The sequence below is a fragment of the Hippocampus guttulatus genome, chromosome 12, assembly GCF_054856545.1.
Source record: "Hippocampus guttulatus isolate MCC_2025c chromosome 12, RoL_Hgut_1.0, whole genome shotgun sequence".
Classification (NCBI taxonomy): domain Eukaryota; kingdom Metazoa; phylum Chordata; class Actinopteri; order Syngnathiformes; family Syngnathidae; genus Hippocampus; species Hippocampus guttulatus.
In genome coordinates this window covers 1,934,729-2,046,466 of record NC_141272.1, presented here as the reverse complement: position 1 = coordinate 2,046,466, position 111,738 = coordinate 1,934,729, and the positions used below count along the sequence as shown (strand labels likewise).

The 111,738-nt window shown below is 45.9% G+C and overlaps 6 protein-coding genes across 13 annotated transcripts; 2 read left to right on the top strand and 4 right to left on the bottom strand.

Annotated features, from left to right (window-relative positions):
• Positions 1-230: 230 nt before the first annotated feature.
• On the bottom strand, positions 231-28,538 carry foxo1a (forkhead box O1 a). Its single transcript, XM_086125004.1, has 3 exons — positions 27,169-28,538; positions 6,308-6,499; positions 231-5,201 (listed from the first exon to the last, which is right to left on the bottom strand). Exons 1-3 carry the CDS (start codon positions 27,757-27,759, stop codon positions 4,032-4,034), a joined length of 1,953 nt encoding a protein of 650 aa, XP_085981130.1. The 5' UTR covers positions 27,760-28,538; the 3' UTR covers positions 231-4,031.
• Positions 28,539-29,977: 1,439 nt separating this feature from the next.
• On the top strand, positions 29,978-34,284 carry slc25a15a (solute carrier family 25 member 15a). 2 transcript variants are annotated; one of them, XM_086125405.1, is made up of 8 exons: positions 29,978-30,264; positions 30,440-30,519; positions 31,755-31,801; positions 31,867-32,004; positions 32,942-33,082; positions 33,172-33,344; positions 33,429-33,587; positions 33,658-34,284. In XM_086125405.1, the coding sequence occupies exons 1-8, from the start codon at positions 30,180-30,182 to the stop codon at positions 33,777-33,779; spliced, it is 945 nt and encodes a 314-aa protein (XP_085981531.1). In that variant the 5' UTR covers positions 29,978-30,179; the 3' UTR covers positions 33,780-34,284. The 2 variants fall into 2 exon arrangements, with proteins under 2 accessions (XP_085981531.1, XP_085981532.1); XM_086125406.1 differs by having other exon boundaries at positions 29,981-30,264; positions 31,755-32,004.
• A 147-nt stretch (positions 34,285-34,431) lies between these two features.
• stoml3a (stomatin (EPB72)-like 3a) lies at positions 34,432-38,110 on the top strand. 4 transcript variants are annotated; one of them, XM_086125410.1, is made up of 8 exons: positions 34,432-35,055; positions 35,122-35,180; positions 35,350-35,453; positions 35,571-35,643; positions 35,732-35,814; positions 36,272-36,475; positions 36,739-36,873; positions 37,533-38,110. In XM_086125410.1, exons 2-8 carry the CDS (start codon positions 35,132-35,134, stop codon positions 37,722-37,724), a joined length of 840 nt encoding a protein of 279 aa, XP_085981536.1. In that variant the 5' UTR covers positions 34,432-35,055; positions 35,122-35,131; the 3' UTR covers positions 37,725-38,110. The 4 variants fall into 4 exon arrangements, with proteins under 4 accessions (XP_085981536.1, XP_085981534.1, XP_085981537.1 ...); XM_086125408.1 differs by having other exon boundaries at positions 34,432-35,180; XM_086125411.1 differs by having other exon boundaries at positions 34,432-35,453; positions 36,272-36,355.
• Positions 38,111-39,650: 1,540 nt separating this feature from the next.
• Positions 39,651-53,203, bottom strand: mtus2b (microtubule associated tumor suppressor candidate 2b). Of its 4 annotated transcripts, none has more exons than XM_086125815.1 (14): positions 52,935-53,203; positions 50,840-52,173; positions 50,193-50,370; positions 49,951-50,118; positions 46,848-46,931; positions 45,700-45,869; positions 43,187-43,253; positions 42,415-42,629; positions 41,920-42,025; positions 41,783-41,856; positions 41,368-41,466; positions 40,287-40,406; positions 40,050-40,150; positions 39,651-39,878 (listed from the first exon to the last, which is right to left on the bottom strand). In XM_086125815.1, the coding sequence occupies exons 2-14, from the start codon at positions 52,073-52,075 to the stop codon at positions 39,671-39,673; spliced, it is 2,826 nt and encodes a 941-aa protein (XP_085981941.1). In that variant the 5' UTR covers positions 52,076-52,173; positions 52,935-53,203; the 3' UTR covers positions 39,651-39,670. The 4 variants fall into 4 exon arrangements, with proteins under 4 accessions (XP_085981941.1, XP_085981942.1, XP_085981943.1 ...); XM_086125816.1 differs by having other exon boundaries at positions 52,976-53,203; XM_086125817.1 differs by having other exon boundaries at positions 53,045-53,203.
• Positions 53,204-53,370: 167 nt separating this feature from the next.
• LOC147196918 (high affinity cationic amino acid transporter 1-like) lies at positions 53,371-59,527 on the bottom strand. The gene is made up of 11 exons (XM_086125819.1): positions 59,085-59,527; positions 58,737-58,895; positions 58,098-58,269; positions 57,886-58,019; positions 57,446-57,668; positions 57,162-57,301; positions 56,728-56,830; positions 56,068-56,255; positions 55,383-55,534; positions 55,188-55,296; positions 53,371-54,061 (listed from the first exon to the last, which is right to left on the bottom strand). Exons 1-11 carry the CDS (start codon positions 59,452-59,454, stop codon positions 53,967-53,969), a joined length of 1,845 nt encoding a protein of 614 aa, XP_085981945.1. The 5' UTR covers positions 59,455-59,527; the 3' UTR covers positions 53,371-53,966.
• A 2,708-nt stretch (positions 59,528-62,235) lies between these two features.
• gbe1b (glucan (1,4-alpha-), branching enzyme 1b) lies at positions 62,236-110,989 on the bottom strand. Its single transcript, XM_086125264.1, has 16 exons — positions 110,796-110,989; positions 105,865-106,034; positions 104,393-104,508; positions 100,840-100,965; positions 99,715-99,850; positions 97,742-97,832; positions 96,504-96,713; positions 89,431-89,546; positions 89,124-89,251; positions 88,118-88,216; positions 79,099-79,209; positions 78,412-78,583; positions 72,250-72,434; positions 70,710-70,840; positions 65,461-65,578; positions 62,236-63,251 (listed from the first exon to the last, which is right to left on the bottom strand). Exons 1-16 carry the CDS (start codon positions 110,900-110,902, stop codon positions 63,189-63,191), a joined length of 2,079 nt encoding a protein of 692 aa, XP_085981390.1. The 5' UTR covers positions 110,903-110,989; the 3' UTR covers positions 62,236-63,188.
• Positions 110,990-111,738: the final 749 nt, after the last annotated feature.

Sequence of the window (111,738 nt, the reverse complement as noted above, 5' to 3'; positions counted from 1 at the left end):
CGACAACACTGGGCCCTTGAATCTCTTGAGTACCTCCTGTCCTCACTGGCTGAAAGGTTGTGTTTTACTCAGGAGTCAAAGTCAAAGCCAGCGGGGGCCAGGCGAGCTTTGCAGTTTGCGATTCGGGGTGAGCGGGTTCATGGTTTGGGGGTGGAGGGGGGGGGGAGGGGTGCACGCTGCGGAATGTGGCTGTTGGGAAGAGCCAGCAGGGAGAAATGAGACGCCGCGAGTGGGAATTCTAACTTTTATTTCGTCAGAAAAGTTCCACGCGGGTCCTGTGACGCCATCACTCGAAGCCGGGCCCTTTTGACCTGGAAATGCTGGTACAGCTTTCTACCTTTTGAAAAATGTGGAACTTTTGAAATGCAGCAATTGTCATGGGAAAAAAAAAATCCATTCCAAATATTCAATAATTATTTTCCCATCTGAGTTTTTTTTTTGGAGGGGGGCGGTCAGTTGGTCTTTTTAACATCCTTTGTAAGTTCTTTTATTTATCTTTTTATTTTATTTCATGTGAATCTTTTTTTTCCATCATCATTTCCAACTTAGTCATTCCTTCATCGTGTATTTTTAAAGGATGCAAACCAAACGCAGAGCTTCAACAAGACTAATAAAGATTTTCTTATCTTATCTTAACACATAAGTACATTTATTCATGATTGAATACATTTATATTGAACAAAGTAACATACTGTAGTCGTATTGATTGCAAAGGACACAGCCCGTGTACGTCTGTGGTATATAAGTTAAATGTAACAGATGTTGTATTGGAAAATATCCGGGGACTCTTTTCTTGCCGTTTTGCACTTTATACGAAACCAAAAGATAAAAAATAAAAAGATTTCAAAGTGCAGCTGTTTCTTTGCAATGCATAAAATAACAACAACAAAAAAAAAAGATCCCGACTCGTCCGTTCATCTGCATTGTGAAGTCTGAATATAGAAACGTAAATACGCTATTGTGGGTTGTGAAAACGCGCGCTAAATACAAGAAAGAACGACATTGTCAGTTTACAAAAGCTTAGCATAGAAATCACTGCATCATCTACTCTCTAAATAAACTTCACCCGCCCCCCCCCCCCATAGAACTATGTCAACAGGAACAACACAAACAACAACACAGCGCTCTATGTATATTACAATAAAATGTCTCTGTCATAAGAAGTCCCCCCCCAAAAAAAGAGAGAGAAAGAAATATAACCACAGCGACATAAAATTAAAGAATACAATGCATAGATTGAATCATCGTCAATGTCAAAATATCATTTACATTGTGTTTTTTTTTGTTGTTTTTTTTACTTTTAGTCTGAACCCTGTTGATTCATTAGCAATTCATTTGAGTGACCGGCACAAATATATACAGAATATATATATATATAATTTTTTTTAAATTATCATCATTTTTTTTAACATAAACATGTCAATTAAAGGCAAGTTTGGCCATGTTTGAAAGGCGACAAATGTGGCACCAAAGCCAAAGAGCAGCTTCGTCGTTAAGGGCGTCTTGATATCAAAAAAGACAAGATAATGAGAAAAAAAAAAAACAACGACAACAACAACAACAACAAAAAATAAACACCCAAAACAAAACACATTTTGAAATGTTCGTATTTCATCTGCCACAAAACCAAACAGCCAAAACAAAGGCGCCAGAAGCTCGCCTCAAGGCCGTCTCCATTTTGAGACTGGGCAGAAAAGCCTCCACGACGAGGCAAAAATGGACACGCGTTTGTAAGATAAACTTGGATGTACTCAACACGTAGTGGTGCAAACACCCCCCCCCCCCTCCCCCCACCCTCCTCCATGTGCAGTATTTATATGCAGCAAAATCAAGCCAGTTTTTCCCACCAAACGGTTTGGTTTTGGTTCAGTCGCGCAAAACGTTTCCAGTCGAGTTGGGAAGCAAACAAAATAGCGTGGGCAGTCCACGAATTTACTTTTGTTTTGTTTTTTCTGTGTCCCACATGACTCTGTCCAAAGAGGAATTGGTATCAAGGAAGTATGTTAGAACGATACAATAAGGCGTGTTACCATCCATTAGGCTTCCAAAAAATGATTTTCCGGTACGATGCAGAGGCGAGTTTCCACACTGGATTACGATCTCGGACTCCGATTTTATGTTGTTCCAATGCGTTTCGCAAAAGTGCCAAGAAGTGGAATGTGGACGCGGAGAACGGATTCTCAACTTCTACGGTGGAAAGGCGACCTTGAAATGTTGATGAATTGAACCGCACCGAACCGCTCGCGGTAGCGGGATTCTCGGCAAACGACGTTCTCCCGGGGCGGACGACCGTCCGTCTCCGACTCCCGCGTTACGCCGCACGTCGAAAACCGATTTCAAATGATCGCGGGGGGTTGCGGAATCTGAAAAGAGCGCTGAGAAGAGAGCGCCTTGACCTCTGGCTTGTTTCACGGCGGCGCAAAAGCACTCCGAGAAGCGCTCGCAATTGACAGTCACTCGGATTTCTTGAAGGAACGAATAAGGCGAGCCTCCGTAAAAGTTCACGGCGACGCGCTTCCTTGAAGAGAAGATCTAACTGTCTTGTGCGATATCCATCTCTCTCTCTATTTATTTATCGATATTTTGATATATCTGAACAAAAGCCTTCCAGCCCGCAGGACAGAACGACTCCAATAACCCCCCCCAGCGGTATGAAGGTTGCCAGTGCAGGTCTTGCACGAGAATAAATCTTATATTAAACACAATAATTTATGTCTGAGATATATATATATCGATATATATACGACAATCTAGTAAAACAAGTATGTCATGTCAATACAATCTTAAGCTATTTATTTACAGGCAGAAGGTCTGATCGAGAGATGCTCAAAAGGGCACGCAGCGGCTCAACAGGTACGTACAAACATTTTTGTTTTGTTTTTTTCAAAAAAGCATCCAGTTTTCTCTTGGAACCAAATTGGAATTTTTGCTTCTTTTGTGTAAACACGACATAGTCTCTTTAGACAGTACAAACACACACACACACACACACGTAAGACCTGATTGTACAATGCATCTTCTCGAGACGCAAAGAGAGGGATTTCCAGCAACCTTTGCCGGTTGACCGCAAAATTGCGGAAAGGCAGCTTCTTTATGCTGATGATCGTTGGGTGTGTTGGCTGTCAGGCATTCACGGTAAAAAAATTCATGGTCCGAGGAAGGTCGGATGGAAGGCAACTGGGGACAAAACCGGTTGAAGACTCGGAGGACAGAGACGACCCGACACCTTGTTTGGCGTGTCAAGAATAAGGGGGCTTTCTTTGGAGGTTTTTAGAAGTCTGGCTAGAGAGGTCGGTCACTTTGAGAGAGACGTCAAGCCCTTTCGGACCACCACAAGGCTAGAGTAGTGGACCGCGGACGAACGAACTCGTAAACACAACCTTGAAAATGTTGGGAGTCAGGTGGACAAACAGAGACTTGGAACTCAAGTCAGAGGAAATGAAAATGAAACTATTCAAGTCCACCCTTGCAAAACCATTTCGGTTCGCAGCCAGGTGGAACGCCGCGAGGCACGTTTTGGAACCGAGGACCTACAACGTCCAGGCACCACCAGAGAATCGAATCTGTCGGGCAGACACGTAGAACTGAAGTCTTAGGCGGACCAAATTAGTCGGAACCACTTTGGAAACGAATTTGGTTGGCAGTCGGTTGTGCCTCTGCTAGACCAGTTCCGGAACGAAGGACGGCTCTGGTTCACTACGGGGACGTCGGAGACGTCTACCAGACACGTAGAACTGCAGAAGCCTTTTCGAAAACCATCGAATCCAGTTGCCTTTGATTCAACCTTCCTGGATGATTCATCAGACCACACCCCCCACACCCCAACCGAGGGTGTGGCGTAAACGCTCCTTCGTTAAGGCAAATTTGGCACTTAGTTTGGAAAGATGAACAATTCCAGTCGATCAAAACCTGGCTGGCACTTTTATCTTTCAAGTGATCGAGTAAAGTATTTTTCAAACAGAAATGTTGAAGAAGAAACTTTTGACCAAACAGCAAAAATCGTTTTGTTTACATTTGCGCTAGCCCAGCGCCTAGCCAGACACCCAGCTGTGCGTGGTGGTCTTCACCCCATGGGGGAAGCCTTGCTGGGTCGCCATCGGCTCAAAGTTGAAGTCCAGCGAGTCGCCGTCCATCAGAGTCTCGTGGAGGACGGTCTCCATGTCGATCTCAAACTTCTCGATGGACATGTCGTCCAGGTCGCTCGGCAGCTTCTCCAGGTGGGGGGGCGGCGCCAGGCCCAGCCGTCCGTATCCGTTGGTGTTGAGCGGGCAGAATCCGCCGGGCACGCCGCCGCCGCCGCCGCTGCCCAGGTGGCCCGAGAGCCCGTACGCCATCTGCATCTGGTTCTTGGCCGAGCTCCCGCCATGGTTGAGGGACATGAGCAGACGGCCGTTCATGGCCGGCGAGGCGTGCGGATGAGCGTGGGACAGGCCGTGAGGGTGACCGTTCCCCGCCGCCATGAGTTTGGCCACGTGCCGGCCGCCGGCGTACGGCGGCAGCATGCGACCCCCGCCCTGCTGCGAGACCACCGCGTCCACCGAGGGCAAGAGGTCTCCGTGCTGGTCGGCGTCCGACGTCAGCAGCTCCTTGAGGAGCCCCGGCAGTTGTACCGAGCCGTGGCCGTACGGACCCATGCCGGGCCCGAAGGCGGGCTTGCTCTCCGGCAGGGTTTGCATGGGCATGGGCGACAAACCGCTCATCGCCGCCTGACCGTACGCGCACTTGCGGTACTCCTGCTGAGGCTGCGACGCCATGCTGGGGGAGCTGTAAGGAGGGTACCCGGGGCTGGACTGCATCATCGGGGACGGGGAGGACTGGGAGGACCCGGGGGTGGCCGCCCCTCCGCCAACCTGAGAGTTGTTCGGCGAGAGCAAGTTCAGATTGTCCAGGAGGTTCTCCATGACGTTCTCGGAGGCGTGTCCCAAAGAGCCCGTCATTTCGCTGAGGCTGGGCAGCGTGGCGGTCATCTTGGTCCCCGGCGCGCCGGGGTAGCCCAGGTGCGCCTCCGCCTCGCCCAGGTCGTCCTCGGGCACGAAGGGCGAGAGGCGGCCGCTGACCGTGCTGGCGTTGGAGCTGGTGCGAGGTCTGAAGCTGCTCCAGGCGTCGAAGTCGTCGTTGCTGTGCGAGTTGGGGCTGCCGGGCCACTTGTTGTAGGAGCCCGGGCTGTCGGCGCCGCCGTCTGGGCCGCTCTGAAGGGACAGCTGTGGGCAGGCGGGGGACAACTCTTAGTCTTCACGGCGCGGTACGATTGCAAGTTTCAAATCGCAAAGGCAGCAAAATTATTTTTTAAATACATCTGAATTGATTGCTTTTGTTTGATGAACCGTACATCGTAAAAAAAATAATAAAATCATTGCATATTAAATCACAATCGCGATCTTGTGGAAAATAAATTTGCAATGAATTGATTTTTCAAAAGTATGATTTTTTTGCCAGCGTTGTACAGTGACAAGGCAAAAAAAAAATGCAATACTACTCCACTAGGTGGCAGAAGATACATAATGAACCTTTCGATCTACGTTTTTTGTGCTTTGGCTTCATGAAAGTGGAAACAATTGCAGACCAATCGGGGCATGGAGAAAAAATTGCAAGACCATTCTTTTGTTTTTCAGTTCCTGTTCACTTTAAATCCTCGGTGCAGTTAAAGCTTCATTTTTTTCCCCCCGACAAATATCATGACGACAACAAAAGATAGCTCAAAAGAGATTTTCAGGGTTTTCCTGATCGTAACCAAAGTCACTTTTTTTTGTAGCCATTGTCGTGGCACTGCTCAAACTGCTTTTTGCCATCACGTTTCCTCTTCTGTCTATTGTCTTTTTTTTTTTCCCATGACTGAATGTGCAATTGAAAGCTGGTGTTCTAAACATTCTCATTAAAAAAAAAAAATAGTGCGGCAATCCATTTTTTCAAGCTATCTCCAGATAACATCAATTTAAAAAATCAAAAGATGTTTTATCTACAGTGAAACCTGCACAGGCAAGCACCATTGTTTTTTCTTCCCGAGATTGTGATATGCCTCAGTTTCTCCCGGAGGATTTTTTTTTCCCCCAAAAGGAAAAAAAAAGGAAAAACAGATATGCAAGTGTACCATAAAAAAAAAAAAAAAAAACATCTCATATAAAAAAATAAAAGGTGTCTATTTGCGTTAAGCTCGGTGAGAAAACATTTTTGTCACTCCAATAACGGCATGCTGTAAATGAGCAAGCGCTTTTGGCATGTGACGCCGACGCGCAAACTTCTCTGGAAACCAGCAATGTGGTTACCGCCAACCTCCTGTACGTGTTCCCCCCCCCCGCCCACCATTTACCTTCTTCTTGGCGGCCCGTCCTCGGCTCTTGGTGAATTTGCTGTTGTTGTCCATGGAGGCAGCCCGTCGCCGAGGCGACTTGCCGCTCTTCCCGCCTTCGGGATTCAGCATCCACCACGAGCTTTTGCCCGTGCCCTCGTTCTGGACGCGGATGAAGCGGCTGTGCAGCGACAGGTTGTGCCTGATGGAGTTCTGGAGATGGAGGATGAGGGTGGGGGAGACACATCAGAGTGAGAGCTTTGCCCTTTCAAACAAACGCGCAACACTTGGCTTGGCGTTCGAGTGCAAATCCATCGTAGAGCTGCTGCTTCTCTCGAAACGAGCGCGACCGATGGACAGATGACTCGGGCGGGGGGAGAAGAAAGTGCCATTTGAATGTCACTTGGCGTCTACGGCTGGAGCGGGCAAATAACTGAAATGACTGAAATGATGGTGTTTGGTCCCAGTGGCCCTTGTACATCCCATCCTGCGGACTTGGGGGGTCCCCTGGCGCCTTATCTTAAGCCAGCAGTCTCCAACTTGGGCCTTAAACTGGACACTGATTTGAAATTGGACCGGCAAATTGGTGCCGTTGTTACAATCGTGCTTCTTTCATCTTAGGCAGCTGGCTAAAGTCAAGCCTCTCCTTCATCAACAGCAATTTGAAACATGAATTCATGCCTTTTTCATCCCGGCAGGATGACTGCAAATCACGTGACTTTGGAGTCAGCCAATCCTGTCTCCAGTTGGGCCAAAATGCTGCTGCTTACCTCCTAACCGGAATTTAAACGCCCGTTGGGCCGGATGGAAGAGCGGAGTGGGCCGAATGTGGCCCGCGGGCCATACTTTGCCCACCAAGTCGATACGTTGACCGTCTTATCTCTTAACATGCACAAAACACTGATAACACACATTCCATTTATGTCTCTTCTACACCGGAGGAAACACAATCCTGTTTTTTCTTCTTCTTCTGTTCCTAACTTAATTCGCCACACTGTCGTTGCCGGGTGACAAGTATTTTGGTGCCAGGAATAAGTGGGGCGTCACTAAAGCACCGCAAACAAATGAACGGGAATATTGGCCAAAGGTCTGCTGAGAAAACCACAGAGCGAGAGAGAGAGAGAGAGAGAGAGAGAGAGAGCCTGCTGGGATTTGGTGGATTCAGATGAGCCAAAACGGTTGTTTAAGGACCCAACGAGGCAAGGAAGGGAACGGTTACGTTTCATGAGCCTCGACCAAACTCACGCACGCGCTCACACACATCCTCCAATGTGTTCCTGCTCCTGCGCGTCACATCTGGTTCCCAGTGTGCCTTCTACTCTGCCTTCTCGTTTGCTTCATCTCAGCGCCACATCCATCGTCCGTCAGAAATTTAATCACAGCTCACTTATTGTCAAAGTAAGGGTGGGGGGGGGGGGTGATTTTCACCTACAGCAAGTTCGCGGGGACGAGGCGATGCCGACTGCAACGCGCATCAAACCCATCTGAAAAGTCTCCGCGCCTGAATCGGGTAAAGATGAGTTTGAAGTAATACGCAAACGTCGGGCTTCATTTACCGTTTGGGGATTTCAAGTCGTGTGTGTATGTTTTAGTTTTGGCGACATCAAGTGTGACACAGGCGAGGGTCTTGTGACTCCCCCCCCCCCCCCCACCTGTTTCCGACTCACCTTGCAGCGCACGAGGAATCTCAACATTCCAGCTAATCAGCGTGTGCAAAGTTCATTCGTAATCACAGCCAACGTGTTACTATCTCTTAGGAAACCGTGGAGACAGGATTCCCAGCCAGCCAGTCATCACAATCAACATTCCTCAGCGTGGTTACAAAAGCCAAGGTTCCGCAGCGCGGTGCAAAGCAGAAAGACGATTGTGCAAAGAGCGGCGGCAAAAAGAACATTTCAGCGACGCTGTCATCTGACAGTCACTCGGGACTGACCGGCTGATAAAAACAAACAAACAAAAAAAACAAACATTCTCTGTACTTTGAGAGAGCAAAAAAATGTGCGGCGGGGCTTGTGCGAGTCGGCCGCCAGGAGCGCCGCCGCGCTCTGAATAAACACGGCGGAGCGACAGAGCTGGCAAAACACGAGGAAGTGACCACATGAAAGAGCAGCGGGACAGGAAGCGGGGTCAACTTCCTGCCTCACAGGAAGCACCGTGGTCGTGAAGCGGGCGGGGGGGGGGGGGGGGGGGGGGTGGAGAAAGGGCAAAGGAATGCGAGGCTGCCTGAGTCGCGCCAGCGCCGCCAATTTAGCTTTAGCCCTCATCCATCATCCCCCCCCCCCTCCCAGCGCCGCGAGCCCTTCCCCCGGCCACCCCCACGGCGGCCTCGGCGGCGACGACTTTGTCGTGGGACTGGACGAACCCAACTCGAGCGAGAGGCGGCGAATCTTGGCGTGATCGTGCGCCATTTTTTTGAGGCGGGAGAAAGAGGGGCAGTGTGCGGCAACGTGGGGCAAGAATCACTCAAGTGCGCACTGTGCCAGTTGCACTGAAAGGCCGCAGTGTTCGCCCTTTCCCTCGCCAATCGACGTTGCCTTGTCTCGGTTTGTAATCACATTTTGGCCATTTGCAAATGGCCTCTTCATCGTCTTGTACAGGGGGGGGGTGTCAAACCCATTTCCGTTGCAGGGCCATTATGACTGGAATCATATAAAGAGGTCAAGAACAACGGTTTGTTGACGTTACTGTCATGAGGTGTTTGACAACAAGAAAATGTCTTTCTTATTAATGACATATAAGAATTTGAAATTTTAGTACGTATTTTCCCAAGCCTCATGGAAGTTGTCATGTTTGATTTGCTTTCGCGAGCCGCATAAAATGGTGCGGTGAGCCAGATCTGGCCCCCGGGCCTTAATTTTGACACCTGTGGTCTTGTAGGACAATCTAATAAGATGTAAGAAAGTCGCCGTTTGACGTCCTTGGCGGGCAAGGGTCCAAATCCAAAACCCGCCTGTCTTTGTGCGTACCTGGCCTCAAGGTACAACAACACACTTTTTCCAAGCGCGTGCGATCTAAAGCGGCTTCACTTCCTGTCCCAGCGCCTACAAGACCCCGCAGTGACATTTTCTGGTCGTTCCTCCGTCATAATAACAAAAAGTAGGAGAGTCGAACTTTCGAGTGACAATCTGATGCACGATGGCAAAAATGAAGCACGACTTTCTCAAAATGGCGAAGCATGATAATTCCAAAAGGTGAAATGTGCAGTCATTTCAGGGCCCGGTGCAGCAGGAGTTCGCAGCCTGACTTGGAAATGGGGGGGGGCGGGGGGCGGCTTCCTCTGCCGCAGCGACTGAATCGCTTGCACTTTCGACAGCACCTCAAATGTCAGCTCGCTCGGCGAAAGGAAATCCCCGCCGGGGCGTGACGCCTCCTCCAACACGCAGGACTGAATCAGAAGAAAGCCACAAGCGAGAGCTCGAGAGGACGTGCGGCGGGCGCTTCGCAGCGACGCGCTCAAAGTGTGCGACAGGTGCCAACATGCCGGCGGCGGCCCCTCTGAGCGGCGCTTCTCATGACACTGAGAAAGTGGAAAGAAAAGTGTTTTTTTTCTGAGCTTTGATTTTCAATTATATTTACTTATTTACGTGTTTATGTGCCCCAACTCCTAATTTGAAAACATTTCCACCGTGTCATTAACTCATTCACTCCCAAAGACGTTTATAAACGTCTTTTCGGACTTGGTCCAGAATTGGCTGGCACTGAATGAGTTAAACGTAGTTGTCCAGGTTACAATATCATCTGGCACGACGACAGTACTTTTGGTGTTGAGCCCAGCAAATTTTGGTGTATCGCAAAATAAAAAAAAAAGAAATCCAAAATAAACAAAGCAACACATTTTCACACGAGCGCATTCAATGCAGACGGAGCGCAGCGACTCCATGTGTTTGCAGTTTGATACGTTATCAGCGCCAATAAGAACCGACTGCACGGCCACAATCACTGGCCTATTAACTAAAGTCAATAGGCCATAAAAGGCAGTGGAAATTTGAAAAGGGGAGCATGAAGGAAATAACAAGGCCTTTGGTCATCCTAATTTGCTTCGTTAAATCTGCGCAGGGGGTGGAAGGATAAAAATAAAAAACTGCTGCCTTGAATGTAGCACAACAAATAGCCTCAGGTTAGGCTGCACACAAGCGTGTCACTGTCAAGCGCGTTATAAAAAGACCTCGCAAAAGTCGGACTTTTTAAAAATAGGATCGGCTAGACAAAAAAAAAAAAAAAAAACACCCGAGGATAAAGTGACGATCCGGAACCGGGTTGTCTGTGCGCCACCGTCCCACCACTCCGCCCACGCACACCCCACCCTCGTTCCGCCATCTCGCCGCACCACAGGGACGTCTCACACACACACACACACAGAGCTGATCATGCACTCCCGTGGATTTAAAAAAAAAAAAAGGGCTCTCTTTTCGTGCCATAATGCAATTTGGAGGTCTGGACACTGAGCGCTCAGTGTGGAGATCCTTAAATCCACTTTAGGCCAAGTGGCTGACTGTGACGTTCGGGGTGGAACCTCTTGGAAACAGCCGCTTTCATTAAAAAAAAATTGCAGGAGCAGCAAAAGTGTCTGCAAACGTATTTACCGAGGACCTCTTGACCCGGATCTCCATCTCCTCGATCCTCTGCGAGGAACCGGAGTCGTTAGGTGGTAGACAAGAGGCCGGGTAGGAACAGACACCTCTCGACATCTTTCATCGCCCCGACGACGTTGCAAAACGAGCGACGGCCCGGAGCGCAAAAAGGCTATTAGCGAGCTTCCTGCCGCATAGCATCCGCACAGGAAGAGCTGGCCGCTCCTGATAGCGATCCCGCTGAAGAGCGGGCTTGTACGCAAAGCGGGTCCGAGTGTAGCGGCAGATTGAAAACAGGGTTCAGGCAGCCACTTCCGAAGCCAAACTTTGCGGTTGACGGGCCAAACAAGAGGAAATAGGAAAGCGTTGAAAGAGGAAAGCGAGGCTACGGGGTTCGTCTCGGCCCGTCTGGTGGGTTCGCGGCGTGCGGCGGAAGCCGTACGGTACGTCGAGATTACTCACGCCGAGTTGGGGAAAAATTAAAAAATCGGCTTTCGGGTAAAATGCGGAGATGCATCCGAAATGCAAGCGGTGTCGTGAAAATTGAGTCGAATCGGAAAATCGGTTTGGATATAAAAGATGCGAGTGAACCGAATCCAACCAAACGGAATTGCTCCACGTTAAAACATGGCGCCCTTGAATCGTAGCCGATGTAGTAAATCGGCTTTTATTCGCATATTCAAATATATGCGTATGTGCATATGTGAGGGCTGCGTGTCTCTCCGATGTAAACGCGGTCGATAGAAACTTTGCGCTGCTGGAATCTCAGTGGCCACGTGCCTCTGAGAACATTCTGTTCTGCCCATCAATCGCTCGGTGTCGACTTCGTCTCGCCGTGATGTCACAAAGTGAACAGCAAGGTGAAGAGGGACGGCCAAAAAACAGTTCTCACCGAATCAGATCGTGTTCACGGCTCGAACACCTGTCTTGCCGTTAGAAAAAATCGAGTTATGCGAAAAGTGCCGAAACGTTGAACTGCTGAACATTCAAAAGTTGCGCAAAGGTCAACCTCGGTCTACCTGCGATGCATTTGAAGTTCATCCTACAATGTCATTCCAAGCTAGAATAGGCCAAATTTTTTGTCAAGAGTTTCCCACAAATGAAGCGCGAGAATGACTCATCTCCCGCCATTTCCTCCCATTTGTCCGTCTCGGACACACGGCCAAATGGAGAGCGCAGCTGTGCAATTTGAGCGAGCGTTCTGTCTGTCCAAGGGCCCCAAAGAGCTTTTTGCTCGCCGCTTAATTCATTCCGCGAGGCGTTCAGCGGGGACTGCCGCCAAACTTGCGTGACGTTTCACATTTAAGGAAGACAAATTGCGTTGACCCGTTAACTGTGGAGGACAGGCTAATTTACAAGACCAAAAGACAATTGCGAACTAAGAAAAGATATGAGCCGGATTCTCTGCCAGTGGCGAAGAGTGGCACGCAGAACGACCGTTTTGTTTTTTTGTGACGATAAAGTCGCAAAAATGACAAAAGTCGCACCAGCCAAGAAATGCATCATGAGCGAGAAAAGAAAAACGAAACATAAGTCGCTCCGGAGTACAAGTGCTATTTTGGGGGGAAATTGACTGAATGTAGTCGAGCCAAAATAATCGTTTTGTAATCGTGGCGAACAGCGGCAAAAGAGTTCCGGTTGGATTTGAAACTTCCGCCTGTAATCTACGCGAAGGTTTTCCCTTTTAGTTGAAAATGGCTTACCTTAACCAGAATCCAGCGTCGCGTTGTCGCTAAAGGATTTCAATCCTTGTTTGGTTTAGTGCGCCTTTTGTTGCCGTAAATAGCAGGCCTTCATGATGATCCTGATTTCGGGGGCCGGTCCGCCCCTCAATGTAATGTCTACAGTTCAGACTAAAAACCGGAAGCCAGGAGAAAGTGTTTGGGTTTCACTGGAGTCGCAATACTGTAAGGTGGTCATCTCCGACATTTTGGATCCGAACAAAAACGATGTGGCAACGCCAGCAAAAAAAAGGCGACTGCTCCGAAGATCACGGACTGAACAGTTTTTGCTGCTCGTCATACACTAAGGGCATACGACTGCCGGAATTCTCGTTTATCAAACAAGACGGTTGCGCTCTCGCGGGTTTGAGGTGTCGTGCACGACGTGTTCTCGACTCCATTCTTTCCCGGCAAAATACGGCGCCATTCCCGAGTTGCCGTTTTCATGTTTTTCGCCCTTGGCGGCAGCGCCTAAGTGCTTTCCTGACTCAGTCGCGCACGGCGTGCGGCTCATGTGCGCACAGACAGGGACCGCGTTGTGCTAGCTAAAATATGTGCATGTGCCGCTATATGCGACACAATTGCGAGTCTGTCAATGCACAGAGCGGCATCTGTGGAGCAGGAGGTTATTTTTCGCCTCCGACGGCTCGCCCGACTGGGCCGGGCCGCTGCTCTCGCCTGGCCCCAGATAAAGATGCAGTGTGCGGGCCACCGAGGGATGCCCGTGTCCATCGGCCAGACCCACACTGTGGAGAGATGGGGCGGGGGGGGGGGGCATCCCCCAACTGGTTCAATCGCACGATTCCTCCATCAATAAATCAAAAGAGAAAAAGGGACTGCCGAGGGGGTTCTCAATTCAAATACGGCCAAAGCTCCTCATCTATTTGCTGTATTTGTTGTTGTTTTGTAACACCCTAAAATGCCACAAGATGGCGCCAAAGCTGCAGATTGTACATGAAAGATAAATCGTATCAGAATAAATTGTGAAAAACAAACGAGAAATGGATTATTAACGTCAATCCTGAAGTGGAGTGAACAAATGTGCTACGCTGAATTAAAATAAACCTACTGAGCCACTGTAAAATTTTGCACAGTTCGACATCCCGGTCAACGATTTTATGCAGGTGGTGGCTTTGGCTCCCTCAAGTCGGATGTGAATAAGAATCGCTTCACTGTTGTTTATGTAGGCAATGCTAACAACAACAACAACAAATAAAACATTTTCGGTTTTCTGTGACAGCCTCTCCAGAATTCAGGCCAATCGCCCCTTTAATGAGCTACAGCAGTGCGGTTTGTCTCGGTGACAGCCAGCAAGGCCACCAAAAACTTGGTGCTCGGGGAGGGGGCGGGGTTGAGTGAATGATGAGAAAGACAGAAAATCAAACGCTAAAATGGCCGCCCACGTCGCCTGAGCTGTTTTCTATTAAATGCGGCTCCGAAAAGGCTGCAGCCATTTAAAAAGCGTCTTGCAGCTCGGAAATATACGCCGATTTCACAGCAGATATTCAATGAAAGCTTCAGGGGAAAGTGCAACACGTGCACTCTTCAATGTAAAGCACTTAGCCGTTTGCCGCCTCTAAAATTAGCGAGCGTGAACAAGATGGAGTGAAGCCATTACTCACCCCCCCCCAGCCCCCACTTTTTTTTTTTTTTAACAGCAGCCCAGATTTTCCTCTCATAGACTCATTATGAGATGGAAATGATGGTGACACATCAGAAAACAAACAGAGCCAACGTGGGAGGACTTCATTCAATCGAATATAAGAAGAACGACAGGGAAGCTTTCAAATCACGCATCTCTTCAGTAAGGCAACCAACTAACCCCCCCCAAAAATAAAAACAGTTTTTGAATGTCAGGATTGTGAGGTCGTGTCCCAAAGGCTGCGCTTATGGACCCTTGACACTTTTATAGCTTGGGAACAGACCTGTTGCTTTTTGTCTTCAGAAAAAGTACAGACGTTTCCCTTGGGGTTCAGTAATGAACCCCGTGGGATACATTAGCGCTGACTGTAACTAAGGTCGAGAGTAAAATCATATTCAGTGGCCCTCGGGCTTGACAATTCATCAAAAGTTAATTGGGATTTCAACACCGCGGCTGGAATTTACGGCCAAACTATAGAGACAACAAAAATCACTATACGCACTGAATATTCCAATACCACATCGACTTTGTTTTAGAAACATCGCTAGCTGATTGCTAGCAGTCAACGGGTAGTTTCCGTTGACAGGCTAGCAAAAAAATTTGCTATTACCTCCTGATTTTTAAAGTGATATCCCTTCGCCAAACATTGATGACATCTAATCTGTACATTTTTGTTTGCCCTTTCTGAAAATGTGTACACCTCAATTTTTAAAAATGTGACCAAAGTGCATCTGTTTTGTGCTGCAGTAGCTGTCAATGGCGGTGAATGACCTCCACGGGTCCACACAACGAGTGAAACACTTGCAGCAAATACACCCTCAGTCAAAAGAAACGCAACACTTTGGTCCTAATGACTTCATGGGACAATAATAGCAAAGAGGAAGAACGCAATTTTTTAAAAAAATGAAGCGAAGAGGAAGAAGAATCTGTTGTCACATGTTGCTTCCGGAGTTGTGGTGACATCACGGCCCGTGAAGAGGCAACACCACGCGCACGCACTTCCTGTCAGCTACGGCATGCGAGCTGCAGTGTCGCAGGGAGGAAAAAAATTGGGACGCGAATTCCTCAGACACTGTGAGAGTGACTTGGTCGAAAAGTTGACATGGAAGGGGATACATTGGGCGAGAGTGACTTTTTAATTGTTTGCGTACGACATCTGTGGGGCGCCTGCCCATCCATCAAGAGTGTAATGACATCACAAAGCCTATTTCTGAATATGTGCCCGGCATCCACTGAACCTCTGTGATTATGGCGCGCAAGCTAGGCTGGGTTGAAGATCCGCCATTTTCAAACATTTAAACCAACGAGAATGGAATTTGGGACAAAGAAGAGCCACATGTCAAGGAAGGACATCAACTACGAGATTTGTTTACCATGTGGCTTTCTTTTTTTTTCATCTTGATTAAATTCCCCAGCAGGTTACTGTGTCACGCCGCTACCATGTCAAGCTATTTACAAAGCGGCATCCCGACACAAGCCAGATCATGATTTACCGCTACAAACTGGGTTGTTGAGAGCTGAATTGTTCCTTGGCAGAGGCTCCACTGTTTGGCTCGTGACGACGCAACACACGCCTCCAATCAATCGCCGGTAAGCACGAAGGATTGCGTGTGCGCTAAACGCTGGCCCAGTCTGACAGGCTCCAAGTGTAATCGCTTCAGGGCGGGAGTGGAACAACAATGCGAGTCTGGCTAATGCCTGTGGTTTTGAGGCCCTTGGCAGTTGGCGGTCCCGTTAAAGTGGAACTCTGCTCCCTGTGTGTTTGCCGCCACACATTCGTACGCGCACGAGCGGGCGCTGACGGGAGGCAGTGATTCCCATGCGCGAACAAACGTGATCTGAGAACCACGCAAGGGCTCTTCCTCTATGACGAGTCAAAATTCCAGCATCGTATTACGCCACGGCTCTGGCCACAGCCGGCACCAAAACATGCGCTCATGTGCTTCGCGACCAAAGCTTCGCTCGGGGAAAACAATGTGACTCATTTCCAAATGGATGTTTACCTGAGTACGGGCGCTATTTTGTAACGGAGCGCCGACTGGATGCTGCGACGGCGGAATGATTTTACACGTTTGGCAGGTCGTGAGCCGCACCGCTCGCGAGCGCCGGATGGAAAACGCAGGTTGGCCGATTTAAAGAGTCACTTTGCAGGGAAGTTTCCTGGACCCTTTCCACGAGAATGAAAGCATCAAGCACGCAGAGCTAGCCGCTAGCATTTGTAAACAGTTTTAACAAGCGCTGGACTCCACTCTGGACCGTAAAACTCATTTTTAAAAGGGGAACAAAAATCCCATCAGTGGCCATCGCATGTTTCAGATTGAGGAACTTTTAGGGTTGGTTTTAAGATGAAGAAAATCGGAAATACGGTGGTACCTTGACCTATGAAGAAAAATTGTGTCTCATAATAATTCAATGGGCAACAAAGGCTGCTGTACTCCACGCAGATTTCCCCACACATGGATTTGACGATGAAATACAGACAGACAAAGACCTTCTCATAAGATGCAATAATAGTGCTGTAGTTGTTTTCCTACGATGATAAAGAATATATGCCCGTGAGTATCGGTGTGTGCTCTGTTTGCGTGTGCTGCCGCCGCACGTACTCAAATGTAAGTTGTTCAAAGGGTTGTGATAACGGCCCATCGTTGCTAACACGTTGATGGCATTTTACAGTGTGTTTTAGCATTAAGCTAACACACTTTCGCCAAACAAAGTCAATGTCGTTTGGTTGAACACACAACGCGTATCGTGATTAGTTTTACATAAGCTTCAACTGGGAGTGGCAATAAACTCAAATAGCTCGCAGCAAGCACTTGGCGTCGCTACGGAAGAATTGTTTTTGGTCAACAAAGGTTGGGCCACTATGTTCTTAGTCTGTCCTGCATTTGGCTGGCAACCAGTTCAGGCCAAAGTCCCCTGGTATAAGCTCAGGCTAACGCATTTATTCACATTTGTTTGTATTTTAGCCAAACGACGTAAAGACAGAAATCCTTGGCTCCCCCCGAGCTGATTTCCTGTCTCCTCCATTCTCTATCTGAACTTTGCTTCCTGACGGTGAGAGTGTTTGGGAGAGGGAACTCCAGCGGGAAGGTTGTGAAATCGCCAGCAGGATTCATTCTCATTTTTGCTTGTTGTTCAATCCCGAAAGACGGGGGTGGTGACATCACGGCGACCACCATGATGGTGTTTGTCAGTCAGCTGTGTCGCATTTCATACGCATTATGAGAATGAATGAACTCCTCAGCTGTCATCATACTGCAATGGCAGACATAGACTTTCCTGTCGGACCGGCACTTGATGTTAATTTCTTGGTGAGAAATTGAAAGATAGCAGAATTTTGTACTGAGAAAAAAAGACATTTAGCATCCAACTAGCATTCTTACAGTACAAATGTACCGGATCTGACTAAGACTAAAAATCTCAAAATGACGTTCTATCTGTCTGTCTGACTGTCTGGCTAGCTAGCCAGACAGATGCTGGTCTGTCTAGCATCTGTCTAGCTAGCTAGCTAGCATTTGGGGCATTCTCCTAGCTAGAGAAACTGAGAAGCCCATGTCATAAATTAAATGGTAATCTTTCAGTTAAAAGACTACTACATTTATTAAAATGGACTCCCAAGTATGCACTGGTACTTGTTTAATGCCTTCAAACTCTGCGTCAGTGTTAGCGAGTGTTTCAAGTGTCGTGACGCTCAGAATATAGGTACACTCTATATGGGTTGACAGTCAATGAGAGGGCGCATATGAACAAACTGCCACACATGCTAACATGCGTGTTTTTAGAATGTGGGAGGAAGTCGGATTACTTGGAGAAATGAATCCCACTTAAGCACAGGAAGAACAGGAAGGTTGGAGCCAAGATTTGAAAGCCAAACCTCAAAACGTTGAGGTTGACATGCTGACCACTTGGTCATAGTGCTGCCCGCCACCAGCCAAAAAAATGTATCCTAAATATTGTTTATGAGCAATTAAAATTTGTTTCATTCATGGCTTTCAGAAGGAGATTAGTAAAAATTGTCAACTCAAATTAGACTACGGTCATCAGAATGAGAGCCAGAATCAAGTTGATGCTTGTGATCAGAATGATTTCAAAGGTGAGGAAGCAGAAGCAAAGCAAAGGCAAGAATATGAAGCCACAAAGAAGCGGAAAAAAAAGGGGGGGGGGGGTTGGACGAGGAAAGAAAGATGTGTTGGAATGTTCCCCGTGTCGGCCGGGTGTCTGTCTGCCATCGTGTCTGTGCATCTGCCAGCAGCGGGGCTTTAATTATGAGGCCCAGGTTATGCACTCGCTCGCACGCACGCGCGCACGCAAACACACCCGTGCACACACTCCACCTCTCACACAGTGCCTCATAGTTCCGCTGACTAACCAGTGGCACCAGACTTTGGCCTGCGGCGCCTTGATTCCAGTAAACGTCTTCTTATGCAACTCCGAACAAGTGGCAAACAGTCTCAACTGCTGCCCCTTCATTTTCTCCTTCCACTCTACATACGGTGGGACAAAGGTGGCGGTGGCGGGCCTGGGGGAGGGGGGGGGGGGGGACGGGCGGGTCGTGGCACAAAGTGTGGTCCGCCATTGGTATGGAATGGACAAGGCATGGCAAAGTCAGGCGGCCGAGGCGGGAAATGGGCTGTGCTGCTCCAGCTCCTCGCCTGAGAAACACAGCTGCCCCTTCTGTCCTGGGGCCGTGCCAAGCTTGGACTCCTCCACCGCTTTCAGGGGTGACGTGAGTCTATGTGAGTGTGTGTGAGTGCATGTGTGTGCTGAAGCGGGAGAAACAGGAGCACTGCTGTTCCATCCAATCCCTGCTACCCCCCCCCCCCCCCCCCCCCCCCGCCCCCGCCCGAGCGTCCCACTAATACACATTCAGACTATGAGCTTGTTTCGGATTGCCGATGACCAAATCAGCTTTGCGCTGGAGACTAGAATGCCTTCATTCTTGGGTTAAAGCTGGCATTGGTGGGAAGCAGAGAAATGTTGGCTTCACTGGTTGGGCAGGACGGCGGTGTAGTTATGAGCACGTCAGCTTCGCAATCGGTAGCTTCAAGATTGAAGACTCAAAACGTTTGCAATGCTCCTCAATCAATGAATTGATTTTAATGAGTCCAGTCACTGTTTTATTTTTCTACATTTAGAAAACTTTGACTCTCAAAATGGCACCCGTCCGTTTCCTTTGTCCCCATAAGAGTGGCAAGGAAGTGTAACCGATTCCACCTGACTTCAAGCACATACTGGGCTGAGTGGTGTTCTTATTGTTATTCTCTTTCCGTAGAGTTCCTTCGGGTTCGGTATGCGCCAGGCCTCTTTAGCCACGTGCTAAAAAGACAGAGCAGCTAGCTCAGCGTCTAGCTTGAGAACGTCGTGGTTTCATTTTCAGTGTGATTAAATCCGTTCCTATTGACACAACAATTAAGTCGATGTTTGATTTTTGCATTTGATTCCATTGCTGTACCAAATGTGAACAGAACCTTGATTCATATAAGCTAAACTAAATCAAATTTAGCACTTGTGACAAACATCCCTGACCTCTTTTTTTTTTTTTTTTTGTGTGTGTGCGATTCCGACACTCGCCGAACCAACGCATGACCGAGTGAAGTCAGTGGGTGCGCGCTAACGACCGGCGGGCCGTGAACCAGCTCGGACCGCCATGTTTGTCTCCAGTTTGTTTTGAGGCGTGGGAGGGAGTGTTTACTGCAAGTGGAGTGAGGAATGCCGGGTCGGGAGTGCGTCGTGTACAGAGGGAACGCCGCGGCCGTATCGATCTACGCACGGACATCAAAGCGCGGTAAATATTTGCGCAGTGACACAGGCGATGCAGCAAACACTGAGAAAGAACAGCCAAGTTGCGTGCATGTGTGCGTATGCGTAACACCTCCAAGCTAATTGTTCAAAATTATTGTTTTTGGTCAGTTGTCACTGGATAATTAAGTATTTTTGTTCGCCAGCTGACAGGGTTGACAAAGCCATGGGAGCAAGTTTTGATAGCCTCAAAGTGGAGCTAATACGAGATAACCCTGCGTTTAAAAAAACGATAAGGCATGACATGGTTTTCTTTCTATACAGTATGAGCTCTTATTTTAAAAAAAAAAGAAGGAAACCACTTTTGTGTGCAGTATTCTTGTTGTGTCAAGTTATCCAAATGAGTTTTGTCAATTATATAATTGAATATAAAAATGTATTTTTTACTGAAATCTCCTTTTACCGGTCTCTATTTTTACTCAAGTATCTGAACTTCTTCTGAAATACAGAGTGTGATTACATTTGTCACCTCGGAAACCAACACGTGACACGAGAAAGAAAACAGGCCTGCGCAGGGTTGTGCCATTTTTTTTTTTTTTTTTTGCGACATGCGTTCATTCCACTTCCTGCCCGGGCCGACGTCCAGCCAGAAGAGCTCCTGTGAGCGGGTCGCACCTGGCACAACTGTCCGTCGTCGTGACTCAGTTGGCGGGCGATCTCGTCTCGCTCGAGCTCGGCCGCCAAAAGCGGCGCCGGCGGAGAAGCTCTTGGCTGGCTGGCGTAGTGGGGAACGAGTGGAAGTGGTGATTCAGATTTGTTGACAACTTGGATTGAAAAATACAAAGTAAGAGCTCATCTACACATGATGACATTAATGAAGCACCTTCACTGACGACAGAGCATCAGGAGCGGTCACGACATAACACACGTAAACACATGCTACCTTTTGATAACGAGCAACAAGCATAAAGATGCTAAGCCAGCCGCCAGCTAACGCTAGCAGCAAACATAACCAACGTCTTCACTCTGTGTTCGTTCCTGTCGAACACCACAAACAGAGCAACTCAAGAACAGCCACAGAAGATCCACATTAAACTCCTTTGTTCACAAAAAGTTGACACTCTTCCTTGTGATGACAAATGCTGAGCATAAGGCAGCCTAGCTCCGCATCCGGTGCTTCTCTTGTTTAACTACTCAAACAAAAGGGACTCCAAAAGGCTCAACAACCACCACGGATGATCCAAATTCAAGTCTTTTCTTCACAAAAATTTTGGGCGATACTGGCTGAGAGTCCATTCAATCATCTTTATTGGGCAAAACACAAAAGGAATTTGTCTCTGCTAGTTGAAACAATTGAAGACTTCAGCGAATGGAAAGTCAGAAACCTACGAAATCAAACAAGTCACAGTCACTTCCACACTATTCAACTCCTTAGATATTTGCACTATTTCCAAGTCTTACAACAGTACCTTTCAAATATCTCAACTAAACTCAAATGACAAGCAGATTAGCTAGCTAACAGTGACAAGCTAACAGCCGTCTAAATCTTCATTTGATGTCAAATGGCACAAACAGATCAAAAAATGCTAAAAACGTGTCTGAGATTAATTGAGGAAAGGTCCCGTAGGTCACAAAAAGCAAAATTTACTCAGCAAAATCAGGAGACAAAAACTAGCTAAAAACATCCATACATCTATCCATTTTCAGATCCGCTTATCCACACAAGGGTCGCGGCGGGTGCTGGATCCTATCCCAGCTGTCTTCGGGCAGTAGGCAGGGGACACCCTGAACTGGTTGCCAGCCAATCGCAAGGCACACATAGACCAACAACCATCCGCGCTCACACTCCGAACTACATAGAACTCAGCCTTCAATGAAGAAATGTCAGTCAGACGTGCCAATCATTGTTTCACTGTGCTACCACGTCTACTTCACAGAACAAAAAAGCAACAATCCTAATCAAAAGCGCGGTGTCACTTTACGCCAGACGCAATCGCGCCGTCCCCTCCGCGAGTAAACCGAGTAAACAATGTGTGATAGCCCCCCTGTGTGGAGGCGCGGGAGGCCCCGCCATCACCCCCGCCGCCGCTGTGAATGGCACGCTGCTTTTCCCACACTTTCGCACCGTCTACGGCGAGCCCCTTGGCGGAGGCCGAGCGCCCCCCTCGTCGAGCCGCCACAATGACGCTTCCCTGAATGGAGAAGCGTCCATGAAAATAAAGAGGCGCAAAGGAGGTGTCTATCACCGTGATGCTCAGGCGGACTGTGAATCAGCGTTTCCAGACCACCGGACCGGCGCCAGTCCGTGGGCCATTTCGTAACAGACTGGTGTAACATCGAGAAAACTAGTCTAAAAATGTTTTGTTGGGCATTAGTCTGAGTTTTATTTTGAAACATCAGGTGCATCCGCCATTGCTGTTCTACTTGGGTCGCAACGGGGGGTGGGAAATTTCCAATAATTTTCCAAGGGAGGTTATGATGGGAGAATTTGAAAAATACTACAAATTTACAAATCTTTCATGCAAATGATGGGAATTAAATGAAAATTGTGGATATTGTTTTGTCATGAGCAGACATCTGTGTAAAACACACAATTCTCCTTTGTCCACGTGCCGGGGGCATTACAGTATAGCTAAAGGGACACATTTTTTTTCACTGCACTACATCCGCAACATACCCAAAGACTGCTTGTACCTCAAACTTTGGCTGCGCAAAATACAGAAAAAAAAAATCAACCAAATAACCCCTAGTAACTCAAAAAGTGTGTATGTTGGGGCGTTTGTAAGTAAAGGTACCACCATAACTTACCTGAATTTTTTTTTTTTTTTTTTTTGGTCAGGAGTATGCTAAAATATCTTTTTCACCTATAACTACTGTATATTAAAAACCAACCACACATTTTCTAAATTCCCGTAATTTCGCAGCCACACTCTCCTCACATGTCAAAGTGCTAATCTTAGTCACATGGTGTGCTCATAAAATGTTAGCCCACACCACAAGATAGCAAACACAGACAAAAGACAAGCGTGTCTGGAGAGCTTCTTCAAAAAGGGTGACGGCCAATTGATGAGACAGAAGAACTTCCAAGAAATACAAAGCTGCATTGAAAAGACAACGTCAGCAATCCTCCCCCCCCCCCCAAAAAAAAGCCCGCTTTGCGTAATATGTATCGACGTGCTTGCAAATTAGGCAATGGAGCCCTCAAAACTTGCTTCCTTTTCCAAAATCCTTTCTTTGTGAAGTAGGACTTTCAGCAATAATAGTGACCAAAACAAAATTCCGGAGTAGACAGAACATAAGCAACACACTTTGTGTGTCATCATCTCTGATTAGTCCAAGATGGTACCCGTTTGTTGAATAGAAAACAGGTGCAGGGCTCAGACTCATTACAACTACATTCAGCATGATGGCGCGTTGAATTTAATTCATTGGTTTTTATTTGTTGCTGTCAGTCAATTAGAATATGGAATGGCGTGAAAAAGGTCGGTGGTGCAAGAAGCGCTTGGGGAGCACTGCTGTAAATGATCCACTGTGTCTAATTGTAATGGAGTCTCTGTCTCACCGTGCACCGTAGTAACCTCTTAAGACGGCAGAGACGTGTCGAGCACAACCGGACCATTTTATGAATGATGTCAACGGCGCCGTAAAGTGACACCGATCTGACCTCAGCGAGATTCTTCATGACATCAAGTGATTTATAGAATCTATAACACAAAATGGCCAAGGTAGCTAACATCAAATTAGCACCATGTTCCTTTGCAACCAACTACCCATCACAATTTCATATTCAACAATCCTCTCTTCATTTAACGGAGTCCACGACGCACTCTGAGAACTTGAACACATTTATTTGAATCAGTGGTTATCCAGCGTAACAATGATAATTAGCACTCTGCCCCTTTTTTACTAGCATGCCGGTATCGAGATAGCTACGCCTGCACCTTGAAAATGCATCTTTCCTGGACGCCACAAGTCCCACAACAACTCGGTGTCGTTGTTTAAATCCTCAAGTGAGGAAGTGATGCCGCAGACGAATCCGCGGCCCGTCTTTTGGCTGAGTGTAGCGCCGGAAGACCGTTAGCTTGCAAGCTAGCTAGTGGCTGGGGCCTCCAATTGCGAAAAAGCCCCGTGATGACAGTGGTATATCTTCCAGCCACCGGAGGCTTTATGTGGATATATTTTTGTGGCTCAAATGTAAGGATTTGTAGACGTTAGCTAAACGAAGTCACATCCCTTTTTCAGTGGCTCGTGGTTTCACACATTCAGCTGACACACTCGCACAAAAGCTCATTCACACCGAAGTGGCCATGGGAGAGGTAGGCCAGTCCTGCCGCCACGAAGCAAAGATCCCGGTTGGTCTAAAAGAGCATCGTCGACACCATTCTGAACGCTTCGCTTTCTTCGTTTTAGTCACTGTTATGATGTGATTAGATTACAAAACCCCATTGATTGCTCTCCCATGACGAATTCAATTCAAGACGTTGGAGCTGCCGCTGGGGGGTCAAAGTTCATGTCGATGCGTGCGGCTCGATGACTCACTCTGCACACTCGGCAGGTGTGAGGCAACGCGGTGGGAACGGCAGAGTAAATGAAGACTGGACTTACAACGACAACAACCCCGTCACGGGGTAACATAACAAAAACAAAATATGGCAGCAATATCTGCTGCACGCCCATTGAATGGTCGCAGAGGTGGCTTCGCAGATTGAATTCCCACACATTACTCACAAGTCCGATAGAACTAAACCAACATTTTTTTTTCATTCACTACTTTTTTTTTTTTTTTTTTTTTTTGATTTTCAAGGATTTTTTTTCCCCCCCATCATTTGGTTTTGGTGTTTGTACAGACAGAAATCGCGTGACTTGGGCCCCCATTCCCCAGAATCGATGCGCATTCGTCAGCTATGTATAAAGGGTTCAACGCACAGCAAGGTGCATTGCACAGTGCAAGTGTGAAACAACTCGAAAGCAACAACCCTCCTGATCCGCTCGGCAACATCTGTGTAAGGCATTCCGTCAAATGTCAGACCTTCAAAATAAAACCACAGATTCACCACATTTTCTTGGGACACACGGGGCTCTTTTTTCGTAGACGTCGCACGATGCGCCATGCGGGGTGTTTTGGCGGATGGCGGGTGTTTTCTATTACACGCCCCCAGCGCGCTTCACAGTTTCGTGACGGAAAGTAGAATTGATGTGAGACCAGGTGAAAGCAGGTCTAAGTTGCGGTGCAGGTGGCATCAGGAGATTTTGGTGGATTTGATCGAGGTGCAGCCAGACTGATTCTGAGCTCTTGAATCATGGTAGAAATGAATTCCTTCAACATTTTTTATTATTATGATTATCTCTAATATATTTTGAAAAGCAGCTCCCTGGTCGCGACACTGTATGTTATTTGTACAATCACCAATTAAAAAAAACTTTTTTTCCTTTTGAGTGCACCTGGAAATCTCCTTTTTAGGTTTTGGTCACAGCAAGCAAGGTTGTTGTTTTTTTTTTTTTTTTTTCCTATTGGCCTAATCTGATTGACGGGACGCAACCCGACAGCCCTTCATTAGTCGGGAGCTTTTGTAAACAGCCAGGTCAAACGGATGAATGGCGAACAGCATGTGTGTGTGCACGCTGCTGAATTCCGCCTCATTAATGACGCGCAGGGGTCACCTCGGCGCGTTTCAAAATCCGCCAAGGTCGGGGGGAGGGGGGGGGGGGCACGGCTGTGATGAATCGCAGATGAATCTCTCGCCATCAATTTATCGCCAGACACCATTCAAGCCGCTCCAAAGGCGGATGCTAGTCACGCCACATCGAAGAGAGTCCCGGCCAAGACCTCGCCGCCTCCCCCCTAGGCCGTCCTCAGCATCCCATGAAGTCTGAACTCACGGGTTCCTTTTCATCCGCCTTCATTAACTTTGCGTGAATTAGTCGAGACGAGAATCACGTGTTGCCATCGTGCGACGCCACGACGCGGGGCCCCAGTCGAGTCAGCGGACTTTGTAAATCAAAGGGAGCCGAGACAAGTCAGATGACTGTCCTGAATGAAGGAGGGCAATGACAAAACAACTTGAAAAGTCAAACGCAACCGAAGGACGTGGATTTTGCTTTTCTTTGCCCTTTTTTGCCTTTTTTTTTTTTTTTTTTGTCCACTCCTAAAACTGCTGGGTTAAAAGTAACCCCAATTGGGTGGAATAGCTAACCCAGTGCTGGGTCCAAACCGGACCAAGCCAATAATGGCTTATTGATACCCAGCACAGTGACTTCGGGATTTGGACCTAGCACGATGAATCAAATTTTTGATACAAGGAGTAAAAACGACCCAAACTGAGGAATTAAGGCTACCGAGAAATGGATTACCAGGCGTTCAATATAATTGCAGGTACAAGGGCTGCGACTAACGCTTATTTGTTGAATCAATTGATATGTCGATTAATCGATGAATAAGCTCATAAAAACATCCTCGACATTGCAACCCTTTATAGAAAAACAGGACATTGTTTTAAATCGGCAGTGCAGAAAATGCACAAATGTGCATTCATTAAGATTCGGGTTTGGTGTGTAACGTCGGTCAGAAAATTGGCAAAAAAAGTCGATTGTAGTTTTCCAAAGTGAAAGCGAGGTTGGAAATGGTTGCAAATGTCTTATTTCGAAAAAGCACAAAAAGAATCTGTGTGCTTTTATGGACGACAACAGAAATCGGAGAGGGGATGACTTTGCGAGAATTCGGACAATTTTAATCTTAACAAACTCGTGTTACGGGAAAGAATCACTTCATGAAATGTGCAAATTTGGGCATCATGTTATAGTGGCGTAAACCTTTTTTCTTCTTTTAATTGAGGACATTTGTTGATTACAGGACAGTTTAGTTGTATTTAACTTTGGAGGGGAGTCCATTCGCAATAATTTTTCCAAACTGTTTTCAAATGTTTATTTATCTACAAGACTGACTAACTCTAATGGACAACAGCGAGTCCTTATTTAAGAACAATGTTTTGGTTTCCTACATAAAAGTGCATTGTTCAAAGTATACATTCTAATGAGAAAAATAGATATAATTTTTACTGCTGCATGTTTACGTTGTTGGTTATGATGGCACTTTGTAGAGCGAAGATGTTGTTTTTAATGCACTTGCTGGAAAAAAACAACCTTGGGGGACTACAGTGAAAACCATTTGTCCATCACACTCAAACAACAAAGACGACGACGACAACTTACCTTCCACCCGGCAGAACTGTTGCTATCTCCCTTATCTTTGAAATAAGGCACACTCTTCACCATCCAGTCGTAGATCTGAGACAGGGTGAGTCTGTTCTCCGGGGAGCTCTCGATGGCTTTGGTGATGAGGTCCGCGTACGACATATTCCCCCAGGCGTTGCGCCGGGACGAGCTGCTCTTCCTCTGGGCAGCGACGGCGGCGGCCGACGACGACGGCGAGGTGGCCACCGGGGAAGAGAGCAGGGGCACCTGCTGCTGCTGCGGATGGGGATGCTGCTGGAGCGCGGGGTTGGGGTTGGGGTGATGCTGATGCTGCGGCCGGGGGGTGGGATGTTGGTGGACGCACGTCTCCTGACACTGGAAGTCGGCGCACAGGTCCTCGTTCTCCTCCAGTAGGCTGAGGTTGCTGATGTACTCGTTGCCGGCGGGCTCCTGCTTGATGGACGGCACCGGCGACGAGGTGTTGGAGTCGCCCGGGGTGACGAACTCCGGCCGGGGCAAGGGCCAAGTACACGAGCGGGGTCTGGCCAGCGGCTCGAAATCCGGGTCTATGTCCACCAGGTGTGGCTGTTGCTGGGCCGCTTCCGCCATGGTGGTCGAAAGGGTGATGGGATGGGGTGTTACCCCCTCGATGATGGTGATGGTGGCAAAATAAAAATTCAACAAAAATAAAAACGCGAGATAAACGTCCGGGAAACTCGTGAGCTCCACAGAAAGTCACTTAACTTTAGAAGTTACATCCCATGGCAGTTGGACGAAATCAAAGGCGGAAAAAAGTGTCCAAAGAGCGTGGAGGCATAAAAAAATAGACGAGCGTGAAAGTGCGCAGCGTCCTGGCTCGTCAATGTTCGTCGCAGCAAGTTGACTCTGCGAGCTGTGCAGCATGTGAGCACTTTTACTGGAAGTGGTGTTTGGCACATGGCCACGCCCATTCTTGATTGACAGCTGTTTCGCGCCAATCAGTGACATCCAAGGGCTTTTCACGGGGAGGGCCCAAAAACAAAAAAGGAAAAGAGGACCTGTTTTCATTCTTTGGCCTCGTAAACATGAAAGGGCATCCAAAGGTTGTTCCCAACAATGAATTCCTGTCGTGTTTACATATTTCAATGGCAACCTTTGTGGTCGAAAACTTTTCAAAACCCTTTCGTCACATCTGTAGTCCTTCCAGCCTAAATTGAGCTCAGGTACATGTTAGGCATTTGATTTTAAAAAACAAAGAAACAAGCAAAAAAAAAAAAACCAACCCAACAACAAAGCACAGCACCGAACAAAATGTCACAAAAAATAGATGTTACTTGTTTGGACCTATTCCCATCGAATGCCAGATCATTGGTCAGCTTGTCACTCGAGTTATTGCTAGCTAAAGAAAACCAGATTAGTGACATTTGATCATTTCCCACAGAGCATAACTTGTTAACCTGTGCAACAGAAAAGTCTAGTTAATTAGCCTGTCCCTCAATGAACATGTTCATTTTCCATGTCTATTGTTTAATTTATTTGCCTGTTGCATAGTAGATTTCTGAACAATTTACCTCAGGTAACATCTTTTTTTTGTTTTTGTCTGATACTTAACACTTCAAACTAAGAAAGAAGAAAGTTAAAATCATAATTTTAACCATTTAGCCTGCTTCTTCAGTTCCTTGTCTTATTTTTGGTAGTGGTACTGCACCCGCCAAAACGACCAAATCCAAGTTTGGTTTTTACGTGGTCCACTAGTGTCACAGGAAATGAAATACACAGACAAAAATAGTAATTAACCACATTTGACAATTTAGTTGACTCGGCGACATTTTTACGTTCCCCGCCATCACCGCTAGCTCTGATGCTAGCTTAAAAGATGTTACGTTTGTCATGTATTCTGAATGGATGGCGAAAGTAGTCACATTCTTGATCAATAATTTTGAGTGGCAGCGGAAAAGCTTTTTGCACCTGATGACATAGAACAGGGGTGTCAAAGTCAGGTCCTGGAGGGCCGCTGTCCTGCATGTTTTCCAAGTCTCCCTGTCGCAACACACCTGATTGAAATGATCAGATCATCAGCAAACTCTGTGGAAACCTGACATTCAACCCGTTCATTTGAATGACGTAGAAGGTCTCTCCAGGTTTTACACACAAATTTGAAATTTCTCGAACATATGTTCTACGACTCGGACATTTTTCCAAATTTGTAATTGACAAAAACCTCCAGGCCAGTCAGGATTCCCCCCCCCCCCCCCCCACCCCCAATACATATGTGTGTATATATATTTATTAAATATAGTTTTGTCCTTTTACCAAATTCGATGTAAAGTGGCAGGTTTTCTCCTGATGTTACGCTAATTCTGCATGATGCTTCATGCATGATGCAACCACAAACGCCTCTGATTGCGCAACATTTATTCATGACTATTTATTTTAACAATTTTACAGAATGTACTGTATGTTCATTGTCGACTTTTAATTTTTCTTCGACATATTTGACTGCCAAATCCAACCACGCATCATTTGGCCGCTCGCCGTCTGGATACTCTGTTCGGCTCTTGACCCATTATTTTTGCAACCTGGACCCTTGGTTTCCCGTAACTATTTTCAGTTTATCCGTTCATCATTATTCACGAGTCATGTCATCGGGATGAATTAAATGTTGGTACTGGTAAAAAGCAACAAGTCTGGTGGCTCGTCACTTTACTTGTGGACTCTTTAAAACGTTCACTGCGAAGGACTCTACTGCCGTTTAGTGGCGTTTAGGCGCTATGACACCCAAATGCACCATCTCTGGCGTCTCTTCCGCATTGCAAATTCAATGTCAAAGAAATCTCGACATTTGCCTGTGTGTGTGAAGGATGTCAGTTCCTTATAAATTCATTACATTTCACAGCATTAAGTCGTTTTTTTTTTTTTTTTAAATACCAGGAGGGACGTTACTTCCGCTTCAGCGTCTGGCGTTTTTTTATTTTCTGGAATTTTCAGCTTCGCCCTCGGCTTTGCACGCATCCAAACTGAACAGACGACTTTGCTTAACTTGCGCCTCCATGCAACAACTTCCTGCAGGGGAGTCGTTAATTTTAGTTGGCTGGGAGTGGCCGTGTCTACCAGACACTTTGGATCCTCATACGGGTGAGCAGGAAGTGAAAGCTTTATAACTGAATTTATTACAAGGTTACTGCGCGCTTTCTTTGTTTGCTTTTTGCATGGATAGATAGATAGATAGATAGATGGATGGATGGATAAATAGAGAGAGAGAGAGAGAGAGCTTGATAAAAGGACCAAAATTACATTTGACCTTTTGCAGGGTTTCCAGCACATGCTGATGCAACATGGCTCCACATCCCATTCTCCAGGCCATCATTGACTTCACAGCAGGAGCAGCAGGCAAGTTCACGTCAAAACAGAAATCCCCCAAATATTTGCAACACACTTGGATTGTCTCCTGTTCCCAATGCATGTTAGTGGCGCTTCGACACGCCGCTTTCCCGCTCGCTGCTGCCCCGTTCTTGGCAAGCCTGAATGGAAACGAATAGAATTGCTCATTATGCTGAAGTGCAGTTCAGATGACGGCGAGCTAACGCTATCACGTGACTCAGTGAATTGTGCAAGCAGGACTAAAGAGCAGCACACCTGTCATATTTCAGAGAATATCATGAGGTCATGAGTTGTGGCTCATGTGAGCCAAATCTCTTCACAAATACTGCAGTCCTTTGACTTGTTCGTTTAATTCATTCCGTGACCAAGCTTGTAATAAAATGTACTCATGTTTAAAAAAAACATCATTTTCACCATTCAACTCAATTAATATGCCATGAATCCATTAATCCGACTCTTGCCAAGAGCACTTAAAAAAAAAAAACTTTAAAATGAGATACCATTACACTGCAGAACAATAGCAATACAATAATACAATTTGAATTACTGTTTGTGCCGCAATATTTGTCTCCTGGATGTGTGGCCTTTGGGGGGTGGGGGGGGGGGCTGGTGAGTGACGGCAGCAGCAGTCAGTTAAAGTGCGTGTAGGCACCTCAGTGTGAGATGTGGCCTAAAGCAGCTCCTTGTGAGTGTTCTCATTTTGTATTTGCGAGTTTGTCGGTTTGTCAACTGCGGCTCTCCTTGCCCACATGTGAGTTCATGACCTTACCTGAATATCTCCTTTTATAAATCGCTTCACTCGAGCGGTGGCACATCTGAATGGGAAAAATAGTCCAAGTGATAGCTCGAAACCTAAAAGAAAGAAAAAAAATCATAATTTAGGGCACTCAAGGTCACACTTCAAAGCCTAATGCATGTGTGTAGAAAAAAGGTTTCAGCGCTATCATCTGAACAAATACAAACCCCAATTCAAGTGAAGGTGGGACATTGTATGAAAGGAAAATCAAAACAGAATACAATGATTTTACAATGATAATCTGTTACTTCTTCGAAATGGAGTACTAGACTGGCCTGCCAGCTGTCTCGACCTTCCTCCCAATGAAAATGCACAGCGCACGATGAAGTGCAAAATATAACAACGCAGACGCCCCAACTTCATTGGAATTGGGGTTTGTATAAAAATGCGTTGCCCCCAAACACTAACGACGCCTTTGAATGCTCACGTTGTATTTGCGGCGTCACAGGCGGCACGGCTTGCGTTCTCAGCGGGCAGCCACTGGACACCACCAAGGTGAAGATGCAGACATTTCCCACCATGTACCGAGGATTCACTCACTGCTTGGTGTCCACCTTCAGACAAGTGGGGGTGCGCGGCCTCTACAAGGGCACCACCCCGGCTCTGGTAGCCAACATCTGCGAGAACTCGGTGCTCTTTGTGAGCTACGGGTTCTGCCAGGACCTGGTCCGCTCCTTGGCCAGCGTAGATGAACTCAGGTGCGGCTTTTACTCTACATTTGCCAAGTGTATTCGGATGTTTGTACATTCGGTTGTTTGGTCGTTACGTAAATTTTGCGGCAACGAGATCATCTGCGAACCAGTTGGCGGGTGATGGAGGTTGGTTGTGCGGTAGCAAGGTAGGTACTATGCAGGCACAAAGTGTTTTATGTTTTAAGTAGGTTGCTTCGGTCGGTAGGTTAGTTGGATATTGGATCGGTAGAGCAGATGTTTCGTTCGATCTGTAGTTCTACACGTTCATAGGCAGTGAAGTCATCCGCAAACTCGTTCGTGTGTGGAGTAGGTTGGCTGTTAGGTAGCAAGGTATGTAGGTAGGTTGCTTAGTAGCTTTGTTGGTAGGTTGTTCAACCTGTTGTTAGGTAGGTAGCGCATTTGGATCTTATGAGGCAGTCGATGTTGGTGGGTCGGTTGTTTTGGTACGTCGCGACGTTGGTGAATTGGATCCTCGATGGGGAGATTCTACAGTTAGCCAGGAAAGCTACCGGTTGGTCGTAAATTGACAAACTGATAAGCTGGTCGGTAGGCAGGTCAATAGCTTGGGCAACCGCTAGCTAAGTAGGTAGGCGGGGGGGGGGGGGGGATCCGATGCTTCGGTTGATCCGTAGATACGTAGTTTCAACGGCAGAGATGGCGTTCCTTTGTTTGTTAGTGGTCAGTTGGTGGGTACTTGGGTATTTTGGTTAGCTCGAGGTTGGTTGATCAGTGACGTGATTGATAGGTTGGTTGTTTGGTCGGTAGCAAGTCACTATTCTTAGTTGTTTTGGTAGCTCGGTAGGCAGGGCGATATCCGAATTCCATTCGAGCTCGATAAAGTATCCGTACCTGCTACAGTAGGTGGGTCAGTTACGAGACGAGGTATGTGGCTACTTTTGCCGTCCCAAAAGTGTCATTGAATTGGCTCCTTTGCACCGAGCAGCGATGTTCAGAAGGCCTTCTCCGGGTCCCTGGCCTCCATCTTCTCGTCGCTGGTGCTTTGCCCTACCGAGCTGGTCAAATGTCGCCTGCAGGCCATGTACGAGATGGAAGCCTCCGGCAAGATCGCCACAGGACAGAAAAGGTTTGCGTCGCGGGTGGCGGGCATCTGAAAGTTCTTCGGTTCCAGTCCCGACTGGAAGCGTTGCCTTTTTTGTGACGACCTGTTCTCAGAGTTTGGACGGTGGTGAAGTCGGTGATGGAGACAAACGGTCCACTGGGCTTCTACCAAGGTCTGACGTCCACCATGGTGAGGGAGTTTCCAGGCTACTTCTGCTTCTTTGGCGGCTACGAACTCAGCCGCTCCACCTTTGCGCGCTACATGGGTACCGACAAGGAGGGCATCGGTGGGTTACACTGCAACACACGTCTCTGAATTGACTTGTTTTGGGTCAGCTGCTTCGGAAGCTCAGCCGTGAGACCTTTTGCAGGCATTCTTCCGCTCATGTTCAGCGGCGGATTCGGCGGCGCTTGCCTTTGGCTCTTGATCTATCCCATCGACTGTGTGAAGTCCAGGATCCAGGTGTACTCCTTAGCCGGGAGGCAAGAAGGCTTCCTGAAGACCTTCACGGGGATCCTGCGCAACGAGGGTAAGGTTTGAAACGAGCCTTTTGGGGGCACGGCGTGGCATCAGCTTTCTGCAAATGAGGTGTCTTGCAGGATTCAGGGCTCTTTACTCGGGCCTCGCACCCACCATGATACGCACCTTCCCGGCCAACGGCGCCCTCTTCTTGGCCTACGAGTTCACTCGAAAGTTCATGATGGAGGCAGTGGGCGCCTGATGTCCGCCGCGGTTTTATTGTCGACCTTTTCCGCCGGCAGAACAAGTTTTGTAATGGTGTGCCTCCAAACTTCACGAAAAGGGTCGATTTGTTTTGGGTTTTATGTGATACTTTTAAAAGTGCCAATACTGTGAAGAGAAAATGCGCACAGCATCTTTGAGTACGAATTAGCAGGATTTGTTTGGTCATGATTTTGAATGAAATCCTGGCGAAAACGCCGCAACTGGTCAAATTTTGATCATGCTCCCGCAAGATCCAGTAGCTTGACCAAAAATCTGCCTTGACAAACGGAATGTCGCTCGTATCTGAATGCAGCAATAATTGTTGTTGTGGCTGGAGTATGTCGTGATGTACAAATGTCATTCTGGGAGGTGAGTTAGTGAGAGCTACCTCATTTAGTTTTGGTATTGTGGGGCTCAGCAATTTATACTGTTCCGCGCTATTTTTCAATGCCGGGTGTTGAAGTCAAATATTAATCAAAATGGCATTAAATAATGGAATCAAACTTTTCTCCTGCTTTTCATTGTGCGCTACACCTTCAATCCTAAGAGTGCCGAAATAAAGTTCAGCTGTTCTAGTGGGCAGATCAGAGGGTGTGCAGACTTTTGCAACAACCCCCTGTTTTTGTCTTTATTATAAGCACGATACACTGTAGTCTCTGTTTTAATTACAGACCGTATTTGTGGTCGTCCCTCAACCGGACGTCATGCTCCAAATGGTTGTCATAGGCTTACGACAAAATGAAAAATGTGTGTTTTGCCATCGGAGGACCAAAAGAAGAAAGTCACCGTGATTATCTGTTCACATGCGGATATTAAAGCCTTGAACTGTTGAGCCCATTGTCAAACTCTGGTTAACCAATTAAAAAAAAATGTTAGAGTAGGCTAAGATTGTTCTCTTCACTTCAACATCCTTGGCACCAAAATACCTCAAGATGGCGCCAAAGCACTGCATTAAAATTAGAAATGGCTTTGGCTTTTGTAAAAACGGTAATTAACCAAGAACAGGTTAAAAAAAAAAAAGAAAAGAAAACGATTATTTGAGTGAACAGTTGAGTATTCTTCTGCGGTAGTTTATTCATTGGATCGTGTCCGAAAGGCTCACGTTACCAGAGAGAGGCGAGCGCCCGTGCGCCTGCCCCGAGTGTCGAGTTGCACGTCACGCATTGATTATTCAGGACTCAGCAGGTGTCGCAGTCAAAGACGTGCCCCGTCGTCGTGGAGCCGTTGGCACCCGCGAGGACGGGCCCCTCATCGCCACAGGCCCTGCCCCTCAGGTACCACGCGCACGCACACCCAAACAAAAGGTATCCCCGCTCTCTAATGATCTCCACGACGTCCAGCACGGCCGACATGGTGACGCAGGGTAAACTTGAGATCAACTCCACGGACATTGTTGAAGGTGATGATTTGATTTTTTTTTGGGGTTGTTTCTTTGTGAAATGACACCGTTCGGACAATGCTGGCGCCATTAGCGACGGTAGCTAAGCATGAGCGGTTGCGTCAACATGGCAAAGGATCTTTGTGTGTCAATAGAAGCCAGCCGGGTGTTTTCTTGTGTTCCTCCGCAGATAAAACCTCAACCCGGCTGGGATGCTTCGGCTGGATTTTGGTGATCATATCGCTCCTCTTCATCGGGGTCACCTTCCCGCTTACAATCTTTATGTGTGTCAAGGTATGCACCATTGTTGCTCAATGTAAGGCATTGGGATCTCCAGGATTATGGTGGGTGAGGGGGGGGGGGGTCCTTGGAAATATCACCTAAACTGATCCAACTCCTCTCGACATGCAGATAGTGAAAGAGTACGAACGAGCCGTCATCTTCAGGCTGGGTCGAATCATGGACAGGAAAGCCAAAGGCCCCGGTATGACTCACGAGCCACCCATCAAGTCCCGGAGTTCCGGAACGTTTCGCATGACAATCATGTGAGATGTCTTTGTTTTTCATCGCAGGGCTTTTCTTTGTTATCCCCTGCACGGATAACTTTGTGAAAGTCGACCTGAGGACCGTGTCCTTTGACATCCCGCCTCAAGAGGTATCACAATTTGGAATGATGGGAGACTCGGATGTTACGAGCTCGATACGGTGTGGCTACGATTCCGTGATACTCGCATTTGGCGGCACTGTGATATAGTGATACGATCATATCGGAATCGGCGATACGGTGACGCTGAAATACTACGATACTTGATTCTCCGACATTGTGATGATGCAAAACTGTTGTACGATAATCACCGATACAGCGACGCTATGATGCTAAACTTCAGGCGCTACGGTTCAAGAGGAGTAAGAGAATGCCATTATTTCCTTGTCACAGCTAGAACCTCATTGATGCATGAAGGGTTTGTTTCTTTTCAAGTGCCGCACCTGTTTGTTTTTGCCTGGGATTGGACAGATGGTTTAAGTACCGTATCGCTGCAGGTTATTTTAGCCAATAAACGTTCAAGGCATGATTGCATTTGTTCAAGCATTTGTCGTTGTTACCCGGTTAGATCCTGACGAAGGACTCTGTGACGGTGTGCGTGGACGGCGTGGTCTACTTCCGCATCCAGTGTCCCATCTCGTCGGTGGCCAACGTGAGCAACGCGCATTCGTCCACACGCTTGCTGGCGCAGACCACCCTCAGGAACGCGCTGGGCACCAAGAACCTGGCCGAGCTGCTGTCCGACAGGGAGGGCATCTCGCTCAGCATGCAGGTTCTGTCGCAGAAACCGGCAAAAGTCAGACTTAGCTAACAGTCAAACCAGCGGTTTTAACACCCACCACTAAACTGAAGTCGAAAGAGTCGACGTGACAATTAATTACGCTCATCGATGAATAAATATCCATAGATCAGCTCGTCTGGTTGACGTGATTGCTTTTTCTTTTTGAGGAAAAGGCAGTCGTCGTATTTAGTCGTTATTTCTCAAAGTTGATCTTAGCGATTGCGACGGTGCACTGACATGAACTCGGTTGTCAGGAATCCTTGGACGAAGCCACGGATGCGTGGGGCATCAAGGTGGAACGGGTGGAGATCAAAGACGTCAAGTTACCGCAGCAGCTGCAGAGAGCCATGGCGGCCGAGGCGGAGGCCAGTCGGGAGGCCCGGGCCAAGGTGGGCGAGAAGCCCCGTGTCGCTCATTCTTTCCATTTGCAACTGGCCAACGAAAGGGACGCATTATTCGTTTTGATTTTAGGGGTTTTTTTTCGTAACAGAAAATAAATGACTTGATTCTAGGCTCTAAAATCCAGTAGGCTACATTAGCTTGCTAGCCGTCAAAATCACTCAAAACCCTGATTATGATCCATCAAACAATCCATCTGGCACATTCTGACAAGAGCAAAGGCCTTCTAAGAATTGTCTTCATTCACACTTTAGACGAAAATGATCTGCCAACTGTTTTTATTTTTTGACTCATGAGTTCTGTTAGCGTTTAGTGCCCATATTAGCATTTAGCGGTCGAAAGGGCTGCTTCAGCCTTGCCGCAACTAACACAGAAAAGGTTTGAAATTGGCAATAGATGCCACGAAATTGCAGCACAGAACTTTCTTTTCAATTTGCCAAAGCTATGGATGAAACTTATTTCCTCAGTTCAAGCATAGATGCATGGCCTCCAGATGGCACCAAAGCTCTACTTACTTAAATTTGCCTAAGCACAAAAAGCAACAGTTTCCCAGCGAATAAAAGAATAGATCTCGTAGGGTTGCGATCCCGCTTCTTCCGCCTAAAACAAAATGACGCAGTGAGCAAACGAGGTCTCTCCCCCGTGTCAGATCATCGCCGCCGAGGGCGAGATGAAGGCGTCGCGCGCCCTGAAGGAGGCCTCGCTGGTTATCGCCGAGGCTCCGTCCGCCCTGCAGCTGCGCTACCTGCAGACGCTCAACAGCATCGCCGCCGAGAAGAACTCCACCATCGTCTTCCCGCTTCCCATCGACCTGCTGCAGAGCTTCATGACGAGGAAGTGAGGCACTTGGCCGTTTCAGGCAAGGTTAAACGGGGGCCCTTGATTGAGCACCAGGCGGGGTTTCTTCTTCTTTTGAAAAACAAATTGGCTCTTTCGGGGTCTTCCTTAACACGCCCGAAGTTTACGAGCCTGCGTATCCTGATGAAAATGTAAGCATTTAAGGGTCTCCTAAATGACAACATAAGTGCGTAAAATAGCACCTTGATGGCTTTTCAAATTCGAAAACTTTGAACAGACAATCAAAGCACTTTTGAAGCATGCGCTTATATTACCCGCGAGGAGGCATATTTATACGCTAGCCGGGCTTTGAATTGATGTGATGCAGTGTTTTATGTATTTGATAGTTTAGAAAATATAAATGAATGTGTATTAAAAGGTTTATCCAGACTTGGTCGTTTCCCGTTGTGATTTAATACTGGAGTACAAAGAGCAAAACGTGTAACAGTGGCGACAACACGCAACGTCGCAAACTGCCAAGCTCACACTTCACAGTTTGGCTGGACGACCAAAGAAAACGACAAAGACACATGGCGTGTTTGAACGAAGAAATATAAATCACAAAAAAATTAAATAAAATGCACGGAGACATGCTTTCCACGCGACAAATCCTTCAATACAATCCTAGGAAATGTAAACAAAGACGGAAACAAATCGAGGCTGTCAGTGATGACGGACGAGGAGCTTTCGCAAGATTATTCGGACCACGCCGAGAAAGGGACAATCATCAATTCTATATTACGACTTGTTTCAAAAAAGCAAATTTTTTTCTAATACTTTTGCAGTGTTACTCTTGCAAAATTCCAACTTTAAAAAAAAAGAAATTTTCTGGTCCAATTTCAACCATTTTCATCGTATTTATGTTTTTTCTCCTCTCTCTCTTTTCAGCGTGGTCCTCATATATCTTTGGCGCACAAAGCTGCTCAAAACCAAACATTTTTTTCTTTTTTGATACAGTATATCATTTCTTCCCCCCCCCCCCCCAAAGTCTACAACCCTATTGTAATGGATAAAAGTCTCTAATCTATTTTCATATAGTCATTCTTTAAAATATTCATTCAAATTATTTGATACAAAATGACTGTGGAAAAAAATTGAAGGGGAAAGAAAAGCTTTTAAATTTCTTGCTTGCGTACTTTTTGAAATTTTGAAGCCAATATTATTTTAAAATATTTTTTTTCTCTGAACAAAAGGACAAAACAGCCAATTTGGCTGCCTACATTCCAGGTTTATGCCCGTTCAATATTAGTCTCCAGGACGGAGAAAGATACTATGTTCCATTTGCCGTTCTGCGGTTAGCAGCACACATTTCTTGGCTTTGTCACTTTGGGCGACGGTTTCTCAGGTCAAAATGCAACAAAACATTACAAATACCCGTGTTCCTGTGGACATGAGAATGTGGACCGCGACTGAAGGATCCCTGGTTTGATTCCCGTGGGTGACACGGGCGATACGGCCCTTGAGCAAGGCAACCCATCGCGCCATTCATTTTCTATCCCGTTGGCCCTTATTCGGGTCCAAGTGAGTCGGACTCAATGCGCGCCGAATCCGTGGGTAAACTGAAGGGGTTTTACGGTACTGAAATTGATGCCGCATGATGGCGGCAAGAGAAATGAAGCTCTTCAACTCACTTCAATGGTTCCTTGGCACCAAGGTGCCGCCAGATGGAAGCTGCCCGGTTCGCCCTCCATTGTTCCTAATGCTTCGTTAAAAAGCAAAATTTGGTCCTTGGAGGAGGCTGCTGGTGGAAGAAAACGGACGGCAAAGCTTGCATCATTCAGTACGCCCGTCGTCTGTCGCGTTGGGGTGACAAATGAAGGCAAAATGGACAATGTCAGCGTGTCCTTTGTTCAAGTTCCTGCCTGTCTTAAAATAAAAAAAAAAAAGAATCGAGAGCACTCCTGAGTGCTCTCGATTCTTTTTTTGCAGGAGGGGTGGAGGTTGCGTCGGTCACTGGTGGCAGGAGCTCGGGCGGGCGGGCGAGCCGGGCAGAGAGGGCGAGCGGTGGACGGGCGAGCCGCTCGGCGACATGCGAGGGCTGAGCTCGCCCGTCTGCAGACGCCACAGCAGCTCCTCGTTGGTGCGGCTCAGGCGCTTCTTCTCCGTGCTCTCCTTCTCCACGTGCACCTGCAGGTTGGCGTTCTCCTCCGACAGTTGCCTGCTCACGCGCGCGAGACGTTAGCGTGAGCCCGCGCGGCAAACGAGGAATTCGCAAAGCCAAAGTTTTGTCATGGCTTCCTTTTAGTTTCGTTTGATTCGGGGGGTTTTTCTTCCATTTATGAGTTATTTGTCAAGAGCACGATTAAAATTTTAAAAAAAAGGTTTGTACCTGGACACGGCGAGGTTCTTGTCGATGCGTTCCTTCAGGTCCTCGTTCTGCTGCTGCAACACTTGCACTCGCTCCTCCAGGTGAACGTTCTTTTCAGCCTGCTCAAAGACACATGGCCAGAGCGTGCGCAACTTTAAATTCTTCAAAGGAAAACATGTACCTATCAGGGAATAAATCACCACCACGAAAAAACGGTTCATGTCGTGGTGAAAGCAATTCGGAAAATTCAAATCTTACTATTTTCTCCAGCTCAGTAATCTTCAAGTCCTGCTGATGGATTTGTTGGTTCTTCATCTCCAGAACCTCCTTCAGGCTCTTCAGGTCCTCTTCGATGTGTTTGTAAGGCGCCAAAGCGTCCTGCAAACATCACATCGACCTTCAGCCAACGCAGACCTCCGCCAAGGTCATTTCACTGGAAACCATTTGTCTCGTTTCATTGAAAAAAAAGAAAATCGGTCTTGTCATACGCATTCGACACGGTCACGAGTGTTAACTCACCTGCCTGCAAACACATTTTTCGGATTAGCCATAGTTTGTTTTCACTACGATATTTTGTTCTGTACGAAGTGTAAAGGACTCACATAAATATTCGCTTGTTAATTACTTTGACAGGTTTTTGTTTTCAACTGTTAACATCCTGTTCATGCCATGCTTTACTTTTATATTGTATTCTTTTTCTGCCATGGACTTTTATTTTGGTGCTTTTCCGGTAGTTCAGGAAGTGCCGATCAACATGCGATCTAATCACGTCGAGACGCTTTAAAAAAAAAAAAAAAGGAGAAAGGTGTTTCGTGTATTATTTATATTGCGGTTACGCTAACGATAGCCGCTCGTAGGTTTTGTGCAGCGTTGCTAGCTTTCTGTTCGAGCTAACATTTTCATATGTCCATTTAAAGTTGTGTTAAATGACTATTTGCCTGACTTTAAGAATCTTCATTTATAATTGTTATTGTTCTTTTCTTCGGGTGTGTCCACAATGGAAACAATACATCTTTAAGGAATAAAAACCTTTGTGGAATATCAGTACGCTTCGCCATGGTTTGTCTGGGTTCGCTAAATAAAGATCTTGTCGTATCTGGTCGCCGTTTCGATCGTGAAGTTCGCGTCAGACCGCTCAGTAGGGCACTGGAAGTGGTGTGGATTCGTTTGAAATAAGCGCAAACAGGAAGTGCCGTGTTGGCGGCCTAAACTCTGCCGACTTGACAGCGTCGAACAAATCTGCACCTGACAAGGTGTTGAGTGTCGCATCCCGTCTGATGGACACTTGCCTTTCGGCGCCTAAACAACATGTCACAAACGCAGTTGATTTTTCTCTCACCACTATCTGGTCATCGGTGCTCTTGCGGAGGGCTTCCTCGAAGCGCTTGGCTCGGTCCCTCAGGCTCCTGTTCTGGAAGGTCAGCATGTCCACCTGATCCTAGATCGGCAAACGCAACCACGGACCTCATATTTCAGTAGACAGGTTGAGAGAGCACCTTGGGTTTTGAAAGGTACATCAACCCGCCCGCAATACTGAGACCTTCTCATCATGTTTGGAAACGTTAGGCGCCAGGGTGATTCCAGGTATTAGAGGAGCAAGTGACTGCTACAGGTAAGTGTTATTGCGTAAGAAGTTGCGAAAGGCATAAAAATGAAAAAAATGTAAATCACTTCATGTAGTTCAGTCCTTTACTCGCGCTCGAGCTGCCACATCCAACATGGCAACGTGTCTATCTGATGTTTGTGGCTTTCACCTGTAAGGAGAGTCTGATCTTCTCAAACTCCTCCTCCAGAGACTTCCTCTGCTGCTCGTGGGCCATCTTCAGATCTGACACAGCACACGTAAGATGAGGTTGCTTTTCGTTTTGTGTCGGTTGTGTTTGGGTCCTACTTTTCACGGTCCGGTCGTGCTCCTCCCGCAGGGTGGCCAGCGTGTCGTTGTGCGTTGCCTCCATCTCCACCAGGGAGGCCTCGTAGTTCTCATTCATCTCCGCCATCTGTTGCGAGGATGGCAGAGAATGAAATCCTCTCCATGCAAATATATTAGGACCCAGGGGCGTGCGGAAGGCGGGCACCCAGCAGGGGGGGGGGGGGGGGGGCGGGGTTATTTTTGAGCGACTGGCAAAAGATGGGATCAAACAGTTCTTTTCATTCATTGTTTTACCACGTCACCCACAGGAAGAAGGAACTATTTTGCGACCCCCACCAACTCTCCTCCCCAACTATAAATGCTCTCAAAAATTGTTGGTGATGCACCTCTGACAATGAGATTGCCACTGCCACCTACTGTAGTGGATGTGTAATTACACGTTATTCTTGCACGGGGCAAAAAAAAAAAAAAAAAAAAAAAAAAAAGTTCCCTGAAGACAGCCTCGAGTGTTGTCACCTGTTCCCGTTGCTGCAGTTTGAGGTCGTCCAATTGGGCGCGCTGGAGGGCCCGCAGGCCGCGCGTGTCGGCCGAGTGGCGCGCCCTCAGCCGCTCCTCCAACGCTCCCAGCTGGACCCGCTGCTCGGCCCGCAGGCCCCTGAGCTCCTCCTCGAAACGCCGCTCCAGCTCCTGCTTCTCGCGCTGCAGCTGCTCCCAGTGGGACACGCTGAAAGCTAGAGTCGCACGTCACTCAGCATCTCACTTGACGCGCCAAAGTCAGACTTTTGAATCACGCTTCGGCAAGATGAAAAATGAAGGTAGCCCGCTCTCGAAGTGTACGGCGCCAAACAAATCGGCACAATGAGTTGGATTTTGTTGAACATTGGTGCTCATATTCAAAATAGCTCAGATCAGAATTGAGCAAATGCAATCAAAACGAATTAAATGTGAATGTTTGTCTATTGTGTTTGTGTGTGGCGGCGCTGCTGTTTTAATGCAAAGGCCAATTTCGTATCTTGAATCCAGCTATTTAAAAAATAATAATAATAAAATCTGGAAAAAACGCTACAAAGCAGGTGATCAGGTTACAAAAATGCTAACAAGCGAGGGGAAAGGTAAGTAAGACTTTTGTCAAAGCGGTGGCGCTAATCTCAATAGCTAAAATGGAGCATCATAAATAACAATATTCAAGTATATACGATGGACGGAAAACGGTGAAGGTAGTTTCAAACGAAATCAATGATGACGGCAAGGTAGCAGATAGCTAGCATATGGCATGTTTGTCACTTACCCACTTCATCCCTGATCCTGGCGAGCTCCTGGGACAGTTCCCGTTCCCTCACCGCTGCGCTCTCGCTCTGCAACACGGCACCGGCGTTATGTTTTGGTTGAGTTATTCAGGATTCAAAGTGAAATCATGCCCCGGACATTTTCAAATCCATTTTATGACCTCATAGGGGCTATTTTGGTTTCTTACTCATCATCACCGAAGCACAGATCCCCGCCCACCCCCACCCCGGCGGCCCCGCCCTGCCCCCCGCTGACTCCGCTCTCTGGAGAGTCACGTGACCCGCGTCATGATCCTCCCCGCCCATCCTCGCTATGGCAACATCATCCTTTGACAAGGCCACAATTGATTTCTTTATGAGTGACCGAATGACACCTTGGAAGGACTCCGTCCGCGCTCGACAATGCGGATCACGCACGCACTGAAATAATCAGCTGGTGAACCGTGGCGAGTGGCGTGGCGCCGCTGTGATGCGCTTTGGCAATGAACCCCCGCTGGCAGATGCTTTGCTAACCGTATTGCTGCGGGTCAAACAGACCCACTTGAATGCCACCTCGATTTTTAGACGTAAACATTTTGGGAGTGGAAGGATAAAACTTCTTTTCAATCGTTTTTTCAAAGTATATATATTTTTTGAAGTAATTGTTTTTTAATTTGCAAACACTCTAACCATCCTGTTATGTTCCCCGGTGAAAATGAAGTGTTTTGAAGTTACTGGGGTTTTTTTTGGTTTGTTTGTTTGTTTTTTTAAGAAAAAAATTCTAGCGCCTTTATTTTTTTTTCTTATTATTACTAGACATTGTTTTTAAATACTGCAATTTTCATGTATTCCCCTTTCTCTCTGTATATATACTATATACATATATATATATACTGTATATATACATGTACATACTGTATATTCCCTAGGGCTTAAAAAAATGGTAAATTTGACTGACACCATAACAGGAGAGAAAGGGGAATACATGAAAATTGCAGTATTTAAAAACAATGTCTAGTAATATATAATAGTATATATATATATATATATATATATAATGAGAAAAAAGTCTAATTGGCCTTTAGTGATTTTCTTGTTTATGTTTTGCATTTTCAAAATATGTTTGAATTTGCAAACACACATCTTCTCACCCTGTTTTTTTTTAAACATTGTATTCCACATGTTCACGTTATTTTTGAAAGTCAAGGGACTTCTAATCCACGCCATAGTCAATTATATTGCCTTGCCAGCGACAACGGTGGGCAGAAATACACAAATCAGACAATTTCTTCCTTTGCAAATACTATACACAGTGTACACCCCCCCCCCCACCCCATCCCAACTATGCCATCCATCCTCCGCGCACACGCATTGTTTTCCCTCAATTTGACCTCACACAAACACAAAGATTTGCAAAGTGTTTCCAATCCGATTGGCCAAACAGGAGGGTTCAGACTCATGAGCCGAACTACATCAAGAGCGAGCAGAGCAGCAAGCCGGCAAACCAGACTTCCGAGAAAAAAACCCAAAACGAACCGGGCTTTGACTCAGCACAATCATAAAACAAAACAAAAGCAAGCACACACATACGCAATCGCACTTTCCTCAGAAGGGATTCTCCACCTGCCGGCTTTACCGTGCCCTCCAGACAAGGCGGCCGCGAACAGCGATGGCCCATACACGCGAGCAGACTGCAGCATCCCTTAGCCGGGAAGGAAGATGCGGAAGGAGGAGGAGGAGGAGAGTTTGCCTTACCTCAACTGCTTGCGTCTGGAACAAAGACTGGGCAAGCCCGACTCAACAGAGCACGCCCCGTTTTTCTCTCCTTAACCCTTTAAACCCCCACTAATAGGCTACAAATGACAAAAGCACACACACACACGCGCGCGGTGCGTCTCAATTGCATCTACAGGGGATGACTGAAATAAAACAGTGCTTTGAACTGCTTATGTCAAGTACGACTGAAAAAAAATACTTAGCTCGTTCAGTATGAATGCAAATGTTACAATACAGTAGCATAGCAGGCCTAGGTGTCCATCAAAAACAAGGCCAAGACTTAACAATGAACGCCGATATTCGTGGGGGATGAAGACCAAGTCCCACCCCGAATAATGAAAATCTACGATTAATCGACACTCCCTTATAACTCCAGTCAACTTATAAATTTCATTCGCTGATTCTTCACAAACCACGAGAGAGAGCCTGCGTGCTGCCCCTAACTTGCAGCTAGGCTAGGTGAAGATCTGCCACTTTCGAGCCACGGTCGGACGACGCTGTCCGAAACACTTTTATTACTAAAGCCAAGGCAAGTAGTGCCGTGGCGCGAGCGACAATTTGCGCAAGCTAACTAGCTATAACAGCGTTTGCTTCCGAAAAGCGGCGCATACTGAAATATTCAGCAAAGCTGTCAACTGGTGACCATTCCACAGCCGGAATAGACTGCCGCACAGCCACAATCCAAATGAGGACAAGCGCTCTGGAAAACGGATGCGCGCGGAGTTGGGCGCGGCCGCGCATCTCGCGCGCGAGCACGCACCTTGTGACAGAAGTGCTGCGTGGTGATGGAAAAGACGCTCATGCACAGCGAGGCCTTCTTCAGCTGCGCCTGCAGGCTGTGCAGCTGGCGGGCCTGCTGCTCGCAGCGTTCCCTCAGCAGCTTGATGAGCGCCCGGTCCACTTCCTGCGACGACCCGCACCGCCCGCGCACTGCAGCAATGCGGGGGCGGACAATTGGTTTCACTTGCCAGGCCACTGATTCATAACCGCTGCTGCCGAGTGACATCATCCGGTGTGCAACGGGAAATTATACCGTATCTTACACGTAACGTATTTGAGTCCAGTCTTTAGATGTCGGTGTAGTGACAGATAGAACTATGAAACATTCTTCCTGGAAAAGAGTAGTCAAGTCAAAAAATGTTTCTTTACATGAATATCTTCTATTCGCAAGTTGAGCCCTTCGGCACTGTGATGTCGTTTTCAGTCAACAGCAAGTGGTAGTACGAGACAAAATGACCGCCTGCTGAGATGAATTTAAAACATGTCGATTTTGCTGCGTGGGGGCAAGAAGATGGTTTGACTTGAGTTGACTTTTAATAACTAATCCGATTTTTTTTTCTTCTGATGAGCGTTTACAACATCGTTACGAAAATATGAGCCCCTACCAAATAGCTGTGATGGCAAAATAAAGATGGTTACGTTTTCTGAAAGAAATTCACAGCTCAAAGTGTTTGGAACCACGATCCTATTTTTTTGGGGGGGGGGGGGGGGGTTCCTAATGTAAATTGTAATCCTGACCTACTGTTCACTATGTGAAGGAATCTCCTCCAACCTCAAAATGTGACCTATTTTCACTCATTGATTTTTTTTGTCCTCTCTTGGGCTTCGACACGTCTTACTGTTAAGGCCCTCTCAAGGCTGACGTGTGTTGCGCCCAAGTCATGAAGCGGGATGACTGTCGGTTGCTAGGGCAACAGCGAGCGGGCAGGCCGCCTGGCTCTGGTAATAAAGTGCATGCCCAAGATGGATGATGATGGAAAAACTGGCTACGAGTCGCTTGTACGGACCAATGAATATGCAACCCCGCCCCCCCTGCCCCCAACACACACACAATACGTGATACAGACAGTCAATGCTGCACACACACACTATATACAGTCGAGTGCAACGCGATCAGCAAGGACTCACCAGGGGATTGAGGCTTGGGCGAAACCACTGCACATTTTTGGGGGGATGCCGCCTCTGATTCCTTCAGTGTCTCTTTTCTCCAAGCTGTGATGTGAACAAAACAAAGTTTCCGTTATACCATCTCTGACCACTGAGGAGCGCAAACGAACAAACACTTCGTTCGTGTCATGCAAGGTTTGTACAAAACTGTTTTTCTCATATTCTCTTATTGCTATGGATCATATCAGTACTCTCAAGTGAGAGACAGTCAAGTGTGCTGACGGAAATTATTCAATTTCACTTCATTTTTCCTGGGAGTAATAAATAGTCAGCGTGAAATAAAGTATGGGTACAATCAAACCATGATGAACATATACCAATTTTTACAATTTACAAGAGTAATGTGACAAGAAGAAAGAAGTGCAAATAATATGAGGAAAACAACATCAGCTTTTCTTATGAATGTTGTTTTATTATAGGGGGTGGGGGGGGGGGACACAAAATGTTTCTAGGATGAATGTTTATTTCGGAACGGTTAAAGATGGAATGTTACATGAAAAAATTATTTTCTTCATGGGTGTTAAAAACATCCTTTTTTTATTTTAGGAAAGAACTTTACAATAATTAATTAGCCTTTTTAAAAGTTTAATGAAAAAAAATGTAGTCAGATTTTTTTTTTAGGACAAAAGTGTGATGTTACATGAACCCATTTGTATGTTTAGGAAAGTAGTGACGACTGTATATTCAATTATGTTCATTTTACGTTGGCACACATTTAATTTATGCGATAATAATTTCACAACTCAATTCACAAGTGCTACTTTTGCATTGTAATCATAATGACAAACATGTATACATGTCATCGCTGCTGACGAGATGTTTTTCACCCAAATTCACCGGTAGGAGAACAAAAGCATCGTAATTATTCATCACATCTGTCAAGTTTCATTAGCGAGAACATGTTAAATTATTAACAAGGTCATAAAACGCGGGAGGCCCAACATGTGCTCCCTGCAACAATCCAGCAGGGAGCGCCCCCTGTGCAGACAGGATTTTTTTTTCTTCTGCTCAGTATAATTGGAAGTGGGCTGAGATTCTCGAAATGGAGTCGATGAGAGAAGCAGCACATGCTGCTCAGTCCTTTTTTTTTTGGGTCACAAATTATTTTCCATGCCCATTGCCTAAAAATAATCCCTCTTTGTCTCAATTATGATCCAAATTTTGCTAACTGCGCTGATTTCAAGCAGCCCGAAGGCCTACTAACAATAGTTTGAAGATTAGCGAGACAAATTGGGCCAGTTTAAAATGTTTTCTTTTGACCCACTTTTATATTTAATTTGATTTATGACCATTTGGGGTAAGCACAGCATTTTAGCATAAGCTAAAATGGTAAACGTCAAATGACTTACCTGTATACTATCACATGCGCCAACTAGAGTTGGATATTTGAGAAATGTAAATTTGAAAGTTATTTGCCAATATTAGTTTCACAAGCAATTTGGCTATAACATTAATTGCCAGCTCTGATAAGCAGTTTTGTATGTATTTATTTTATTTTATTGATTTTTTTCGAAACGCACTAAGGAGGGGCACCCAAATTTCGGTGTATGCTATACAATGACAATAAAGGCGATTCTGATTCTGGTACAATAACAATAACGCTAATGTGAGCCAAATTGAACAACGGCAACATTATTGATAGGGTCAGATGAGCGCTCGCTAACATTTGCTTTAGCTATAAATGACATCACTTGGAAGCTACAATCGGCGGAAGCGATATAGTTCAACACAAAGTGAAGTTTGCTAAAGTCAAGTCAAGTCAAGTCAACAGTATTTATAGAGCACTTTCAAACAGCCATCGCTGCATACAAAGTGCTGTACATGGAGCAATTTAACATGCACAATAAACAGTAAGACAAATCGGTAATAAAGGCGGTAGAAAGCACCAAACAGTAAAACCAAGAACAAATCTAAGTCATGCTGAGTCGAATGCCAAAGAATACAAGTGAGTTTTGAGGAGGGTTTTGAAGATGGGCAGCGAGGAGGCTTGCCGAATGTTTAGTGGGAGGTCATTCCAGAGAGAGGGACCAGCAACAGAAAAGGCTCGATCCCCTCTGAGCCTCAGTTTAGTTCTTGGTACTTCTAATAAAGTCTGGTCCACAGACCTGAGGCGCCGGGCAGGTGTGTAGGGGCGGATGAGCTCAGAGAGGTAAGGTGGCGCGAGATTATTCAGAGATTTGAAAACAAATAAGAGGATCTTGAAAATAACTCTAAAATGAATGGGGAGCCAGTGAAGGGATGCCAGAGTAGGAGTTATGTGCTCCCTCTTACGAGTACCAGTCAAGAGGCGAGCGGCGGCATTCTGGACCAGCTGAAGGCGCTTAATGGAGGACTGGCTGACTCCAAAGTAAAGGGCATTGCAGTAATCGAGCCGGGATGTGACAAAGGCATGAATTACCATCTCAAAGCTATGACATCATTTGTTAGCCGCTACGATTTTGGCACATTATAGCTGTAACTTATCAACAGGTTGACATTTGTTATAATTAGCGAATCAGAGGTGCATCTCAAAGGTAAGGGTCATTTTAAAACCCACAAAGACAGGAATACATTTGCTTTGCACTTTAGCTAACTGATCCCATGGTCAAACATTATCTCAACTTCATGACGTGAGATGGTTTGGGACCATTTAAAAACGAATCGTGGGTGGTTTAAGACAAGTAGCGATGGGGATGGAAAAGTGTCTGATGTCCAAAGGTTTGTCGGAATTATTCCACAGTCGGTTGGGACTTGAGACTTGTGAGTGGGACATATACAGTATGTGACTTCCTTTAACCTCTGGCTAATAGCGGGTTGAAGGGGAAGTCAACCCCAAATTATTCAGTGTGATTGTGGCGTATGAGTTAAGCAGTAAAATCCACATGTTTTTGTCCATCTCAGGGGGCGGACATTTTGCCACTTGCATCACAGTTGCTCGGGGCTCAGGTAACAAACAATCATAGCTCAGCAAATTTAGGACTTCCCCTTCAGGCTAGAGCTTTAGCCATAGCTAAAGTTGACAAAAGTGAAAACACATCATGACTCCGTCTTAAATGTGGCAGTTTTTGAACAGATAGGAACTTACTCGGTGTTGTTCGGCAAGTATTGCTGTCATTGGACATGGACGATACGCTCCTCATGATGCCCCCAGTCGTCACTCTGGCAGAGAATCCCGGAGGACGGAGGCCAGACTGGCCTGATTTCAGCAAAAGGTTCCTGGGGGAGGTTTCCGGACCTGACCTCCTTTGCTCCCCTACAAGGACAGAGAGCAAAAATGCTGAAAGTAGCAGCAGGTGAGCCACCAACGACACCTTGAAAGCGTCTCACCCGAAGCTTCCAGGGAGCCGTGAGCTCCAGGTTGGCTGAGCATCGCCAATGACGACTTTGGACCGGTTTGCTGAACTCGTGTTTTGGCTGTGGGTTGTCTAGTGACAGCGCCCAGGCCCAGCTGAGGCCTTGCGCATCTTGGGGAGCGGTAGACGCTGGCTCCATCTAGAGAGGTGTGCTGCGAAGCGATTGCAGAACTTTGATTTAACCACGATCGAGCTTGAGTTATAACCCGAACCTCGAGTGAAATGAGAATCCATCTGACTTGAGGGGCAAAGTGTCTAGCCCACGGGTGTCAAACTCAAGGTCCGTGGGCCAGATCTAGCCCGCCACCTCGTTTTATGTGGCCCGCAAAAGCAAATCAAACGTGTCAACTTCCACGATGCGAGCTAAAATCTGGACCAAAATTCAAAATTCTTATCTGTCATAAATAAGAAGGACATTGCAAGGATTTTCTTGCAACCAAACCCGTCATGACAGTAACTTAAACAAAAGTGGAGTAAACCGTTAAAATTGACTTCTTTATATGGTTTCAGTCAGAACGGCTCTCCAAGGGAAACGGTAACCAAAATATGGCCCGCGACAAAAAATGAGTTTGACATCCCTGCTCTAGCCCAACCCTGGACTGACTGTAAACAAGGTCTTACCTCATGGGGACATTTCCCAGGGATGTCCTCGTGAGTAGCGCCGCCGGCTCCAGGTTTCAACCCAGCGGAACAATGCCCAGACGTGTCCTCCCCGTACTTGTCAAGGATGGAAGAGCCGAGCACCGGTGAGCCTTTCGAGAAAGCACCCACCTTCAGATCCGCATGAGCCGGCGTACTAGAGTTGGAGGACTGTTTTGAGTGGTGCGTGGTGCCTTCAGGCGGCGTGTCGGTCCCTCGCAATTTTCCCGCAGGACTCTTGCGTATGCAGGTGATGATATTTGGACGGACATTTTGGGGCTTGGGCGGGGAAGCGGATCCCCTGGTGTCAGAGTCTTTCTGAAAAGGACCGACAGGTTTGGGGATCGCGCTAGCCAGACTGGTCTTGGGCACCCGAACGCTTTGCCCCTTGGCTGGAGAAGCTGGGGGTTGCTTCCTGGGGGACGCCGGTGTCACTGGGCGACTGGAGCTTCCCCACGGCTTCCTTCCCTCCAGGCTGGAGGAACGGGAGACATTCTCAAAGGAGTTCTTTGCAGAATTTCTGGTGTAATTTTCAAAGGACAGCTGCTTCTTAAAGCTCCTCTCGAAGGAGTTCTGTTTTTTCAAGGAGTTCTCAAAGGAGCCTTGGTTCTTGACAGCTTTGGGCTGTGCGACTTTCATTTTACGAGGGCTCCCGCTCTCGTCTGCTTGTGCGTTTTGATCAGTTGTAATGTTTCGGACGGGTGGTGTCTTGTGATCAGCGGCTCTCTTTGTGGCTCTATTCTTCTGGTTATTGTTCCTGTTGCGCTCATGGGCTTCTGGCGCGCGATCCTTGGTGGAGTTCAAGTTGAGATCCACCCAGGACTTGAGAAATTTCTCTCCGTTTTCAGTCCGGGAAGGCAAGGGCCTGCCCTGGTTGTCCACATGGGTCTCAGTTCCTGGCTCTGTTGCGGTCCTGCTACTTGAAGGCGGCTGATCCTTGCTGCGCTCCCTCAGCCCAACAAAATCCTCTCCGTCCTCCACCAGGAGGGCCTCCAGCTCCTGACACTCCAGCATCTCGAACTCTGCCAACTCGGGGTCGTCGCACTGGGAGTCCGTTCCCCAGATAACCACCTTGTCGCACTCGGACACGGCGTCGCTTCCGGCTGACCTGCCGACACTGCCGGCCTCATCATCTGCCCCGATGTCATTGGCGTTCCCGTCGGCTGGCGCTTCCTTCGCCACGTTGTCGTTCCTCAGCGGCACCGCTCTCTCGCACATTTTGGACTCGGCTGTAAGTCCGCCTCAGGAAGGGCGGGTTTACCTCTGTGTGCTTCGACACAGTTGAGGGACCATCATTCCAAGCTCAGGACCTGATCCTGGAAAAATAAATCAAGTTACCTACTTTTGCGCAATTTTGTGATTTTGCCCTTGCATCGTGAATCTTTAGTTTATCTGGGTTAGCACATTTTCCTTCCTGACATTATTAGACCGTGGTACATCTAGATGTACATTTCGAAACAAACACACTGGCTTGTCTTTATTCCGGATGATGCTCGGCGCAGGAAGATAACAGCCCAGATGAGACGCCTTCGCAGCTCCGTGGGAGACGCGGGAAATTTATGTTCTCCTCCACACGCTTCCCCTGAACACATTTCCACCTCCGCCTCCCCTCCCCCTCCCGGCTCCTTATTGTTGGGCAGGTCATTCTGCCACCTGCCTGCTAAAATAAATCTCCTCCTTCTTGCTCTGCTTATGCAACCTGAGAGCTTCTACTTGCAATTAACGTGCAATAAAGCTGCTCTGTGCAAAAACATTTGGCTTTATGATTTTGTGGCTTCACGTGAGCCTGGAAGCCTCATAAAATATTAACGCTGGAAATGGAGGACACTTTGGTTTTTGATGCTCCGCTGGCCCCACCTTCTTGCCAGCTAGATGTGAGGCTAAACATTACGATTAATACAAAAACCCCAAAGTACTGTACAGTATTTTCAGGTCCCCCCGCCACAAAAAAACAAACCTAAAATACCATGTGAGCACAAGCCACTTTGCAAAAGTGTCCCCCACCCCCCATTTTTTTAACATAAAGATTTTTAGTTATGCAATGTAGAAACAAAAAAACAAAGGTGAGACGAGCTACCTTCGCAGAAGCACCATGCACACCACCATCTTCATCCTCACCTGCAAGCTCACCTCAAATCCTCATTTTAGCACCAATAAATCAACGAGGTAGACAAGGAAAGTTCTCACCGCGCATCTCGAGGAAAAGCATCAGTTGATCATAATCGTGACAAGAAATACGCACAGGCTGCAGCATCCCGCCAGAAAAAAAATAACACGCAGGGAGGAAGAGGAGGAAGACGAGGGGGGATGCAACGCCCACCTTCTCACGGTCGCCCTCTGGTGCTCGTTTGTGGAAACAATTCCCTGCATGTAATGTGGATCAAAGTCGATAAATTGGTCAAAATTGGTCAGTTGGTGTGCTTGTTTATTTTTGGTGACCTCCAATTAGCGTCTAACTATTCAGTGGTATCTGTGCTGTTTTTATGGCTCGGCTTCAGATAACAGGTGAGCCCTGATGGACAGAATTTGATGAATCAATTCTAAAGTACATATTTTGTTCACATGGAATATGTAATTATAATATATAAATATATATGTAAATACAAAAATTCAAGGTAAAAAAATAGTAAGTAAAAGGAACTAAAATATGATACAAACTATAAAATATTTTTTTAAAAAGTAAATATTTGAAAAATGGGTGATTACAATACATTTCTAAATATTGAGTGGCACTTGTTCACTTCACAATATTCACAAAATTTGAATGCTATAACTCAGGCAGACCTTCGCTAAGGCCCAAAATATCAAATGTATATGCCTTCATGTATGCACTCACAAATGGCTGAACGTATTCATTAAACCCGATGTATTCATTCCTGACAAATTGTAAAAAAAAAAATCTTGGTCATGGTCACCCCCTCCACCCAAGTAGAAGAGAAATCTGCAAAGTTAAAAAAATGAACACAGGTTATGTAAGAGAAAATATGTACAACAGATGGTCTGTTAAAAAGCGTGTCTAAAGATAGAAAAAAAGTGCTTTGTTTCAGCTGCGGTCTTCCAAAAAGTTTGTCAGCTGCCTTCTACTCTTTGTTTGACCGGTCTCATCAAATCACAGCTCATCCCCGCGACCGTCCAGTTTGCATTCCTTGTTCCACTCCGCCAGCGCGCTGTTACGGATGCCATAGCCGAAGTAGATGAGAATACCTGAAAAAGAACATTTACAAGAATTCTTTAGTGTGTCCATCCTGTCAACCCTCTTCTGCTATTTTGGGCAGCAAAAATCTCCACCCTTAAGCTAACTTGGAAACGGACATGGTGGGACTGTTGGTAGTTTTGGAGTTGCAAGGTCAGTATGGCAACAAGCTAACAATGCTGGCAAAGAAACTCATATATATTTTTGCCATTAGCAGAGCACCGCTTGAATAATTTGCTCCGATTGTAATCTGTAAAAGGCAATTGGAAGATTGACAGTGTTCCTGGCACCTCTCACTGTCCTTTTTCTGATTACAAAAAAATGGGTTTTTTGGAGTTGTGAATTGTGAAGTGGCCTGAATTGTCCATGAGGGCAGCTTGCTGGTCGTTTGCTAAAATATTATAAATCAACAAATATACAAATGGCAATCAAATGTTTCACCCTGCACCATAACAATTAGCACCTACAGCCACGTGTCATAACAACAAAAATCGATAGTCCACATGTTATATAGCCACATCTCTCAGCAGTAAGCACCTATAGCTAGGCGGCATAACAATAAGCACCTATAGCACACGTAGTGACACATATAGCCGCGTGTTGCCACCTACTGGCACTTCATAACCTTGTGTCATAATACGCACCTATAGCCACATGCTATAACAGAAACTTCAAGCCACATGCCATAACAATAAGCACCTGCCGTCACATGTCAACAAAGCAAACCTACAATCCTGTGTCATAACAGTAAGCACCGATAGCCAGGTGCCCTACCAATAAGCACCTAGACATGTCATAACAATATGCATCTATAACCACGTGTCATAATAATAAGCACCTGTAGCCACATGCTATAACACTGTTATGTCATGTGTCTTCACAACAGACGACGATAGCCATGTCATAGCAGCGAGCAACTTTAGCCGTGTGTCATAACAAACACCTATAGGCACATTTCATAACAATATGCACCGATAGTGGTGTGCCATAACCGTAAACACCTATAGCCACAGCTCATAATTACAGCCTATAGTTACGTGTCATATGAGGACCGACAGTCATGTGGCATAACAAGAAGCCCCTGTAGCCATTTGTTACAACGGTAAGCATTTAAAGCCATGTCATAACAATAAGCACCTATAGCCATGCAGGTGGTGTAGTGCACCCATGGTCCTGACAGGAGCTGCGTCATCAGGTACGTATTGATCAGCATGCTCACCAGTGGGATCAAGGGCACCAGAGGGACCTACAAGTAGACACCAAGCACGTTAACCGAGATTCCAACTCAAATGTTCTCCGAAGAGTTGAAAAGGGAAGTGAAGAAATGATCACTTTGAAGGTGAGCTTGGTCTTGTTCTGTGGTTGTCTCCACACCACAGCGGTGACGCCCACGCATGCCGTAAAGATGGCGCCCAGGAGGATGGGACACCACGCAGCTTTCCGGCCCGTGACCGCCACCGCGCTGAACAGGAACGCCAAAACCACTGCCAGACCAAAACCCAACTCAAGAAGCCATTTTAGGAGTACTATACAACACTCGGTTACAATTTTAAATCGGGTTTTCTTTGGTTAAAAAAAAGTTCAACACCAGAAAGCATAAGATTTTTTTCAAATGTATTACTGTGTTGCAAGAGTGATTGTATTAAGTTCATACATTTTAATTGTTTTATTATTATATGACAAATACACAAATACTCGATTTATCATACACAATTTTCCCTTCATAAATAGCGTTTTTAACAGTATCTCTTATAATTTATGACTTCCAGCAAGTAAATGCACACAATATTACAATTTAAAATCATTATCGATTGTTTACCTGTTACTGTAAACGTTTTCAATTTCACAATGCTCATTTTACTCCACGATGGTTAACACACAGCGATCCAAATTTAACATGAATATTGTATTCATTGCATTGTTGAAATGCAATTTTATAAATGTGAATGTGATTTTAACGGAATCACCGTCAAAACGGAACTTTGGGAGCTAATTTAATTTACGTGCTGGTTCTTACCAAGCATGCTGGTGCAAATGGTGACCGCGAAGCCGGAGCGAAGAGTGGGTTCTTTATCCGGCTGGAAAAGGAGCCACCTGATGGTGGCGCAGAAGTCATCTTCTCTCCGGATGGTCCTGTCGCCCTTGGTTTCCACCTCCTCCTGTTGAGCGGCCGTCTCATCGGTGGCGCTCTTGTCGGGCTTGTACCTTCACACCACAGATCAGTTTAGACCTGACGTTGGACTTCATTGGACCGGTAGTTCTCAACCTGGGGGTCCGCAAAATAGTTTACAGTTTTCCCCTGTTATGATCAGCAATTTTTAGCAGGTTCTTGATGGGATTTCCCATTTTTTATACTGCCTCTCAGTAGCGTCATGTAATTGATATTTTTACTTTTACAAAATATGTCGTTGTCCTTGTTAAGATGAGATAAGTTTTATTCATGCAAAAACTTTTTGGTCATAGCATTTTTTCTCCACAAAAAAAGAAAAAAAACAAAATTTTGCCTTCGTAGCACTCTGACTCATTTTCATTCCGATGGCATAAGTTGAATTGCCGTCAAGTCAAGTACACCTTTATTGTCAAATGTGCAGTATGTGCAAGATGATGCCCTCAGAAAAAAAAAAAAAATCCCAAGTGCCTCAAAAAGTTGGCGCACCCCTGCATTTGACGGACGTACCTGAGCATCAGCACGCATGCGGCGACAAGCGTGTAAGCCAGCAGAGCGCCGATGGACATGAGGTCCACCAGCTCCTTCAAGTTGAACAGCATGGCCATCAGGGCTGCGGCAGCACAACAACAACAACAACGCGTCAACTGCGCGAGTCAAGTTTGAACATTCAAATTTCAAGTCACTGCGGTAAAAACAAGAGCAAGTCCATTTGAGTCCCTACAAAATTTCAAATCAATTCAAGTCATTGTCAGGAATTCCTAGATGAGACCCAGAGGTCCTGCAGCCTCGTCAGGAAAAAAATGATCCACATGGAAATTTTCTCCCCGGTTCTTGAATTAAAGGGGATGTTGTATCCAAATGAAAAATTCCAATACACTGAGCAAAAAAAAAAAAACTACGGTCGAGTAGAGCCTTGCGTCTATTTGCGTTTTTCGACTCACCCGCGACAACACCCGACACGACGGTTGCGATGACGGGCGTTTGGGTGCGACGGTTGATTCTGCTCAAACATTTGAAGAACAGGCCATCTTCCGCCATGGCCCACATCACTCTGGGCATGGGGAACATGGCGCCTAGTAAACTACACGCGGACACAGCAAAAACCAGCATGTCAATACAAACACGATCTCTTTTTTCAAATATGGATTTTTTTGGGGCGGAGGGGGGGGGGGGGGGTGGGGGGCAAGACATGAAGCATATTCCTTGTATGAATACGGCATCTGACCTGGTGGACAGTGCGCAGAGAGAGCCGGCCGCCACGGCGTTGGTGGCGATCGGCCAGCCCACGTGCGTGAAGGCCACCGGCAGCGGGTTCTGTCTGTCCAGCAGGTAGTACGGCACCAAGACGGTGAGGGCTGTCGACACGCCCATGTACATCACCAGGCAGATGAGCAGCGAGCTAACAATCCCGATGGGGATGGCCTTCTGTGGGTTCTTCACTTCCTCACCTGGACGGCAGAGGTAACAGTTTCCATTCATTTCAGCCATACTTTAAAACGCCACAAGGTGGCAGCGTGGCCCTGCAAGCACCTTCCCGGTGACTCGCCAGTACATGTGTGTCATGTGTCTCTTGCAACATCATTTTTCTTGTTCCCCCCCCAAAAAATCTGTAACGTAGCAACTTTTTTTCCTTTGGTTTTCCGACGGGAAAAGGTTTCCACCCACCTGTCGTGGCGATACATTCAAAGCCAATGAAGGCGTAGAAGCAGGTGGCGGCCCCGGAGAAGACCCCCATCCAGCCGAAGGGCATGAAGCCCCCCGCGCCCAGACTTTGCTTCAAAGACGAATGATCGGTTGTACTGAAAACGCAGAAAAAGACTCATCAGCCGAGAGGATTCAGTTACGTTTGGGGACGAAAAAGTCATCTCGCCGCTCACTTGGGCGAGGGCGCGTCGGCGGCGCTGAGGATGTTGTCTGGGTGCACCTTCCAGTTTTTGGCGTCCCCTTTGATCATCCCGCCAACCATGACGGACATGAGAACCAGGATGTTGATACTGGTGAAGATTTTGCCCACCAGCGCAGACTCCTTCACGCCAAAACCGAGCACGCCTGGAAGCATTCAATATGTGGCAGTTTTTAACCATTTAGTAAAACTTGAAAAGTCAAACAAAAACAATCTTTTGATCATTAGAGAAAAAAAGGCTGGGTTTGGACAAAAAGCCATAATTTGACCAATAAGTAGAGATTTTTTAAAAATATATAAAATCCGGGCTAAGCAACTTTTTTTCTCTCAAAACTTGGCATACGTACAGCGTTAGCATCACAGCATAATTGCCCAACTCACGTGTAACTTCATGTCACATCATCAATTAAAAAATGTTCCCAAATAATGTGTTGTGGGAAAAAAAAGTTTTTCTTTGAATTAATTGTGAATGTGTAACTTGAAAGTGCTATTCAAGTCATTGCAAAGGTTGAATCAAGGCAACTGGACTTTTTTTTTTTTTTTTCCATGACTCAGGCAATTATTCTACTCGGGAAACGTGATACTCGTTTCTTTACAATCGGGACATTCTGACCTGTCACAATTAGGACGAGAGCGACTGAAAAGACATCAGGGTGATCTGAAAGGACACCAGGCAAGTTCATGGGTATGTTGTTTTTGCTCCACTTCTCGATTTTGCCTCCGATGAGCGTGTCAAAGGTGACGCTCCACGTTTTGGCCACGCTCGAAGTACCTGTGGACAAACGAGACAAAATCAATTCAGGGCAGGAACTTTAGCATCTGACCTCATTGCAGGCAAGTCAGTCAAGTATTTATTTTTTAACCCAAGTTGAATTTGCCTGCCAAATGTGGTGAAACTTGATTGTGGGAAATCACACTAAATGCTCATGATCCAACCTCATGAATTTCTAAAATGTCTCACCAATGGCATACGAAAGGAGGAGATTCCATCCGGTGATGAAGGCCAGCAACTCTCCGGCCGTCACGTAAGTGTAAAGGTATGCTGAGCCTGTTTTGGGCACGCGGGCACCAAACTCAGCGTAGCACAGGCCGGCAAGGATGGACGCCACCGCCGCAATCAGGAAGGACAAAATGATGGCGGGTCCCGAATTCTCTTTGGCCACGTTGCCGGCCACCACGTAGACCCCGGCGCCCAGCGTGCTCCCGACACCCAGCGCCACCAGGTCGAACGTGTTGAGGCAGCGCGACAGACGGGTCTCGTCGCTGGTAGAGTCCACCACCTTGATGCGCACCAGCTGCCTCCCGAAGCTCTTCAAGGCTTCTGGAATCATCGCGCCTGAGGCGGGATGTGGACTGTTGGCAAAACAACACACGTTTGTACCAAAGTATTAGGACCACACACACACACACAAAAAAAATACACATTACATATCGTCAGTTGTTGATGAGCTAGCTAGCATTAGCTTGAAAACACAGTGCTTTCATCACTTTGCATGCCAGTATGCTGTGAACCAACAACAACAAAAATGCTAAATAAGCTAATCACAACAGGAAAACTGCCCTATCAAGAGATCGTAAACCTCTTGCACTATGCGACTGAGCACTGTGCATCTACCGGTGCGCTGTAACAGAATCACTGTGACCCTGCATTGGATTTTAAGGACTCCACATACAGTAAACAGAACTATTATTTTTTTGGTGGAACCACAAAAACATGGTGCAATTATCAAGGAAGAGGTGTAAGGCCACAAAGAAGAAATGTGAGAAAATAAAAGAATATTTTGAGAAATCTTTGGCAATGATCGATCGCCATGTTCAAGGGCAATCGGATTCTTCCTTGACAATCACATGTCGTTAGTGGTCTGTGTCACCGTTTACAGTGACACTTTTCCTAGCTTATAAGACCCCAAGATCTTGATCAATCAATATCTCAAATAAGTTGACCTCCGTCTGTCTTTAACATATCATCCGTGCAGATTTTTTTAAAAAAAAAGTAACCATTCACAAAGTAAGGTGTACACAGTACTGATGTTTGAAAAAATAGAGCAAAAGTAAAAAGTCATCAGAAAAATAAATAGTAAGTATAGGTACCTGAAATATCTACTTAAGGACAGGAACAAAGTATTTGCGCTTTGCCACTTCCCACCACTGGCTTTTACTGCTGTGAGGCGTGAGGGTTCATATCGTGATTCATGACCATAAAGATGAGGATTCTTAAAATGGGTTTTAAATTTTCATTTTCAAGATCCTCCTACACCCTTAGTGAATCAGGCATTCGTCAAGTTACTGCCATCGCTCTCTCTCTCTCAATAACTGGATCCCGCGAGCACTAATAATTCTTTCCATATAACCATCAGGGAGTTGCCTTTTTCCTTCTCTCTCTTTTTTTAAAGGTTTTACCTTACTTTTTACATAAGACCAACTCAATAAGTCTGATATTGGCGCAGAGAAAAAGCGTTGTTTTTGGCGCCACCCGGAGGAGGAGAGCCCACCTGCAGGGGCTACTTTACCAGAGCCTACTTCCAGTACAGCTTCAACAAGAGCGGAAACATTAACTTATTACTATTTAGTTCACGTTTTGGCATTGCTCCATTTGTATGTCCTCTCTTTATTTATAACTTTACAGCATCGAGAGGCCCTTGGACGTCTCGGTGACGTAATCGCTTCAACGTGACAAGGGCTCGCGATAGCCTTCATGCTGACGTTCAGATAAACTCGTGCATCTTTTTGAATCTGCACTTTCGTCTTCTACACAAACCATTCATGGGCTGTGTAACAAACACAACGTGGGTCCACATGTGCATGTGCGTCATTATAATACATGCATACATATCTGTATCTATTTAATATAGGAAGATGTTTTAGCGAGTGTGAATAGTAAAATGATCTACTGCGAAAATGTGAAGGTGAACACCACCCTGCCGGCCATATTGGCAAGGGCAACCTTGACTTTAAGGCATTGCACGGACATTGAAAGTCAGCAGATTTTGAAGAGGTTTACCTTTTTTTGTCAATGGCCAGGTTTGTGCTGTTAATACACAACATCAGACAAAAATAAATAAATACAATTAAAAATTAAAACAAATATATCTGCGCACGTCGGAGGCAGTGTGTGTCGTTCCGACCGACGTTCATGTGTATGACAGCGGGACCATCTATGGCCGTTACGTTGGGGTTGGTCCGAAATAAGACGTTTAAAACGACGACATTCCCTCATCTTTCGTCTACGTTAAGAACCTGACAAATTGTACATAAAAAAATATGGCTTGTTAGACTGTACTCACTGCCTTCAACCAAAAGATGGCGCTAACGACAATGAAGTAGCTTTTTAGTAATTAGATTCCCAAACCTCGGACAGCAAATAGTAATACAATAATAATAATAAAGGTAATAATAACCCCCCCCCCCCCGCTTTAGCTTTACAAGTACCAAATATTTTTCCGCTAAAAAGGGTGGAAATTTGATAATATTAAAAAAAACACACTCACATTATGCAAAACGCCAAACTCAACAGCGCCTGAATACAGAAAAATACTTTTACTTGATGAAGAAAACATCATACAACTATTCTTATGCGACCACTACGTGGAGTGATTGAGCCCAAACTGAGCTCAATCACTGAAAATTTTCTCTCAATTCAAAGAATGTTTAGTATTTGGTGCCTGTTGAGCTAACACAGACGTGAGAAGTATTTATCCTCATGTTTAAACAAAAGCATGCCACAAACAAGTGGCATTGCAGAGACAGTGGGACGTGTATCCATCCAAATGCGATTTTTGTAAGTACATGAAAAGCTGACATATCCGTAGACTGTATATGACACAAGTATAGGGTTACATTACTCACACACACGCGTACACTTGGAGTGAGGATTGAACACCCTTTTTATCTTCAAGTGGAGTTCTTGATAATATATCACACGTGGGTAAGAGTGTCGCTTTGATCGAATAAGTAGAGCATACTTCCATGCGCACACGCACATTGCCACAGCCACACAAATCTTTTTTTCCCCATTTATATATATATAAATAAAATAATAATAATAATATAAAAGACAATATAAAAGACAAGTGACTTTGGGGTTATAAAGTGTAAAAAAATTGTACAGAGGAACCAGGAAAGCAATGCCAGTAGCGAGATGGCACATTTTTAATGTTCCACACTGCAAAAATATCACTTGCAATGACAAAAAGGTCCAAAGTGTTGCTCATGCAAATATCCTTTCATTTTTCATGATTCCTTTTGTTTTGTGCAAATTACGTGTTTAGCATGACAATGCCCCCACAAATGATTGAAGTGCTCGTAATACTGATACAATGCCACGTTACCATGAGGGTACCCTTAAAGATGCTTAAAAAAAAATGGATTGTGACGTGATGTGCGTACGTTTTTTTGCACGGATCCTCAAGAATACAAAATTGACTAATGAGCTGGACACGGTTGATGATCATTCATTCCCCAAAACTTAAGAGGAAGTAAGCCATTTTGGTTTGAAGCAGCCATTTTGGGTGAATTTCAGTGCTCCAACTGAAAGAAAATTCGCCCCAACCGGAAGCAACTTTCCTATTTCATTGTTCCCTGAACCCCAAATAACTTTTCTTTGTGTTTTGGGTCAAAATCTGCATCCACATTTTGGAGACGTGCCTTCTATTTTATTGTGGCAATTTATTCCCAGAGAAGCACAACGCCGATTGTGCCGAGGCTGTTCATTCAGGCTTTGCAAAGTGCTAAACTGACAGCAGGCAATCTTATTAACCATTCAACTAACTGTATTAAGGGTACCCTTATTGTCAAGTAGCGCCACGCAAAAAAAGAAACCATACATCAGCATCCAAAAGTGCAAAATAAAATGCGATCATCCAGGATTTGACCATGATTATTATTACGAATCATTCTTTATCTTGTTGTGTTGTTGCTTCCCCGCACCCGCACTTGGGTTTTACAAGACAACACTGAACACGACTAAAATCCTTTGGCCTGCTGGTGGCGGATAAACTCGAGCAGCGTTTGACGTCCAAATGGACTAATTAGACACTCTGTGTGTGTGTGTGTGTGTGTGTGTCCTTTAATAACAGTAATCGATCTCTTCATTGGCTAGCACAATGGCGGTCCTGCAGGGGATGTACACCTGGGGGTAAAGAAAAAAAATGACACAAGTGAGATGAGGGTTAAATGGTGGACCAGGCAAAAAGTATTGCCCGCCCCCCACAAAAAAAAAGAAAAAGAAAAAAAGCTACTGTCTTAAAATGTTGCCCATCTCATTTTTTGAACATTCTTGCATGTTAACGAAGACGATAAAAAAACCCAAAAATGCAAAACCCAGAACCCAAAACTGAGCTCTCATTGTGCAACATCGAAGCGAAAAATGTCATGTGGAGGGCTAAAAATGTAAGATCGTGGGCGCGTGTGAATATCAGGTACCCGGTACAATACGTATGGCGGGCACGCAACCGCAACGTACGCACGTATTTATTTTTAGAACAAAGCGTCAGTTGCTAATCAGCTCTTTGATCAATCTGTTTGATATTCCGCGCGCGCTCGGCGGGCCAAGAGCCACCGAGCGCCATTAGTCATCTCATGGAAGAAGGAAAGAAAAAAAGTCAGGCAGACATAAAACAGCCCTTAGATTTCCCCAAAGAGTCGCCGGAGCGAGAGCCGTCAACAATTCAATCAGGTAGTGAACTTTCCAAGCGCTGCTGGGTCTCTTTGGCGCCCACCGGTGGCCTAAACGGTCACGCGGGAGCAACGTTAGGACGCTAATTGTTTGGTTTGCATTTGGGCAAAATGAAAAGCAAACACAAAATAATTAGGGTTTTTTTTCCACACAGGATTCAACCTGACTTAAAATGAATTATAAAAAAAACAAGTTCAACAAAACAATGTGGATAACAGTTAAATGTTTCATGCATAAATATTTTCTTTTTGGGAAAGTGCAACATCAATATTTTGGTTTTATTTTAAGGGAATTGCTACTTTGTTTTTGTATTATTTTTTTTTAGGAAAGTTAAACATTGATAATTCGGTTTAAGAAAGCACAACATCTTTTTGGCACCGTGCAACAATGACGGTTTCACTTATTTCGAAGTAAAAGCGTGACATCCATCGTTTGTCTTCTTTTTAGGCGACAGTTTTCTTTTTAAGAAAGTGCAACATCATTGCCCACGGCGAGCAACATTTGCCGAGTGAATGTTTTCAGAGATGAAGTAGGAACGCTACAGTTGTTTGTTTCTCGTCTTCTCAAATCATTTTTTCTTCAGACTGTATACACGGCATTGGCAGGTTTATCCTGTATTACGTTCATACTGTATGATACATCATAGTTGGAGGATATTTTATTGGAGACGCTTATTATGAACCCCCGTTATAATGTACAGATTGGCTGTGTTCCTCCGGGTACGTTTTAAAAAGGGTTGACTGTAATTCCGAGTCGGGTGGGTGGAGCCTTTTATGGTTTGCGGAGTCTGGCAAATGAAACGGGGTGGGCATGTTCAAGCCCCCCCCCCCCCCCTCCCGGTAGATGGCGGCGTCCGATTACGTTTCCAAGTCAGAAAACAAGAAAGTCGATGCCGAGGAGGTGGAAGCATTTTGTACTCCGCCTCCCTTTCTTCTCCGACGTACGCGATGACATAACGTGCTGGCAAAAGTGGCCTTTCGCTGAAGCGAGGCGTCAAAAAGTAGAGAAAAAGTAATAAGTTGGTCCTTGATGAGAGGAAAAAGAAAACCAAGAACAAGAACAACATCCTTATCTGCTTAAGTGCGCCGACGCTTGCATTAGTGACGTGCCGAGGTTCAAGTTGAGTTCACGTAAACAAAACCCGGCGCCTTGAGTCGTTCCCCCTTTTAGCACTTCTTCACGGCCGCACATGAAAAGGTAACGCGCTGAATAATTTACATTCTTTACGTAGGGAAATGCAGGGCTTTTTTTTTTTTCTTCCCAAGATTAAAACGCTTTGATTTGGCACGAAGGACCGGCGCTTCGGCTGGGAGCCTGCAGGCCAACATCGGCACTGCCGCTTCGCTTGTTTCGGTCGCAATAATAGAAATGGCTCTCGGTGGGATGCAAATTAATTAGCACCTCTCGGACAGCATCGATAAAAAGAGTAGTTAGTGCGATGTAGCTTTTACGGGGGGAATGCTCTTTGTAGTTCATATTTATAGATGGAATCTCATTGGAATTACCAAGTAGTACAAAGTAAAAGATACAGCTCGCCCCCCGCCCCCCTCCCTAGGAGACAGCCCTCTGCAGGCTTACTCTACTTGTTATTTTATTTATTAATTTTTTGCTGTTGTCAGCGTGTGAATGCATCCACAAAATAATGACAAGACGACGCGTGTACCTGCATGGAATGGGCGCGTCCGTTGAAGGGCTGCGGCTCGGTGAAGAACTCGGTGCTGTGGTCCAGCCGTCCGTGGCCGCCGTACAGAGCCTCGTCAGAGTCCAGCTTGATTTTGTACCTGGCACGCGGCGGTTAAGGAAAGTCAAGCGACTGCAGGCGGCAAGCAGATTGACTTCGAGAGAGGAGTTCGGATCACAAGTGCTTTGGATTGGACGAGCCCGAATCTTCACGTCCCATCGGCATGAACTGGAAAAAAATGCGATCAGAGTCATTTCGTGACAGGCCGGGCCAAAGGACTTTTTTGACTTGATGTGAAAAAATACATAAAGACCTACCTGGGATTGAATGCCTGGATTCTTGGGGGGGGGGGGGCATTAAAAAAACATCTTTGGCATTGAATGAGTTTTTGTTTTGTCCATTATTTTTTGACCTTCTCTTTCTTTCAGCCCAACGTACCAGACTTGAGTTGTCAAGCGGGCCCAAGCACGGATTGCCTCACTTTGAGCTTCAGATGTGATTTCTTGCTAAATCCAAACAATCCGCCTTCTCTTTTTCACAGTCAAGCTGCAATCTGACAAGGTGCCTCCAAGGCCAAAGCGACGACTACCAAGCGGCTCAAGCGAAAACTCCGGCAAGCTTTGCAGCAAAGAGCAAACTCCTCCGTCTTTTCCCCGTACGTGAGCCGAGTCTCTGAACAATCTACCGACACATCTATTTGCTTTTCCAATCTCGCGACAAGGCCCAGGAAGACATAAAATCGTCCATCACACGCACACACACACAAAAGAAAATGCAACCACAAACTGAGCAATCCAATTTGTGCAGCGCGAAGCGACGACAAAACAAGTGCAATCGAGAAGACGAGTCAAAAGGAGGGCCCGTTCGGAGAGTCCATCTCGGCGTGAAGGGCGCTGGGATAAAGATGACGGGGGGCAGAATGGGGAGGGGGGCTGGCAGAAAAGAGGGATAAAGATGTAATCCAGTGCGCACTTATCGGCCCGTCTAAAAGCAATTGGCTGGGCTGAATGTCATTGAAAAGTACTTTTTGTACGTTAGTTTCAATGGGCGAGACTCTCCAGCAAGTCCTTGCGCGCCCGACTCTTGAGTGGCGCCACTTCAACGCAATGCCATGTTGGCTCAACTTGTACTCTGCACATGATCCAAGGAACCCATGTTCACGGTCAGATTTTGAACGTGTCATACAAACGTTCATCTGCCGGGCCTGAACAAGAAGCTCACCGATTTTTGTATGATCGGATGACGAGGGATGGGAATTGGCAAGAGTTTAGAGATTCCGCTTCCGTTATCGATACAAATTGATCCGATTCCTTAGCGCTTCTCTTGTTGAAGTGTATTCAGGGGTGTCCAAAGGGGGAGAAACGGGGCACCCCTGGGCATTCAAACTCAGGGGGTCATCGACGGCCCACCCGCCCCGACGACAATGTTGTCATGGGCAGCAAAATGTCTTTTTACGAGCGGCACACCAGACGCAGGTCAACCGCAAAAATTGAAACCAAATTTTCCGTCCGATACCCCTAAAAAGAAACAATTTTCCTTTGCATGTCGGGGGAAAGCCTGAGTTGTTCGTGGTAGTTGTTCATTTAAGCCGCTTAATACGATTCATCATTTTGTGTTTATTCGTTCAGCAAAAAACCCTTTCAAACAATATCCAAAGGTCATCATCAGCAAAGTTGGCCATATTGCGTTGCATTAAATCTTGGAGACGCAACATCAGGTTGAATGTGCTTTGAAATGGACGACGGCCAGTATTTGAAACGGCAGCCACGTGAGCGCCGCAAAGTGCCGCGCGCGTCGGAACAGATTGCCGTTTGATCTACCGTCAAGCAACAGGTGGCTGCCATGGCGCCAGCTCGTCGCTCTCGCTCCCTGTCAGAGAAAGCTGTCATGGCGCGGGGCCTGACACCGACTCGTTTTTACGGGGACAAATCCACACCGCGCTGCACTTACTGCAACCATTTATTGTGTTCTTATTATTCCAAACGTACAGTGTCAGGATTTAATTTTTTTTTTTTTTTTTTACATATGTACTTATCACACTTTACTCAATCACTGGCAGCCATTTTCAAAGCAAAGTTCCCTATACCGAGAGCCGCTTTAAAGTATTTTGAATGATCCTTCAAGACCCACAAAATATTGTGTTCAGATATACAACCTAAGAAACGCGCCATGAATTCCATCATCTTTTCTTACAAACATGACACACACTTTCCACGAGCTGCTGTGCCACATCTTCTGTTTATACATTTACATACTCTGTTTGAGTATGAGATGGGAAAAACAGGGGAACGGTGGTGAACCGTGGCAGGAATGGTCAGCCAACCAAAATGACTCCAATAGTGCAACGATTACTCATCCAGGAAGTCTCAAAAGAACCCAGAATGGCATTCAAAGAACTGCAGGCCTCCTGACTTAACCAGAAGAAAGACAGTGGGCAAACAATGGTATACATGAGAAAGTTCCAAGACAAAAAAAAAACAAAACAATAAAACAAAACAACCCAAACAGAGGCTCATCTCGCATTTGCCTAAAGACTTTTTGATGTAAAAGTAAGACCATTTATGAACAAGATCATGTCTTGCATTGTGGTTGTAGTGTGGTAGGTTGGGGCTGCTTTGCTCTTTCAGGGCCTGGACAAATGAGATACTGTGGTATGACCTTAGATACAGAGAGACTGGAAGAGTCACAAAAAGGAATGCGTATTGTAGAAACCAACTAAAGGTCATACACTATATGGACATTTACCTGTGAAATCTTTTTTACTTTTGGTTTTCGTATAGAAAGACCCAGTAGTCTCTCTCTCTTTCTCTCGCACACACACACACACACACCCACACCCACACACACATACCGGTTAATGTGTTTTGTGGGGACCACTTTTTAGTTCATGTGTGCGCACGCGCACACACACACACACACACTCACACACACACACACACGCATTTAGTGTTCGTGCAGGAAAGAAGACAAGCTGATGAGGAATTGAATTCATGTCTCGCTCTGCAATCACGCTCCTGGCCGGATTGTTTTCTAGTCATCAATGGCTGCAATCACACTGCCCAAACTCAGCTCTCCTCCCAGCTTATTGGACAAAATCGATAAGAATTCCTCCATCTTGGCCTTTTATTCACATTCATTGATGGGAAGACCTTGCAGCCCGACTGCGCCCGTCTGCAGCCGCTAACAAAGACAGAATCGCTCAAAAGTCCAACCACCAACTTGGACAAATAGGAGGTAAATACGCTCGGAATTATCGTAACGGGGCCTCGTTTGACCGCTTTGGTTTTGTTCAGCCGTTTATTGAATGGGACAAACAGTCCAACGTTCATATACAAATACGGTAAGAACATTCTCAAGGAACTGCAGTAGGGCACAACCTACGGCCCGACGCTCACATGCAAACAAACACTTCCAACACATGGCTGCTACAAGAGGGAAAGTATTTGCACTTCATATAAAAAGCCAGTTTATTCCTTTGCATTCTCTTTTATATTTTTAGATAAAGAGCTTAAAAAAAAATGAAGAAACACATCAACGATGAAATGTCGCCCCCCCCCCCCCCGCCCCGATTGGCTGAAATGCAAAACTTGTCACTCACTTAACTGCCGCATTCTTAGCTGAAAACACAACAAACATCGTTGAACCCCCCCCCCCCCCTACAAACAACAAATCCAAAACCTGCGAGAAAGCCTCCCCCTTCAGCGAACAACTAAGGCTAAACTTGGCTCCGCCCCAACATACAAAGATCATTCAACAGTCGAGATGTAAGACTTGGCCATACATCCTTTGACACTGATTACTTTCCTTTGAGGCAGGGCTTTGGTGCCATCTCGGGCATTGCAGAAAGAGAACAAAAGTACAACTGTTGATTGGTTCCACAGGGGTTAAAAAAAACCAAACAAACATAACAATAATATGTGATTCTGAATAGCAAAATGCAATTGGTGGGGGTTTTAATGTAGAGCACTCAAGCTCGTAGACAGGGCCACCCCCTCAAAACAGGCTAATATCAAATCCAAATAATTAGCCCCGTGGAAGGAAACTTGGCGAAAGCATTGAACGGACATGTTCTGAAGACACCTGGGAACGGTTTTCCAATTGCAGGAAGAAAAAAAAAAAGCGTCATGTCTGCTTTTGGCCTGCGGTTCAAAACAACGCGGCGAGTCAAGCATGAGCGGCTCGGGTCAGTCTTGAGCGGCCATTATTTTCTGCTCCGTGACCGTGCCGAACCTCGCGCAGCAAAGTTTGTGACAGGCGCCTTGTAATGAAAAAGCACTTTGGCGCACGTTCGCCTCGTTCCGTGTTTACCTCGGCTGCCTTTGAGTGGCATTTTCATCTGTCTTCGCCCCTAATTGGATCCTCGGCACATGTTCCCCGTTCGAGCATCTGCATCTCCTCGCGACGCCTTCACACAAACACACACATGAATGCACGCATGCATATACCTATCTATATCTATACTTGTATATCTTTATATCTATATCCAGATAGAAATATAGTATAGATATTGTTGACGTCTGTGCCGTCTAATGACAGCATCCGGCATCGGAGGCCTCTCCTTAAAAACATGAAAAGCGTGCGGCGAGGCGATTAAGCGCCGCGCCCCGGCTTCACCCCGTCAAGAGTGATTGTAATTACGCCGCGTTTAACACGCTCGCAATTAGCACTCGATATTAAGAGATTAGCAGCTGCCGCTGTTGTTCTTTTTTTCCCCCGCCCCCTTCTTCCCCCATCTGCAAATAAACACCGCGGCCATGTTTGCTTGCCGCCTGCTGCGTCGCTTTTATTTTTATCCGCGGCACGCTTTTTGTCTCCGATAATAAGCGACGAAGCACACTCCAAACTAAATATGGATCTAAACATGCAATCCGCTTTAATAAGTGACAATTTCTACCATAAAAGCGAGGAATTGCACTAATGTGTCCCATTGATTGAAAGGCTTTCAAGTGGATGTAAGCGACTGAAAATCACAAGGGTTCTTGCTCTGGTATTGTTCATGGAACCCTAAAGGTTGAATAATACACATTGTGATTGGAAATTGTTTCAAGTTGTCAAACGAGCCACATCTGCAAAAACTAAACCTCCATTTTTTTAAAATTCGTAACATTCCATTTGTAATGGAACAATACGAGAACACAAAATGTGATTGGTTTAATTATTCTTTTTTTGTTGTTGTATCAGTTGCAACCTTTGCCACTACCCAGAGCAGCGGCGCTCAAAAAAAAGGATACTTTCCTGGCGCCTGCACGGCCACCTTGTAGTGCTGGAAGCTTTTGCTGGGGTGGAAGTTGAAGACGAAGAGCACGTTGGCCCTGTCAAACACGATGACCTTGTCCTCCTGGTGCTTGGCGCTCACGAAGGCCTGCAGGGGAGGCAGCGGGGACCCGAGCGCACGGCATGAATAGTCATTATCTTTCTCCTCCTAGGCGTGGATTTAGAGGATTACAATAGGGCGCGCTACGTATCAGTCGGAAGCGCCTTTGCGGATTCCAGGTGGCGCTCATCTCGGCAGACGGGCGCGTTCGTCAGCCGGGTTCAGCGGCGCGCGCTAAAGTGCAACTGGACTGTTTCGTTAGCGGGCTTTTTTTCTTATTATCAACGTCAAACGGACGCGTATTCCCTGGAGCGCAGAATGACATCCAAAACGAGTCTGTTTTTTTCCAAGGAGAAGCAAAAGAACAAAGCAGCGTGACTAAACGGCCATCACGTATGGAAACCAACATGCATGTAAATGTTAATTTATCGAGTCCAGAATGTCGTTTCTAATGTATTTATCAAACCACAAGTCAATGTAGTAAGTATGCTGACAGGCTCATTTTTACAAATATATTTTCATTTTATACCTATGACACACATGGGGTGAGTGTGTAAGCGTGCGAAAGCAGTGTAGTAGTGAGGATGTGGATCAAGTTGACCGTTCATGCAAAGTTCATGCATCAGTGCAGTGTTTTTCTGAAACTGTTATTTTGCTTTTATGTGTTGTTTATGTTGTTATTGAGCAGGAAAGCATTGTTTAGATATTTGAGGTATCTGCCGAATACTGCTTGAAAAGCATCCTTTCATAATAAGCTCTTTTTTGCAGAATATTTCTCGGGAATGAGGACTTTCAAGAAACTTATCAATGTTCAATGCTGTTTAACTAAAGAATGTTAAAGGTAGAAATGTCCTTTTTCTTCGCCAGATGAAAGAAAAGAGTGTTGAAGCGTTCTTTTGGTGGGTTCCAATGCTAATACAGCCAGAGAACTCCATTTTTCTGGAGGCTTTCAAAAATGAGTCAAATGGTCAAAAACGGCCTGCACCGACCGGCTCTCCCAATTTGAGAAAAACGTCTGGCATGAAATGACTTAAGTGATGTGAAGGTTAGGAAGCACAGCCAGATGATGACTTCAGTGCAACTTTCCCCCACTTCAGTGACAAGCGCTTGGGAAATAAAAGTAGATGATTCGCGATCGATATGAAGGAGAGAAAAGAATGTCGGCCGAGCGGCAGAGAATGGTTGCAATTATCCCGAGTTGGCTTCGGAGGAGGACGACAGAGTCGCAAGGTGAACAAGGCTCTCTTGCGCGATGACACGCTCGCCGCGAATCAATTACGCACACTGGCGCCTAATCCCGATCGATTTACTCTGCGTTTGCATCATCTCGCTCGTGCGGAGAAACACTCAGCTAAAGCGCCGCGATTAATTGAAGAGCCACGACGCCGGACGAGAGCTAGATCCGAGCGAGAGGGAAACCTCTCCACGGTGAACTTGACAGGCGCCCGTTTCCTTACCGGCGGGGCGGCCAGCCAGCCGTACTTGTCCTCGGTACGGTTCATGTCGCGGTCAAAGTCGTAGAGCTGACGGTAGCGCAGATTCGTCATGTCCAGCAGGTTGAACTGCCGCCGGGCGTAATGGTAACTCTCGTTGTTGCCCTCTCGGGGGAAATCCAGCCACTCGGGGTGACCGAACTCGTTCCCTGCGGCACACCGACAAAAATAGAGAGTGAAACGTCACCGCAGATTTGCACCGGGGCTGCTATTCGAGGCTCTTTTCATGTTGCAAACGGTCCACGACCTGTGCAGAATCCCGGCGGAGCCTCTGGCTTTTCATGTTGAGAGCTGCAGAACGTTTATATCTGCTTCCAATTTGGCGGTAACCTCCCAGCACTTCAAGTTCCCGTTTGATTTGGAGAGCCGGCAAAAACAAGAGCTAGCCTACGTGACTGTATCGAGATTACCGACGTTGTGTGCTAAAGCAATGTTTCTTGGGTAATCGTTCTTTTGGTACAAATGTGTTCAAAACTAGATCTGAAACTTTTACGATACGTCCTTCTTGTCCACGATAATACAAATTAGAGGCTGCTTCTCTCTACACGGTAAACACCTAGACAGAATACAGCTGTTCTTAAATAATATTTAATCATTGTCTGGGAAGAAAAACATTTCACGCATTTGGCTCTTGAGCGAGGTTCCACTGTCCTGTATATTTTCCTTGAATGTCAACAACTGTTTTAAAAGGTGTTGAACCAACATCCCAGGCGGTCAATCAGCTTGGAGACGTAAACCCGGACAAATCCCGGAGGGCAAACAGCCGCAATGCCACTTCCCCCCCGTCTCAGCGAGAGATGAGTTGATGAATCCATCAGTGGATGTCACGTCAACATCATAAAACAACAGCCGGCTATAATTGAATTCCCGGCAGAGGTGGCAAGGCACGTGCGGCCGGATGAAGCCGCGCGACAGGACAATAAATGGCGGTTGTCGAGCCGCACCTCCAAGAATTAAAAAAAAAAAATTGTCAGGTTAATAGGACGAAGCAGACGTAAGAGAGATTGACAGCAGATGCTAATGAATTTCATGATCTGGCTGTTAAAGGAGTAGCAGACAATCGGGCCTGGCCCGTCAACATTGCAATGCAGCATCTATGGAATAAAGCTGTGAATGAGAGAATCGCTGTTCTTAACAAAAGAAAATAGCTGCAGAAGGTAAGGTGGTGTTGACTTGGGATGTAGCATCCAAAGCATACCAGAGGTGGGAGGGTGCTTGTGTCAAACGGAACTGTGGAAAGCCGGCTCCAGGGTATGACTAATCTTGAACCCAAAACCGGTAGCAGCTAAAAACTAAGGACCTTATTTTCGTGCACAAGTGGCGTTTTCTTTCTATTGGTATTTTGCTAAACTCGCGCAGGTACAATAAAAAGGGGGTGTTTGCGCCGTTGTGGGCGGACCCCCACCGCCACTCGTAATTGTGCCACAGGGCCAGAAGGGGGCAACTAAAATATTTGATATGATAACTGACAAAGAGAAAAAAAACTAAAACAATGACAAAATCAAGCTCATAATACTACTCCTCGGGTTTACCATGATAAAAACCTAAATGCCGTACGGCTGGTCCTTCGGTGCCTAATGAAGACGAGATTTGATATTTCATTTGAAGTCAATGCAGTTCTTGCATAAAATCGGGCCAATCAGGCCGGAAAGTTGATGCGAGATTCTGCCGTACGCATACATGTAGAAATCAAAAGTATTATGATGGCGTCGGTCGGCTAATTGCGCGGCGCTGCCGCGGCTGTTCCCTTATAACGAGGGGGATGAATGCGAGGCGGCCATGTTTACGCGAGGTTACGTCAGGCATCTCATTAGCGGTCAAAGCCAGACACACATCAGATAAACGGCTGACAGTGACACGGTCCCCTCAGTAATTAGCCGTACCATCAAGCCGCCGCGATCAATGTGTTTACCACAGGAGGGATTTCTGGCCAAAAGGGAAGATCAATGAGGGCGGCGGTGAGGCGAGAGCAGATTGTAGATGGGGACGGAAAACAACAACAACAAAGTTACACGGCCAGGGTGCGTGTTGAAAATATGTTTGTCATAAAGGAGAGGAAGCTTTTTCATCACAGTAAAAAAAGACAAAACAAAAATTCCTAAAGAAGGCAATCTGGAAATGAAGTTACTCTTTTGAAAGTCTATCAATTACGACACACAGGAAGGAGCCCGGATTCAAACCCTGCGACGATTGACGCTAACCGTTAGCATGTCAAAGGCGTTCCGCATTGTTTGCTGGCATTAAGCTAAGCGGACGTTCCTACGACAAAACTCTGTTGTTGTTTTCAATACACGTGTAGTTCTCTTTGTTTATCATGTCAATGTTGATCGTAAACGTCAACTTTGTGTATTTGTCTCGGTTGTGCGAGGTGGCCCCACAAAAATGGTACGGTGTGGTGCTAATCGACCGAGCAGAAGGAAAACGCGCACCGACTGATTTGGAGTGCGGCAAAATATCTCTATCGTGTGTCAGGCAGGTCATGCGGGACGTCGATTCCTTTCATGCTTCAATCTCGTTTGCCGTCCATACAATATGGCTCAACGATCATTTCATGGATCCAAGACATGGTCCGGACTGACCGCGGCGGCAAATAAGCAAACATACTTTCCAAATCGTCGCTGCCAAAAATACGTCATGTAAAACCGAGCAATTCGATATGAAAAACAAATACAGCACCGTGGCCCATCATTTTGTTTTAGACAACAACAACAACAACAAAAAAAGAATCGGTCACTTCTTCATTTTTGACTGCCAACTGAAAATGGAAAGAACGGAATGATACACTGATTCACGATCACGGTGTGCATTAAAAAAAATATATATTTAAATGAATAAAATACAAAATAACAGTTTAAAAGGAGAGAAAGTCTTTAACATAGCAGACACCGGGAGAAGTTTCCAGTTTGGTCATTTCGCCTCGTAAATCCGCAAGGTTATCGGCAGTCCCGGTGAGCTGTGAAAGTCAGCCGACGCCAGGTATGCTGATGTCGCGATAAAAAGCCGCGAGGCGTTTCACGGCAGCCGCCGCGTTAATGCCATCGACGTTACAGTATCCATCTCGCAGCCTCGCTGTCGGTCATGGGTAAATAAACGGCACTTCTCAAGCTGGGCAAATTGATTTGCTCTGGCTCAGCACCGCTAAGTGACTCTGCCGTCATTGATCCGATTGGCACGCAACGTCGTCGCACCTTCCACGCTAACTTTTTCTTCGGGCTCGAGTGACATTTGAGGATTCTTTGGAACATTTTCCAACTGGTCTTGCAAAGACAAGCTTGCCCTCGAAATTTTGACCGATTGCCAGCAAATTCACAAGTGATTTATTTTATTCTATTTTTTTTTTTAAAATAAAACAGCAGCCGACCGATGGCGCGTTATCGTTAAAAATGCGTAAGTCGTGTCATTATTATCTCAAGGCATCACTGTATCCTGACAGATAAAATGGCTGACACGTTTTATGATTTTGAAAAAAGAAATTTGCGTTCACATATGCATTACATTTCACAGCAACAAGACAGGCTTGACTTGGCTCCTCCCCGACGTCCAAAGCTTGTCTGTCGGTCTTGACGTACCACTTCATGTCCTCCCTTTGCACAAACTGTGCTACATTCCGATTCAGAGAGGGCTGTGTCGCCATCTTGTGGCATTTCAGAACAGCAAATGGGTGAGTTTGCGGTGAATCGCGGCGGATAGTCTTAAGAAAAAAAACGTGAAAAGCTGAAATCTCTCTACGTTCACCACTGGTCTACCTTGACATCGCAAACGGGTGACAATATGAAATTTTAAACATATTTGACTGATTGATGCTTCAAGTCTCAAACTTCCTCTCTGCAGTATCTGTTCTTCCCGTTCATTTGCCGTTTTTCTTTTTCTGAAAGAAAAGTTTCAACTTTCGCCCATGATGAATGTTATCTTGCAACGACAAGCGCCACCCCTTTAATGAGGCCGACAGCAGCTCTCAAAGGAGAACAATATGCTTTTTCTCTGCCTTTACTTCAGCCGGCTTTGCGTGTAGCCGTACGCTTCAAACGCTCGTTGGCAGAATGAGGAGCGCGTCTGAAAAGCGAGACGAGGTCGCCGCTGCCGCCTCGCTCGCGTCGTTACATGACGGGGCGCTTGTATTGCGCCGGTGCAAAAAGCAGAAAAGGTTAATATTGTTCCCCGAGTTGCATAATTACTCATGATAAGCGACGCATTTGCACGACGTTTTCCAAAATGCGACGGACGTTTTGGGCTAAAGGTGAAAAACATTTGAAGACTGTTTTTCGAATGTCAAGTCAATTAGTGGCGACTGATCAATGGTGGTTATTTCGCAAAACAGGGATCTTAATTGATTTGGAATCAATGTCGCTGGGGGTCGGAGCGCCGATCGGCACGACACGACCTCTATCGGGCACACTTCTCATGTTCAGTCTTGCTCAAACATTCATGGATTGTTTTTTTTTCCCATATCCAGCTGGGATCCTCTTGATTTGAATACAGTAAAGAGGGAGCCCGGTCTCAAAAGAGGCGACTTCCCGGTCGACGCAGGATGAGCCGTGTCCTTCTGATGTGAGAGTGTGGACCGCTCCACTGATGTCCAACCCCAAATCTCATTCTGTGGGAAAATGAATGGCTGCAGCAGGACCGCGACCCTCGCGAGGAGGTGGATGGATGACTGAATCACTCAGTGCTGCTGACTGACTTCGAGGAAGCTAAGGAGGTTACGCAGCCAATCGGCAGGTGGCGCTAACATGCAGCGAATGCCGCGCGCCTAATGTGTATTTACATCAATCCGGAGAGCACACGCAGAGACCAAGGTCGACGTGTGACATCTTTAATTAATCTTTAATGTCCTTAGCAGCGGGGCTTTTGGCCACACGTTTGGATTTCGACTGTGCTTTACTCCACACCCGGCGGTGCAAAATGGCTTTCAAACACTGCAAAGCTACATCGATGCTAATCTATGACTCACTGATGGTGACTTGTCTCGGAATGTAGCCATGAAAGTTAATGCCCCGGCCGCCCCACCCATCCTGATGGAATGAAACTTTAAAAAGGGTATTTCATGCTATTATATGAATTGGGATTTGCCAGAGATTAAAGTTTGGGTCTTGCCCTGAAGCAAAGAGGGGGAAAAAAAAACAACAAAAAAAACACCATAAAGACATGAAAGTCCCTCCCAACAAAACACAGTCGGGACCACCCTCATTTATGAAACATTTACAGGGCGGCATGCTGCCTCCTTGCGGTCTGTGGGGTGAGGATGAAGAAATCTGTGCTCGGATCGCAGCGGTGGACATTTAAAAGGACTTGATTAACACTGGTACAACCGGTGTAAATGTGCAGACGTTAGCATACGGCATAAGCGGTTCGGATAATAGATGGACGGATGGACTGTCACCCGGGATTGATATTTCATGCTGCCATATCAAATACTCGACCATGACAAATAACAAATTGGAAATGTATGAGACCTCGTTTATGCCACAGCTGCCCTGGTGAATGCCAAAATCATTTCTGTACTGGGCCGAATAGCAAGCTGTATGTGGAAGCTCTTTCCGCTACATGGTATGATCATTAATTTTTTTTTAAAGCAACATTTCAATTCTTTTATGTGAATTTTCCAGCGTACTTCAAAATGGCTTCTTGAGCAATCTGAATGAGTTCTGTACAAAATGGAAAACATCTAGCGCTCACTAAAATGGAATGAGTTCACTTTAAAGCACGTCACGGCGGAAGGTCATTTTGTAATTTGTTAACCACTAAATATAGTCTGAGCAAAACAAAAAAAAAAACAACAACAAAAAATTGCTGAGATCAAATTCACGGTTCTGAATGATATTAAATCCATGAGGAAACCCTGTCGTAACCTACTGAAAATGACAGAGGGGAATTCCGTTTTGTGTCCAGGTTGAGATCTAAAATAAAGTTGCCAACACAACATTTGATTTGCAATCAAATTAAAACTGTGACTTTAATTCTGTTCAGCAAGAGAGATGGAATGGTTGACTGTCCATTTTAAATCATGCCAAAGGTAAATAAGCGGTCTTGTTTAAAAAGGAAAGAAAAAATAAAACCTCAACCCTATGTCCAGGTATTTCTGGCTCACGGTAGCATAGCCAGCATGGCGCCGCTGCGAAGACTCACCCATGAAGTTGAGGTAGGCTTCGCCGCCCAGAGCGTGCGTGAGCAGGCGGATCATCTTATGCAGCTGCATGCCGCGATCGATGACGGGAGTCATGGGAGCCAGCGAGCTCATATTGGTGTACATCTCCTTGTCCATCAGCCAGAACGCCAGCGTTTTATCCCCGACCAGGGCCTGGCAAAATGATATGGAGGCTTGGCTTCAGACTAAATTTCCCTTTTGGTGAGCTATGTCGAAAAGTGAGGGAAGTGGCGACGTCCATGTTAGGACGCAGCATCGAACTGCGAGGACTGGAAAAGATTCTTTTAAGACCCGCATTTTATTGTGTTCCGTGACATTATGAGCGGCAAACATACCAAACCAAAATGGAGACTTGCTTCTTTCACCGGCAAATCACGTTTGTTTCTCACTTTTTACGTTCTTTCATAGCGTCACCCAAAATACACATTTCTGATCAAAATGTGGAGAAAATGAGCTTTTGACAATGAATGTCTTTGATGCTAATATTTCTTTGCTTTACAAACAACAAAAAAGACCGACCGAGGGCTTTTGATGGCAAAATCGGAATTAATATGCAGACATCGCTGTGAACAGAGACGATTAACTGTATGGCTCGACTTTAAAGATCAGCAGATTTTTTTTGGGACGCGGTGTTGGTCATTCGCGACAAAACCAAGCAAATCGCTAACCTGGTCGTGACTTTCAGCATAGGCGATGCTCTTTTCCGTGTAGCGCCTGTTGGTCAACGTGTGGACGATGTTTCCTATGTCCCATTCTTCATCCTTTAACTCCTTCAGGATCTGCAGCATGGGGGGAAAAAAAAAAGAAGGAAAAAAAATGTAATAAATAACCGTAATGATAGATGAGCCAGAGGGATCCATTTAGGGGGTTTCTGACTGATGTCCAAAGGCAGCCTTTATTTCAGCTTGAAGGCATTCCGGAGTTTTCTCTGGGTTACACTTCTTTCTCAGATCAATCTCTTGTTGTGACATCTCTATATCTGCCCGATGAGTGGCTTTAATGGAGTTTTTAATAACTCCTCCGCAGCCCACGGGCGGCGAGGCGGTACCAGAAGAAGGGCAAGGTCACAGCCTTTCATCCAAACGCGGGGATTCCACGATAAATCCCAGCGAGAAGAATCAATGGGCAGATGGCGGCCGGGCAGACTCACCAGCTTCCCGCTGGGAATCATTTACAACAGGGCTCGCCCTGCCCATGCCTGGCAGTCGCAACGGCTAATGCGCTGTTCCCCCGCGACGTGGCGCAGATTTTAAAGCGGTCGTAATTCTTACGGAGCTCAGAGAAAATAGAGAACGTTTGCGGTTACTAATCACAAGAACTGGTTATTTCTGTTAGCTTGTTTATGGCATTTCACATTACAGTATGTTAGCATTAAGCTAGCACATCTCTGAGTATGATCTATGCTCACTTTGCATGTGTTGCTGCGCCGTGCGAGTTAAAGTAGCGCCTCTTTGAAGGTTTACAAATACCATAACATCTCCGCAAATTTCTGTTAACCCGTCTAAAGTGTTTCACATGATATGCGAGCATTAAGCGAGCGCACCTCTGAAAATTGTGGTGTGCTTAGTGTTGTCGCTCCATGTGCATGAATGAAGCAGGTGTTCGTAGGTTTCTAAAGACCATGAAATCAATGCAAATTTTTATTATCCTGTCTGTGACATTTCATGTTATACAGTATGTTAGCATTTAGCTTGCGGACAAAATGATTAGAATTCCAAAACTTTGGTGTTTAAAGATCTTTTGTTGTGTGTATCAAAACAATAACATACACTACAACTTTATTTATACAGCGCATTGTACAACAGCTGCAGCTGGAACAAAGCACTTGACATATAAAATAGTACTACAACGGCAAAAGAAAGTGAAAACAGTCATCCGTCAACAAAGCACCAATCACCGAAAACAGAAAATAAAGCCAAAGTATCAAGAGGGTTGCTGGCGCACTGTTCGCAAGCTTGAAGCAAGCCCGCTCGGCCTCTTATTTGAAGAATTGTGCAGGTGAGAATATGAGAATAGGCAGGAAGGAATACTTTATAACATTATCTTTAGGTGTGTTTTAATAACTTTAAATAATTTCAAAGCATGTGGAAGAATCTATTTTGGTCTCTTTAATCTATCAGGAAAGTATTTCCCAGGAGGAATGGGCATTCACTGTAATCGTTAACAGTGAGCTACAAGCTACTTCCTAAACGGAATAAAAGCTATTTTTCCATCCCGCATGAGGCCTCGGTGATGGACGTACGTAGCCCGTCTGGCTGGATGCTGGATGGGGGCAGCACGTGACGAGTCCATACCGGTGACAGGCTTGAAGCGTGCCAGGTGGAATTGGCCTCGACAGCTGACTGACAGCCGAGGAAACCTTTATATTACTCGACAGAGAGGTAATCCTTGGAGTAAAGGGGAGTAAATTGTGCCGATCAATATGTCCAAGATGAACTGGCCGGTCCAACTAAATGGTGGCTCTTGGCTTTCTATATTTACTGGAGGGGGGGGGGGGGGGGGGGGGATCACCTCTTCACCTTAACCTTGTGGGTTCATATTACTCAGTGAAGGACACCTCAGCAGAATCCTCCAATATACAGCTTGACACAGGACTGTTGTGCTGAATATATTTGTCGGTATACTAATATAATTAACATTGGGCCGAGTCATCACCAACATGCAATTGTTGACTGGGAAACACTCACAATCACGATTTCGTTGTATTCAACCTTAAAGTTCAATCCATCCGTTTTCTAATCCGCTTCTCTTTAGGAGGGTCGCGTGCGTGCCGGAGCCTATCGGGGCCGTCTTTGCGCAGTAGGCGGGTTACGCCATCTGATCGCAGGGCACACATAGACCGACCATCATTCACACGCACAGTCGCACCTCGGGACACTTTCGAGGGTTCCATTAACCTGCCATGCAGGTTTTTGGAATGTGCGGTGAAACCGGAGCACCCGGAGAAAACCCACGCAGGCACGGGGAGAACATGCACACTGCACACAGGGAGCCGGAATAGAACCCTACACCTCTGCACTGTGAAGCGAACACGTTAACCAGTCACCCACCGGGTTGCCGTCTCTTGGAAAAGGGCATGCAAAATAACCTTGAGTAATGAACCACGTGCCGCTTCACCAATGTTATAGACAAATGGATAGTATGGAAGACCCCCCCGCCCCCTCCCCTACCCCCAGACTCACATCACTGCACCATTCAGTCACTCCAAATCATTCCTGCTCACTGCAAGCTCACCAGTGCTGTGGGAGCAATTAATCGGGTAGCGGCGCTGTCCAAGCGGAGACGGGGAACGACCCGCTTGGCGACCACAGGCTCGACCGCGACCCGGACCCTCGAGCCCCCCGGCGCCGCCAACACTCCACTTCATCAATGGTAATGAGCAGCAGCGCAACAAATCTTACTTTACAAGCCGGCTGTCAGCAGCCAAGCCAGAGAGCACTTGGATTAATTAGGCAGGGATGGAAATGAGGGAAAAAAAAAAAAAAAAAAAAAAGAATGGAAGTGCAGCTTTACAGGTCATTAGAGCAACCTTTAGTGCAGTGGTTCTCAAATTGGGGTCCCCGGACCTCTGAATTTCCACAAGGCATAGTTTGGAGACTGCATGCTAATTTGCAATAAATGGTGTCATATCATTTTTTTAAAAATGTAATCCCACAGATGGAGACCAGCGTAACCTGCTAAATCAATGACAGTGATTTGAAGTTGGACCGGCAAATTGCTGCTGTTGTATTTTGGGAATCTGCTTGTTAAAATATAACAAATACCAAATCATTTCTAAGATTTCTATTCCCATGCGGTAAATCACTCCGTACATACTTGGGAATGTAAGAGCAATGATTACAACTACAATGTTCACTCTGCAACTATTTTGAACAATTTCATGACGCTAATCAACTCCCCGCACCACCGCCACATCTTCTTCCATCAAACACGGCGGCCGGGGAGGGTCATTATGCACTAAAAATCAACCCGGCGGAGCGACAGCAAGCAAGGAGGTCAAAGCCAGATGCGGCGTAAACAAGCAATTTTGATAAGCGGCATCTAATTGAAAGAGCTTCTGCCGTGTTGGACGATCTAAAGAAAAGCGCTGCGGAAAGAAACGTGTATTTTCATTCAATTCAATTAAATGGGGAGAAAAAGAAATGGGGCTCAGAGGTGGTTGGGGTCGAGAGAAAGCCGAGGGAATCCGGCAGAATTTCCCGTTTCTTATTCCCACCTCTTACTGTTCCAATTATATCCAGACTGCAACTGGGGGGTAAGGCCACACGTTCACGTAGCAATTAAGCAGGGCAGCATTATACGAGTTAAACCGATTCCCATTTTTAATATCATAAGTGGGATACGCATTGCCAGACAATCGGGCCAAATTTCATCAAAGTCACCAGAGGCTCGATTGCTGTCCTTGAAAGACTATCCCTGAGCGATTTCCACAAGGTGTGGCAAGAGTGTTTTTATTTTATTTTTTACTGACACAGCGACTCCGATATGATAAATGTTCAATATTTACGACTGGAAATCATAAAGTTTGCAGTAAACATTGAGTTTGTGCACTTTTTAAATTAGTATTTTCTGGCAAACAGGATGTCCTGTGGCACCGTGCTGCCTCTTACAGGTCAGTCATGGTACTACGACAGACAACTGGTTTGAGGGAGGAGACTTACGATTGGGCACTTTGATGTCAATTTCAGTGGACGGCAGAGATAAATAGAACGTCCCAGACACGGTTGAAAACGTGCGGCTTAATCTGTTGAATTCTTATTCCACTGACATAACATTAATTTGATGACAGCGTTTCGACTCGTGGCGGGCACATAAAACATATTGCAAAAAGAATTTGCGCCTTGACTTCCACTTTGACATGCATTTGCACTTTGGGATAATCACTCAGAATCCTCTGACCGGTGATCCATCAATCGAGCCTTTGTTGAATTTGATCACCAGAGGGAGAAAAATGCTTCAAATAGGTCCGTTTATCAATATTTTTACCCCCCTCGCATATTCCGCTACTTCTTTTTATTAAAGAAGTAGCATCATTTTCCTCACCGCCTTGAAAAAAGTCATATCGAATGAGTCACCGCGAGGACGGGACACAGCGTGACGCCAAGCTTGCGGAACTGAGGGACTCAGTGGGTACAAATGCAAGGCTAAAAATAACGCCGTCTACGTCTGTCTATCTTTTCCCGTTCTCATTCGTGTTCCAGCTTGTTAACAGCATTCCCTAATTGACGCCATGAAGGAGCAAAGCCTCGAGAGAGTTCCATACATCATATTGTCTTATCAAGATCAAGCGCATCCATCGACTTTCTGGCACCTTGCAATTGTGCTAATTGGCATACATGGAATAAACATATGGTAATGGAAATTCTGTAATGGAGAATTCATTCCTGGTGTAAAGAGTTTGTAAAGAGTCATTCGTTTGCTTACGAGCCCGGCAAAACAGAAAGGCGTGCCAAGACTGCGTGGGGCATAGTTAAGTTACGGGTGACATATATTAGCAATGCGAGACATAAAGCTATGTGTGGCATAACAATCGCACACCCATACGGTCAAAAAGGTCACAAAGCGATCGGTGGCATAACAATCCCACCATGTTGTATGCAGCCTTGAGAGATTCAAAATAATGAGTAAGGCTGATGTACATAAACAACCACAGCATTTATGGTTCTCCCTCTTTGTAATGTATGATAACATACACAAGGTACCTTTGCTAGCAAATGCTAACATTTGAGCAATACCTGACAAGAGAGTTACGAAAACATCTTCCCGTTACTGAGCCTTTGCCATTTCTAAGGCCTGGTTGGCAACATGTATGGCCATAAGCGATGTAAAAATGCTACTTAAAACATTGACTGTATTGTTCAGAAAAGTTTTAAGTGGTATTTTTTGGAGGGGTGGGGGGGGGGGAGGTCGGACCTTTCTTCAGCTAGTTGCTGAGACTCATGTTCGCCTTTTTCGGCACACACAGTGTCATCTTGATGATGATGAGGCTTATAAAGGTGTGCGAACTGGCGACAGTCACGACACGGCTAATTAATTGATTGTCAGAATTTTACCCTGCCAAATATCAAAATCAGCATAGAATTTAAAAATCCCAACTGGATATTAATTTAATGCACAATTTAAGCCTTGAAAACACAGCTTAAAAAAAAAGCAAGCAGGCAACTCTCAAATTGTACTGAGAAGTCAAAGCATGAAGGAGAGTTTTCCAAGGTAGCTCAGAGGATAATCCTGTGAGTGTTTACTGAGCTGGAGGCTTCAATCCAAGGAAAGTAAAGCTGGTGTAAGAAGCAAGCGCACTTGGAAGGTCAAGCCTGGGAGTCTTCTTCTTCTTCTTCTTCTTCTCCGTCTCTCCATCTTCAACACGGAGTAACCGCCACCGCTGTGAGCAACTGGCTTGATGAACGATGCATAAGCTTCCACGGACTTCCCCCTCCGGTCAAGAAGAACAATCAAGTGTAGGGCGGGAAGAAGCGTGCCGTGACAAGGTCACATCCCTCGCTTAAATATGCAAAAAAGGTTTACTTTCATATGTTGGGATTTTTTTTTTTAAACTGCAAAAATGTCACCACAAGTACTATTTCTTCAGATTTGTCTTCAATATAACCAAAGGATGCAGGTATCGTCACTTTCAAAGATATGCAGTCGCGAACAATCGCACAACAGTGTAGTCAAAAGAATCACTCCCAAAACTATGCATGGCATATCAAATGCTCACGCAGTCAAAGCAACCACTCTCAAAAGCTGTGTGGTAGAACAATGACACGCTGACGGAGTCAAAAGAATCATACTCAAAACTATGTGTGAAATTTCACATTCACGGGTTGGTGTCAAAACAATCTATCTCAAAGCCATGCGTGGCATAAATAGCCCATGCTGCTGCAACGAAAACAATCACTCGCAAAGCTAGGAGTGGCATAACAATCACACGCTGGTGCAATCAAAACAATCACAATCAAAGCTATGTGTGGAATGACAATCACACACTGGTGTCAAAACAATCAGTCTCATAGTGGTGTTTTTGTTTTTTTTTAATGTCAGATTTTTTATTTTATTTTGTAAATGCCTTAAAATGCTGTACTTTTAATCATGAGTTACCTTGTGTATGAAACTCGTTATAGGAATAAAGTGTGTGGCGGTGTCAAAACAGTGACTCTCAAAACTGTGTGGCATAACAATCCACTCGAAAAGCATCACGTGTGGCATTACTGGAATAAATCTTGATCTTGAAACAATGTGAATGACACTTTTGACTTTCTTATACACTCACACAGATACGATGATGATTTTCCAGCATATCAGCAATTGCGCACGCGCTGTATTACGATACTCAGCGTATTGTTGGAAAAATACCGTAGTATCATATTTCGAGTGAATCCAGGTTTCCCATCTCTTCTAATTGGACAGATGCAAAATCAGAACAGATGAAGTTCCGAGCACCCAACTATCCATAACAAGATGTGAGCGTGCATCGTAACAACAAAATGAAACCATCTTTTTTGCATGGACGCATGGCTGTTGGCTCATCACACCTGAATGGCTTTTCAGACCCGTTGCGGCGCTCTTATAAACAATGTTTTCCTCCCTACCACGGTGGGCCATTAAGTACTTCAGCATCGGCACTTTGGGCTGAAGAGGCGAGCTTGAGGGTGCTTCAACACTTGTTGTGCGGCAGGACATCCACGGTATCCTGTGCCAAGAATTTCCCATCCGGCATGTGAACAAGCCCCCCGAGTGCTCGATTGTATCTGTCCAACAACGTCAAAATGACAAGAACAAAAAAAGGTCCATTACAAACAACAAAGCGAGTGACGGCCAAAGACTTTTGCGCAGTAATTGCAACCAGCACGTTTTAAATGTGGCTGAGCACGTAGCGGCGCAATTTGCAGCAGAAATGAGAGCTTGTCACCTTCATAAAACATTTATTTTGGACTCATAAGATGTAACAGCAGGCGAGGAAATGGTGTGTCTGATGGGAGGTTTGCCCAAAATACCCCTCTTGTAGAAACGATTGTCCTCGTTACAAGAAAATGTGTCTTTCCGCCACTACCCCAGAAGGTCATGCCATGAAAGCGTTCGGCCTTGAGCCCAAGGTTTTTGGGGAGGGCTGGAATGGATTCATGGCATTTCTAAGTCATTTCATCAACGGAGAGACGATTTGAAATGCAATTTATTTGAGTCGTGAGCCTTGTGACAGAACAAATTGAACTCATATCCCAAGGCAGGACAGACTTCGACTGTTATTGCTGCGAATGGAGGGAGAAAAAAACCATCACATTTCCTTACTTTTTACTTCCGTTAATTTGGCCCCTGCTTTAGAGTTGAAGATTTACGCTGTGAACAAGCGCCATGGTTGTTTTTAATCGGCAAAAACTTCAGACCGATCACACCGCTGCACTTTCCCACTTCTGTGTTCGATTCCGAAAAAGAACGCAAACTATGGATGTGGAGCTTTCCTAAAAAGATGGCCGCAGATGCTTTTGCCACCTCGACCCTCGATACCAAAGTTGAGGCGCACGCTCGGCGCGGCTCCGTGACAATGATGACCTTCACGTTAAAGGAAAACGGAGAAAACCTTCGTACGTAAATGCGTATGCGCTGGAACTGCGCTAATTACTCAGTCAAGCGCAAGGTCACCGTGAATGAACAGGTCAAACGGTTTTACTTTCACTATAGCAACTGTGTCTCGTAGCACCGTTTCTTCCGTAAGTCTTTTGTTTGAGGGGATGAATAATGACCTTCCCATTCAGTCATGAGGTGGTATTAAAGATGAAAAAAAAAAAAAAAGAGTGCTGCCCGAGGAACAAAAGGCTCGTTCCTGGAAGATTAAACCTCTTCCACAGCTCAGGGGCGAGAAAAATAATACTCAAGTGCTTCTCACACGAGGAGACTTTTGATCACATTATCTGAAAAAAAAAAAATGCACATGTTGACATGTAAATGGGACTTGTGGATGAGATGAGGGAGCCAAACGTGTTTGGCGCGGAAAAGCGTTGGTGGAAGCTCCTGATAGCAGTCGCCAGAAACATGCTGCTCAGGACAAAATGTGGCGATGCGGCACAATCATAGTCAGAGCTTCAAATTGGCCCTAAGCCAGAGAAGAGAGGTACTGTAGGTCTGTGCTTTTTTTGAATGACATGACGATTTATTACAAATTATTTTGCGCACCCCCAAGCTAATGCCTGCCGGCAGCCTGAACTAGCGCAACGCGTACCACGCTTTCGACCCTACTTTTGAACTCTAAGCCGTCAACTCGACTCCAGTGTATTTTTCGAGCACTTGAAAACAAGCACCGCTGTATACAAAGTACTGCACGTGGAGTACAAATAATTCATACAACACACAATGAAACAATAAATGAATAATTAAGACAGTAGAAAGCACACAAACAGTTAAACTAAAAATCTCATCTCATGCCGAGTCAAAAGCCAAATTTAAAAAACAAAAACACAAAAACGTTTTCATACAAGTTTTAAAGTTTGGCAGCTCTTGAGAAAGGAGAGGCTTGACTTTAGCCAGCTGCGTAAGATGAATGAAGTTGGATTTGACAATGACACCAATTTGCCGTTCTAATTTCAAATCACTGTCCAGTTCAAGACCCAAGTTCGAGACTGCTGGCTTAAGATAACTCATCAGATGTTCGTCAAAACAAAACAAAACAAGTGAGTGATTACAAGTAGATCACCGTACCTGAATCCACTTATCGGGAATGGCCATTGCGAGACGGTAATCAAAACCTAGGCCACCTTCCACCACTGGCCTGCAGAGGGCGGGCATTCCCGACACGTCCTGCGAAAAAGTTGGATTTGCACTTAAGAAAAGAAGAAAGTGAGAAGAAGAAGAAGAATACAACCTGAAATGAAGCAAAGTCAGCAGTAAAAATTTGTGGCGTCAAAGTTTGATGAGCCCTTTGAGGTTTCACCATGAAAAACGGAGCCCGGGGGGAGTTATTCATCACTGCTTTCAGCTTTAATGAGTATTCTTTCGACGAAGGAATCAATGGGCTTTTTTTGGTGATCTCAACGTGCCAAGCAATTAAGTTTTTGTAGTGCTTGTGTCCTGATAAAAAAAAGGCCAATGCAGCCAACACGACCATTCAAAAACTCATAGTAGCGCCCCCTGGAAAGTTAGAAAATATGATGCTGGACACTAGTTTCACAGATTGGCACTAAATTGGGTGGACATGTTCATCCTAAGAGAGAGCACATGTCATCAGTCATTTTCGTAGGAAGCGGCAATTTTGGGCAAACTCCAGGATGGCAAGCAAAATCGCCAAAATGAGTCCCGATGGGAAGCAGCTAAATTTTTGCCCACGCCAACTGATGCGCACCGGGTCCCGTTTGATCATTTCAAGGGCCATACGATCTCCGTGATCAAAGTCGCCCACTTTTGACCCTTTTCAGTGGTTCACTCAAAACCGAACCTTTGCAGTTAATGAAAGTTTTAGAACAAGTTTGACCCTGGATTATTTCTATTTGCATTCCTTCCTTTGGGAACGCTGCTTGGAAATCCGAACAAATCAGAAGGTCAGAAAGCGACCCCGGCATGGATTCTTGGGAGGTTCCTTAGGCCAACAGGAGTGACATCTCATTGCCTTTGCGTATTACTTCCTAATTACAGCAATGAATAGGCAAGGAAGCTGCGCTCGCCACGAATAGTCGCCGCAGGCCATGTCATTACAAAAGACGACCTCTACCTCCGCCACGGTGATGCACTCGGGATACAGCGTGTGCAGGATGTGATTGGCCAGCATCAGGTACACCAGCGAGTCCTCGTCCACGTGGAGGCCAAAGTACTCGCTGTAGTCCCCCGAGAAGGCCACGCCTGCGGAGGGAACGCTCTCACACGTGACTGCTTGTACATAACTCTGGCATTCAATTAAACAATCAAGTTAACTGTTGTCTTTATCCGAATCTGTGCCCAAGTTCTTCTTCTGGGTTTTTTTTTTGGGGGGGGGGGGGGGTTGAACAATGGCAGCCATTTCTAGCTTTGGCATTTCTTACCGATGCCGTGGTGGTGGTACAGCATGGAGGTGACGCCGTCGAATCGGAAACCATCAAACTTGTATTCCTCCATCCACCAGCGCAGGTTTGAGAGCAGAAAGCGCAACACTTCCCAGCTAGCAATGCACACACACACACACACAAACGCACGCACACACACACACACACAAACGCACACACACACACACACACTCGCGCACACACACACACATTGAAGGTCAGACACGGCAGAGGCTTTGAATTATTCACATGGCTCATCATGCACTTTGAACACTAGAAATTAATTTCCACCGCCGCAGGACATTCACATATTGATAACCAAAGCGTCATTATGTCGCAGGCTGGGCGGCGGTGGGAGGCGTTTTCATTAACATCGAGGGCTGCGCGCTGTCGCTCAGGTTTTCTCCAAAATAAGCAGCGCTGCCAAAAGTACTCACACTCGAGACTAAGTTGAGGAAAGGTTGCTCGGGAAACGGGTGAAAGTCATCACGTTGACGAATATATTTGTCGGTGGCAGCCAACGGCTGGACAACAGTTGACAAATATAAACCTCCGCTGCAGTGAATGAGTTACTTTTCTGCACATAAGAAACGTTCCTCCTTTTGTAAGCGTGCATAGCGGCTCTTCCTTTTTAAAAAAAATAAAGCTCACTTCTGAAAAGACAATCAGAGCCGACAACATGTCACACAAAAACAAAAGACAATCAGAACCGGAAGGAGAAGTCAAGCCAAAAACGTTTTCTTTGCAACATAAAGGCCCCAGTAGTCGAAAGACGGCATTCGGATTGCATTCGTGGACTATCCATCCGTTTTTATCCATCGTCAAGACTGTGCCCGTGTACATGATCTGGAGCAGTTCAGAATGGACGGTGTTCTAATACGATGACAAAAACATGAAAGAAAATACATCATACGCGCCGTCGACGAAACAATTGAATTGTTTAATATAGTCGGCGCGACCATCGGCCGACACTACTGGTTCTGAAGGAGCAGAGTCCGACATGGCAGCACGTAAAGGCTGAAATCGGATTGAGAAATGCGACAAAATGAAACGAATGTACTTTTGGCAAGACATTCATTCCAATTCAGGTCATTACTTTTCATGGCGTTGAGGCCGGCAGAGAGCCCTGAAGGCCCACCATTGTGAAAATGTTGCTTTTGACTCTTTTCTCAAAAGGACGGCAGTCTCTTTAACCACCGTCTCCATGGCAACGCGCCAAAGATTTGCTCATGTAATGAGCGGCAAATGAGGGGCACCCGCGACGCCGATTAAAGCATGAGTGTCTGACTCTGCATTCAACCAATTTTGCAACTTGGGCAATTGGGGTACCATACTGAGAACTGGTGCTGAGACGTGCACCTGCACATTTTTTTTTTTAAAAAAGGGTCCTTTATTCAGATATGAATTGCGAGTGACGTAATCAAACCATAATATCAATAATCACCCATCCATTTTCCAAGGCTTTAAAGAAAACAAAAAAAAACAACAAACGTTCATATTGTAAAGATGTTGACCAGGACCTGACTTTTCCCTCGATGTTCTTCTCAGCACTGAGTTGATGACGAAACGTAAGTACCGGAATCTGTGATCGTATTCTGCCGTTATAATAGTCCGTGTTTTTTTTGTTTGAGGGTCAGACAGCCACATTGGCCCGCTAGCATTGGTCCATAGCCGTTTGCGGTCAGCATTTTGTGCAAAAAACAAAAAAACCAAAGGACATGTTGTAGGCTGGCGGCCCGGTAGTCCAGTGGTTAGCACGTCGAGCAGAGGATTCAATTCCAGCTCCGGTCTCCCTGTGTGGAGTTTGCATGTTCTCCCCGGGCCTGCGTGGGTTTTCTCCGGGTGCACCGGTTTCCTCCCATGTTCCTAAAACATGCATGGCAGGCTGATTGAACACACTAAATTGTCCCTAGGTGTGAGTGTGAGCACGCATGGTTGATCGTCTCTGTGTGCCCTGCGATTGGCTGGCAACCGGTTCAGGGTGTCCCCCGCCTACTGCCCGAAGACGGCTGGGATAGGCTCCAGCACCCCCGCGACCCCAGTGAGGATTAAGCGGTTTGGAAAATGGATGGATGGATGTTGTAGGCTATTTGCAAACTGTAGAATCACCCACCCGAACGACTGTCGCTCCTTGCTACGTTAGTGCGGGAGGGTGTGAATAACTTTTTCACAGCCAATAGAGGGTGTCATTTAACTGGCTTGTCTTGGGTTTCATTCAGATTAAACCAAGTAAATGTTTGCTTGATTGCAGATATTTTAGGGCGGCATATGTTTATTTGTACATTTTGAATTATTTGTAATAATATTGGGAGCTATGACTAATTCACTGGTTGTTGTTCATGTCAATCAGCACCTAAAGCCAGTGACTGGTTGGTGATGTCATCTTTAGTCAGTTTTACTGACTAAACATTTAGTGCATGCCCGTCAGTAGCGACGACGCAACCAATAACGGGTCCTGCAAGGATGAGCTCACTTAACACCGAATCAAACTGTAACCCCCCCCACACCCCCCTCAGCGCACGGCAGCACAGCGAGGAAGCACTTTAACATTTCAGTGATGGGCTGGGGCCATTTCATCATGTCAAAAAGCTGTTGCAGCAGCAGCAGCAACGACCACTCCAATAAGCTCTCAAACTGTCACATCCGTCGCCACACTTAACCGTTCTTGCTCTCAATAATCCCCCCCCCCCTCTCTCTCCCCCCACTCTTCTCTCTCTCTGGTTCGCTCTCACCCCTGCAAGTTTCAACTCGTCCTGAGCCCTCCTCCTGCTCCTCCTCAGGGATGTCTGACCCGGGCGCGTGCTGACAGGTGCGAAGCAAAATGTTACATCAGCGCGAGAAGGAGCGCCAATGGGGGGGGGGGGGGGGGGGGGGGGGCTCGGCTGAGCGGCGGATGAGCTGGGTGGTCACGCAGCTTCTGTGATAAATAGATTAGGTCCTTCACTCTGCTGCACAGAGCCAACAAAGACTCCGGCACAGTGCATCCTCCGGGGATGGAGATAATAGCAAACCTAAGAGCTCAGTTGGGGGGGGGGGGGGGGGGGGCAGAGAGAGGACGGTGTGTGTGTGGGGGGAGGGCGGGAGTCACTGGGATGGAACCGTGCTGCCACATTAGGAGCCATGGTACCATTCATCATCAAGCCCAATTACGGGCCGGGTGCTGGGCTCCCTGGTTGGAGAACAGATACGCAGCTCAATGAAGTCATCGCTCAGTCTGCGGTGTTAATGCTGGAGCAAATAGCAAACTACAGCGTGCTCTTGCTTAAGCGCGGCAGTGAAACATGGTTAGGGGAGCGCTAATAGAATAAAGCAGCGCTAATGGAGTCATATTGCCGCTGGTTGGAGCATCCTGGATGTACAGCGGAACCCCTGAGTATCGACTTACAGCTTTGAAAATAACGGATGGCCGGGCCTAATAATTGACATGTAGCGTGGCCAAGGATGTGTGATGATGTGAGCGACCAACGTCTGGTGCTCTGGGTGTGATGATGGACAAATGAAGACAGAGTGACATCACTGACCGTTGCTGGATATGCATGTGGAGACTGACAGGCAGACTGATGAATGACGAGTGAGTGACAAATGACCAATCACTGGTGCTGGGTGGAACGAGTACAGTCTGACAGCCACAGATTTTTTTTTTTTTTTAGGCTAGTACCAATATTTGGTGGGATAAAATTCCGACAACCGATTAATCGGTTGATTAGTGCAAGAATAATATATATATTCTGAATAAAAGAACTTCCTTTTGGCCCCCTTAATAAGGGCAGACAAAAACTTTACAATAGAGAGAAAACTCGGCAAAAATGTCCATTTTCACTGGTCAACAAATTTTTACGACATTTTTTGGAGAGCTGCAGGTAAACTTTTCTAGATTTTTATTTTCCTGCGCTGATTCGGGATCTGTTTTTTTTTTCTTCAAGCACATCAAGATTTTATAATACCAATAATATGCAATATAGTTCAGCAACAGGTGGATTTTTTTCTGAAATGTCATAGCTTTTTCTTTTGGTGTAATATGTTAATATGTACTTTTTTTTGTCAAAAAATTAAAAGAACAAACAGGCTGATGAAATCGCAATCACAAGTCCATTACCGTTAATGGTGAAGATCAGAAGTTTCTCTAAATTCTTACAAGCACTGCTTGCATGAGTCACCATTCAAATAACACACTGCTTCCTTCAGCCTCATCTTCATGCACGGTAGCTGCTTATCGGGTTTTATCCTCCCACCCTTCCCCTACCCCTGCTATCGTCCCTCACGGCTCCCCTCCAGCCGAACACGACGGCGATGCCGTTTAATGCGATGCACCCGAGTTCGCGGGCAGACGGAGGGTCAAGCTGTCACGACAGCGGAGGATAGATTGAAGCTCGGGAAAAGCTGCGGATAAGAAAGAAAATGTAAAGGCATTGCTGATGGAGGACGTGCATGGGTAGTGCCAAAAAAAAAAAAAAAGGACAAAGACGCTTAGGCAGCCCGTTCAGACATCAACCTTATTTGTAAACAAAGACACTTGTGGGTGGCAGAACACTAAGTGGTGACAGTTGACGTGAACTGAAACGAGTGACAAAGACTTCTTTGGTGGTGTGGCGCTAGCTATACACCATAAGGTTTTTGAGTTTTCTTAATTAAGATAGCAAGCGGAACTTGTGGGTACTGAGGATGGATCGAGTGGATGGCGTAAATAGTTGCGAAATGTGGAAGGAAGCGCGAGCACCCGGTGAGCGTGCAAAACGGGAAGACCAGAGCTAAGATTCAAAGTCAAAATCTCTCACGCTAAGCTCACCCCGTGCTGGAGCTCTTGCAATGATGTTTATTGTGTCTGTTTTTAGGGGATTTGAATCCAGATTCAAAAGGGGACATCGGAAGGAAAATTGAATTTTTGATACAAATAGCTGGGTCTCTGGAGTGCTTGCCCACCCATCAAATATGAAATGAAACAACCGGGTAAATCTCTTGTTAACCGCTTATTTAGCAAAATGTGCCTACGAGTACACGTTTGTTGATTTACAAGTTTCTCTCTCTTCCCATGAATTGGCAGCTGGGCGAAACCCCGTGAGAGTTAAAAAAAAAAAAAAAAAGCCGAGTACATAAAATGAGGCTTCAAAATCAGGTAAAGTCAAGTTCTTCTCACTGCTCTCAGCTGCTGTGGGCGTGTCTGCTGAACGCGTTGAAACCACGCCCCGCTCAACCGCCAACAGTCAATCAGATGCCGTTGATATGGCGTTTGAATTGTGCTTCGTAAGCGTGTCTCTTCGTAGGTGCCATTTTCGGGTTGTTGATTTGCACAATGCGCTTGCTATATAAGCTATATCCACCTACTGGGATTCAAGCCCGCCCTTCCCACTTAAACGTCCGGAGGCTGTCGTCAGTTCCGTCCGCCTTTCCTGTATGCAAGCAGCGCATCTAAGTCACACAACAGCATTCGCCGATTTTGGAACTCTGCGCATGCATCATGCGACCCCCGCCTTATTAGGCACCCCGTTCATTTTGGGGAAAATGTCACACTTTTATGCTCGTGAAAATACAGCTCAAATCCATCTCTGAAATCACTTTACAGGGATTTAACTTTGGAAAAGCAAATCCAAGACTTTTTAAAGGATCGACGGGCACTATGCTTCAAAACGAAAAGCAATTTGAAGCTGCTTTTAATAATCCCATTTCATCGATTAGAAGTGCGTCTGCCTTATTTGAAATTACAAATCAAGCTGAGTTAATAACATTTTAGCCATGAATTCTTTTATTCCATACCAAGAAAAGATAAATTTGGCATTTCCAATCGCCCCAGGTACAGATCGTTATCAGATCTTTGCGGTTCCGAAAAACACAAATATAGATTAATCCTGTCAGAGATGCAGTAATTATTCCTTTGTGCTCACGCTCAGCGTGAAAATACGGTGAGCTGTGAAAAGGGAGTTTTCAAAGGCCTGGCGCTGGCTCCTTTTTTTTTTTTTGTTCCATATCTTAAAAATCCACAGGCGCATTGAAGTCGAACAGAAGCGAATGATCCCGGAGAGGTGGTCGGATTACAAGTTCCTCAGAAGTCTCTCTCATCTGGAGCGTGGCGCAATCCTGCGAGGTTTCGGTTTCTCGGCCTGCCAGCGCGCTGGCGTGCCAAACGCGCCGCCTTGATTTACTTGGCGGCTGTCTCAAGGTGACTTTGGCATCTTTTAAAAAGAAACGGCGGCCAATAAATTAGGCTGACATCCGCCGGTTGTTGTGAGCACGCCCTCGTATCGGCGCATTCGGAAAGGGTTCAGGAATTTTGGGGGGGGGGGGGGGGGAGGATTTATATCAGCTAAGAAAACAAAATATCCTTCCATGTTATCAAGGACATTCAAACTGGACACAAATGCTCCGGAAAATTGAAATGAATAATTAATCTAGTTCAATATTTTAGAAAGCAAAAGTACAAGCTTGGCAGGGACAAGAAGAAGCCCACAAGCTAAACCTGTTCACATTCAAGAGTATGGGGTCTCTCAGAGTACCAAAAATGGATGTACAGTATTATTTTTTTGACAGCAGTGATATGCAAATGTCAAAACTGTGCAAAGAAAAAAAAGTATTGGTTTGTCGACATCTTGGCGCCTAAAAAATTATGTTCAAGTAGATTGCAGAACTTCATTTGCACAAATGTTATACTTGGCTTATTTGTAAAGATTTTGAATCATTTCCAATGAGAGGTATAATGCATTTTCCCACACGTTCCTTAACATGTCTGTGACATACTGTATTTTTGTTAAAATGCTGCAAGACTCAAGAATTACACCGCATTCTGTGTTTTGACCTTCGCTGGAATCAAACAGAAGTGCTTATGTTGCGGGGCTGCTTTGCGATATCCAGCACTGGATGTCTAAAATTGGTAACAATGAAATCTCCGGAGTATCGAGGCATGAAGGTGTCAGAAAGCTTAAAACAAGGCGAGGTTTTGGACGGGGTTGGGTTGTGGGGCTGCTTTGCAATTTTTAGCACAAAACATTCTGGAGCAGCTGCTCATTATCAGAAAGCTTGGCCTCAGTTTCAGGCCAAGACCTCAAAACCGTCATAAAGCAAGGACTCCCTTATTTTTGTACCTGGAGTAGTTGAAGAGGCGGCTGCCCCAGACGTTGTGCTCCCCGCGGGGAGGTGAGTGGAAGAAGCATGAGTCAGAGCCGTCAAACTCGTTGAGGCCGTCCTCCGTGTTTTTGGACGCGTGGCTGTGGACCACATCCAGCAGCACCACGATGCCCATCGAGTGCGCCGTGTCGATCAGCTGCTTCAGCTCATCCGGATTGCCGTAGCGACTGAGTAGGACACCAAACGCGGAGTTTAATTACGTTTGAAGATTCTGACCAGCTGTTTCTTTCAAACCTACTACTGTTGAAGTTCCCTTAAAACTGCTCGCGTGAGATGCGCAGCCATTGTTTTTCCTTTTCACGGTCGATCATGCATTCTTCCAAATGCTTAAATTCTGATCAGTTGTCAATCAAGCAGGACAATTTAGTTATCGACTGTTCAGCCCTTGCTAGCGTCCTACTTTAATGACCAACTTGAATTGCCACAACGCCGTCAGCGCGGAGAGGCTCGGTACATATTTTCCGTCCTCGCGGTTATCGTCCCATCGGCCTCCTTGTGAAGCGGCACGCATCCCACCAGCATTAGCCGCTTCCCGGTATTCAAGCGTTCCGGTTTTAAATGACACTGAGAGATCAATCATGGGTGAAATTACACTATATACCTTACACTCGGGGGTTTAGGCTATACTCCAAAAGGCGAGGGAAGAGGCGGCGGAGATGGGATGGGGGTGGAGGATCTCTGACAGAAGATAAACACTCAGACTAGTCGAGCTTTATCAGAGCCCCGCTCTCTGGATTAACTGGAAATGTGTTTACAGAGAGATTACTGCCGGGGTCAGGCGCGCTCACCTTGATCGGACGGCAGGCAGGAAATTGCTCACGGTGTTTTGTCTCGCCGGCTTGCGTTGCCGAACGGCGCGACCCGACAAATATTTGGAGTCAAGACGCAAATTGCACGGAGACTTCGGGATGGTCATTAAACCGACATTACTCAATCGAGACGCAATGCTAGGAGAACGATCGTTCGAATTGATTTTTACGGACATTGAGTATTGGATATCCGCAGTCGCGACGTTCCACAAAAGAGGCACAATGAAGCAGACAACGGTCAATAGTGAAAAAAAAAAAAAAAAAAAAAAGATACTTTGAAACTGATAAATATGTACAAAGCGTCAAGAGTGAGACCGAGACGCGGGGCCGCGTTTACTTCAGTAATCAATACCGGAGTTAGCCCTCACCTAAGAACGGTTTCATACCTGGAAGCTGCAAAGAAGCTGGTGACCTGATAGCCGAAGCTTGCGTAGTAGGCGTGCTCCATGATGGCCATCATTTGAATGCAGTTGTAACCTGGAAACGGCACATACGCTCGAGATGGATCACCCGCTTCAGATTTGTTCATGCTTTGACGCGATCTCGCCGTCTCTGTTGGTTGTTTGTTTGTTTGTTTTGCAGGTAAAAGTTTTCAGCGCGATTCAGTGAGGAGTGCAACATCTCCGGCTGCTCGCGTCGCCTCATTTCCTGCCATCACCGCAGGCCTTGTTGTCGTCTCTCTGGGGTGATTTGTAGGATGTCAGCGGACACGCCGAACCGACAATGGTGCCCAGAACGCATCCATGATATTTTCAATATTCATCCTTTTTTTTTTTTTTTAAGCATTGGCATCATGTGTTTCAGTTGGCCAAAAGTGGTCACAAATTTGATGTATATGTACAGGTATATATAATTTAAAGAGCTCAAGTTAAAACATACAAAATCAGACAAAAATGCTCACCTGTGGGATGTTTCATTCTAATTGCATTAATACAACAAAAATAGTTAAAAAAAAAAAATAAAAAAGTGACAATCGTCTGGAGAGCCAGGCGAGGCCGTCGACTCGTTTCTGCCACACTACTAAAAGTCATGCGTTCACGAATGACATCTCTCAGCATGCTCCTACGAGAGTTAAAGATGACTCGAGGCTTTCGAGCGCTCCGTAGGGAAGCCCTGCGATTGTTTTGCCACTGCCCGCATGGCACCCATCATCGCTTCACATTGGAGAGGAATCAAAGAAACGTCTTTTGGGGGAGTGTGTCAGCATTCCTATATCAACTCTTAAAAGACGACGGAGATTCACCTTCTGGCGCACTACGATTGGGAATTCCCTGAGCTGCAGCGAGTAGACAGTTTGACAGGAGTCATGCTGCGGGGAAAGCATTTATCAGATGGCTCCTGTGCATTATCACAACAGGAGACAAATAATGCATTTGTTTCACAACTTGAAACACTTCCCAGGTGTCCTCATAACATGTCTGTGACACCCTTTCGTCAAAATGCCCCACAGATAAAGAATTACAGCATTACAGTACAAGCATGGGTTGCATTTTCACTCTTAGGAGGCAGCACTTCTTCACAGAGTCACCGAATGACACTTCTGATCCATAAATGGCCCACCAAATACATTGAAACATCACCTATCCGCAGTAGTAGCAAAATCCTGAAATCTGTTAACCGGCGTCAAGGTAGCATGTTAAAGGGATTACATTTCGATCTTTGTATGTCGCGGAGGAGCAAAGTTAGCCTGGGTTGTTAGTGGAAGGTTTGGAAGCTACCCATATTTTCAGGGCAATTGTTTTCGTCTCATCTTCAGGATATTAATTCTTCAGGGTAATGTAAGATGAGTTTGAAGTGATAGTAAAGATTTTGTGGATCATAAAATGTGGCTTATCTACTATTCAAACAACTAAAACAGACAATTCCTCCCAAAATTAAGGGGTTGGAATTATTGTTACCGTGTTTTGCATTTGGCAGTAGGGCAGAGAAACTACTAATATGGTATGATGAGAATTTGCCGGATTGTGCAAAATTCAAAACAAAGGTGAAAAAGAAATTGGACTCAACAAACTTAATAAGATTATGGTTGAGTGGGACAAATAAAACTGATTTGTTTGTAGCATGACCCCGTTTAATTATACAAGGAGACGTCCCAAATGGCCACGAGGGAGAAAAATGTTGGTGAATGTTTTTTTCAGTCCAGACGGCACTGCAGGCCAACGAGAAATTGTGAGATTTCTTGGAGGCCACTGTCATTGAAAATTCTTATTCCATCTCGCTTTGGGTAAGGCCACAAAAAGTTTTTTTATTTATTTTTATTTTTTTAATATCTCCAACAGAGACACCGCGGTTAATGAATAAATGAAGGGGCAGAGGAGTTAATAAGCAGTCATGCTTCACGTCAAGCGCCACGTCTTACCCAGCTCCTTTATACGAGGCAGCACGTTGATCGTGAAGTTGCCGTATGATGCAATCTTCCCCTCAGGTGACGCGATGCCCACATGGGCCTCGTAGATCCTCAGGTGCGTGGGTTTCATGGGCCGCGGGTGGATGTGCTGGAAAGGAAAGTGAATATGGAGCAAAAACATCCTCCCAGAGCTGTGAAAAAAAAAATCTGAAGACAAAGGATGCTGTGGTGTGAATCACAGTATCTGTTGTCCCACAGGAGATTTGTTTGGCACCAACATCCTGACGGCTACACTGAAAAATTTGAACCCACGAGTTGAAGCGCATGATTTAGCCACTTGAACATTCCATCCACTGATAAAGCTCTCTCTCTGGGATAGTTAAAAGAGAAAGTGAAGCTATAAGGAGTGATAAACTGGCCCTCACAACGACTTGTTCACGGCGACTCCTCGAAACTTCAACGCCATGTTCCTCCCACAATAAAAAACTGAGCCAAAAAAAAAAGACTTGTAATTTCGTGATCGCTTGGGCACATTTTTCCCAAGCAGGATATCAAAGTAGCAGCCCTGGAAATCATCCAAAATGGCTGCTTCAAACCAAAATTTGAGGCTCAAAATAAGTGATTTGATATCGCAGTTTGCTTGTCAAAATGAGTATTTTGCAGCTCATTAAAACACACTGAATAGCGAAACTGAGAATCAAACGATGGAAGAGGAAGAACCGTCGAGACTGTGCCATAATAGCTTCGCTGGGCTCACGTTGCCTTGCCACAGATAGTTCGAGGTCGAGGGAAGCTCCGTGCTACTCACTACGCAGCAGCTCGCTAACAACCGCTTCTGCTGGCTACGAGCGCACCTAAAGATCTTGTGGAGTCGCTCCCGAGTCAGTAATCATTGCTGCTTGCGTGGTGGTGAATGACCTACATATGTGACAAGTATCATACTCGCGAAGGGATGACAAGAAAAGATGGAAAAGTCACGCTAAATGCTACACTAACATACGATTGACACAGCTCGTGTATTTACCACTGCTAATAAGTACTTTACTACATTGGAAGAATCATAAACAGCGAATCCAAGATGGCCTTTGCACTCATTTTGACTGCTTCCCAAGAAGAAGCCAAACAGTAACCGCTTACAATGTAAGGTTGTGGGGGGTCCCAGTGAATCCAGTCATAGATGATCGATTTCTCCTGCTGGGTCACATATTTGGCCCACGGCGAGATCCGGTAGAGCCGCTCACCAGTCTTGGTGTGAACCACCACCTGGTCGAAGAAGACAATCAATTAATTATGAGCGATGAGCAGTCCAAGCAGCAGAGGACAGTCATTCTCGACACAAAAGTAGGGCGCACAGAGAGGGTTGCGTCGTGTTGAAAAGAACAAGAAATAAATGCAGTCATCCCTTGTTTTTCGCGGTTAATTGGAACCGGACTACAAAGCCTCCGAGTCACGTCAGCTCTTTGTTCGGCATGCAGGGAAACCTTCTTTCTCCTGGCTTTTTTTTTTTTCGGTACAAAACGTGACACTTTGTCGGCATCAAGAGCTTAAATCATTGAGACGAAACATTTATTCCATGACAGAGACAGTCACGATTGCTCTATTGGTTTATTAGTGCGGCAACATGAGAAAGGCTCGTTTTGCATATTGATTTGAAGATCGGCTGCGGTCAATCTCTATTTAACCCTTATTGTGTTGTGAAAACCTGCCCGAAATGATTTTTTTTTTTTTAAATAATAACAGAGCAATTTGGCAAGGCACTATGTTTAGTAGCTTCCTCCTATGATCCCAGCATTATGTTGAGTTTTGTTGCCGAAGCCAAGTTTCTACCGGGCGGTACAACTCAATTAGACTCCCTGGGGTATGGTGGAGAATGGTAAAAGCTGAAGTGGCTTCAATTGCTTCAGAGCTTTAAGGGTTTTAAAAATATAAATGGAACCATGAGAGTCGAGGAAAAGAAAGCTGTCAATTCTGCAATCTTACGCGCAGTATGTGCTCCGTCCCCCGCAGATCCCGGCTAATTCTGGCTGCTTATGTGCAGTAATGACCAGTGCCACCTGCCCGAGTGCTGCTGGCCTGAACCCCCCCCGGGCTCGTCTTCATTACAGCCGGCCGCCTGGGTGTGCAAGTACCCTCGGCTGGCGTCCTTCAGAACTTCAGAACAGGATTAGGAAAAATAGATGCACTCAGGTGGTCCTTCAAAACAAAATGGCCGGAATCGGGACGGTGAAAAAGAAAAATCACGTGAAAAACAAGCAGCAGCCAGGCAGTGCGCCGCATGCAAGGTGTGAAGTGCTTGATTACTTCAAAAACACTTCCCTGCCAGGCGTCATCAAGAGCAAGTGCTGCGGCCACAATGTTTGTTTGTGGAGACAAATTGGAGCCCAGAACAAAGGGGACGGAGGGCTCTACATTAGAGGGACTGGCGCTCGGCTTCGGCGAGGGAACTGATTTGAAAGTGCGAGCTGGCGGCGCTGCGGCCATTGACGGGCAGCAGGGGGTGCGCAGGGGGCGGGCACGTGCCAGCGCTTCCATCTGCTTCTTATCATCCCAAGACTGACCTCCGTTGACAATGGGAGCGAGGTGGCCTGTTCGGTGTGGCGGGTGGGGGGGGGGGGGGGTTCTGGTGATGACCCGGTTCCAAGGACACGAGCACCGTGTCACCTTGGCATCTCATTTTGGGATTAAAGCGTTTCTCCTCAATATTGCTGCCCACAAGATAATGAATTTCTTCTTCCTTTTTTTTTTTTTAAATACAATATCTTTTTTGATTTTTCAGATATTTCATAAAAGACAATGACAATAAACAGAGAATTGAAAAAGACAGAAACAAAGCCTGGCATTCCACATTGTATTGTAATGAAATAGGTGGTCATGCATCCCACTGTTTAATAAAGTCGAGTAAAGTTTTCCACATTTCTTCTGATTCTGCACTCCCTCTAATAACATAAATCAGATTTTTTTCAGTGCTTATTTTCTTTATCCACTGAATCATTGGTGATACATCCATTTTTTTTTTTCCAGAATGGTGCAATCAAACTCCTGGCCTGCAGCGTTCCAAAGTTAATCAACCTTTCCAAGTCTTCTGGGTAGATCTGCAGTTCTAAAATTTCTGCTTCGGTGAGGCATATCAATTCCAATAATATTTGACATAAACTGTTCTTCATCTACTGCTAAGCAGCTCGCTCATCAATGCCCCAACTTGCCCACGGTCCACTCCATTGAAAAAGCTGAGCATCAGCAGTTGTTTTTCACCTTCAGGCTGAAGAAACACCGAAAAATCCCAGCTGTGTTAGAAAGGCGATGACTAGCGCAGATAAACGGTTTTCATTTCGGACATAAACAATTTTAAGTCATACTTTATTGGATTTTTGGGGGGAGGGATGCTTGCTGGCACCCATCGACAAAAGATGATAAAATTGTTTGGCATAAACCGCGCAGATAACCGCTGACCGTTGACGTAAGGCCAAATGAATAGTCCTGAACACAAGATATGGAAAGATAAAAGTCCCAGTGCTGTTATCTTGTACATCTGGTATGACATTCCGGCTGGATTACTGTAATGCACTTTACTTTGGAGTCAGGCAATCCTCCATGAAGCGTCTCCAGTTGGTCCAAAATGCTGCTGACTTTACTTTGGAGTCAGGCAATCCTCCATGAAGCATCTCCAGGTGGTCCAAAATGCTGCTGCTCGCCTCCTGAACTGGTACTTGTAAGAGGGAGCACATGACTCCTACTTTTGCATTCCGTCACTGGCACCTGACACATTTTAGAGTTCTTTGTAAGGTTTACCTCTCTGAGCTCTTACGCACATAATCGGCACCTCTCGACTGCGGACCAGACCCTATTGGAGGTACCGAGAACCAAGCGGAGGCTCACAGGTGATGGAGCCTTTTCCGTTGCTGGGTCCGTCTCTTTGAAATGACCTCCCGTTGCACGTTAGGCAAGCTCCTTCACTGCCCGTCTTTAGGATTCATCTTAAAACTCATTCTTAGTCTTTGGCGTTTGACTCAGAAATGAGACTTCATTTTTAGTGTGACCGTTTTTATGCTTTCTCCTGTCTTTGGTATGCATTTATTGTTTCATTGCGTGAATTATTTCTGTTCCATTGACTGGCTTAGTAGACAGCAGTTGTTTTAAAGTACTCGAGAAATATACCCGAGTTGGCAGCAATCATGGAATGGCTCGGAACTAACTGTTGCGTAAATGTGTTTAAATCATCAGGGAGTGGTAAAATATATTTTTGGGATGATGATATCATCCCTGCGCATCGTGGATTTTCACCTCGAGTTCTCAGGTCTGGAATGTATTCCCCGCCCCCTCCAACCCCCAGTGATGTTCACCGTATTTGCCGTCCTCGCGGCTTACTTGTGAGACAATGCAAAGCCGGAGGTGTGTGTTTTGCATTTAACCTTGATGAATTTTTCACAGGCGCTAAAAAACAATCATCCGCAGCCACAGTGGGCAGTGTTGTGCGCCGAACAAACACGAGTCCCGCGGGAGTGGAAATGAAAACGAGCCTCGGCGGTGCACCGTGCGCGCGCGCGCGCGCTGTCATCTCCCTCCCGCTCGCCGCGCACGCCGCCGCGCCAGCCTTTCGCACCCGGCTTACGGGGACGCGGGCGGGGGCAGGCCGTCGACGCGGCACCCGTCGAGAGCGTGAAAGTCGGCGTGAAGATGCGCTACTGCCTACCTTGAGCTTGCTGTTGTGATCCACAGCGGGAGAGCCGTCACGCTTGGGCGGGAGAATCAGCTCCCACTTGCCGTAATCTCTTTTGCTGTATGGGTGGGAGAATTTGTCCCAGCCATCTAGGTGGGGAGTCAAAAACACAAACATGAACGCTTACGATAAGAACATCAGACTCAATACGATTAGACCTGATGTCAACAAGATACAATCGAAGGACTCCTCCTGATCAATCGATCAGGGGGACAGGAAACGGTGGTTGCTCCTGAATCGTAATTCTTCAACACAGCAAGACGATTTGGACCATTGTAGTCTTCCATCTTTGTTAGGGGAAGCAAGGTTCATAAAGGCATGCTTCAAAATGTTTGGTGTGGAAGAGGTGGAGAAATGTGTGGACAATAAAACAGAATCCGTGAAAAGAAAAACGCACACATATGCATAGTACTAATTGCAAAGCGATTTGTAGCTTGTGTATTGATGACGTCAATTTGCCCCAATCACAAGCAGGTATCCCAGACTTAAAGTTTTTTTTTTTTTTTTTTTTTTTGCCTACATCGCCTAACGTGGGCTGAGCGTATAGCGTCAAAGTAATTTCATTTCATGCCACAGGTAGGAAGCAGCTGCACTTATTTTTAGCTTGGGATTTTTTTTTCTCCCCTAATGTGTCAAATGAGAGTCATGCATCACAAGTGGCATGCGCAATAAAGTCAAGTACGCAAATAGGTTAGATAAAGGGAAAAAGGAAAAAAAAAAGTGATATGAAAACAGCTAAAATGGGGCCTCGAGTGTGAGGTATCTTGTTTATCTATTTGACAGACGAGAGGCAGCTTGGTGTGACGTCGCTAATGATGATGAAAATAAATGATGTCGACAGACACGGAGACCATTAACTTGATCTGACTTTCAAAGTTGGCACGGTGGGTGAAAAGGAGGTCTGAGCGCGAAGGCAGATCCTTCGCATTTCTCATCAGCGAGCTGGCGATGATGAAATACGCAGCTGCTGAAACATTTAAAGGCAGACTCCCACCCTCTAAAGAAGGCAGTCGCACTCGTCGGTATTCAGGCTAATCCTTGCCCGATCAATATTTGCCCCATTTCCGACTCTCCCAGGTCGGGCCAGATAGCCTTGTTGCACCTGCAGCTGCCCCGTATCTTAATTTCCGCTTCCTTTGCGTTCGGTAGCGCAGCCATGTTGAATTTCTTCTTAAACGCTCAGCCGAGACGCAAGCTTGGTATGTGCAAGGAAATCTCTTGACTTTGTTGGGAACAAACTCCGACTCAATGTTTGAATTACAAGCAGGGAACAGGGAAGAATTCAACTCGTAAGTCAAGGCGCCACTGTATCGCAGGGGGAATTCGCTCTAGTCGTCCCTGGGTCATTTTCCAGCATCACATCACCTTCGAGTAGGAAATTGCCAGACTATCGTGGGGAATTCTGATGGAAGAGCTGCGTGTTCTCACCCCGAGAGCTCACTTACTGAAATCGCCGGTGAGGAAGAGGGCCTCTGCGGCGGGAGCCCATTCCTTAAAGAAGAGGCTGTTGTTGGGCTGCCGCTGCACGCCGAAGGTCCAGTAGCTTCGCGTGAACTGGTCGAAGCCGCCCTCTGCCTCTTCCAGCTGGAAAAGCTGCTTCTGGAACAGCTCATACCTGAAAAACAGCAAGGAGAGACCAGATGAAAACACAAAATGGCAAAACGGGGTTCGTCGACTGGTCGACTAGTTGACTACGTTGCACGGCGTCAAGATCGATAGCCAATCACGTTTTTGGCATCTGAATTGGCAAATTTACAGCGGGCTCTCATCTTGCCCGTCCGCTGCCATTGACGGACTAGAACGTTAAAAAATATCTGGCTGACGAGGCAACACAGCTTTCATCCATCCCGAAAGTTAAAAAGAAAAAGTTAAGTGGATGTGGCTGAGCATAGCAGTCTTGCGATCGCGACTAGTCTTAAAGTATTGATGGAAGACAGAAGAACAACTGTTTTTACTTTTGGGAAAGAATGATCCACATTCGTGGCTGTTTTGTGACATTTTCTGGACCAAACCAGGTCGTGAATCATTCTCAATTTGAATTGGTGCGTTTTTTTGCACTGTCAACTTGAAATAACATCCTCGCTTTCAATCAAGGGGAAGTACGTTAATGGGGCTAAATGGAGAGCTGGACATCGGCAGAGAGCTTGACTGATGGAAGATAAGATTCAGCCGCAGATAATGACGTTAAATCGGAACCTCGAGTCACTGCGTCAATGTCAGTCTCGCTCTGAATAACCGGCATCGTGCAGAACTTGCCGCTGTTAATAAGCAGCGCCGGAGACATCCCGCTTGCCTTTTCTCCTTGGCTCCAATTTGAACGGCGCCGCGAGCCGCGAGATGTCCTGCCGTCTCACGCAAACAGACGGGTAAATAATGAAGCGTGTCAACAGAGCAAGGCCCGGCGGGGCTGTAGCGCGCACGCGGCATCGATGCAGCTTCACGCAATCATCAACGCGGCCGCCGGCGTTGCGTTGAACTACGGCCCCCAGGGGCGGCCAGGCTCACGCCGACTGAAGCTGGCGGGGGTGGGGGGGGGGGGGGGGAGCAAAGTCCAACAGACGTGCGCAGCCCTCGGCCATGACACGCCGCTGAGATCTGAAGGGTCCGTCTGTGCGGGCAAAGGTCTTTTTCCTGATAAAGCAGCCCGATTCTTGGCACGGTGCCGCCGGGCGAGAAGGCTCAGCGTGATGCCAAAGCTGGAGATTCGACTTCCCACGTGACGCTATTTAAGACTGCCGGCCGCACAACGCCGGAGGCTTGTCGAGAGCCTCCGCTTGACAGAGAGCCTCATCGGGTAAAATCGCTAATGGGCCCTTTGTACACAACCGTAAGCGGCGGTGGGTCGGCCGTGCATTCGGTGTACACACGCCTTATAAAGCACCACAAATATTGCTCAAAAATGCAATACGGCAACAGAGAGTTCTGAATTTTGACAGAAATCATGAAGAATTTCTTTTTTTACAGATAACACATCATAGTCACCTAAGCTCGTGATCATTAAATATCCCAATGTGTGCCGATCGCTATAGAAATGTTTTGTTCGTCGAACTTGACCGGTTAGAAGATGGAAAAATGCTGACGTTATTGTGGGCCGGCTTGCTGGTCTTGTGAGGCGAACTGTAAAACTGACTGGTTTAAGAATGAGTCCCAATGCTGATGCAGTTGAAGCTGAAATCTGATCCCCCCCCCACCCCCACCCAAAAAAAAAAAAAAAAAATCTCATATCCACATGAAAGAACTGCAAGCAGCGCACCAAAGAGAACCGACGAAAAGAAGAGGATTGACTATTTGGAATAAATTAATACCATTTGTAGATCCACTATTTGAAAGTCGATTGGAAGTGGAGGTCAGCGTTTTGTGATAGCGTTTAGGCCAGCAGAGAAGATTTTGCTGGACCCGACCGCTCCGCCAATGACCACATCGGGAAATCAGAAATGGAATTTAGGAGGAAACTTGGAACGATGCCTTCGTAGAAAAAAATGCTGCTGTGGAGATGCTGTAAAATGACAAGACGAGGAGACAAAGTCACGTCATGCGTGTCTCTTTTCCTCTCCACACCAAAGCGACAGCAAGCGACTCTCTTTCAACACTTTCATGTCTCCACGTCACATTTTTTACTTGCGAGAGCAACGTATCTATCGAAAAACGATTTCCTAATCTCAATTTTGGCAAATGTGAACAAATTTCTCGTTTGCCATGAAAAAGAATCCAAATCTGTTCAACCCGTTCGATGAACAAGTTGTCGCTTGGTGAACACTTTGAGGAAAAATGTCAATTTGTCAACCCCGAAGACTAATACATTTTTGACTCATGCTGAGATATCCAATATTGGTCTAACTGTAGGGTGAGCCTAAAGGGGGAAAACAAAAAAACTATGCGGCAGAGCGATCAATCCAACTCTTTGCGGGAGAGAACAATTATTTGAGCTCCACCAGCAGGGGTTGGTGTTTGACTCACACGTCTCGGATTCGGTGAAGCCTGGCAATTCCAAGCTGGGCGTATGATGGAACTGACACTTCTCTTCTCCAACGCAAGGTTGGAGTCCGCCACGATGTGCGGTGCTGAAACTACAAAGCGGGTGGTCCCTAACCTGCCACATTGCCAAAGCGCACCCTCATGAACACGGATATTAAAAAATATAAATAACAACGTGAGCCCTGAGTGCAGATCCTGCTCCATGCGAGCAATTGCTTCTTACTGGAGACATGCAAGTCAATCACATTGTGATTTTAATTGAACGCCCAGCAGGTAAGAGTGGCTACATAGGAGCGAAATGTCATGAGAAGCTTTTTGTAATCTTTGCAAACAACAGCCAGCGTTCTTCCTGGTGGCAGTTTTGTCGTACCGGTGATAGGAAAGGGGGAAAATGTGACAACGAACGGCTAATGACCCGCAAATGAAATTCATTGAAAGATATGAAAGTGATACTGTACACGTGTCTCCATACTGGCTGTTTTTTTTTTTTTTTTTTTTTTTTTTTAAAGGCTAATGTTAAAAAGTGGTTTGCTTCTGTACGACCGTGGACGCATATTTTTTTCCTCAATTATTCTGCTTTTATTTCAGGCAAGATGTGTCATACATCCATTAAATTAACGGTGGCATCGGGCAATTCTGTATTGAGCCTACTTCGGCCCAGTAATGAAGGTAGAGTGCAGTCATTCTCAAAGAAGCATTATTAAATGACCATGGCATCATAAACAGAAGCATCACTTAGTATCCCCCCCCCCCCCCCCCCCCCGCCGCCCCCACTCTCCAAGGTATTGCAGCAAGTCAACAAGTTTAAACGACTGCACCGTCAGTGGTCACGTTGCACAAATACGAGCCCACATCCAAGCAACTCATTCAGTCTGCCATGCATAAAAAACATTGTCGACTCTATTGAATAGTAATTTGCTTTAAATGCACACTGCATGAGTGGGGCGGCCAACCAGCGCGCATTCGTGTGGACGTTTTAATGCATGTATAAAGGCAGACATAATGGTATCGCAATTACAATGGGCACGGGAGCTGAACGGAGTCATCTTACAGCACATTAGCACAAGAGAATGACAATCGTTGCATTTTGGGCCAACACGCGGCAATTTGAAGAACACTTCGGAGCAACCGAGGTACTGTGATAAAACTCGAAGGCGTACTTAACTCACATTGATTGATAGGAATACACAATTTGATGAGATTTTTTTTCCAAGATGTCATATGGCCCACACAGTACCCAATGCTTAAAAAGGTGCCCCACCACACTGGCTTAAAAAGACAATGCTAGGGAATTAACTACCCATTAATTAAATATCTAGAGTAGGGATGCAACTAATAATTATTTTAATAAACGATGAATTTGCAGAATATTTTTCCCCCGATTAATCAATGAATCGGATCGATAATGTCCACTCCTTCTGTCAGAAAGAGGACTACAAATTGACAGTGTGGAAAATGCACAAAGATAATCTGACTAAGGTTTAGTGACTGCTTTGGTCTGTTATAGGCATCAGAAAATTTGAACATTTTTTGATCAGTGTTAGTCAAGTAAAGACACAAATATGCTCATGTATTATTTTGATTCAGCACAAAAGTTGCCAATTTTAGGACGTTGGACTTGATTTCAACTTAGTATTCATGAGACGTTGACTGAGACTTAAACTACGAGACTTGACAATTTCTTTTAGAGCTGTTTTTGTGTAATACAGTACACTTGGCAGGAACTCACCAGTATGCAAAGTATTATGGAATATGGAGATCACTACATTTGGTTTGAAGTAATGTTTTCTTAAAGGCTTCAATAATACAGTTTAAAGACATTAAATATGAAATAATCATGACATTTATTGTATTATGTGGCCGGTCCACCACAACATGGAACCCTCCCCCCAAAAAGTTTAATGGTTGAATTTTACTAATCTACAGCACTTTGTTTCAGATGTGCTTGTGCTTTAGAGAGCTCTACAAATAAAGTTTACTTGAATTATGACTTGCACTGCCATCTACTATGAATTGGTCACGGAGATGGCGCTCCTTGATGACGCATGCCAACGACATGCGTTAGAACTGACAGGTTTGCGCATGCTCAGGACTACCAATTGTCAGAACAGCGCGAGTTTACGACTAATTTTCTCGTGTTTGCGTCTGGTCACGTAAATCGAGGACTGCATCTTCAAAATATTGTGGCTTGATGTCGGCGAATAGGAGCCACAATGTCATTAAAACCTTAAAATGTCACACGTGAACTGGAAGGTGTTGCAAACTTGAAGTTGTGTGGTTAGGGGGTCCAAAGGTACACATGTTAAAGCATTGACCTCAGCGCATGACATTCGGCGCCGTTTTTCTTTTCTGTGTTTGTTTTTTTTTTTTTTCTCCAAAGCGCCATTCGGGAAGCATTTACCTCCGCTTGAAGTCCTTCGCGTAGGGTTTAAGGTACGGGTCCATTTGAAGGAGAGTGTTGAACCCAGGAATGGTAATATTATCCTCCAGTTCCGCCATGGTTTCCATCCCGAGACCGAAGCAATCGATCACCGAGCTCGGCTCTTTGCCTGCCTCACTGTGTGTGCGAACAAAGAGCAGGAATGTACATCGCGGAGGCTTTTTAGTGGGGCCGGCCGTGACTGGAAGCGAACAAAGTCCGTCCTCCTATTACAGCACGCGGGTTTGTTTACCGCCGGGGGGAGCCGAGTTGAATCGAATATTGCCGAGTGCGACTGTGACGCCTGCCAAGCCGTGAGCTAACTGCCATGTCATAGATGAATAGATGGATGACTCAGACGGACCTTTTAGAGCAGGCATGTCCAGCTCCGGGCCTGGAGGGCCACTGTCCTGCCTGTTTTCCATCTCTCTGGGCTGCAACACACCTGATTCAGATGATCAGCTCATCAGCCAGCTCTGAAGCAGCATTAGAACAATCCTGATTATTTGAATCAGGTGTGTTGCTCCTGGGAGAGCTGGAAAACAGGCAGGACAGCGGCCCTTGAGGACCGACTTTGTACATCCCTGTTTTAGAGTTATCAATATTTAATAGCCTATTTAAATATAATTCACTTTTACAATGTCAAGAAATGAGAGACCCAAACGTATTATTTTCACGTGATGAATTGTTTTCAGGCAACATGGTGACCTCCAACTTTTGAACCTCATGGTTGAATCATACCTTCAGGGTATTTAATAAATAATTGGCGGGTATTTATGATTGGCGGGTATTAATTAGTATTTGTGATGGCCTCCCACCAATAGATGAAATGACGATACTAATTAAAATGGGATGTGTTGTCTTCCATGTTTGTTTAGATCATATTATTGACATTTTGTTTTTGTAAAGAGTGGAATAAAGAATT

Coding starts and splice junctions, on each gene's coding strand:
- gbe1b (XM_086125264.1), bottom strand. CDS start 110,902: ATGGAAACCATGGCGGAACTGGAGGATAATATTACCATTCCTGGGTTC. Junction 78,584..79,098: donor ATGCTGAAAGTCACGACCAG/GTTAGCGATTTG, acceptor TCATTTTGCCAG/GCCCTGGTCGGGGATAAAAC. Junction 65,579..70,709: donor GCCGTGCAGGCGCCAGGAAA/GTATCCTTTTTT, acceptor GCCGCGTGCCAG/GTACAAAATCAAGCTGGACT.
- slc25a15a (XM_086125405.1), top strand. CDS start 30,180: ATGCAACAACTTCCTGCAGGGGAGTCGTTAATTTTAGTTGGCTGGGAG. Junction 31,802..31,866: donor AGCCACTGGACACCACCAAG/GTGAAGATGCAG, acceptor GTCCACCTTCAG/ACAAGTGGGGGTGCGCGGCC. Junction 33,083..33,171: donor ATCGCCACAGGACAGAAAAG/GTTTGCGTCGCG, acceptor ACCTGTTCTCAG/AGTTTGGACGGTGGTGAAGT.
- LOC147196918 (XM_086125819.1), bottom strand. CDS start 59,454: ATGATTCCAGAAGCCTTGAAGAGCTTCGGGAGGCAGCTGGTGCGCATC. Junction 58,896..59,084: donor CCTCCTTTCGTATGCCATTG/GTGAGACATTTT, acceptor GTTTGTCCACAG/GTACTTCGAGCGTGGCCAAA. Junction 54,062..55,187: donor CACCACCTGCATGGCTATAG/GTGCTTATTGTT, acceptor GTTCTTTTTCAG/GTATTCTCATCTACTTCGGC.
- mtus2b (XM_086125815.1), bottom strand. CDS start 52,075: ATGTGCGAGAGAGCGGTGCCGCTGAGGAACGACAACGTGGCGAAGGAA. Junction 43,254..45,699: donor CGCAGCACTTCTGTCACAAG/GTGCGTGCTCGC, acceptor GCCGTGTTGCAG/AGCGAGAGCGCAGCGGTGAG. Junction 40,407..41,367: donor GCACCGATGACCAGATAGTG/GTGAGAGAAAAA, acceptor TGATGTTTGCAG/GACGCTTTGGCGCCTTACAA.
- stoml3a (XM_086125407.1), top strand. CDS start 35,238: ATGCTGGCGCCATTAGCGACGGTAGCTAAGCATGAGCGGTTGCGTCAA. Junction 35,454..35,570: donor CAATCTTTATGTGTGTCAAG/GTATGCACCATT, acceptor CTCGACATGCAG/ATAGTGAAAGAGTACGAACG. Junction 36,476..36,738: donor GCATCTCGCTCAGCATGCAG/GTTCTGTCGCAG, acceptor CTCGGTTGTCAG/GAATCCTTGGACGAAGCCAC.
- foxo1a (XM_086125004.1), bottom strand. CDS start 27,759: ATGGCGGAAGCGGCCCAGCAACAGCCACACCTGGTGGACATAGACCCG. Junction 6,500..27,168: donor ACAGTTCTGCCGGGTGGAAG/GTAAGTTGTCGT, acceptor CTCCATCTCCAG/AACTCCATCAGGCACAACCT. Junction 5,202..6,307: donor GACGGGCCGCCAAGAAGAAG/GTAAATGGTGGG, acceptor GCCTGCCCACAG/CTGTCCCTTCAGAGCGGCCC.